Here is a 115,809-nt window from a genome sequence, read left to right as displayed (position 1 = left end):
AAAATTCCGCGATGTTTTGATGACAACACTCAGGATGTAGTAGCAACTGATGGAATGTGTGACAGGTCATGCAATTAAAGCGACAATGCCCTTTCCATATCCAATAGAAATGGATGATAAATATCCTGTATTAGGAATAAACATTGCATTTAGCGAGCCTTGGCAAGCTAAATACGTAGTGCTTGAACAAATATTGTTTTACATTTAGCTTCACCAGTAGGATGAAGATGAAAAACCATTAAAGAAAACAGGTAGTTGATCATTAAATGCCCCTTTCCATATTCACAAGAAATCGATTGTACAATTCCGACTACTTGTATATCATGAACATGTGTTTGTGAATGACTATCAAATAGTAATTATTCCAGGTGTTTTCGTAAAGGTGAGCGTATCCTGCCCCACCTGGGTCACCCGTCACAAAGTCAATTGTCCACCTGAACAAAGACGGGAACATATGGTACAAGTCCAAATAGAAATTGCATCGGACACACTTTTTGTCACTGAGGCGTCAAATTTGAAAATGTCCTCCACATTGAAATCTTGGTAAAAAGAGCACGCTCGATTGTATCTCATAAGTATCACAAATGTAAACACCAAAGGCTGGAGCTGCTGGAATATTGCTCGACATAAAGGGAAAGATGACTATTGGAAAGTTGAAGTCATCCCTCTTGTCATACAAGACTTGTGGAGAGTGTTTTGTCACTCTGAATCTTTATGCACACTTCTAAATATGACAGAGTTGAGGCGGTCTGTGCATGTGATTCACGTGCATGACCGGAAGTCTTTATCGTCTTTAGGGAGCGTCTCAAAAGTAAAGAAACACTTACAACAGAACTTGATTTATTTTTTATATCGAAGCTTGGTGATCAGTTGGTCATGGAGGTATGCTGCTCGTGTCAGTAACTTTGATGTAGAAGTAATATTCTGGCGTGAATGTTTAAAATATGACAGTTACTTTTAATTTTGGATTTAAATTTCTTTTCATAGACATAAATAGCTATCGACTACTGTGACAATTTAGAATATTGGGACGATTAACCTGAATCGGAAACCATGTTGTCTTACCATAAACTGGTACTGGATATCTTGGGCTCTGAAACTAAACTTGGGGCCAGTTAAACTATTACTTCATAGTCTAAAGGAAGGTTTGTTTCGTGTGCAAGACGAAGACCTAATCATTTCACACGTTGTTAAAGCTTCCTGATGTGAGAAAATGACTGACTTTTATATTTCTAAACATTGATGATAATTAATTCTAAAATTGCATATAATTGTTTCACCTGAGAGTTGATTTTAGATAAAAAGTAATTTTTGTGTGTACACTTCCACTCTAAAGTATCATGTCACGTTTATACGATAAATCATGATAATAACTTTTAATTGCTGCACCCCTGGTACCATCGTGATATGCTTGTGTGTAACCCCGGGAAACAGAAGGTCGAAAGTTCGAGCCCCTGGGCTCTTCATACCAATAGCCGTCAAAAGATGGTACTTGCTGTTACCTTGGCTGGCGATCGGCATTAAAGGTTGAAACAAGGACTGAACAGTTTGGAGACAGTATCCTGTGTCTTCATTGGGTATCCGTGTTAAACTTCAGCATGGTATCTCAGGGGGCTAACACTATAAAAATCACACACACACACACACACACACACACACACACACACACACACACACAATCCCATCCCATCCCATCCTATCTCCACCCCATCCCTTCCTCATCCTCATCTCAAAACACGTAATTTCGCTGACCTCCACGGAGGTGCAGTGGATAGTTCGTCTGCCCGAAGCCCTGACCGCGTTGCAAGAGTGTACATGTTAAATAATAATGACCGTTAAACTTTATCCCACCATCATGGAGCTAGCGTGCTGCACAATATACCACTTGCCCCCGTCTATTTCCGTACATGAAAGGTTGACTTATGAAGCGCATGAACTAAATCATTTCATCCTTTCTGTACTTTAAACTTTGACCAGATCAGTATTGCCAGTTAACCTTCTATCTATTAACACGGGAGGAGGAAGGGGGTGTCAGTGGTGTCAGTTCGCTATACATAGTTGCGTCCCTTGGGCACACCAGAAACCTATGATTGTGGGTTCGAATCCCGGTTCATCCCGATTGTGTTTCAAGGTTTGTCTGCACCATACCCGTGCTCGTTGGTTTCACCGAAGTGGTAAACGTCTGAGACCTGCATCACTTCGGGCTTACCTCCCACATTAAGCTGACACGCCTTGATATAACTGGAATACTATTAAAAGTGGCGTTAAACCCAACTCACTCACTCCTTTTAAACACGGCAAACACTGATCCCGGTATAAGTAATTAAGTGATCTGCCTCTGTATTATAGGATTATGATATCGATGTTCAGATGCAACACTTAGGACATGACCGTGTGTGTATATACTGTCGCTCCAGAGATTTGAGTCTGTTTGACGATGAATGAATGTGCCAGAAATTAAAAGTTCACCAGCCTACATTTAGTAAAGATACGAGTCTTAGTCAGCTGACTACAGCAAGACTGAAAGACACCGGACAGTTTCCTTCTATAGCTAAAAACACCAGAGAAACTGTGGATGTTTTATTGTTTGTTTCTTCTTTAACGCCACACTCAATATTCAAGCTATATCACGAGCCTGGACCACACAAGCCGGAGACTGACACCATGAGCCTCGATCCACTCAAAAATCACCAACAAGAAGTCACCAAGCCTGACCACCCATTCGGGCACCTCTTACGACAAGCATTGGTTACATATTTATGGTACCAAATGTAAGCTATATGTACAATAACCTACATATCAAGCATATTATGGCAATGTTAAAATAATAAAATGGAGCATGTAGCTCGTGTGTGGTAGTGACGCTTCGTGATCCGTGACAAGTGACTTTATACTTGACCAGCAGCGATATTTATTGTATGATATCACCACCAGCGAGATTGACCAAAACCCAGTGACTGATAGCAAAAACGGAATAAGATGATGACACTTCAGCCAATCACAGAACCTGAGCCCCCGATCCCCATTTTAGTCGGCCTTTATGGCAAGCATCAGGAACTAATGTCCTATCAAGTTCCGGAATTACCGCCCTCATATTCAAATACATAGAGGTTATCAAGCTTTTGTGTTTGGGGATGGTAAATATCCTGCATTAGGAATAATCATTGCATTTAGTAAGTCTTGGAGAGCTAATTACATAGTGCTTAATTCTAATACAGGATATTTACCATCCTCAAACACAAAAGCGTGATAACCTCTTTATCATATAATGTCATTCTTCAATTCTGTGCTCGAAAATTTCTTCCCGTCTCTCACAAACATTACCTAAACATTGCATGTTTTCCTGGAATGTGCGCATTTATATATATTACGTCACAGGGTAAGTGATGTGTAAGTCGGACAGTGACAGTAGCCAATATAGTTCCAAATATAATATGTTTCTTATACAGTGCCGTAATTACATATATGCAAAACAACAATTGACTACAAAATTGTTTTTACTTCCCTTTCGCGGCTATCTATCGATCTGTCCGACAGAGTAACTGCCCTTTATCAAAGGGAAGCTACTCTTACCCTAGTCTATGAGACGCCACAGTCGGCCTGTCCTGTCAAAACATCACGAAATGCGGTCAGATGTACACACAGCGACAAAACGAAACAAGGTAACAATTCGAACATATATTGGTCAAATCCAACTGTTTTAATTTGTGGAAAAGGTTCCAAGCTGCAGAGGTCAACAAGCACAGCTATGAAAAATGATCCTGCTTGGCTGGTGTTATATTTCCAAACTTGCCAAAACTTGTAAAATGCCTTAGATACGTCACAGTTAGACACTGACTTTCAGTATATTAGACAATAACTTTGATAATGATAGCAAACATCCCAGTAGTTTCTCCGGATTCCCGATAGTTAATTTTCACACGATCGCCGAATGACAAAGGCGACGCCATGTTTGTTTGTAAACACTGAAGGTAGTTCCTATTTGACCTTTGATATTTGCATCTCTATCCGTATATGATCCAAACGGATATCGATCGTTTTTATCCGTTGGCTTTATCGTACCCATACTATGATAAATGTATATACATAGTTCCAACTATATCATGAGCATATGTTCATGTATCACTATCAAACACTGTTAACATCAAACCATTAACACCGACTTAATACAAATCCTACAGTCATTGTGTACCCCACCCTTCACCCAAGCTATGCATTTAGTGACTTAAGTCATTGACAAAGTTCGTCAACCGGCCACCCACGCGATGGAATGAACACGATACACGCAAGTGTTGCATGTTATGCAGTTCATTTACGATACATAAAATCTATGTGGTTGTGGTTAAAGCCTTGTGGTTAAAGCGTTCGCTCGTCACGCCGAAGACCCGGGTTCGATTCCGGACATGAGTACAATGTGTGAAGCCTGATTTTATTGGAACTAAAAATGAAGGTTTTGACTACGAATTACGTCTGCTGAGTACAAGCGCAGAGATTCAGCTGCTTACAAATAAAGATAAACCACCCGTCCAAAACCCTGTTTTGCATAAAAATAAAAATAAATAGGAAAAACATAGTTAAAATGTTGATGTCCACCGTGGATTAGTGCTTATAATGACAGACTTTTACTTTCAGAGCAAAGATGTCATGTAAATTGGCAGCAGTTCGGTTTATGTTAATTATGTAAGCCTAAGGGCTCGTTTAGTCCACTGTCTTTTGATCGAACCTTTTCACTTTGGCTCACGTTTCTTGACGACCTGCTTGCAAAGCGTCCATCGTCGACGGCGTAAACTTTTATTCCTCAGACACCACAGGACTAATGCAGCTGAAACTTCACATGGTTGTTTCCAGCACTGGAATATCTTCATGAGATTTGAATCTGATTTTCAATATTGGCCATACTGGCAGCCATATTGATAAAAATATTTATTTACTCATACTGTTTCAGATACGTTCAGTCGCCTCTTACGACAAGCATAGTCGTCGTTTACGGCAAGCATGGGTTACTGAAGACCTATTCTACCCCGGATCTTCACGGGTTTCTGGTTAAGTTAATATAGGTTCGGTCAACATGATCTCATTAGACCCGTGAAGATCCGGGGTAGAATAGGTCTTCAACAACCCATCATTGCCGTAAAAGGCGACTATGCTTGTCGTAAGAGGCGTGGTCAGGCTCGCTGACTTGGTCAGTGCATGCCATCGTATCCCAATTGGGTGAATCGATGCTCATGATATCAGGGCGGTCGGGTAGCCTAGTGGTTAAAGCGTTCGCTCGTCACGCCGAAGACCCGGGTTCGATTCCCGACATGAGTACAATGTGTGAAGCCCATTTCTGGTATCCCCCGCCGTGATATTGCTGGAATATTGCTAAAAGCGGCGTAAAACCATACTCACTCACTCATGATATCAATCACTTGAATCTCTGGTCCAGACTACATTATTTACAGACCATCGCCATAAAACTTGAGTGCGGCGTTAAACAACAAACAAACCAAAAAATCACATGCCGCAGCAGCCACATCTAAAATCCTATTTATGCCCTTTCCTCGGGCATTTGTTGTTCAAAATGATCTTAGGTACATGCGAACTTAGTACTGGCGTTCAACACATATGTTCCGGGGGGGGGTTTCAATGAAAATTTATAAATGTGTCACAATGGTTGGCATATATCAATGTATGATGACAGATATATCTCTGTTGAATGACAAAATATTTTTTATCGCCATTTAGAAGAAATGACTATGTCTCTGTTGACTGTTGTGCACGGCCGGACATGTCCTCCAAGGCGCCGCAATTCGCTGTGCAGAGTTGTGACCCTTGGACGTTCCAGAAACGTGGATCGTTTGTTCTAAGCCCAGATTTTCTCTGACTGTATGTATAGGTTTAGCAACACCATACTCATTATTGTGGGTTTCACCAAAGTTATTAATCAATGAAGCAAGCAATCAAGCATCGGCTGCTGCGATGTAATTAAAGAATTGATAATGTCATAAAATGAGAGAAACACAAAGTTGTATAAGTCATATCCTTTTAATCAATAAAAGGTGTCATGAATAGAATATTCAAAATTGTTCATAAATACCAACTTTATCTCATTGAGTGAATGAAATGTTTAACCTTTCTCTTTATGTGAGGTGAAACGGGGTTTAACTTCGCGCGTGTTAGAGACAATATAATCAAAGAAATCCTATCTAATGTACTAATTTCATTTCTTGGCTTTGTAGGCAGATGCAATGGTTGACAAGCCGTAGTACAAAATGACCACGAAGGATTGGAATAAGTTAAATACATGTGCATCTAGTTTCTAATTTACACTCTGGTAATGAAAGCAACCTGTATTTTTGGTTAAATCCAACTTGTTACCGTGGAAACATAGGGTATCAGTTCAGCATGTATTTGATACCCATGCAAAGTTTAAAACAAATATTAAACGGTTTCCGAGTTATGCTCCGGAAACGAATGCTACACGTATATGAGTCTAAATCCCGTTTGCTGCCATTGAAACACAAGTTGATTTTTAAAAATACGAAAACAGCAAAAGGCCGTGACGGACGAACGGACATCACCAATACCTATATCCCCCTCGGGATAATTAAACTCCCGAAATCGTTAAAACATGTTCAGTTCCCGTATTCGAACTTATGAGCGCATCAATCAGTGAGTCCAAACTTGATGAACAAGTACAACACTTTGAAGCATGTGTTATCTCCCTTGAGTTTCTCATGTCGAAATGCGGGTATTTCCTAAATAATGATGAAATGTGGGTGGATGTATGTTCAGTGACAAAATGGCTTCGCGTTATGGCATATTGATGATCTGATATCGTTCATTATCACTGATTTACCCACCCGGGCGAGAAATAAAAAAGACATGAGAGACGGCTTCATCTGTTTCATATTTAGATCTATGTATGAAGATCAGGGGTGACAAAAGTCTCTCCACAAGACTGTATGACAAGAGGGATGACTTCAACTTTCCAATAATCAACCGTCCCTTTAAGTCGACCAATATACCTGCAGCTCAACCCCTCGGTGTCAACATTTCACAACTTTTGAGGTACAATCGAGCATGCTCTTTCTACCAATATTTCAAATTGCGTCGTACAATTCTTGTTCGGAAGTTATTTGATCAGGGTTACGACATTCAAGGCCTCAATAAAGCTTTCAAGACGTTTTATAGTAGACATGTTGGCGCCAATTTCAAATTTGACGCATCGCCGCAAACCTTGAAGGCAATCATATAGGAAATGTAATAAATGACGAATTGAAGCAGAGCCTTGTTCAAAGGGATATTAGTGGGTAAACAAAAATATGTCATGACTGAAAACCTCTTCAATATGGCGAATAACAATGACGTGGCCAGCCGAAATGCATTGTTGGTAAATTAGCCAAAGCACTGTGGGTAGGATTGTTTGATCAAATAAATGTGTAATGCAAATTATTTCCTAAGACTTACATATATACTTATGTTATGCAAAAGGAATAACATAATACAAAAGGAACACATGTTAGGAATTACAGAACCGGACACAAAGTAGTTTCTCCGTACCTGTGGACTAGGGTAAGGTAGCATCAAAGAGTAGGTAAATGAAAATATATACAAACGATCGAGACGTGCTTTAACTGATATATAAAAAAGAAGCATAGTACAGACAAGTTATACAAATGTTTAAAGTGGAAATTGCATATTAATTATGGTAGGAATTGTTGTAGTTGCATAACCTGACATACAAACCTATGTATATTGTACCATGTTCCCTTTTTTCAGGTGAACACTTGACTTGCCATCGCATGTGTTTGTGAAGGGTGCCATAGGACACTTTCGCCTTTTAGCGAACACATGGTATCATCACTTTTTGAAATTGATTCATAAACACATGTTCATGATACAGACGGAATCGTACAATCAACTTTGAATATAGCCTTATTTAAGTCAATGGATACAAATCATGGTGTGTTTGTTACACTTGGTCTCCGTTATCAATAAATCTCACCAAGCAGTGACATTGAATTAAATCAATGCTGCGCCAATCTGAATATCTGAAATATGTTTCCCTCATTCGGAAACGACTCGTACCTCTGTGAATAGTTTCCAACTTCTGTCTAATAAAGGGGGCTACTGTCTATCTACTTCCACAACATCACATTGTGCTTGATTCGCTTTCCTTTTTTATTCGTTGAGGCGTATTGGACCTTGCAGGAACACTTCTCCTCTCTGCCGATCGTAGTTTTATCAATGCAGGCTGTTGGTCAGGAGTCTTGCAATATCGGTCCACAAGATATCTTTTTCTTATCTTCGCTAAAATGTCCCCCAAAATGGTTTCTGCAGAATAATAATTAGCACAACAGTTTTTAACCACTTAAGTCTAACTTTCAAACTCCATTTATGAATAAACCGTTTGCATCAAATACGTTTTTAATACATTCTTAAGAATATAATTCAATTCACATTTGACACAGTCAATGTTAGAATTTAACAAGTTATATTTTGTTAAATGCTTGACAACTTTAGTTAAGATGAGGAATGTTACATTCAAAGGTAGCGAATAGAAAGTGAATATATGTCTGATCACTAATTGTAATACTTATATATTTACCCATAGGTTCTCCTAGTCTACCCTTGCGGAGTTCCCTTAGAAATGCCAATTCAAGAAGCTTCTCCGGGTTCTGGGTCAGTTGTTCCTTCTCAGGATCCGAGAAACAGAGGAAGATCTTCAGTCTAGACCTATCCTTGCTTGTCAAATCTTTAGTTGTAATGTTGGCCAGAAATGACTGAAATTCAGGTGGGATGGATATCTGTTGTGGAGCTAGAAAAAGGCAAAGTAATGTTCCGAACATTTAATGAATACTTCGAAATTAAGCAAGTTATCATCAGCCAATCAATAAATACTTCAATCAATACTTCCTTTGATAGGAATTTCTGGGTTTGATCAAAACGCCACAAGTGGCTGTTACGAGTTATGTCCCTTCAATGACAATCAGACTCCACCTCTCATATCACTTTCATTTGCTTTAATTGGAATATACATAGACTCGTTAGTCCAGCCAAACTGTAACTCCATAATTCTGGCCTAGTGCGGAAAGGGTGGGAATGTGCAAAGTAAGGTGTTTACCTGGGTACATTCTATGTGCCACCTGCAGACCTATCATACTACTGATTTCCAACACATGTGTCTCCTCTTGCTGTTGTTTGATGGCGTGGTTCCTTGTTTGTTCCTGAACTGCCAAGATGTCATGCAGGAAAGTTGACGATGCTCCAGCTATGTTAGTGGATGCTCTCAGATTGGCATTAATTTCCGCCTGTTCTTCCACTTGTTCTGACAGTATCACAATAATGTCCTGCATTCTCCGCAATCTCTCCTCGTGTAACGAGTCTTCAATTACAGTCTTTGTATCCAGCAGTTTGTTTAACAAGTCTGTATCACAGCGTTGCTTCGCTTGAGACAATAGATGTCTAAATAGACTGGATGCACTGGATACCTTTAGTGACCCAACTATGCCATTGGCACTAGTCTTGTGGTCCTTTGGCATCATTGTTTTCAGTACATCCATCATTCTATAAAATAGGTTTTTGTACAATTCGTACTTTTGGTGTAATTGATGAGTGTCCATGTCACACTTGTCACCTCGTAGAACCTGCTCTACTGTGTTCTCGCCTTCCTTACTATCCACCTCCTCTTGAAGATCTACCAGTCGCCCATCCCTTTCTTCTAGTTGCCTCTGGAGGCACTGCTCTCGCTCAAGAAGGTGTTTCAATTGGTCGAACATTGGTTTGTGATCCTTTTCCTGAGTTGGGGAAATTTCTGCAAGAGTTGCAGTATAAGGTAGTTGTAATCAATTATAAACATTACATAATATGGTCCAATGACATTTTCTCTTTATATGTGTATTTATCAGAACAAATACACGGAAGGAACACAGATTTACAGATTTAATTACTGTATATTTCACCTTTCTGCCCAGGTCAGACTACAAAATAAATACAATGTAACATTGTGTATCAATGTTAAGATCATTGATATTTCAACAAAAATATGAGTACATAAAAAATAACAATTTACATACCTGACAGGGATAACTCGGCGTCCTGTATTTCTACACGGACAGATAAATGAACCAGTGATATCTCCTGAGAACTGTAGATGGCGATGAAGCTGCTGACATCTGTTTCACGTACCATGAATGTGAACAAGAGACTGTCTGCTGGCTCGATACCCTTGACGAAAACAAACATTGGCGGTATGCACAAAAGGTTTGCAACCTCTGCTCGTAGATGTTCTAGTTGTGAATGTGTTAGCTGATCGATGCCACCTTCAATGTGATGTTTCACATATTTGTATCCATTTTCTGCAATAATATACATGATGACTTAGTTATTGATTACAATGAACATTCAACAAACCAGTACTAATTCCAAATGTTTTCACGGTATATAACATCTTTTTATTAAATAGTTTATGCCGTTGTCTAAATTTAATAAAATCGAAAATATACATATACAAGTATTATATTTATGGACTCGTCTCCATTTCATGTCCGGTAAACGCATGGTAAGGAACGCTTCCTGTTCAATAAGGTAAGGGCAGGCAACTCTATCATTTCACGGTGCTGAGGCCACCAACTGTGACTGTATTCTGACCACCCAAAATGCAAGCTCTAAAAAACTCTAAGCTATAACAATGTAGGTTGAACAGCACCAAATGATTACGATTACATCCAAACTTTATACCACAAACTTAAAATAAACTTTTATAACCACCACAATAGGTGGCCAAGTCATTATGAACATCGACCTTTTTGTAATAGTGATTTAAATTTGGAGGCCTGAGTGACTAATGAAGTTTAGAAAGATAAACTATGCCAAAATTCACGGATTTCAGTTCAAAACACTTAGGTGTTATTCAACACCAAGGGCTCAATTCAAAAAACGAAATCCACGAATGTCTTGCTACAAGAGGGTAAGATTCTGTTAGATAGTACTCAAATTTGATTTTGTTGTTTCAAATTAACAAACGCTCTTTCGACCCACATATAATGTAAGGAGTTTGGAAGACAATTTCGCTTATGTATTGAAATATGAGTGTTTTCAGAACTGTTGCTGAGTGAAAGGGAAAAAGTTTATGATGTTATACATTGTCATAAAATGTGAGACACGGGTGATTTTAATACTTCGGTACTACAACGTCATAGGTAAACTAATAGCTGTCTCGGCGACTGTTAAAAATATACAATACTTTCAACTAAACAAAGTATCCTCTTTGGCAAAAACATAAACTCACCTGGTTGTTCACTTGGTGTGAAGAAATGAATTGGTTGGTGTTGACTTTCCAAACAAAACTGGCGAACTTTGGAATTCAGGTCAAACCTGTCAATCCTCCTCACCAATGCCTGTAGGAAGTTTAGATTATATGCATTGATACAACCTCTGTTCATCAACTGCCTGAATAGTTTCATTGGAGTGTCAATCTTCTCTATCGCAGAATGATGAAAGCCTGGTTCACCTGGTATGGTAATACAGAAAACAAATCAAATATTATTCTGCGCGAGCACGTTTGCACAGTCTTTTATGTTTCGATATACAAACAGCATTACAAGATACCATTTACATATGTACCCATGAATATATCTCGCATACCTATACATTGCCAATTAACGTCTTAGATGTTATACCTAATTTTGGACTAAAACCTGGAAAATAAAAATTGGAAAACGTTCTCTATTATTGCACATCAATTATTATTTTATTTCAGGGTGTTTTAGTCATTCTAATGTGTGCTGAAAGGGTGCTAACATTAATGTCAGATCCATCATCGTCGGGGTTCTAAAGCAAGGGCACTATGAATTAGACATTTCACTTAGATGTCTAAAATCTGTAGTCATTCCTCGATATTATGTTAACATGCAGATCTGAAAGTCGATATCATTTAAAAGTTTAAGGAGACGTATCATTAATATTGTAAGTCCAAAGTCACCAACATACTTCTTCAGTAGCGCAAGGTAGACAACTTCAGTCATACATGTTACCTTGACTTCTTCCGCAGGATAACGGGGACATATTCAGTTATCAATGTTGTATTGAACTCTTCGGCTACACAACGTTGACAAATTCAGTTATCCATGTTACATTAACTTCTTCAGCATCACAAGTGGACAAACTCGGTCAGCCATGTTACTTTGACTTCTTCTGCATCACAAGTGGACAAATTCAGTTATCCATGTTACATTGACTTCTTCAGCATCACAAGTGGACAAACTCGGTCAGCCATGTTACTTTGACTTCTTCTGCATCACAAGTGGACAAATTCAGTTATCCATGTTACATTGACTTCTTCTGCATCACAAGTGGACAAACTTGGTCAGCCATGTTACTTTGACTTCTTCTGCATCACAAGTGGACAAATTCAGTTATCCATGTTACTTTCACTTCTTCAGCATCACAAGTGGACAAACTCGGTCAGCCATGTTACTTTGACTTCTTCTGCATCACAAGTGGACAAATTCAGTCGATATCATTTAAAAGTTTAAGGAGACGTATCATTAATATTGTAAGTCCAAAGTCACCAACATACTTCTTCAGTAGCACAAGGTAGACAACTTCAGTCATACATGTTACCTTGACTTCTTCCGCAGGATAACGGGGACATATTCAGTTATCAATGTTGTATTGAACTCTTCGGCTACACAACGTTGACAAATTCAGTTATCCATGTTACATTAACTTCTTCAGCATCACAAGTGGACAAACTCGGTCAGCCATGTTACTTTGACTTCTTCTGCATCACAAGTGAACAAATTCAGTTATCCATGTTACATTGACTTCTTCTGCATCACAAGTGAACAAACTCGGTCAGCCATGTTACTTTGACTTCTTCTGCATCACAAGTGAACAAATTCAGTTATCCATGTTACATTGACTTCTTCAGCATCACAAGTGGACAAACTCGATCAGCCATGTTACTTTGACTTCTTCTGCATCACAAGTGGACAAATTCAGTTATCAATGTTACATTGACTTCTCCTGCATCACAAGTGGACAAACTTGGTCAGCCATGTTACTTTGACTTCTTCTGCATCACAAGTGGACAAATTCAGTTATCCATGTTACTTTCACTTCTTCAGCATCACAAGTGGACAAACTCGGTCAGCCATGTTACTTTGACTTCTTCTGCATCACAAGTGGACAAACTCGATCAGCCATGTTACTTTGACTTCTTCTGCATCACAAGTGGACAAATTCAGTTATCAATGTTACATTGACTTCTCCTGCATCACAAGTGGACAAACTTGGTCAGCCATGTTACTTTGACTTCTTCTGCATCACAAGTGGACAAATTCAGTTATCCATGTTACTTTCACTTCTTCAGCATCACAAGTGGACAAACTCGGTCAGCCATGTTACTTTGACTTCTTCTGCATCACAAGTGGACAAACTCGGTCAGCCATGTTACTTTGACTTCTTCTGCATCACAAGTGGACAAATTCAGTCAGCCATGTGACATTGACTTCTTCAGTAGGATAATGTAGAAAAGCATGGATTGCAGCATAATATATACAAGCTCAGTCGTGTATCTCATTTGGACAACAAGCGAAATACTATGACAAACTGATGTTCTTCTATCAATTGCCAATAATGAGCATAAATGCATTTCCAAAATATCTTAACACTTTTCACGTTTTCACTTGAAGTGTATGAGAGTAACGAGTATCTTCATGAATTATCTTCAGTATGTTTAGTTGAAAAAAAAGATATTCTTCCTGTGATTCACATTCTCTCTAGTGGAAATTTAGTTTTGGGAAACACTTTTTCTGTTCCCCTTGGAAATGTGTAGCCTTTTATATAACCATCAAAACAAAATAGCAAAACAAATCCAGTTCAAGCTCTGTGATCCTCCAACTGTATCCCTCGAAGACTTTTAAGATGCTCCCTTCCAATCATATTCTCTTGCAATGTTAACAGTTAGATTGTTCATCCATGTTGATAAACTACATCCATTAATACATGTTGTTATCGAAGCGGGTTAGCACTGATGTCAATTTTAGGGGCACTACTTCTGTAAGTTTCTTTTTGTATGATATTCTTATACCAACTTACTATAAGTAATACCAATAGCATGTAGTCATAACAATATATATATATATATATATATATATATATATATATATATATATATATATATATACTATGTAACATGTTGTTTGACTCCATTTAGATTCATGCTGAATTACCCTTAAAAAAAATCAGAGGCTAAAAAGCAGGTCAAGATATTTACAACTATTTAGTTTTTGTTATTATCCGTGTAGGGAGGGAGATGCTCGAACTACACATTTTCAGTGGGTATTACTGTTTTATTTCCTCGGTAGAAATTACTAGTTGTGATTGGTTCAATATGCCGAAATAGAGGTCACGTGGAGCTATTGTCACCACATTCATACTGTTCTCACATTATACCACTATGGCGTCAAAACGTCCAAGTACAAAGGGCGAGTACATTGGTAAGCGTGAACAAAATATACCATCGGTTTAAAATGCAAATTCTTTTGAATTTGTTTTTATGTGTTAACCAGTATCTCATCACCAATACAATTTCCGTCTCATATAAATTTGAACACTAAGTCAAAGTACGTCATTTCGTTGATATATTGCATACAACAAAAGATACGATTCGCCAAAAATGGTAGACTCGAAATTGTTACATACGAAAATGAGTAAACGAAACATTCTCATGGAAACCTCTTTATACTTGTACGTATAAGAGTATAAGAGTATAATAGTATAATTTATATTAGGATGTCACTTTACCGAACATGATATCCTTCATCGACTCCAAATCTTCGTTTCCCATTTGTTTGGAGATGTCAAACAAAAAATTCTTCAGAGCCCAATTATTGGAGACCTCACTGTTCGATAGAATGCGCCTGTCGCTCGACGGTGGTGCAGCAACAGTACCTGATCCTGTAACAAAGTATGTATTTTAGTTGATTTATACATTTGACTTATCTTACACCAACTTCTATTGAGCCAGTTTTGTAATATGTAGATATCATATTTTCAGAAAACCCAAAAATTATTAATATTCTCACTTATAACATTGTTGTACAGTATAAACGTAGATAACAATTACACATAAAATCCGCTAAACAGACACTTTAAATTGTTATGTGAAGTGAAATTGTGTTTAAATGTCACGTTCAAGATTATTACACTCAATAACGACATGCATGCACGTGTGGTATGTATGTGTTTGATTGCGTGGGTCGATGTTCATGATGTCAATCACTGGATTGTCTGGTCCAGACTCGATTATTCACAGACCGCCGTCATATAGTGGAATATCACTGAGTGCGGCGTTAAAAAACAAACCAACAGAACCAAGCCCAACCACCAGATCTTTTAGGTCGCCCATTACGACCAACATATATTGCTATGGACCAATTTTTACCCGGAATCCCCAGGGGATAGAAGGAAATCCAGAATCAACAATCAAAGGATCCTAGCACGCCTAAGGGGTGCAACTCCGCACAACTTTCGCAGCTTTAGGCAACTAAGCAACGTCAAGGGCTTTTAAATATAATCTAGCTTACTGTTAGTAACTGCATCCATGGCTTGATCCGTCCTCCTTGTGGTTTGCTGGTTGGGATGCTTCAGCGCCTCAAGGATTTTAAGGGCTAAAGGGTGGAGTTCATCACCCTTCTCCATGACAACTTGAACAAGTTCTTTCATCTTGTCCTTGTCTTCAGTACCGGTGATTCGCATGACGTCATCTGTCGAGATGATCTGTTTGTCAGCCAGTTTGTTTACCAACTGGTCACATTCGACACTTTCCCCCAAGTTATCCATGATTTCTTGTATGATTTGTTGCCGACTTTCGTGTGTCATGTTTTCAAAGACAAATATAATGACTCACATCAAAGGGAGACGTGAGGACATTAGCGGTTCTGAAAAGATAAAAATATGACATATACATAATATAACATTGATTAGAATTGTTAAATTAGTTAACCCGGAAGGTTAGTGTTGCACATGGTATATGGAGTAGTATACATGTTATATAGTGAAGTAAACATCTTATATAGTTAGTATACATTTTATATACTTTGCTATGCATGTGCTTTGGTGTAGTGTACATATTATATTTTGTAGCATACATGTTGTATGCTGTCGTATATATGTCATATGATATAAAATAACTACTCGCTCACAAAATGATGACGTCATATATTGGACGACGTTATTTTTGAGAGGGGAGTGTCTAGTAAGTTGTTACCTATAGATGTAGCTTGGGTTCGCAGATAAACGCAATGGCCTAACGATCGCATCCAAAATTGGTAGAGATATGACAATCGGTATTAAGAGAAAAGGCACAGATAATCGACGTCAGGAATATGAGAATAAGCAGAAAATACCAAACCTATCCCACCTGTTCATAAAATGGACTTGTCCGACATTTCCGGAGTCGGGTTCTTTTCAGGGAGTCATCATTATTGAAATTAAGGAAACTATTTTTAAAGCTTGCACATTTTATCATCATCCTTAAAGAGGCTGTGCATAATGTTGATATCTCATATAAGAAATAAACGACTCGTGATCGTTGTTTATCGTACAATAAAACACTGCAGGGAAAATAAACCAATAAATCAACATTTCTTAAATATACACGTGTATGCATATGTATGTTATATGGCGTACTTCCACATGTTATTTCGTACAGGTGACATGTTATTTAGTACAGTGTATATATTGTACATATTACTATGCATGTGATAGAGTTATTGTTTGTTGGTTGGTTTGTTTATCGCCGCACTCAGCAATACTCCAGCTATATGACGGCTGTCTGTGAATAATCGAGTCTGGACCAGACAATCCAGTGATTGGTATCATGAGCATAGATCCACGCAGTTGGGATCGATGACATGCATCAACCAAGTCAGCGAGCCTGACCACCCGATCCCGCTAGTCGCTATTACGACAAGCTTGGGTTTCTGAAGACCTATTCTAACCCGGATCTTCGCTGGTCTGTGATATGATGTAGAATACATGCTATACAATGGAGCATGCATGTTATATTGTAACAATGCATGTCATATAATGTAGAATACATGTTATACATTTGAGAATACATGTTATATAGTTACGATGCATGTGATATGATGTTGAATGCATGCTATACAATGGAGCATGCATGTTATATAGTGTAGTATTCATGTTAAATGGTTTACTATACATGTTCTTTACCTTGTATACACTGTAGCATGCTGTATAGTGTAGTATATGTCATATGTATGGTGTGCTATATATGCTACATGGTGGTGTTTATATGCATGCGCTGTCCACTGTATTATACATGTTGTGAAGTGTAGCATGCATGCTATGTGATATGGTGTAGGAAGCATGTTATATAGTGTAGTATGCATGTTATACAGTGTACTATACATGCTATATAGTGTAGTATGCATGTTATATAGTGCACAATACGTGTTATATAGTGTAGTATTCATGCTATTTAGTGTAGTATGCATGTTATACAGTGTACTTTGCGTGTTATATTGTATAGCATTCCTGTTATATATGTGTAGTATGCATGTTATACAAAGTACTATACATGCTATATAGTGTAGTACACATGTCATACAGTGTACCATACGTGTTATACAGTACAGCATTCGTGTTACATATGTGTAGTATGCATGTTAAACAGTGTACTATATGTGTTATATAGTATAGTATTCATGTTATATAGTCTGCTATACGTGTTATATAGTGTATTATTCATGCTGTATATTGTAGTACACATGTTATACAGTGTACCATTCGTGTTTTATAGTAGGATATTCATGTCATATAGTGTAGTATGCTTATTATACAGTGTACTTTGCGTGTTATATAGTGTAGTATACATGTTATATAGTGCACTACACATGTTATATAGTGTTCATGTTATATAGTGTACTATACGTGTGTATAAGGTAGTATTCATGCTGTATATTGTAGTACACGTGTTATAAAGTGTACCATTCGTGTTAGATAGTTTAGTATTCATGTTATATAGTGTAGTATGCATGTTATACAGTGTACTATACGTGCTATATAGTGTAGTATTCATGCTATGTAGTGCAGTATGCGTGTTATACAGTGTACTTTGCGTGTTATATAGTGTAGTATTCATGTTATATAGTGTAGTATTCATGTTATATAGTCTAGTATGCATGTTATACAGTGTACTATACGTGTTTTATAGTGTAGCGTTCGTGACATATAGTGTAGTAATCTTGTTATATACCATTCGTCTTATATAGTGTAGTATGCATGTTATACAGTGTAGTATGCATGCTATATAGTGTAGTATTCATTCTATATAGTGTAGTGTTCATGTTATATAGTGTAGTATGCATGCTATACAGTGTACTTTTCGTGTTATATAGTGTAGTACACATGTTATATCGTGTAGTATATACCGGAGGTGTCAGACAAACAATGTACAAACACTTGTTTATGCAAAAGAATATTCGTAAATTTAAAAAAACGGTTATAATAATTGCAAGGTTTCCTTTTCAATATAGTGTTCCTACACTCTTTAAATTCGGAGTGGGATCGGCCAGATGGACACATGTGTGTATTCTGCTGACGTGTTTAGCGCAACATCGATACCCTTTTAAAATATGTTGTTACTGATACTTGGCTGATGACCTATTTGCGAACATGTCGAAACAACACCTGTGATGATCGATTGTGTCACTATGAGTATCATCAAGAATTTGAAACACAGAAATGGGATCGACAAAAATGAACTTATTTTAACTGGCTGTTGTGCCACGTGTTGTGTAATAAATATGGGGACATTCATATCTGGTTTGTAATAAACAATAAACTACCAAATATAGATTTTCATAAAGAATCAACTTAAAAAGGATATCATCTGAGAGCAAATTTAAAACATACTTCACTGCTACAGCAATGCTTATCTGTTTTGCCTGCTGTGGTTACCTATTTCAGTGTATCGAACAACGCCTGACAATAGGCATGCGCAGACGCAGCATACGTGTTAAGCTACTGTTGTCCCTGTTTCGTCATGTTTTTCAATTTTGTGAACATATTTATTCTAAATACAAATATTTCACAACAGGACATATTTCAAAGACGTTACGAGTTGTTTATTTGTATCATAAATAATGTGGAATTTGAACGGTACACTCCTACCAAGGTCATCGAGATAGGTTTCGGTCATGATGACATGGTGGAACACGAAATCCTTTCGCGCCACGCATAAACAGTTTATGTAGCTGCAACAATTATTCCAAATGAAAACGACATATGTCCGCTTGCTGACATAGTCATATCGAATTTATTGTCGTTAAATCAGGCAAATACCCATACAATGACCTACTTCCTTAATGTCTTCCGAAGTTTAACCCATCTGGTATCATATACTGACTATAATACGTACCTAAATTGGATTTTACATTAATAGTAGAATATAACAACAACTTACCTTACGGAAACAGAATGTAGGTCCATAAAGATTTGCCTAAAGAAAGAAGAAGGAGTGTTGATGGGGGAGAGAGTAGACAAGGCGCAGTCAGCGCGCCAGGATGAGATCACAAGCTGCATGTGACGTCACCGTAGTTCCGAGAACCCGGTTCATTATCGTTATCCGGAATAGTATGTGACGGTCTATAGCCATGCGCATGGGTGTATTTCTTTATCATTAACATAGAAGCTTCTGTTGGTGTGTGGTCACAGTAGCGGAGTGGTGTGTTGTGTTGAGATGTACCTACAGTGGATCGAGAGTATTAGTCACTAAAGAAGTCAATAAGGACTCTATGTATAGTTACACAACAATGTGGCAATCCCACGTAATTGATATTGGGGTTTCCAGCAACTTTTCAATTTCCGACGTAAATCCCTTTATCATAAATAATGAATGACAAAATGCGTATTTTTAAATTTTAAAAGAAATTTTACTTATTGTCATAGTCTTTCGCCCTCCGAATTTGTTCTTATTTGATAACAATAGGATGACATCAGTAAGATATGCTTTTCTCTTTAAACCTCAGGCTGGTCTAAAACATACACTGTAATAAAATTACTGGTATGTGATGTGTCCCTTATTTTTTTTCTGTAAGAGATAATGCGTATTTTCAAATTCAAATTGTTTTAACAATAGGATGACATAAGTCAATACAGAAGATTATCAATAACATATGCTTTTATATTTTCATTTCAGACTGGTATAAATCAGGCCCTATCATTAAAATGTATTGACATGTGTTGTGTACTTACCAACCATCTGTCTGTTTAAAACAAGTTCATCAATATGTAGATGAGCATGACTAATAATAATGATAACAGTAATCATACCATGATTTGTATACGACAATATACTCCTTGAATCGGCCGTCAAACAGGCAAAACAAAATATACCTCTGGAATGTGAAATGCCATAACAACAAGACCGCCTCCGTGGTCTAGTGGTAGAGCGTCCGCCCGGACAGCGGAAGGTCCGGGGTTCGATTCCCGACCGCGTCATACCAAAAGACGTTAAAAGATGGTACTTGTTGTTACCCTGTCTGGCGCTCGGCATTAAGGGGCTAAAACAAGGACTGGTCGGCTCGGAGTCAGTATACTGTGTCTGAGTGGGGTATTCATGTTAAACTGCGGCATGGTATCTCAGTGAGCTAGCACTATAGATCGGCATCAGTCCGGACTAGTACACACACACAATACACGTGCATGCACGTCGCTATATAAGTGCAATAATCTTGGACGCGACGTTAAACCCCATTTTACCTTACCTCACCTCACCTCACCTCACCTCACCTCACATAACAACAACGACAACAACTAATTTTCTGTATACATGAACTGTTTACTAATTTTAGAGAGTTAAAAGATTGAACTTGAGATTGGATTGATCAGCTGATTTGTTTTATCCTGTCTACACTATAATGGTGTCTTGATTTTCCGTCATTCTCTATATTCCTCACAAGACAGTAAATCAGAAATATATATCAAGTGAATACATTTGCTTGTGTTGAGTAAACACATGTACAACAGATGCAGTGAAACGTGTTGACATTTAGTATCCATATGCTGCAGATGTAGTTTCCCAACATGTCCATCATGGTAGTGTGTCCTATGACATTATGTTGTATACTTAATGGCAAACCATGTCAGAATAGCAGGGGCATACGAAAAGCACACAGACACACACTGACTTTGTATTTACTGTCATCTTAATAACAATACTCCTGCCATGCGAGGGTGAAATGTAACAAGACAATGAAGTGATCGGTGGACCAGAAAATCAAGTAGCACAATAGCGTATCAACTAATTATGTTGAAAATAAAAATGATTGTTAATTTGGAATTACGTCTGCTTTGTACAAGTCCAGAGAACACGCTGCTCATAAGTAAAGAAAAAGGTTTCACATATATGTTCATTTTGTAACACTGTTGGGGGCAGTTTTAATGTCTTGTCCCAAACATTTCTTTTGGGGTTGACTCAGCATAATTGACAGAAACTCGGGGATTTCAATGTAAGGATAGTGTGAAGTGTATGTAAGGAAGCGCAACAGCCACATTATATTCAGCATACCTACATGGGAGCCAAACTAAGAAGGATGTACATGTATAGTACACCCCTAACAGTTTGAATGATTGAGAACAATACGTTCCATACATACAGACTCTGTTTGAACTAAAACACATAAAAGCAGCATATTTTTGCATGTATCAAAGTGACTGCGTATTCTCTGTTGATGAAAATGAACAAAAATAACGACCGCGCTTTCATCAAGTATTTCAAATCAAAAGGTCAAACTCCAACAGCCGTCCATGCGTACACAGTGTCAACTTCAATGGATGAGGCTCCTTCCTTTGCCACAAGAGGGGGGCAGCTGAGTTCGAGAGGCGAATAAGGAGTCTCGAAGATGACCCAGGATCAGGAAGACCTTCAACCGCCGCGACTAAGGAAAATGTTGGCGAGATACATGCTATGGTTATGGATAGTTGACGACTCCCCACACGTCACAAAGCCAATACACTAAGCACCTGTCGCGAGAGGGTTGAGAATAGTCTGAGTCTGAATGAAGTGGATATGATAAATGCTTCGACACGCTGGGTTCCAAGGCTTCTGATATAAACAAGAAATCATACTCCTAAATCACAAATGTAGTATTATACAAATGCATGAACCCGACTATATCATAAACATTTGTTTATGAATCACTATAAGAAAAGTGATTGAATGAGGCGTTCTCGAAAAGGTGAGCGTATCCTGTCACAAACTCATGCAAAGGCATGGCAAATGCTCATCTGAAATAAACACGGGAAATAATGAACAAGTCAAAGTAGGAAGTTACATTGAAAAACATTTTTGTCACTGATCCGTCAAATTTCGAAAAAACTTCCACAGGTCTTTGCAGAAATCTTTGCTGAGGCATCTAACAACAATCAAGGTAGTGGACATATCTAACGTCTTCTCCGAAGAAGACGGCAAAGTCGGTTCCATTAGCTGGCAAGGTGATGGCTACGGTTTTCTGGGAATCTAAAGACATCCTACCGGTGGACTACTTTCCGAAGGGTCAGACCATTAATGACCAATATTATGCCTATCTGCTTCAGCAATTGCGTGAGAATATGAAGACTAATCGTCGTGTACAACGGGCTAAAGATGTGTTGTTACACCAGGACAATGCGCCCGTGCACATGACTGCAATGCATGATTGTGACTATGAACTCATTGAACATCCTGTATATGTACCAGATCTGGCATCATCAGATTTCTACATCATCCCAAACTGGAAGAAAGAAGTGCCTGGGAAGCAGTATGCAAATAATGAACTTTCTTTACCAACAAGAGTGAAACCTTCTACACCAATGAGATTCAGGCACTCCAGTATCGTTAGCAGAAGTGCGTGCACCTCAGAAGGGATTATAGTGAAAAATCATCAGCACCCAACTACACCAATACAGTCTATCATAGTTTGGCTCAGAACATTTTTCAGCCATCCCTGGGAAGTTGATACTTTTATGAGGGGTATGTTTTGTGAAGATGGTGTATTATGGTGTATTGTGCAAAACCTCTGTAACATTCTCGTGTTAAGAAATTATCCATTTATGTAAAATGTTATGTATTATTCAATACCATCATAGATATGCAATGTTCCTATAGCTATGAAAACGTACCATCCTGTATATAGATATTCATACCAGTTGCGATAAGACAGGTGTATGGGTCGGGAAACTGAAATAAACTCTGTTCCCTAAGTCTGTCTCTTGTAGTAGATGTTAGGGTCAAAAATGTTGAGTGGAGTTGTCTCCCTTACGTTGGGACTATCCGCTCAGTACAACTCAAATGACATTCGTGACCAACTCGTGTTCTTCTTGCAGGTTACGGAAAGTGGTGACGAATGCTCAAATGATTTACGAGAGAGATAACACAAGCGGTACTCGACTTCAGTTTGGGTCGATGGCACTAGCAAAGTCGAATGTGATCAAAATAACGTGACCAACGGGTTCCGCAGGTGTTTCCACACTTTGTCTTTATACTTTGTCTCCACTCTTTGCATTCACACTTTTTCTTCGTACTTTGTCTTCACACTTTGCACCAATACTTTGTCATAACACTTTGCATCCACACTCTGTCTCCACACTTTGTCTTCACACATTGCATTCACACTTTTTCTCCACATTTTGTCCTCACACTTTGTCTTCACACATTCCACCAACACTTTGTCTGCACACTTTGATCCTCACACTTTGTCAGCACACTTTGTCTTCACACTTTGTCAGCACACTTTGTCTTCACACTTTGTCTTCACACTTTGTCTGCACACTTTGTCTTCACACTGTGTCTGCACTCTTTGCATCCACACTTTGTACACTTTGCATCCACTCTTTGTCTGCACACTTTGTCCTCACGCTTTGTCTGCACACCTTGCACCAACACTTTGCATCCACATTTGATCTTCACACTTTGTCTGCACACTTTGTCTTCACATTTTGTCTGCACACTTTGCATCCACACTTTGTCTTCACACTTTGTCCTCACACTTTGTCTCCACACTTTGTCTGTACACTTTGCATCCACTCTTTGTCTTCATACTTTGTCTTCACACTTTGCACCAACACTTTCTCTGCACACTTTGTCCTCACACTTTGCATCCACACTTTGTCTCCACACTTTGTCTGTACACTTCGCATCCACTCTTTGTCTTCATACTTTGTCTTCACACTTTGCACCAACACTTTGTCTGCACACTTTGATCTTCACACTTTGTCTTCACACTTTGCATCCACACTTTGTCTTTATACTTTGTCTTCACACTTTGCACCAACACTTTGCATCCACACTTTGTCTTAACACTTTGTCGGCACACTTTGCATCCACACTTTGTCTTCATACTTTGTCTGCACACTTTGCATCCACATTTGATCTTCACACTTTGTCTGCACACTTTGCATCCACACTTTGTCTTTATACTTTGTCTTCACACTTTGCACCAACACTTTGCATCCACACTTTGTCTTCACACTTTGTCTTCACACTTTGCATCCACACTTTGTCTTCATACTTTGTCTTCACACTTTGCACCAACACTTTGTCTGCACACTTTGCATCCACACTTTGTCTTCACATTTTGTCTGCACACTTTGCATCCACATTTTATCCTCACACTTTGTTTGCACACTTTGTCTGCACACTTTGTCTTCACGCTTTGTCTGCACACTTTGCACCAACACTTTGCATCCACATTTGATCTTCACACTTTGTCTTCACACTTTGCACCAACACTTTGTCTGCACACTTTGCATCCACACTTTGTCTTTATACTTTGTCTTCACACTTTGCACCAACACTTTGCATCCACACTTTGTCTTCACACTTTATCTTCACATTTTGCATCCACACTTTGTCTTCACATTGTGTCTGCACACTTTGCATCCACACTTTATCCTAACACTTTGTTTGCACACTTTGTCTGCAAACTTTGTCCTCACGCTTTGTCTACACACTTTGCACCAACACTTTGCATCCACATTTGATTTTCACACTTTGTCTTCACACTTTGCACCAACACTTTGTCTGCACACTTTGCATCCACACTTTGTCTTTATACTTTGTCTTTACACTTTGCATCCACACTTTGTCTTCACACTTTGCACCAACACTTTGTCTGCACACTTTGCATCCACACTTTGCACCAACACTTTGCACCAACACTTTGCATCCACACTTTGTCTTCACACTTTGTCTGCACACTTTGCACCAACACTTTGTCTGCACACTTTGCATCCACATTTGATCTTCACACTTTGTCTTCACACTTTGCACCAACACTTTTTCTGCACACTTTGCATCCACACTTTGTCTTTATACTTTGTCTTCACACTTTGCACCAACACTTTGCATCCACATTTGATCTTCACACTTTGTTTTCACACTTTGCACCAACACTTTGTCTGCACACTTTGCATCCACACTTTGTCTTTATACTTTGTCTTCACACTTTGCACCGACACTTTGCATCCACATTTGATCTTCACACTTTGTCTTCACACTTTGCACCAACACTTTTTCTGCACACTTTGCATCCACACTTTGTCTTTATACTTTGTCTTCACACTTTGCACCAACACTTTGCATCCACATTTGATCTTCACACTTTGTTTTCACACTTTGCACCAACACTTTGTCTGCACACTTTGCATCCACACTTTGTCTTTATACTTTGTCTTCACACTTTGCACCAACACTTTGCATCCACACTTTGTCTTCACATTTTGTCTTCACACTTTGCATCCACACTTTGTCTTCATGCTTTGTCTTCACACTTTGCACCAACATTTTGTCTGCACACTTTGCATCCACACTTTGTCTTCTCATTTTGTCTGCACACTTTGCATCAACACTTTGCATCCACACTTTGTCTCCACACTTTGTCCTCACGCTTTGTCTCCACACTTTGTCTTCACATTTTGTCTTCACCCTTTGCATCCACACTTTGATCTCCACACTTGTCTCCACACTTTGTCTCCACATATTGCTAGGTTAGGTCATTGTTGCTATCAGTGTGTGTACATACAAATGACAACATATTCCATTAAATGTGAGCTCATACTTTAATTCTCATAAAAGTGAACAGTTCCTGGATCATATAAGAAAGAAAAAGATGTTCATTAAAGGTTATCACCGCATTGGTAAAATGGGTGTAGAAAGCCCTGTGAAGATAAACATTCATAAACATCAAACCCCAGGATATTGTAACCGGGTCATTTACCTTGAGCTTCAATATATACCAGCGTTTAGTTTTTCCTGTGCACGTTATTCAAATTCAAATTTTAAAATATTTGGTAACATAAATCCGCCACAAAACAAACTCGGGAATCAGTCTGAAGCACGCGATAACCGCGACCCACCTTTCAGTTTACGAGCGCATCCATCAATTTACGTAAATTGACTTAAAATGATAGTTGTTTCCCTTCCATGAATTTCCTCAGTCCATGGTCACCTTGGCTAAATCTGCTGACCCTGTAACACCATTCGGGTGAACTCGGTTTATTCCGTTAACGTTATGCTAATTCGGAAATATATAGTTCGTACAACATGACGAAGTATTTTGAGTAAAGATTTTTGTAAGGGTGAAAGGAATTAAGTGTACAATCAGATATCAAGCAAAGGTCACAACTGCAACCAGTGGAATATGTAATAGGCATTTCTAATAGGGATTTCTTCCCAAACTAGCTGGAATGAGGTGAACCATGTAACAAAAATAGCAAGGTATTAGAGTTGATCATATTGAAAAGATCTGAGCGTTGTTTCCATACTGCATTGCACTCGGGTGCTGCTGTCTCATTCACCTAATATACCGAGATGACCTCTAAGTGATGGTGAGATCCGAGCTTCCATACTGCATTGCACTCGGGTGCTGCTGTCTCATTCACCTAATATACCGAGATGACCTCTAAGTGATGGTGAGATCCGAGCTTCCATACTGCATTGCACTCGGGTGCTGCTGTCTCATTCACCTAATATACCGAGATGACCTCTAAGTGATGGTGAGATCCGAGCTTCCATACTTCACCACACTCGGGTGCTGCTGTCTCATTCACCTAATATACCGAGTCGACCTCTAAGTGATGGTGAGATCCGAGCTTCCATACTTCACCACACTCGGGTCTAAATGGCTTATTCAGCAAGGCACATAACACGAGATGTTAACCTTGAGATATATATATATATATATAACTTATCCATATGTATGTCAGTATCCATTGAAGGAAGCATCTACACCGTATGCATGATATTGAACATTCCTCATTGTAAAATTTGAAACGACAAAAGATAAGAATAAAATGTAATGAAATAAAAAGTTCGGCATTAATGTAATATGATTATTCAAGTCACTTTACTACAGGGGCTAAACTGTAGGCAAAACAAAGTATACACCCGTGTTTGATGGTGGCTAAAATTGAAACAAGCAAAAAATAGTTATCCAATGGTATATTTCATACTGGTATAATAGGGGTTTTGTTGGACACCAGGGTTACAGTGTTTCGGCGACTGTTTTCAGCCTTGTAACATTTGAATAATTTTTTGTAAATGTTGGGTCAAATCCAATTTTCGAGTGTATTTTTTCTTTTGTCCGGCAGTTTTTCTCATACATTATTACATATAGGAAAAATCAAAACCATATGCATAATATTTGAACATATTTCCTTATAAAAATTTAAAATGACACAATATAAGAAAAAAGGTAATGAAATGTAGAGTTTGGCTTCTCTATATACACGTCACTCTGTATTACAGAAGGTGTATCATACTTATTGGACACGTCTAAACCATATGCATAATATTTGAACATATTTCCTAAAAAAATTTAAACGACACAATATAAGAATAAAGGTAATGAAGTACAGTAGAACATGGATATAACGAACTACAAGGGACCAGAGAAATCAGTTCGTTATATACGTTGTTCGTTATGTACGTTTTTGCTCGGAAACGTCCGCCATCTTGGCTAAAGCCAAACACAATACACATACACGTTTATACACGTTTCATCCCGCATCTACCGGTGAATCGGTTACAAAGTACCCAACGATACAACTTCAAAACACTGTATAAAGTTCGGCTTCTCTATATACATGTCACTCTGTTTTACAGAGGGTGTATCATACTTATTGGACACATCAAAACGATAAGTATATATGAACATTTCTGATCATTAAAAACTGAAAACAACAAAACAGAAGAATAAAGGTAATGAAACAAAGAGTTCGGCATTAACGTAAGAGGGCATTAACGTACGATTGTTAAGTTCGATTCTGAGCCTCACAGAGAAGGAATTAAGAAATAGTAAAATCTTTTATCATATCTGCATATCAGAATAAAGAGATCTTGATGGTCCTCGTGATCTTGATAAATTATCCTTTGAGTGGAATAAGTTTCTCAGCGGGGAAATAAATCTCTTATACCCCACCACGAGCAAGTCAGGCAGCACGTGGATTTCTTGGAGACAGAATAAATCCCTTACACCCCGCTTCAAAGAAAAAGCCGCACCCTTTTTCCGAGTCAGTGGAAGTCACATGACATAGTGCAAGCTAACCTCAGCTCAATAGCTGTTTTCTATGAATTTTGAATTTGTTTCAAATATTTTACAATGTCATATCAAAACATGTCGGTAAGATAAATTCGTTGTAGCAGGACAACTCGGGCCCAGGCTCGTGGTATAAGACCTAACGCGGAACGCATAAAACCCCACATACTCCTCGTGATCCTGCTACAACTTATATTGTTGTGGACATCACATGATGTCAAAGAGGTGTAACCCCAAAACAGACTGGTCAGTAAAATATACTGGGGTCTGTAACATTTCGAAATGTGCACATACAGTAAACTACTGTTATAACGAACTCTAAGGAACCACTGATTTAATTCGTTATAACCGTAGTTCGTTATATGCATATAAACAGCAAATGGACAGGACCCCAAAACAGTTCGTGATGTCCGTCAGTTCGTTATAAGCGTGTTCGTTATAAACGTAGTTTTCTGTCCGTGTAAGTGTTTCTCTTTCTCTGTATCATGCTGCATTTGAAAATGTGTTCAAAACAGGGTCTGAAGTTGATACAAAAGTTTCCCATACCAAACTTTCTGCGGAGAGTAACCTTTTACCAAATGATTATCTGGTGACCATACACACAGGCATTGTATTAGTCCCATACATAGTTTGTTACAAACGGAGTATGCATTAACTTGGTATAGCTAAAACCGTTCAGAGATGACCGTAAATGGTAACATCTGTATAAAACTTAAAGGTCTTAATTATAAAAAACAGCTAATAAAATAGATCGCATTTACTCACGCAATCATCATCAGAAATATTTAATGACACACGTTATATTCTAAAGGAGTCCTGTCATTTTGGGGCAACGCTACTATCAGACGCTATTTGGGGATACACGTATTCAGACAATAGTTTAATAACAAATATTATAACACCACAACAACAAACACATATTAATGTCAATATCTAGCAGAATGAACTTTGGACTTAGTTTTGTAAGGAATATCATACTAAGTATTATCATCATCTTCAAGGGGCGGTCGGGTAGCCTAGTGGTTAAAGCGTTCGCTCGTCCAGCCGAAGACCCGGGTTCGATTCCCGACATGGGTACAATGTGTGAAGCCCATTTGTGGTGTCCCCCGCCGTGATATTGCTGGAATATTGCTAAAAGCGGCGTAAAACCATACTCACTCACTCACTCATCATCTTCACGCCATGCATCTGCGCTCTTTCTTATCAGGACTCCTAATAGCGCCGCACACTTACACTTCTAATTAATGTCTGCAACGTAAATGTCTTGCAATTTCAAGGAAAAAAGTGTCATTGTGTTACAATTGCTCGGTGTAATGACTGATGATTGAGGCTGAAGGTAAATTCTACGTGTCAATTATGAGTAGAGCAGAACAAAAGTCCTTTTATGTTTTTGAAAAAAACATCTCATCATCACAACATTCAATTACATAAAAATGTATTAAAAAAACAGTGGACAAAGTAAACACTGCAGTATTGTTCTAAAGGTTTTGGAAGTGAAGCATATGTGGTTAAAATTTAATGAGCGGTGGATAGGATACTAGCATTGCAGCAATAGGTCAGCCCAGTCAAAAGGGGATATAGCGGTTTTAGAAAATGAGGTCATACTTTTGGACCATAAGTTAACATACAAGTGCAACAAGCTTATGAATGAAACTGATTTGCGAATACATTCGCGTTATTTAGACTTGTTATTTGTTTTGAAAACATATGCACAAATGAGTGGGTTACAGTGTTGTAATATTCCTCCTACTCTTTCAACCTGATTAGTTATGAAAGTTACAGAGGTGTGCGTTTACTTACAGGTTGTAAATAATGACACCAATGCAAAAGCATAGGGATCAGACAAAGTAAGCACTGTGGTTCTTTGGTTTAAATATATTCGTCAGTTAAAGGTTGTTCTACCTTTTGAGCTGAAAGTAGCATTAAGTTCAATCCCTGGTTTCAAACAAAAACACAATCACAAAATGTTCTCCATGACAATGTGTGTGGCAGAACAATAACATCGGAGATTATCTTATCAACAGACAAGAAATAACGTACTGACTGAAGATTATTTGGAAACGTTACTCTAACGTGTGTATAAAAGGATAAAAGTAACAACAAATTCCAAATAACTACATTGTAATGTGTCATCGTTAGTTAGCTGATGCGTCTCTGCTTTGTAGTCTTAGAACTGCACACATGAACTGCAAGAATATATTTCTTCTTTTAAAACACTTGCATTGTTAAGGCAGAATATGGAATCATCTTGAGGGCAAGACTTTTGTCCTCACTTCTTTAACAGCGTCCAGACTATGGACATATGTCACCTCCTCTTGATCATGCATTAAATCCTCCACTTTCATTTCGCTTTCTTTGAGGTGTATCTGATCGACTTGATCTTCCTGGCCTACCCCTTTTCTCCGACGATGGCCTCTTAGTCTGTTGGGGTTGCTGTTCAGGGTTACAAGTACTGCTGGACCAAAGTTCTTTTCTTAATCTTCGCCAAAATGTCCCCAACAATCTCTGAAAGACGGTAATCAAGACGGTAATCAAGGAAAGGTTTCCTTTCAATCTGTTGCACTTACATATGTAAATTACATTTTCAAAACGTTCGACCTATTCTATCTTACGAAGCATCACTCATAGTTCAAACAAAGTGACATAATACGCACTTATATGACGTATAAGATTAATCACTAATGACATTACAAAACTATGTAATATTCGCGAGCTGTCCCAATACATTAAAAATCATTGATCTTACCCTTTGGACTTTCTTGTCTTCCCTTGCGAAGTTCCCTCAAAAATGCAAGCTCAAGAAGCATGTCTGGAGACTGTTTCAGCTGTTCCGTTTCAGCTTCAGAAAAACAAAGGAACTTCTTCAGTTTATTTCTTTCCTTGTTTGTGAGTTCTTTGGTCAGTGACGTCAGAATCGATTGCAGTTCAGGATGAATCTCAATCTGATGTGGAGCTACGAGTAAAAAGAAAAAAGTTTTCAAATTAGTTTGTTTTAGATAGTTATTCAAACCGCATCATTCGGTATTAGGTTACAAAATATTTAGATTACACGTTTGTGTTTCATTTTCTGAGAAATTATTAGCTTACCTTGATATATCATTTGGACCACGTGCATTCCTAGTATACCATTGAATTCTAGTTTGGGTGTCTCATCCTGGTGTTGTTTGATGGCTTGGTTTCTTGTTTGTTCCTGAATTGCCAAGATGTCATGCAGGAATGTTGACGATGCTCCGGCTATGTTACTGGATGCCTGCAAATTTGCATTCATTTCTGCCTGTTCTTCCACTTGTTCTAAGAGCATCACAATAACTTCCTGCATTTTCCTTAGTCTCTCCTCGTGTAATGTTGCTTCAAGTGTAGTCTTTGCATCCAACAGTTTGTTTAACAAATCTATATCCAAAGTTTCACAACGTTGCCTGGCTTGCGAGAGAAGTCTTCTATACAGAGCTGATGCACTGGACAGTTTCAACGACCCAATCTTGCCATTGCTGTCAGTCACGTTTTCCCTTGGTCTCATTGTCTTCATCACATCCATTATTCTGTAAAACATGTCCTTGAACAGTTCATACTGTTGATGAAGTTGTTGTGCGTTTAACGCTCCATCATCATGTAGAACCTGGTCGACGGTTGAGTCTCCTTCCCTTCTATCAAGTTCATCCTGAAGGTCCAACAGCTGCTCATCTCTGTCTGCAAGCTGTGTTTTAAGACTCTGGTTTTGCTCCAAGAGATGCTTCAACTGACCATACATGGGTTTCTCTTCCTGTTCCGTTGTTGGTGCAATTTCTGTAAAGAGTACATAAAGACAAGTGACATATTTTATATTCCGTGAGCGACCTGCAATCATAATAACAGTGAAAACAAAAGAATGTTTTTGTTGTTGTTGGTTTGTTGTTAAACGCCGCACTCAGCAATATTCCAGCTATATGACGGCGGTCTGTAAATAATCGAGTCTGGAACAGACAATCCAGTGATTGACATCATGAGCATCGATCAACGCAATTGGGATCGATGACATGCATCAACCAAGTCAGCGAGCCAAACCACCCGATCCCGTTAGTCGCCTTTTACGACAAGCATAGTCACCTTTTCCTGCTAGCATGGGTTGCTGAAGACCTATTCTACCCCGGAATCTTCACGGGTCATAAAAACAAAAGAATCCAACGACACATACAGAACATGTATTTCATTCATATTTTCCGTTTTCCAAGCTCCATGCAAATAAGCATTACATTCTCTAAATCTGTATTTATGGATTAATCATCATACTTTATACAGCTCAACAATCTCAGCTACTTCACCATACCAGATAGGGATAGTTCCGTCTCATTAATCTGTACGTGGATAGATAGGTGGACGAATGAGGCCTCCTGTGAGAGGTAGATGTGAATGAAGCTGCTGACATCTTCCTCGGGGACCATGAACGTAAACAGGAGACTTTTCGCTGGTTCAAGACCCCTGATGAAGACGTAGGTGATTGGTACGCACAGAATTCGTGCTACGTCAGCTCTCAGGTGTTCTTTGTCTGCGTGTGTGAGTTCATCTATGTCGCCCTCTACATGGAACTTGACATACTTGTATCCGTTTTCTAAATTAAAGTGACAGAGGACTGACAGTGCTGTTTATATGAAGTACAATTATCCTACAGCTGTAAAAGGCATTTATCGTTACGTATTGTCTCAATAACTCGTTCTAGGTATTTTCATGGAGATTTTTGTTCATAAAAAGGCAAACATTTGAAGCGAATTTGAAACCTTAATAGATAAACTCTACCAAATAATGGCCATGTTACCTGGGTGCTCGGTTGGGAGAAAAAAACAGATTGGCTTCTTGTCACTCTCCAGACAAAACTGACGAATCTTTTCGATGAGGTCACGTCTTTTGATGCGCCATATCAAGGCTTGCAGGAAATGTAGATTATATGCATCGATTCGTCCAGATTTGGTCATTTTGTCAAAGAACTTCAATGGGGTAGTCAGTTTTTCAAGCACAGCGTCACCAAAGCCATTTTCGCCTGGAATAGTACGAAAGATAATAAATGAAATACAATCATTACCAACAGAGTGCTACCAACAGGGTGTGAAATATCCACTCGTGCGTAGTTGTTTTGTTTTCGTTTTGTTGTTGTTGTTGTTTTCTTTATCTTGTTTGGTCTATTTCTTATCAAGTAAATGAGATGGTAAGCGTATGCCAAAGGCATCAACATTCCTGCTACCTTGGAAGTAGTCATTAAAACCAATGAAGCTGTCTAATGGCACTCTAATCACCAACTTACCACGCATGATGTACTTCATAGCCTCCATTTCGTTCTCACCAATTTCCTCTGAGAGGTCAACCAAAAAGTTCTTCATCTCCCAATCATCGGACAAATCACTGTGCTTGAGTATTCTCCTCCCATTTAAAGACTGTGCAGCTACTGTTGATGTGTCGGTACCTGTATCCAAATTGTATATTTGAAATGTTATTGTGCACTTTGTCGGAGTTTTGAAATATTTGATACCACGGCAAATATGTAAATATATCCATATTAATTATCTTTAGGAATAAATTATCCGAGATGAGCCAAACAATAACGAAATGACATAAATATGAGCGTGCGTGCGTACGTACGTGCGTGCGTGCGTGTGTCGGATGCTGTTTTTAACACAGAGTATAAAATATGCATGATAGTCCTTGGTTCAGCAGTTAAGCATTCACTTGCAGTTCTATTTGATGGTGATTCATAAACACCTCCTTAGTCGTAATCGTACAAGGCAACCATGCTTGTAATAAGAGGCGATTAACGGGATCGGGTGGTCAGGCTCGCTGACTTGGTTGATGCATGTCATCGTATCCCAATTGCAAGGATCGATGCTCATGATGTCAACCACTGGATTGTCTGGTCCAGACTCGATTATTTACAGACCGCCGTCATATAGCTAGAATAATGCTGAATGCGGCGTTAAACAACAAACACACAACCAGAGACGCCACAATTTTTTGCAAATGTATACGATGCTGAAGGATAAATAACAGGAATATCCATTACCTTGTTCCTGCCTAAATACGTTCCTCATCTTCATGCCGTAAATCTTATCTTAATGAAACAAATAAGTTTGAATAAAATTATACTTGACATCATACTTGTGTAACTTACCCTGGATCACTCTCTCTATTTCTTGTTCTGTGTTTCTGGTGCTTTGCTGGCTTGGACTTGTTTGTGATTCCAATATTTTCAGAGCTAGAGGGTGTAGGTCTTCTTTGCCCTTTCCCATTAGAACTTCAAAAATAGTTTTTACCCTGTCTTTTTCCTCTGTGTCAGTGATCCTAGTAACGTCAGAAGTAGATATGATATTGGCGTCAGCAAGTTTGTTGACAAGCTGATCACATTCGACACTTGCATCTAAGGTATCCATGATAAGCTGTATGGTTTGTAGGCGATGCTCCTCGTGGCTCATGTTTCTAACGAAATGAGTTGTTCGCTTCCACAGAGGAAGGGTAGATGTAGTGGAACTGAAATGTTAAAAATATTATAACCATATGCAACAGGACTTTGATGATACAATCAAACATGTTGGCATTAAATAGTGATGAAATTACTAGCTATATGCCGGCTTATGAAGAACCATAATAAGTCAGTGTGTGAGCATCGGTATTGTTTCATCTGTACAGGGGGCAGTCGGGTAGCCTAGTGGTTAAAGCGTTCGCTCGTCACGCCAAAGACCCGGGTTCGATTCCCGACATGGGTACAATGCATAAAGCCAATTTCTGGTGTCCCCCGCCGTGATATTGCGTAAAACCATACTCACTCACTCAGTCATCTGTACAGCAACAAGTATACATTATGGAATTAAAAAGCATGTTATCATTACATCAATATTATTTTCAAAATCAGTCTACCAAACATATTTTAGCACAACTATTTACACAGTCTTTTGAGCTATTCCTCTTGCCCAAACTAGATATGGGTGTTATTTCATAACAGTGACCAAAGAAAAACAATCATTTGTGACTGTTTCAGTTAAATCTATACGATGTGATGCAGAAAATATGTGAATTGTGACTTAACGTCGCTTTCACAATCATTACACGTGTATAGCGACGTGCTTGTACGTGTATGCGAATGATACATTATTCTCCGAGACGACCAGTCCTTGTGTTATCACCTAATGCCGAGCGCAACAAGTACGATCTTTATGTGCATTTAGTACGAAGCTACTATGGTACCGAAACACCCACCTTCCGCTCTCCTGGCAGAGTATATACTCCACGTACTCTTTAACATATGGTGGGATTCTCATTGTTATGTTCTGGCTTACTTCTTCAGTGTTATTTGCAAATTGTTAGATGAATGGAAGCCTGGTAAGTAGTTCCTGATAAAATAATATTTTTTGTATGAAATGCAATATGAAATATGAAATCGTTATACCTTTGAAACGAATATAACACTCCATGTCTCCGGCCAATTTCAATGCTACTATTGTCTTCCAATGCGATGTGCTCATAAAGTTCATCATTTTTGATTAAATGGTTTAACATATTAACCAAGTCCCGGGCATACAATGATCGCAACAGCCTTGAGACATAGTTGTATATACTGCTATAGACTAAACAGATATTAGCTAAAAGTGTTTGATTAACAATTAGAAGTTCGAATAAATGCGACAATACAATTACCATAACCACATGTGCATCTGACATCAGTTTGGACACCGATACATGTACGTCAAATTTCGAAATGTCCTCCAGATTTCTACCATTAAAGGTTTGGAAAACATTTTTATGGATAACAATGTTTCCAGGGGTTTCGTAACGAGTAGTGTTTTATAGGCATTACCTCATAAACTACTGACTCCATCAACGAGGCCATGTTTATCTAGAAGTTAATCCTTCTATCTCCTTTAAAGTTGCCACGGGTCCTTGATTAAAAAAGACTTTTCTCAGTCGACCTGTTTTCTGAATTTTAATTCGTATACACAAATAAAATTAACGATATGTATGTATATATATGTAGTTTCAAAGGCTAGTAATCATATACATATTATGCGTCCATTTGCTGATGAATTGTAACATGTTCAGAATACTAAATGATGGCGTCAAGAACAGTTCATAATTACAAAAAGAAAATGTTATGTAAAATGATTTACCACAAAATATGTATATGGTATCCGTTTAGTAAATATAATGTTTCAAAGAACAGCGAGATAGTAAATAAGTAAAATATAAATGCATTTAGACAACAATATACAGACAGCAAAACAAGTAATTTAAAAGCAGTTATTGTGTAATTAGTATGTTCACATTGTATAATTGTAACACTAAGCTATTAAAAAATGGTTTTAACCTAAAATACCGTATTCGACGTAATAAGCGCCCTGCTCTAATAAGCGCCCGTGGCGATATTTGCTAATATATTGGCTAGTGAACAATCCCAATTAGCACCCCTTCCGATTGATCAATGTACACAACACTTATTTATTCGTGTATAATACGTACCCGTGTGTTATATGCACCCTTATTTGGGGGCATTTAAATTCTGGTAAATCTCTCGTATATAAACATTTCAGACTGTCAGCATAAACCACGAAATTTACCTTTCAACACTGTCTTTTTCACCAAAATGATATTCTAATAAGAGCCCCCTTTTTCTATTTTTGAGAGCGCCCTGGGCGCTTGTTACGTCGAATACTGTAAGTGTATATACAGTAAACTACGTTCATAAAGAACACGTTTATAACGGACTGACTTACTTTTTTGTCCCAAAGATTTGCGGTAGTTATGCTGTATATATGCTTCTAACGAATCACGGTCAGACCGAACTAAAATTAGTGATATGGAAAAACGTGTCTTAGCCATGTGTTCTTTTAAGATATACCAACCACACTATGTGTTTATAGATGATATTTTTGGCGATAAAATGAAAGAACTTACTGAATAAAACATTAAAAACAGATTTGTATAATCAAACAAGACAGCAGTGATAGAGAAAATATAGAAATAATCAAACCATGTTTTCATTCACATGCTTCACCATGCCGCCATGTTTATTGCTCAATGACAATCGTTGTTTCGTGCTCCGTGTATCGAACAACATCCTAAAATAGTCCCTGACGATACACATGCGCATAAGCAACATTCCTATTTTCACATTTATGTATCATTTAGGAATTATACAAATAATATTTTCTTCTTAATCTAAATAATGTATTAGCAGCTATGACTAGAAGGGATAAAATATCCTCCTTGTTGATCTGTTGAGGTTTGAAATATTTCTCCTCACTTCGGTCATGATGACCCTACCCAATCTGTAACCTAAGCATAACCTAGGCACTTGTTACCTGCATTAATTCCCATTTTAACTGCAACAAATATTTCTCCTGGGATTTTTTAGTGTCAATGATTTAATATGTCACATTGTTTACCAGATGTTCCAAGAAAACCCTAAGATAATGGCTGACGTCTTTGAATGCATTCACAGTTACACATATGACAAATGACAAATTGTGACTTAAGTTTGAATAGTATGATTTTGGTTAAGTGTAAAATCAGGAACAAGGTATAAAACCGACGTACCTTACCTGTGAAAGAATTTAAGTCCATATATTTTGCCTAAAGTAAGAAGAAGAGGAAGTTATATAGGAGAAGGGCAAAGGGGCAGCTCAGCGCGCCATGATGAGTGAACAAACTGCAGGTGACAGTGACGTCACATTATTTCCGAGAAGGCCTTTCAATCGTTACCTGGTAAAGGAATGTTAGTGTATAGCTGTGTGTTTGTTGCGTGTGGCTATCGATTTCCCTACCCGTATGAGCTTATTGTTAGTCAGTATCGAGTGACGGTAGCATGAGTAGCACAGGTTATATACTGTGAAGTTGTGTCAGTGTATTCTCGAAACATCCATACACACTGACGTGGCAATGCCGTCCAGTGTAGATCAGTCCCGTTAGTTTGGACCTTATTAATCCGGAAAACTCTGCGATAACTGTTAAGAGGGTATACTTGTATACCAATGGTATGTTACTCTGGAGGATTGTATTGGAATTACGTTTTTATTATACGAATATACATACAAGTCATTATTCCACGGAAATAATCCGCTAATCAGGACAATGGCATTATATCAAAACCTCCATATTAAGCTTGTGTTTCGTGAATAAACACGGATGTGAGGTGAGGTGAGCAGTTTAACATGGATTCCCCCAGTATACTGACTCCGAGCCAGCCAGGCATAGCGGTATCCCCTTTATGACGAATGTCAGGCAGGGTATCAATAAGTTCCATCTTTTAACGTCTATTTGCATGACGAGCCCGGTATCGGACCATCGACTTCCTCTATCCGGGGACCCGTGAAGATTCCGTTGTAGAATAGGTATTCAGCAACAGATGCTTGCCGTAAAAGGTGACTATGCTTGTCGTAAAAGGCGACTAACGCGATCGGGTGGTTAGGATCGCTGACTTGGTTGACGCATGTCATCGATCCCAATTGCGTGGATCGATGCTCATGATATTAATCACTGGATTGTCTGGTTCAGACTCGATTAATTACAGACCGCCGTCATATAGCTGGAATATTGCTGAGTGCGGCGTTAAACAACCAACCAACTCTATCCGGGCAGACGCTCTATCCACTAGACCACGGAGGCGGTACATTGACGGGGTAACCATAGATTCTAAAAGATTTTTTTTCTCCTTCTGACGAAGATCCGGAGTATTGTGTGTGATGTGGAGGTTGTCGTGCGAAAGCTGTCGTGTCCCAACCGTGGGTAGATATGCATCAAATACCTATGTGGGAGCGCCTTTCCTTTTGAGGAGGGTAGATTCCAGTTACACAAAGACCAACGCAGAAAATGGTAACACGAACAGGTATGTGTCTCTGATAAAGGCAATCAGTTACTACACACAGTGGCTATTATCTTAGTGGGAGACATGAATGACTATGAAGGCTAAGGACTATCTTCCTCTATATTTCATAACTTCTTCATGAATTTTATAGTGCAGTGGTGTATGTTTAATTACCGAAACATTACGTCGGACCGAAGTGATACTCTACATGATCGTTAACTAACAATATAAAACGTATAATAAGATAATAACCAAATAGTGTCGATTAGTGAAAGCCGAGATCCATTTAAAACAAGATTATATCGGGGTTTGGGGAGCTCCCCTTCTTTGCATTTCTGATTGTCTTGATCTGATGTTCTCCGCCTGCGAACTATATCGAGTTCAACCTATTCCCTGATGAAATATGTTATTTCTTCACTGTCTAGAATCAGTTTCTTTTCCCAATAGTCGCGATATGGCTGAAATATTGCCGATGTGACTTAAAATGTTAACTCACTCACTCTTTTCCCAAACATCACAGTTATTAAACCCTTTTCTGAAGCTTGCTTGCGCAGGATATAAAATGTTATTTTCATCAACATGTTTAATTAGTCTCTTATTTAGTATTCGGGTGAAAATTTTTCCAAAGCAACTCCATACAGCTATTAGCCTGTATGAATTAGGATCTAGGAGACTGCCCTTGCCTTTGTAGACTGGGTTCACAATCCCCGTTAGCCATGTATCTGGCAACAGCCCTGATGACAATAACATTAAAGAGATTTGTACGAAATTGGACTGGAGTGTCAGTAACATCTATAAAGTAATTATCATCTTTAAATTCCTGCATGTCTACAGAGGGCTTGCGGGATATGAACGGACGTTTTGTGTGGCGACGATGGTCTTGCGTCTCTACGAGATGAACCCGTGAAGATCCGGGGTAGAATAGATCTTCAGCAGCCCATGCTTGCCGTAAATGGCGACTATGCTTGTCGTAAGAGGCAAATAACGGGATCGAGTGGTCAGGCTCGCTGACTTAGTTGATGCATGTCATCATATCCCAATTGCGTGGATCGATGCCCATGATGTCAGTCAGTGGATTGAGAAGTCAATGACATGGAGCTCCGACACTCTAGCCGCAGTTGCCATTTAAGCCAAAAGGCCGTTTCTTAAAGACTCGCAAAAGAGTTGCCGTGTGCATAGGCTCATGTGGTGCTTCTATAAGAGGAGACAGAACGCCAGACAAATTCCACTTGGGTAAAGTGCGGGGTACTTTGACATCTTCCAGTTGAATGACTTCATACGTCGATTTAGAACTGGATGGGTGCCGATGAAAAGCCCATCAAGCTGAAGGACCCATGTTGAGGCTAATTGATTATACAATCAATCGTGCAATCTGAAATATTCTTCTCCTTGCGTAGATGTAGCAGGAAGTATGCAACAATTGGAACAGTTACTTCCCTGAGCTCCAAAAACCCTGAAACTTCGCCAAGGTGTGCCATCGGGTGTCATAGAAGTAGGAAGATGTAGGTCCCCAAAGACCGTGCCACGGAATCGGAGGCAGCCTTGGAGAAACTGAAAGTTTCCAAGCTTGGAGGTGAAGACTTTGGAGACTTTCGTGGGATACGTCCGATCGTGGGTGACGGAGGAGTTCGAGACGTAGTGGGAGCTGGAGTCGTGCTGCTGTAGTGGGAGTCGTGCTGCTGTAGTGGGTGTCGTGCTGCCATGAAGAGGGGAAACAGTCTGGGAAACCATGGCCTGTTTGGCCGGCCCTTAGCTATGAGGGTGACGAGTCTACCCGAATCCTCCAAACTGCAGGAACCGTGTAATAGAGGTAGGGTATTTAAAGGAATTATATTGGTACAAGAACATTCCCAAGCTTGTCGCAAGAACTGAGTCATATCACATGACGCAAAGAAGCAGGGGAGTCTATAAACAGAGTAGAGCAGGGTACACTGATCTTTTCGCGAATACCTGGTATCATTACTATTTGATAGCGATTCAATAACATATGCTCATGGTGTAGTCGGAATCGTACAATCGACTCTGCTTTCTGTTGGATATGGAAAGCTGTATTTATAAGTAAAGTAAAAACGTATGAGAAATATGTCCGATTGGGGTGGGAGCAGTTTTAATGTTTCGGCCCAAACATTTCCTTTGTAGACGTCTCAGCATGACTGATAAATGCTACTGAGCATAAGTTGAAACTGGGGGACCAGAAACATCGACTTGTTTAAGGAAGTACAAATTGTCAATGCCAGAGAAGACCCAGATGAATTATCCGTCTGAATTATCCATTGGGCGTAAAGGGCAAATTGAGGTGAAAGTTATATGATCGTTGAAAATCAATATTGTCACCAGGGCCCACTAGCACAAAGCGATCTTAGCGCTAAGACTATTGTAAGCCTGTGCTAAAGTATGGGAGTTACGATCATCTTAGCGCTAATATCGCTTTGTGCAAGTGGGCCCAGGTGTTCGCCAAAACGGTAAACACGTCTTGTCCCACCAGTAGCATGCGCCGATACAAACCAACAGTCCAGAAAACGGTTTAAAGAAGTGTCTAGTTTTTCATTGGGTTTTCTGAGAAAAGGATTTCTTAGTCTTTTTCAGCTTAAAATCTAGGCTGATTATTCTCTTGCATTGACCATGTATATATAATTAAATAAAAGCGATAAAACCCTTTCCCTAATCACAGGAAAATATTTGCTCATGGGAGAGTCCATTGTGCGAATAAATGAATCAAAACTATTTGGAAAACCACATTGAAACGTGAACTAAGGAAATCCAAATCTGCACTAGATGCGTTATACGAAAGAAATAGTGCGAAATAACGCGAAAGAGCTCGAAATTCCGAGAAAATAATTGAAATAACCATAAAATTCGATTAAAAAAAAATATTGCTACCACAGTGGCACCATTCTGTTTGAATCCTCGCATGGGCAAAATATGTGATAAAGAATGTGTGCATACACTGCATCAGTATAGAATGTATGACCACACAATCAATCACAATGTGTGTTTAGAATTATAAAAACCAGGAGACATTTGTTTGTATCCGAGGCTAGAGTTCTTTCAAAACGTAGCTCTAATATTAGAAACGCCTTTGTGAGTGTAATCCATACTCCGTTATCACGTGACAGTTTCATGAGTGTATACCGTCCATAGTACTGATCAATGTTTTGCTGACGTCAAACTATTCTCAGTACAACAACGCATTTCCCGTGTCATGAAAAAAGGAACATGATCGGAACGAGCTACTGTAGCTCACCTGTATTATAATGGTCATAATAAACGTAACAGTGAGTGAGTTGGGTTTCACGCCGCTTTTAACAGTATTCCAGTTATATCACAGCGTGTTAGCTTAATGTGGGAGGAAAGCCAGAAGTGATGCAGGTCTCGGACGCTTACCACTTCGGTGAAACCCACGAGAACGGGTATGGTGCTGACAAACCTACAAACATAATCGGGGTGAACCGGGACTCGAACCCACAATTATAGGTTTCTGGCGTGTCTAGGGGACGCAACTCTGCACAGCGAATCGCGGCGCCTTAGACGACTGGGCCACCCGTGCCCCAAATAAACGTAACAAAACATGCCGTCAGTGATGTCATCATTTGTTAGAACAAATATTGAAGTTTCAGGTTCAGTGGTCAAGTGGTTTATGAGGAAATGCTTACACTGCTAGGGAATCCATTTTGAAAGACCATGGTCAAATACAGGTCGCAATATATAATATCGCAAATCGTGGAACATGAAGGAGATCTGTAGAAGAAGAAACCCGTTTTAAAACAAAAAGTCTTACAAAGTACATATTTGCGCCAAAATAAAAGTCATATGTGATTTCATTGTCATCTAAGAAGCAACAAACAGCTAGATCTACCCTGGCCCCACAACCAGCGCGTGTGCCGATTAAAATCTCCAGCTGGAGGCCGAGGAGTAGCTGTGACGTCAAAGTGAAGATCTCCGCCATTTTGTTTTGTTCACAGTGCATTAATGACAATGCAGTGACTTTCCGTTATTCCCGGAAAGACGCGAAATGGGGTATTGCGTTGCGTGAGAGGGTATTTGTTATTCAAACAAATGGATCAAGTGTCATTTCTTGACATTTCAAGGCGCAAAAGCAGATTTTGCAAGGAGGAAAGTTTGGATACAGTGATGTCAGCAAGGAGGAAAATGGAAAACCGAGTGGACATGCCGTTTTGTGTTTCTTGCATTTTGAGGCATCTGTCTCTGAGAGAGATCCACACAAACTAAACGAACGATCATGCAAATTGATCAAATTACACGCTAAGGCAATATATATGGCACAATTGTGGAGTACATAAAGTCATATTCCGTTCGTGGTCTTGCGTACTTGAAACCCTTGTCTGATTCTGCAGGAAAGACCTGTCTTATTTTATTCACAAAACATGTTGGATGAACGTTTCTACATTTTCAAGGAGCCAACCCCCTTCCTCCACTGAATCCTGTATACCATCTTCATTTTCACTGTGTAATTTGCTCACCCCTGAAACCCGAATACTACTCAAGACAAGTATCAAAAGCACTGAGAAAAAGGTGCGATTTCAAGTAAAAAGTACCGAAAAATATCGAAAAAAGTAAATATGTAAAGAAAACACTATTAATTATATATAAGTTGTATTTGTGTGTCCGACTGCTGAGTACCGAATACCCTCTATATAGACCCCTGAATCCCGCGAACCAAAAGGGGGTTGGCAGCTTCATTTTGTGAACGTCTTCAGTAACCTTGAGTTGATTCTTCAGTATGCACAATGTCTGTGAGCCATGGAATTAATTGGGTCCCTCATTTTAAAAAAGAAACATAAAACAGGTGAGGTGAAGTGAAATTGGGTTTAACGTCGCGTCCAAGAGTATTGCACTTACATAGTCCGGACTTATGCCGATTTATAGTGCTAGCTCACTGAAATACCATGCCGTAACATGAATACCCCACTCAGACACAGTATACTGACTCCGAGCCGACCAGCCTCTTTATGCCGAGCGCGAGACAGGGTAACAACAAGTACCATCTTTTAACGTCTTTTGGTATGACGCGGCCGGGGATCGAACCCCGGACCTTCCGCTCTCCGGGCGGACGCTCTACCACAAGACCACACTCCGGCGCAGTGGTGACTCAGCATAACACCACTGCCACAGATTAATTTGCATATCACGTGACCGGACTTTTCTCTTGTTTGTAAACAAACGCGCTTTTTCAGAAATCAGTATTGAACAGACTAAAGCAAGTATTTGGGGCGATTTACATGTTGTTTTGCATAATTATATAGATATGCCACTACAACCGCGACAATGAGTTGCATGACAATATATATTTATTCATCAAAGTGACCGTATCGCTAGCTCTCCGTTGGGCTTCGATGACAGCACGTGGAGCCGTACAACCAATGTAAACAAAGGATAACTACGCAAATGCAAGTAGATTTTCACGTTTAGGATACTTTCCAAATGAACCGTAACCATTCTTTGACATTTGTTTATCACAATGTGAAAGCTTGTCAAAAATGAAACGGATGAAAAGCATATGCAATATCTTGAATGGACTGTGAAAGATGTGACGAATCGTCACATGGCGCTGGCCTGTGGCAGAGGTACTAAGCTGGCTGGCTGCCGGCCGCATGGAACTCTGGGTAGGAGAGTGCCACAAGACCACGTGGGCGGTCCAACATAAAACAGGCCAATACTCACCACCACGTACTTTATATATACTCCTTTTTATACGAAAACAGGACAGATCATATAAATGAAGATGACCGAGTCATGAAAAATAAACAAAATACCGCGTACATGTATTTGCCTCGGGATTAACTTTACGGTAAATGTAACCTGAAAAAAGTATTCGTGTGTCTGTTTTAATGCATATTTGTTGTTTTTTTACTGATTATTAATTATCTGAGGTGGATAAAGTCTTTTTTAAACGAACCGTTTTTACCCTCTGTGGGGAGCGAAGTTTTTATGGTTGTAGATTTCAAAAGGATGGGGGTTGAGGGGTTAACCCCATGTAACCCTCTGGATCCCCCACCGACGAATTTTCTTTCTAAATGTAGTATAAGTTATTGCATGACAAAAATGTTTTTGGTTAGATAAGTGAGAATTTTGTGCACATTTAGAGAAAAAATATAGTGTGACGGGTATTTTTAGTGTGATATTGACAAATTTAGTTCATTTATACGATGCTAAATATTTTTATTTCATTCTTCATTTGTCTTTCTAATATATGATTGTAGTCCATGATATACTGATGGATGAGTAGAATCACTTTGCATGTATGTTGTTTGTTTGTTGTTTAGCGCCGCACTCAGCAATATCAGACCTATATGACATTGATCTGTAAATAATCGAGTCTGGGCCAGAGAATTCAGTGATTGACAGGTTTTGTCCATTTGCCCCTTCAAATGCTTAAGAAGAAACAGCATTTGTTCAAGATCTTTTCCCACGAGAGGACCCACCGTCGTGCTGAGAGATGACGTTAGCAAGATTCATAATGGGGAAAGGGTGCAGCTGTGTGGTTTAAACACAATAGCATTTGATCTGCCTTGCTCTTACTTCGACGTGTGTTCTACCAGTGTGGGTGATTTCCGCCCATAGCATTACTCTACCACCACCCTATTCAGTTGGTTGCAAACGTTCGTGGGGACATCAGCACATCTTATCTTTTCCATCAACTCGACGATGCATAAATCTTGACTTGTTTGTCAATTGCTGGTTGTGCTATACACTTTGTGCTTGAGTCAATGACACCACCCTCATCGTAGCTGGTGTTCTTTTGTCAATACACCACATTTGACAGGTCAAGACGAAGACTCCTTCTGGTCTGACGCATCTCGCTATCTTGGAAATTCTGCCGCTATTGACCTTTGCGTAAATGACATAGTCGCATGTGGTAGTCCTGTACAGCTGTTGTAACACGGGGGTGGGGGTCCGCCTGGGTTCGGTCATGTGACGTGCTACACTGTTGGAAATGGTACCCATACCAAAAGCATAGACTGGAGATAGTAGTCTGGGCCACATAAATATCATTTACAGCCCAATGCGAATACCCTGCTTCAGATAGGTCAATATCATTCCGTTTTACAGCGTGGGGTTACTAGTATGTACTGTTACATGGCAGTTTGATGCATGGCGATTTTCTGGCTCGGAAACTTATATTGCTGCCAGACCTGGTCATGCAACCTGACAACTTTCAAACTTCATTTTAAAGAAGTCATCTTTACACCCACCAGTAACAGAAATTACACATTTTGGGAAGACACGAATAATGTAAATGTCATTATGATATCTGTTCTCTAATCTCATATGTACAATGTCTCAGTCTGTCCATGTATTATTCTAACAAATCCAATAATGAACTGTTGGCCCCTTCCCTGAAAGAAATTGAACAGATAGGTGGAACTGGAAGCTTCTCTGATGACAGAACTGATTTTCATCATGCATTATAACAGTTGCTTGTAAATAATCGAATCTAGACAAGACAATTCAGTGATTGATATTAGGACCAATGATCCACATAGTCTGGTACGTGAACACAACTATAATCTGGAATCACCACTGGACATGATAGAATTGAATAGCCATGTTACAAATAAAAAACAAATCACTTTTATTGTCCATTCTGTACAAAACAATATCTTCAGTAGAAACATAAATAAACACATTTACCATTGTAATGAAGTGAAATATTCAAATATGGTTTCCTTCAAAATCAAAAGCTGTACAGTTGGGTTATCATGACACATAACAAACATCTTCATATAGCAGTATTGTGAGTGAACAAGATGCAATAATAACCAATCAAGAAATAAGACCACCTCATAATACATTGACTAGTCAACATGAACATGATGAAACATTTTTCAAAAAGTATGAAATTCAAAAGCTTGTGACAAAAATAGGATAATCTCATTTTCAACTATAGTGAAAATGGTCTTACAGTCATTATAAAAAAATTCTTTTGATGCAAAAAGCTCAAAAACAATTTAAGAAAGAACACCAGGAGCAACACAAATCAAAATAACTGAAACAAAACGAAAAGAATATAATGTCATAGAAATCAAGAAGCAAGAGGCTGGCATTGAATCTAATCTAACAGTAAGTGAGTGAGTATGGTGTTACACAGCTTTTAGCACAATCACGGCAGGGGACACCAGAAATGCTAATCTAACAGGATTAGAATTTCCATTTGACAGTCTTGAACATTTCTTGTTCCTGATTACACGCATCAAATTAACAAAAGTAAGTAAAACATGTCTTGAGTTTGGAATAAGTGAGTGATTTTTATATTATTTATGTTTGCTTCAATCAATGTCAATTACAGGACTGACAGCTTAATCTCGGAGTAAAGCAAATTCAGACATGTGACCCAATAGTTAAAAGCCAAAATTCTACCCACACTCAACATTTGATAGGGATATTTCTATTATTGCATGATAAATCCACAAGTAACAAGTAACATAAACTAATAGTATGAAATATTTTAAGTATCCCTTCCAAAGGTTAAGCAGCACATTAATCATCCAAAATACAGGAGATATCACTTGGGTGAGATCATGCGACAATGAAATTGCATTCCATACCCTCATGCCTATTGATACCAAATATATCAACTCTCCTCAGACTCTGAAACTTTTATCATCTTGTGTTGATGTATTTGACATGAAAAGACTAAAGTGAGAATTTCTTCATTATGACATTAATATCTGTTAAATGTTAAAAAAGCACAGTGAATCCTTGTGTCAAACTTTCTGATTAATAACATTCATTGCCGTCTTGATTGAATCAGTGGACTCTTCTTTATTTGATTTTATTTCCTAATCAAACATATTTTGCTTTGGTCGTCTCAATTTTACTTGTGATTCAAGAAAACAACTTATAACCTCGACAAGTCAACATTGAACATTGTAAAATGTAATCTATACATGCTCGGAGTAAATGTTGACAAAATCATATTTGTTAGAAATGAAAAGGTTGCTCTTTATTCTTGGGATGCTGACAACATTTCCCCTTGTTCATGCAAAGTAGGCCAACTCTACACTCGTCTCAAACATCATAAGTGTCAAACGTTTGTTGGTTCCACTGAGTTCAAAAACATCTGAATGTGTTTTTCCACTTAATAAAACCCAAACCTTTCATTATGGAAAATAAATTAAGAAAATATAGCCTTATATTCTCCTTTTGTAACAATGCATGTGAAGTCAGGCCTTCCTACATCAGTGTTAAATGTGGTTACAAATGTAAACGTTATGGTACTCTTTTACTAACAAAAAAAAACAATTATCACCAACGATGTAGACACTCAGCTGGGTACCAACAGTTATAAAAGATGAAAATGTATTTATGTTGTTTTGAGATTCATGAGTACTGAAGTCGGGCACTTCTCTAAAAGTGATCCACATTCACCCTCTCAGATCAACGCACCACCACTCATTTATCATACACAAAACTGATACATACACTTTTTCTCCTTACATACCAGTTACAATCCAAACTAAATTAAATCATTAATTTGGCCACATCATGAAAAAAGTTTTACTTAACTACACCAACTATAAACATTCAACTCAGTGCAAGGAATGTAACATTACAACTGCAACAATGAGAATAACGTATGAATGAGTTCTACCCTAGTAACTCACAGTATATCAATGTTTCAACAAAATCTGTTGCTTATTCTGCATACTGTGAACCTGGACAGTTTTGCATCATTAATCTATTGAGCGTGGGTAACAATAGTCTTTACTGTGTGTAAAATGTTGCTACACCATGTCGATGAGATTACCAAAGATAAAAGTTGCTTTTGCTCCTGTGTATTTGTTATGAGTAGGAAGCGAGGTGATGAGAAGGTAACTCTGTGTCAGTCAGTGGCATTTTGTTCACTACAGAGGAATGTGTTGTAGTTGACAAGGAAGTAGCGTGTTATCAAACACTACTCTTTATTTCAAAGGCTGGCATGATTGAGGAAATGAATGATTGACTACTCGGTATCATGTAAGGAAATTTACGAGGTGTGGCAGGTTGGTGAACTTTCCTAATTAGACCATTGACTGAGTGACAATGGGTAAATAAGGAAACTGGATGTAAGGGATTATTTGTTGAATCATGTTCTGGCTAGTTTGACAACGTGTGGAAGTGAATAAACGAAATAAGCTTCCTTATCAGTATGTTTTAGCATAATTGTAAATGTGACACTCGCAGTTTTCACAGTACATTTGTGCTCGCAAAACCTTTGAGGTTCACAGAATTTAAACATTTCACATGAAACCACACATTCCTCATACATACTCCAATTAATTTCACATCACTCTCAGATTCAAATGTATCTCAATTCCACGTTTCTCAGTTTCACAAAGTCCTTAATTTGACATGTTTTTCAGTTTCAGAACTACCCAATTTCACATGTATTTCAGTTCAAGTACCTTAATTTTACATGTTCTCAGCTTCACATGTATCTTAATTTCTTGTTTCATATCTTCACCCAATCACTGCCCATGAAATTTCCTCCTTCCCTACGCAGTGCATCTCTTCCCTCCATTTTGTCAGATAGTTGTAAGGATTGGCATTGCACTTCGTACTTCTTGAACTCTGACTGTCAAGAAATCATTATCCTTCACTGCAGGGTAGCTTCCAAAAGCTATTATTAAAACATTGCTTGACAAATTACCATATGTTCATAAATGACATGAATGAATTAATAATAGCCTTGAGAAAACAAATTCCAGAAAGAAGACAATTTAGTTCTGTCAGTTGTCTTGACAACCCATGCCTTGGTCTCTCATCCAGTCAACAGTTGTCAAGATGTGATCATAACCTACCCCGAGACACAATGACTTGTGACCAGGGCAGTTTCCATTCATTAACACTTCTAACACATCCAACCCACACAGATGCTGAACATACAGACACTCCTGGACTCTGTCCCCTCTCTTACTAGTGTAAGCTCCCACGAACATCCACGTTGTACTACTCCGTGACCCGTTCATGCTCCTTCAGCTCTGTGTCTTCCTCTATTATAACATCTGCCTCTATTTCTGCTTCCTTCAAGCTTGCAGTCACAGCCAAGTCAAACCTGCAACAAGTGATCCTGTTCGTGTTAACTAGGGATGTCATGATACAACTATCTCACGATATGATACGTATTGCAATACTCAATTCACAGTGAGAGCGAGAGTATGGTTTTATGCCGTTCTCAGCAATATTCCTGCAATATCAAGGCGGAGTTCACCAGAAATTGTACCCATGTGGGGAATCAAACCCAGTTCTTCGGGGTGATAAGAGAACGCTTTAACCACAAGGCTACCACACACCCCTTGGACAATGTGAAGATGCAGAAAATTGTTTTTCTTATCTTGTTCGGATGTTTCAACACAATCATACAGAAAAATCAACCAATAAATGCTAATCAGTTACAGTTCATAGAAAGCATATCTGTATCAAAATTTATCAAAATATACTGAACAACAAAAGTTTCTGTGACATTGAATAAGATTTAATGTAAAGTTATGTTTTGTACCAAATATGAAACAATTTCGGTTTGCAACATATAAAAGACTCCTGTAAGTGTTCAAATGGTTTAATTTGCCATACTGACTTCAGAAAATGTGTGATTTCATAAAAAAACATGAACATGCCAAAATGTCAATTTACAAATCAATAGCGTGTGTGTCCACCTCTGGTTGCGATGCAAGCAACACATCTTCGTCTCATGGAATGGACCAGGCGTCGCACAAAGTCCTGTGGGATATCTGTCTATATCTGCTGGAGCATGTTTCGAAGTTCCTGGAGTGTCTGTGGAACACGTGGTTGACGTCGAAGGCGCCGATCCATCTCATCCCACATTTGCTCGATTGGTGAGAGATCAGGGGAGCGAGCCGGCCAGGGGATGACATTCACGTTGTTTTGCTGAAGAGAATCCTGAACAAGTCGAGCAATATGAGGCCGGGCGTTGTCATGTTGAAAGGTAATGTCTGGGCCATGACGACACAAAAACGGTAGAACAATAGGGCCGATGATCTCGTCGCGGTAGCGGTGTGCATTGAGATTTTCCTCTACCACTATCAAAGAGGTCCTCTGTCTTGCTGTAATCCCACCCCATACCATAACGCTGCCGCCCCCAAACCAATCTTCTTCCATGACACAAGATTGACGTAACATTCACCTTGACGTCTGTACACTCGAATCCGTCCATCGCTGTGCCTGAGGTGAAAACGAGGCTCGTAAGTGAATAGAACTTGTCCCCACTGCATGGCCTTCCAGCGTAGGCTCTGTCTGCACCACTGTAGACGTGCTTGACAGTGGTTTCCTGTCAAAATGGGACGTCTGGTGGGTCTTCTGGTGACAATCCCTGCACATCTGAGGCGGCAACGTACGGTTTGTGGAGATATTCATCGAAGGCCTGGGATGCTTCTTCCAGTCACTGTTGCTGGCTGGAATCGATTTCGTAGGTGTGTTGTTCGATTCCAGTTGTCTTGTCGATTATTGGTTACACATGGCCTGCCACTCCGAGGATAGTCTCTGACTGCATTCATCTGTTGCCAACGTTGCCATAAACACCAAATGGTGTTTTTGTGGACGTTAAATTGTCTTGCAACATCACATTGACTCGATCCTGCTTCAAGCATACCAATGGCTCGCAGACGCTCATTTTCGGACAGGCGTGGCATTTCGTAATGTTGAATAATTGCATAATTTTGATCTTTTTCTGAGTGGTTGTTGTCTGCACAATGCTAAACAATGCATATGGAATCCTGTTCACGCACATGTTTTTATACCCATTTTGGGGTAGTGAAATGCATGGGGCTTGCATAAAAGTCAACTTTTGCATGGAATGCATGCTTTTCTGTAGCAGTTGCGTTTTTGTGACTTGATTCCATACATGTACTACAATATTGAAAACCAAACTAAACTTCTTTGAAAAATACACTAAAATATTTGTGTCACAGGAACTTTTGTTGTTGAGTATAGTATATAGCATAATGTACATTGTTATGTATTACTATGGTGGTGTATGAGTGAATAGTATCATCCTTTGAGACACTTCTACATCTAATTACAACAGGACAATCACACAGAACTGTACAAAGAGAAGGGACAAGTTTCATATCTCACTGAACATGCTGTACTTGTAAGCTGATGACTTGACTAGTACCTAATACTAGTTGGAATCAAATATGAAAACACCATTATACAATCAACAGATACGAGACATTCTTCTACTTACAGCTCCGATTCCTCAGCAAGACTTGGGTCAATCTGAGCAAGGCCAGAATCTATGAGTTGCTGGTAGGCTAACTCCAGATGTTCTGTATCGAAGTCATCACAGCTTTTCTTGTACAGTTCCACACTTAGTGGCTCCAAGGCCTGGCAGATGAAAACATGTTGGACTATATGTTTGATGAAGTAAAGAACACCCATAGTCAAGGTTGGGGGTTGCCATTGGTTTTCATCACAAACAGTTCTATGTTTGTTGAGGTAAAGAACAAACACAAAGTGACAGAAAACCTGTTTATCTCCCACACAACCACCTTTATAAGGCTACAATCTGTTTATCTGACACACCCACCTTTATAAGGCTACAATCTGTTTATCTGACACACCCACCTTTATAAGGCTACAATCTGTTTATCTGACACAACCACCTTTATAAGGCTACAATCTGTTTATCTGACACACCCACCTTTATAAGGCTACAATCTGTTTATCTGACACACCCACCTTTATAAGGCTACAATCTGTTTATCTGACACACCCACCTTTATAAGGCTACAATCTGTTTATCTGACACACCCACCTTTATAAGGCTACAATCTGTTTATCTGACACAACCACCTTTATAAGGCTACAATCTGTTTATCTGACACACCCACCTTTATACAGACTACGAGCTGTTTATCTGACACACAACCACCTTTATAAGGCTACAATCTGTTTATCTGACACACCCACCTTTATACAGACTACGAGCTGTTTATCTGACACACGCACCTTTATACAGACTACAAGCTGTTCATCTGACACACCCACCTTTATACAGGCAACCAGTTGTTCATCTGACACACCCACCTTTAGACAGGCAACAAGCTGTTCATCTGACACACCCACCTTTATACAGGTGACAAGCTGTTTATATCTGACACACCCACCTTTATACAGGTGACAAGCTGTTTACCTGACACACCCACCTTTATATAGGCGACAAGCTGTTTATCTGACACACCCAGCTTTATACAGGTGACATGCTGTTCATCTGACACACCCACCTTTATATAGGCGACAAGCTGTTTATCTGACACACGCACCTTTATACAGACTACAAGCTGTTCATCTGACACACCCACCTTTATACAGGCAACCAGCTGTTCATCTGACACACCCACCTTTAGACAGGCAACAAGCTGTTCATCTGACACACCCACCTTTATACAGGTGACAAGCTGTTTATCTGACACACCCACCTTTATACAGGTGACAAGCTGTTTATCTGACACACCCACCTTTATATAGGCGACAAGCTGTTTATCTGACACACCCACCTTTATACAGGTGACAAGCTGTTCATCTGACACACCCACCTTTAGACAGGCAACCAGTTGTTCATCTGACACACCCACCTTTAGACAGGCAACAAGCTGTTCATCTGACACACCCACCTTTATACAGGTGACAAGCTGTTTATATCTGACACACCCACCTTTATACAGGTGACAAGCTGTTTACCTGACACACCCACCTTTATATAGGCGACAAGCTGTTTATCTGACACACCCAGCTTTATACAGGTGACATGCTGTTCATCTGACACACCCACCTTTATATAGGCGACAAGCTGTTTATCTGACACACCCACCTTTATACAGACTACGAGCTGTTTATCTGACACACGCACCTTTATACAGACTACAAGCTGTTCATCTGACACACCCACCTTTATACAGGCAACCAGCTGTTCATCTGACACACCCACCTTTAGACAGGCAACAAGCTGTTCATCTGACACACCCACCTTTATACAGGTGACAAGCTGTTTATCTGACACACCCACCTTTATACAGGTGACAAGCTGTTTATCTGACACACCCACCTTTATATAGGCGACAAGCTGTTTATCTGACACACCCACCTTTATACAGGTGACAAGCTGTTCATCTGACACACCCACCTTTAGACAGGCAACAAGCTGTTTATCTGACACACCCACCTTTATACAGGCCACAAGCGGTTGGTTTCCGATCAGCTGCAGGTTTAAAACCATGCTGTTCTTACACCAGATCTGCCTCGGCCCGCCGACAGGTTGCAGCCCGTGGAGATAGCTCCTCACACCCTGCCCTGCCAGACCCCGAGCTGATGCTGTCAGGACCCGCAACCTACAACAGACAACAAGCAACTTCACTCAAACATTTCTTTCCATAAACCAGACACTAGGTGTCTCTAACCTTCCAAGATATTAAATTATTTTTGTGACATCACTCTATTGTTCTAGCTGTGCATTATTGCCCATGAATAATCAGTGTTTGTCTACCGGTCATGTGGGCCGGGTACAAACAAAAATATCGGTCCTGGATAAAGAAGTATTAATTGCAACAAAAATTAGTTTTAGCTTCATCGATTCAGCAGTCTTACTCCAACAAGGTAAGTCATTTGCCCCGATGTTAGCTGTTGCAAATTTAATACAAATACCTGACTATAAGTAGATGAAACAAACTTTACAAATAGAGTGTAATCCTAAGCATAACATTTGTTAGATATAAAATAGTTTCAGATAAATCTTTCATATACACATCCTCGCATCAACATCACTCAAAATAAGTTTAAAAACATATGTTTGTTTGTTTTTTGTTTGTTCAACGCCACACTCAACAATATTCCAGCGATATGACGGTGGTTTATAAATAATCAAGACAATCAAGTGATTGATATCATGAGCAGCTATCCACTTAATTGAGATACGATGACATACATCAACCAAGTCAACAAGAATGACCTCCCAATCCCGTTAGTCTCCTCTTACAAGCACAATCGCCTTTTATGGCAAGCATGGCATGGGTTGCTGAAGACCTATTCTAACCCGGATCTTCACGCATACTTTGTAAAGCACAAGATCCTAATATTTTGTGGGGTTGAGTCCCATCTGGGATTCTAACCCACACACTCAAGAGTGAGGCACCTACTTGCCAGCACACAAAGTCAGTGACCTAACCCAGTAAGCTAACCTAATACCAAGGCTTCTCCAAAAAACGAGTATGACAACTCTCTGACAAGTGTAAACTAGAAAGTGTTTTTACTCGTAAAAACATATGTCTCCCCCCACTCCCCTAACCCCCATTCATTCGTTTACTTCACGTTAAACCCCATCTCTTCATTCCCACCCTCCATTACTAAATAACAGAGACAAAAACAGAACTCCTAGAAATTTCAAACAACTAATGGGCACCACTTCAGTGCTGGGTTAATGTGTATACAAAGTTTCGCGAAAAAATATTAAACGGTTTCTGAGTTATGGTCAGGAAACAAAGCTTACCCCCATTCAGTGCCTATGTTCAACTTATCTCCATGGAAACGAGAAAAAATAAAAATGTCAAAAATCTCTAAATAGCAAAAGGCACCACTTCAGTGCTGGGTTAATGTGTATACAAAGTTTCGCAAAAAAATATTATACAGTTTCCGAGTTATGGTCCGGAAACCAAGCTTACCCCCATTCAGAGTCTATGTTCAACTTATCTCCATGGAAACGAGAAAAAATAAAAATGTCAAAAATCTCTAAATAGCAAAAGGCACCACTTCAGTGCTGGGTTAATGTGTATACAAAGTTTCACGAAAAAATATTAAACGGTTTCTGAGTTATGGTCAGGAAACAAAGCTTACCCCCATTCAGAGCCTATGTTCAACTTATCTCCATGGAAACGAGAAAAAATAAAAATGTCAAAAATCTCTAAATAGCAAAAGGCACCACTTCAGTGCTGGGTTAATGTGTATACAAAGTTTCGCGAAAAAATATTAAACGGTTTCTGAGTTATGGTCCGGAAACGGTGGGAACGCCGACGCCGACGGGAACCGTGCCAAAAACAATATGTCTCCCTCCATTCTGGGGGAGACATAATTTGCACAGCTCCCATAGCTGAAAGCTATGAATACACCTGGCTTTTGAAAGTGGTCAAATGTAACAAATGTTAACTCTCTGAGAGTGGTGGTTCGTGCCATGGATGGGACAACCCAGAACAGTACTAGAATCTATACTTTAGAAAGAGAGTGTAATCCCAAATATAACATTTGTTACATCTGACCAGACACAAGGACTTAATAACTCAAATTTACCAGTCCCAGTCATATTTTACCGGTCAATATCCGGTATAAACCGGAGAACGGACACACTGACAATTTCAGCCCATATTATCAAATATTCTTAGTTATGCTGTTATTTAACGATTGTAAATTCATACAAAAAGTTTTAAGTCAAGTACAAGCCACTCGATGTCCTTTGTGCAAAGTGGGAGTATAAGCTAACTGTGACATCACCTGAAGACTATCTGTCAAACTGCTTTGATATGATTCAGAAAACCACCCTGGATAATAAAAAAAACCACTTTGAACAGGAACTATTCCAGTGTCATCATGCAACGCCTTGAACCTGCATATACATCTGCCTGTTCTGTCATGTAAGACCTCAAAAGTGTGTAGCTGTGAAAATAATACAGTCGGGGGTCCGCACCATCATGTATTATATTTCACGAATACACACATACTTGTTCTTTTTTCACGACTTCGATACCACTCACAAAACCTCACATGAGGCACTGAACAGACACGTAAACAAATACATGAGAACACTACCAAACACTAACCTGTCCAGGTGGACGTACTCCACATTCCCATAATCTACAAACACAACAAGAGCTAGCTGTGTGTCCTCATCCCTGTCGATCACCAGGCCCCGGTACCAGCAGCCATCATAGCTGAACTGGGCGCTGCACATCTGACCTGACGGAATAGAACAAGCATGTACAGACATACAGAGTGTGAGATTCTTTTCTTGCTGTCAGTGTGAATGGAGAACACACAAAACTACAGCTAAAACGGATAGAAGCTAAAACGTTTTGAAAAACAGATGCAGCTCCATCACTACAATTTCTAGAAATATTCCACACCTCTACGTATTTCCAGCATGACACCATGACCTTTGGTTCGGTGAAATACATGCCTACCACGACCTCATACCAGCATCTGGCCTCAAAACACAATGAGGAACCTTAGGCCATATCCACTACAATGATATCACGTCCGGTTCAATGACTTCACTTCCATTTGGGAAAACACATGTCTGACAAATTCCCAGGACTAATCCTTAGATGTCTAAGCACTGCAAGCTCATACTCAACTTACTCAAACAATTATACAGTTGTTTTAATGACTCGCTCACATCTATATGTCAGCAATCATTGATTGGCCGACAACTTACCTGGTGCTGGGACTGGCCAACATACAACATACCTGGTACTGGAACTGTCCAACATTCAACTTACCTGGTGCTGGGACTTTGATGAACGACTTCCCCATGGTTTCTGCTTGTGCCAGCTCGGGGGACATCCTGAGTAGTGCTGCCAGGTCACTGTTCACCTGTTCTACTCGCTTCACCACCTCATCATCTATATCACGGGGTTCCTGGGCAACATGCTGGAACCACACCTGAAGCAGCACCCAGAATCTTCAGTTCTTACCAACTGTGTAAAGCAAACCTAAGCCTTATCCGTAACAAACAAATCCACCTGTCTTAGAGACAATAAGATGTATGTACGACTGCTTATACATTAACATTACCCAGACCAACTCTCAGACAAGCAATATAAACCAAGGCCCCTGTAACTGGCAAGAAACTAGCTTATGCCATGGGACAAGCCAATCAATTCAGACCCTCGGTGAAACAAGAAGACGTAGCCATGTCCCTGCTTTGACATTAACATTATGCAAACCAACTCTCTGACAAGTTATATGAACCGTGCCCTCCATCAGGCAAGAAAACCTATCCAAGCCCCATGTAACTGGCAAGAAAATAGCTCATGCCACGGGACAAGCCAATGTTTCAAAAGACGTACTCATGTCCCTGCTTTGACATAAAATTAATTAAATAAGTTACAAACATAAGTCCAGATATACAATGTACACTTTTTATAACCATACAGCATAATTACATGATTAATTTGCGTACTTCAGTACGGATTTATTGACATGGTATTTCCGGTGTTACGAGCTCACAGTCATGTCTTTACGTAGGGGGGGGGGGGGGGGGGGGGGAGATATCAACAGCTGTGTTTTTTTTTAAAAAAGTGTGCACTATTTCAAGAACATTTACTCAGACCAACTCTCAGACAAAAGCATAAACCATGTACCTTCTCTGACTAACGCAAAAATCTTCCCGAGCAACCTATGCAGGTTGTCAGAGACAAAAAGATGGATGACTTGTCCGGCTTGGTGACTTGGTCAATTGCACATCATCGTACCTCAACAGCATGGGATATTGCACGATATCAATCACCAGTCTGGTGCAGACTTGATAGTTTACAGACAGCGTTCACTTTTCTTAGTATAGCACTGTACAACAACAAACAAACACTGTGACAAGCAATCAACCAAAGACCAAACTGACAAGTTACTCAACCAAGACCACCTCCTGGACAAGTCGTCAATCTTTCTGTGACAAACAAGTGTACCTTAACCATCGCTGACCCAACACTGGAATGTTGTAACTAGGTCACATTGTTTAGAAGCTGTACAATATGAAACAGATGACTACGTAGTGGCAACACAATACAGACAAAATGCTCTACTTACAATATTTGGCAGTTCCATGTGGGTGACAACGACAGGGAAGTATTCTCCAATTGGTGCTAGGCAAGGCTGTTTATATGGGTAGCGCTTCTGTTTTATTGAAAAAAAACAGGGAGTCAATCACAATTTACACAATCATACTTATATCCAGACTAAAGCAAGATGCAAAATTCGACAAGTATTCATATCCATTTTATGAGTGAGTGAGTGAGTGAGTGAGTATGGTTTTACGCCGCTTTTAGCAATATTCCAGAAATGGGCCTCACACATTGTACCCATGTTGGGAATCGAACCCGGGTCTTCTGCGTGATGAGCGAACGCTTTAACCACTAGGCTACCCGACCACCCCTATCCATTTTATGAAATATCCTATTTTCAATTACATGAAATAACAAGAAAACAGCTTTATCACTATCCCCCGCCATGAGGCACATAAGAAGTGTGTTTGTTCATATAGTAGTGAACAAAAACTATAAAAAAGAGCCCCATTAAGACTTAAGAGGAGATAGGCACTTGGGCCACTTTATGTTCGCAGAAAAAAAAAATTAAATGTGAAATAATAAATAAAAACTCAGTCCTGATTAGCATCTCTTAGATACGTATCTCTTAGATAAGCTAACTTCAGTTATTTCTCTGAAAACTTGCCATCATAACATGGATTGAAGGCCGTAACTCAGTAAACAATGAATTGACAGACCAATTTTTAAACTCAGTCTTGACAAGTATCTCTTAAATAAGCATGCAAACTTTCATTCTTGTAGCTTCAGTAGTTGCTGAAAAAACTTGTCCCCATTTCACTCAGTATGCATTAAGTTGAAAAGCATGGGGCAAGGGCCATAAGTCTGTAAAATATGAATGTGCAAAACCAATTTTCGAACTTATTTGAGGTCATGACCAGTAACATCAGTGCGCAAAATTTCATTCCTCTAACTTGAATAGTTTTTGAGAAAATTTGTCCCAACTGAGAAGCGGACAAACGGACGGAAGGATGGAAGGAAGGAAGGAAGGAAGGACAGATGGGAGCAAGGACAGTCGGACAAACTCTGTTCCAATATCCCCTGCCCCACTTCGTTGGGGGGAATATTAAATAATCTGATAATCAATCTCATTCCAATTATCCAAAAGGTTTTTCCACAAACACATACCTCTAAATTTCAACATTGGACCTATTTATCATAACATCTAGAAATAAAAATTATTTTAAATACTTCTACTTAGTATATTTCAAACGTATCATCAGGGTATGAAACTCCCAAAATTTTCAGCCAGACCACAGGACTGGCTAGCTGAAATACTTGCCAGCCCTGACCAAACCTGCATGCCCACTATAATCATATGTTTCTCAGGATAATTTAATTAAAACTTTAAATCGAATTCATTGAACATGAAGTAATGCAAGAGAAGAAATAGCAAACACTTTTTAGGTCAGATTTGTATTTAATATCCTAGAATACATCATGTAAATAATGCTTATCATCGGGAAATATTTAGAATCTTTTTACATATGAAATATAACCCAACCGTCAGGCAGGGGGATTTGAAATTTTGGCAGCCCGAGTTGAAATCAACCCGTCTCGGACAGTCTGGCAGGCAGGTTTTTCGAACACTGGTATCATACATTATGGAAATCGAAGTAAGTTCTGTCTGGGTGATGCAAGTTTCACCGAGACGAACCATTCACAGGCCCTATACATCTTTTCACTGGGCATGACAAGTAGATGTTATAAACACACAGCTCATCAAAGCAAAATAATTCTGATATCTCACCTGAATAACATCGGATATTTTGCGACTTGTTTCATACTCTCGTGCAAGATCATCAGGCGGTGTAGCTGCCCCGATCTGTATGAGTGTCTTGCCGAGGTCTGACCCATCTGGCAACTTGAGTCGTACCTCCACGGAGCTGCCTTCCTCCGCCTTCTGCAACATTACCATGTTTGCCTACTCAGAACACAGCTTTGTTACTGAAGACACATTTCCATCCACACCATACGTTCATTTAGCTATTTCAGCATATATGTACACTGAATAAAATCTATAGACCAGATCAGGATGTAAGGTGTGAATCCTTGATTTGATACCTCTAAACATGGTAACTGCAAGGTTACAAATGTATTTTTACAAACAAATGGAAATAAACCACTGCCAGTCAGTGTTTTCTGAAACTGATGCCCTCCCATTACAAGCTTAGATAAGTGATTACTATTTCTATTTAATTAGTAATTAGTAATGCCTTTAACAAGGTCATTATTTAATGTAAATTGCTGGCAATTTTTTTAACAACATTCTTAAGATATCTTACTTCATATTATTTCGTCAGAACTTGGATCAAAATATTGTACTGATTCCTTCAGAATAATAAAGGTTGGCATCTCTTCATATTGATGAGGGAATTAAAATTGGAAATCCTGCTCTTCATGGTCACAGACATACACTCTGCTAGCCAATCAGCAATCAGCTACCCAATAGTTCAAAGGTCTCCTTCAAAGCTTACCATGATCTCAATCTGGCACTGATGGTTGACAATCATGCTGTGAATGTAGTCCAGCACAGTCATAGGCCACGTTCCATCCTCACTCACCTGGAGCAGACAGGACTCTACAGTTACATGTTCAAATATAGTTAAAGTTTACCCACCAAAGACAGAACACTTTCACAACAATGGAATGTTGGGGTATCTCAATGCAAGTTCTGGGAATTTGCTTGCCGCCATGATTGAAGGTTAGGATTATCGCAGGCTACAATTAATTTACGATATTGATCCAGACCAAGCAGCTAAGATCATTGTCGTCATTTACACTCAAACATTGCTAAACTTTGCCGTTCAATTGATACTTTGAAAACATGACAAAATGCATGAGATTTTACATCAGAAGTGATAATTACTGTGGCTATCCACATATTATTACTATTGAGTTGATAGCCTAAAGTACAAATTCCATCAGAATCATTGCTGAAAGAATTTAGTAACCTCAACACTGATTGGCTGAAAGGTTAATAAGAAAGTTCACCTGACATGACATTGTACAGAAATGTGTGTTCCCATGTATTATTACAACTTTCCAAACAGCAGGAAATATGTGGAATTCATGTGTACACAAAACAAAAATATATTGTGTAAATTTACCTTTTTTTATATAAGATGTTAAGTCAAGAAATGCTGCATAGAAACCATGTATTACTGTGTTTACATGGTGCTCTTTAACATGAAAATGTTGAAATCCACCAAATTGTACTGTGGGCCTCAAGGCCTAAAATATGACATACACCTGTGCTGTCCTGAAACATCTAATATTGATGAGATTGTAGTTTCAGTGTTGGACGACTTACAGGGATGACGCCATGCAGGACACACTCCAGACACAGCTGGGGCTTCTCCACAAACCTCGCCTCAGGAAGGCGGACCAGATCCACAGACTGCAGTTCAGAATTACCATAGTCACAATATTGCACCTGAAACCAAAAAGGGTCTAATTACAGAACTCATGAAGATCAACCATCTCATACAGTGTTGACAGAATACAAATTGTGACTGTTATCAGTATTTAATCATTAAAACCTCCTTTGTCAAGAGACCCCCAAGTAGAATTGTTCAGATACATAATATTTTCAGATGGATGACAAGGCTGAGTTATTTTGGCTTATTGGGCAGGGGAATAAACCAATTCCTTCCAATGATCAAGTTGTCTTTTACACCACTGTTAGCTACACACTGACCATATCACATCAAGGGAACAACAAGAATTTGAATACAGGTAAACCAATCAAAGAGGTTTCAGCAAAAAGGGCAAAAGCTGTAAAATATGGCAACCTCACTATCTCTTCCAATGACATATAAAAGCATACCCTCTCATTTTGTGTTATACTGGATTTCTTGTAAAATGTAAAATGGTAAAAGGACAGATGATCCACATGTACAAAATAAGACTAACTAGTATTTGCCATAACATATCATGCCAGTCTAGACAAAAAATAAATCTGTATCAGTAGTAATATTTTATAAAAGGCACAAATGAAAGTCATATATTTATTCTGAGCTAAAGAGTGCTTGTGTTCTTTGAATTATGCATAAATAGTTGTGACATTTTACTGTAACTCGGGCACTGCAGAATGTAAAAAAGCCTGATGTGATCTGCCTCCACTGAACTGGCAACATATTGATCTGTATCTGATACAACAAACATTCAAGACAGAACATGCTTTTAAGTTACTAAATATTTCCAAAATCAAGCCAACCTACGTTGATTTTATCGTCATTGAGCTCGACAACCCTGGCCCTGAACCAAAGGTCATCTGTCTTGAAGTAGGAAACACAAGCCTGGCCTATCTGCCAGTGCACTCGCTGGGGTCTCGATTCCATGTACATAGTCTGAATGTCATCTGTCATGGTCATCAAATCTGTTTCTGTGGTTGAAAAATACCATAATTTATGATACGGTAAAACATTTGTGAAACAGAAAAAGATTTCAAACATATGAAATTCCCATCTGCAAATTTGTACTGAAAATTGCAACAGACTTGGGGCCAAATACCAGCCTCTGATTAGGTGGAGACAAATCCGCCTAAGACAGGTGATATCACCTCAGGGGACACATGTTTTACATGTGATCCAGATCTAATTTCAACATTTTGTTTGTTTGTTGTTTAACGCAGCACTCAGCAATATTCCAGCTATATGATGGCGGTCTGTAAATAATCGAGTCTGGACCAAACAATCTAGTGATTGACATCATGAAAATCGATTGGGAATACGATGACATGCATCAACCAAGTCAGCGAGCCTGGCAACCCGATCCAGCAAGTTGCCTCTTATGACAAACAGTCACCTTTTACGGCAAGCATGGGTTGATGAAAAACTATTCTACCCCGGATCTTCACGGGGCAATTTCAAGTAGTATACGTTCAAATGAGATAAATTCTAAGTATGATTAGAGTAAAGAGAATCTCCAGAGACTCATCTCAATTCACTCAAGCATGGTACAAAATTGTAACCGTATTACAAAAATGCTCGAGTTGACAGAGATGAAACATCAACAGTTTGATGGGAGGGACAGACAGACAAATGATGACAGGCGACAATATGAATCAAACAGGTCGATAACAGCTCAAAACAAAGTCAAGCATTAAGGAGGACAGGTGATTGTGTAAAGTGTGGTTACCATCATCAAGGCACTGGCAGTACATGATCCCATTAAAGTCCACATAGGTGGGTATCACAGTGAGATGGGACGTCTCTGGGACAGGGTGGCGGGAGTAATGGAGCACCTGGCACTCCACGTAGGGTTCATCAGCCTTCACCTCCGAGGCTTCACTGGAGGTCAAACTATCCCCAGAATCTTGCTTCTTCCTGGAAATTCAGGAGAGTGAAGGGTGTACTATTTTCAGTCACATGGGTAATGGATCTGCCAGCTCAAATTATAACAAAAACAAAAAGGGAATCAAATAACAATGCCTCTTTTTCATTCCTGTCAAAGATTTTAAAGTAGGTAGGGGTGAGAAAGGAGCTAATACTTTTACTTATACCAATACAAACATTGTTCGTTTATTTCAATTATATTCTTTACTTCATCCAAATGACAACTATCCAGAAAACAACACACAAACATGTTTCTTAATGTTTCATTATATTTATTTTTTACCAGAGCCACATTTTATTTGTAATACTAAGTATTAATGAGAAAAAAAACACAAACGTTTTTGTACTGTTATTTTCACAACACTAAGAGCATGAAGAATGAGTGAGTTGGGTTTAACGCCGCTTTTAACAGAATTCCAGTTATATCATGGCGTGTCAGCATAATGAGGGAGGAAAGCCTGAAGTGATGCAGGTGTCAGACTTTTACCACTTCGGTGAAACCCACGAGCACTGGGTGTGGTGCTGACAAACCTAGAAATATATTTGGAGCGAACCGGGATTCGAACAATCATAGGTTTCTGGCATGCCCAAGTGATGCAACTCTGTACAGCAAATCCCAGCGCCTTTGACGACTGGGCCAGCCGTGCCCCCTAAGAGTGAATGAAGGCTGACCTTCTGCATGGGATGGCCAGCCCCTTCTCCTTCATGGACTCGATGAGGCTGTTCACGCTGGTTCTACAAGGCTCCAGGGCTGTCTCCGCCACAATCTCCTCTATCAGCAGGTCGACGGGCAGACTCCGTCTTTCATTCTCCATGTCACCCTGTAATCATATGCATCAAAACTTGGGAGGGAGTTAGTTTGTGATGAGTGATGTACATTGCGTTTAGACCCTGGTCTTCATGTGGCAAGCCAACGCTTTAACCACCAGCTTTCCCCACACCTCCAATATAATGTATAACTACAGTCAATGAACATGCCTAAATAAGCCTGATAACAATCCAATAAAACCCTGACAAAATTCCAATAAAAAAAACTCTTGACAACAGTTGATCACAAGTAGGATAGAAATATGTACTGTCCCCCTGATGTCCCATTGTTTAGTGTTTAAAGAATCCATCAGGGAAAGTAGAAATTCGGGACTTATTATGTATGGTGATACTTTATACATTACACAATCCCATATAACTGCACAGCCTTCCCACAAAACCTGGACAGCATTCCTACATAACCCAGACAGCATTCCTACATAACCCAGACAGAATTCCTACATAACCCAGACAGCATTCCTACATAACCCAGTCAGCATTCCTACATAACCAAGACAGCAGTCCTACAAAACCTGCACAGCATTCCTACATAACCCAGACAGCTTTCCTACATAACCCGCACAGCATTCCTACATAACCCAGACAGCATTCCCACAAAACATGCACAGCATTCCTATGTAACCTGCACAAAATTCCTACATAACCCAGACAGCATTCCTACATAACCCAGACAGCATTCCTACATAACCCAGACAGCATCCTCACATAACCTGCACAGCATTCCTACATAACCTGCACAGCATTCCTACATAACCTGCACAGCATTCCTACAAAACCTGCACAGCATTCCTACATGACCTGCACAGCATTCCCATATAACCTGCACAGCATTCCCACATAACCTGCACAGCATTCCTACATAACCAAGACAGCATTCCTACAAAACCTGCACAGCATTCCTACATAATCCGAACAGTATTCCTACATAACCTGGACAGCATTCATACATAACCTCCACAGCATTCCTACACAACCTGGACAGCATTTCCACATAACATGTACAGCATTCCTACATAACCTGAACAGCATTCCTACATAACCTGCACAGCATTCCTACATAACGTGCACAGCATTCCTACATAACGTGCACAGCATTCCTTCATAACCTGGACAGCATTCCTACATAACCTGGACAGCATTCCTACATAACCTGCACAGCATTCCTTCATAACCTGCACAGCATATTGCAAACATTCCGACAACACTTGAAACATCAATGAGATTCTTGGTCAAAGAGCTACATGTCATGAATGTGCCTTCACACCCACCTCTTTCTTGATATAGAGAGTTTTGTTCTTCACAATCTCGGCCATGAACTCGCAGGCAGTTGCTGACCATTGTAGCGGGTCGGCACACCCGGCAGACACTATGTCCGCCAGGTGGCACTGTATAGCACAACAGTTCTGGGCCCTCATCTTAACGTCCAGCACCCGTAGATCAGCACTGGTCAGCGTATCCACCAACCCAAAGTCCACTAAGTACACCTGAGGAAGCAGAACACGATTTCATAAAATAAACATTGAAATTTCGAGCTTTCAACAATGAACTTGTTAACAACAGCCCTTGTGCTCAACCTTTTCTGATATTTTACCCCTTTCTGATGACTTATTTGAACAAGTTCCCCTCCAAACTGAATGGATTTACAGATGAATTTCAATCATTCCAATGAAAACAGAATATCCAAAATATTAACAACTTCTGTTAATTGGGATGTATTCATACTTATCATGACAACAAATTGTTCTCTATTTTTTCTAAGTTTTATCTTGCACTCAAAATTATTTAATATGTACTTTATCCACTGTCACCAAATCTTCATTAATGGCAATTTCTTATCACTTTCATGATGCCTTACGAGGAGATAAACGAAGGGGGAGATGTTTGTTTTGTTGTTAAATAAAAAAATCAAGACAGCACCATCCACTGATTGATAGATATGCAATTAATCTAGTCACCGAGTCTGACCACCTGATCCATATAGTCGGGGACCACCCTGAATGGGTGAGGTGAAATGAAATGGGTTTTAATGTCGCATCCAAGATTATTGCACTTATACAGCGATGTGCATGCACGTGTTTGTGTGTGTAGCTGCTTGTACTAGTCCAGACTGATGCCTATTTATAGTGCTAGCTCACTGAGATACCATGTCACAGTTCAACATACCCCACTCAGACATAGTATACTGACTCCGAGCCAACCAGTTCTTGTTTAGCCCCTTAATGCCGAGCGCAAGACAGATACCATCTTTTAACATCTTTTGGTATGGCGCAGCCGGGGCTCAAACACTGGACCTTCCGCTCTCCAGGCAGACGCTCTACCACTAGACCATGGAGGCGGTCTCCCAGAATCGTTAGAAACACTGGACCTTCCGCTCTCCAGGCAGACACTCAACCACTAGACCGTGGAGGCGGTCTCCCATAATGGGTAGAAACACTGGACCTTCCGCTCTCCAGGCAGACGCTCTACCACTAGACCATGGAGGCAGTCTCCCAGAATGGGTAGAAGCACTGGACCTTCCGCTCTCCAGGCAGACGCTCTACCACTAGACCATGGAGGCAGTCTCCCAGAATTGGTAGAAACACTGGACCTTCCGCTCTCCAGGCAGACGCTCTACCACCTGACAATGGAGGCGGTCTCCCCGAATGGGTAGAAACAGGAGAGCAAGTACCTTTATCTTGTCCGTGTCCAGCATCTGGCACACCTTGGCCCTGTACCACAGATTGTCCTTGCTGTATCTCGCTGCACAGAAGTCGTCCACCTTCCATATCCTGTGTGACGGCTCTGAAGTCTGAAACTGTCTTTGAAGCAGCCTAGTTATTCTGGAGTGAAACGACAGTGTGGTCAGTTTTATCAGAAACATGTAGAGGCAATGTTGTTTAACACAGAAGCAAGCAAATTTTCACCGCTTTACTGTCTGGGGACTTTCTGAAATTAGTCATAGTATTCAACATTCAGCATAACAGAACAAGGTCAGTTGGAGAGATCCAAGCCTATCTCTGTCTAACTTTCCAGATGACACCTACACCTTTGTCTTGTCGGATCACTGTCAGACTCACCCTTCCCGCTCCCCAGATTCTTCAAGCTGTATGTGGAAGTTAGCTGGAGATTCATAGGCACTGATGTTAACCTTGATATTGACTGCATGAGACTCCGCCTCCCCCTGCTTCTGTGTGGCGGCCACTGCGGTGGCAGCTGCTTGTGCTTGTGCAGCAGCTGCATTGACATTCATGTTGTTCCGATTTGTGTTCTGTGGGGGCGGGGTCTTTGTGGGTGTGATGGCTGGGGTGGTTGGTTTGGATGTAACAGGCGTTGTTGTTCCTGGGGTGTAGGACCTGCTAGGAGGATTGCCCCACTGGAAGTCCCCCTTCACAGGAGAGGTCGTCATGTAGGAGGCAGCGATGTCACTGCTGGCTTGTTGCTTGTCCTGTTACAGAAGGATGAGTAGATGCATTATTACAACTGTATCTTGGTTGCATACAAACTGATATCACTTGTGGTCAATCCCTTAGTTGAATGTGTGAACAATGATCCACACATAAATTTAGCACAAAGTAAATATTTTTTACATTTGTATACTTATCCTGCATTACTCCTTAATGCATTCACTGCTTACCTTGCGACAACAAGAAGACAACGTAACAGCGATGATCTTGGGTGAAGAAATAAAGATGTTGTGGATTCCAAATCCTACTTTTATAAGGACCATCGCCGCTGTTATGTAACCTTGATGACAAGTCACCTTCTCCACATCACTGCCGGCAAGTCACACAATTATAAACCTAGTCGCGCGCCTCTCAAGGAAGGCCAAGACCTGGGCCCACTTGCACAAAGTGATCTTAGCGCTAAGATGATCGTAACTCCCATACTTTAACATGGGCTTACAATAGTCTTAGCGCTAAGATTGCTTTGTGCAAGAGGACCCAGGATTCCTTTTGTGGGAAAGGGCATGGCAGAGCAAAACCTCAAGTTTCTTATCAGTCCTGTCGAGGTGAAAAGAGGGGTAAATACTGAAGTGTTAGACAGTCAGGACTGGGAACTCCTGCCCCCAGTCGTCCCAATTGTCGACACCCCTGTAAGCAGGAGAATGGCAGAACTGAAGCATCCTCAAGGATGATTACGTTCTCAACGTACTATGTCACGGTTATCATCTAGAAGTAGAGGTACTTCAACCGTTGACCACAGCTCCCTTGGTAATATCCAAGGAAGCAGCATCTGCTATTAAAATCCAACAGACACACTGTCGGTAAAGAGGCTTTAGAGATTTATGCACCCCAGCGTTACAATCAGGCTTCTATTCTCACATCTTCCTGGTACCCAAGAAGGACTCAGACAAGATGAGAATGATTCACAATCTCTCTGTGTTCAATGAATGTTACCTGAAGCGTCCACCTTACTTCTCCCTCCCCACATTGAGACTGCTCAGAACCAGCATAAAGGCAATCAATTCCTTGATCAGTCTCGACCTGCAGGATGCCAACCTGCGTATACCTATACTTCCCTCCGACAAGCCAGCAGCCATATTTATATCTTCACCCATCGATGTTGCGCTGTCTTCTTGTCGTAAGGTAAGCAGTGAATGCATTTAGGAGTAATGCAGGATAAGTAAAAATTCGGTCAGTTTACAGCTGAATTTTTATCTTGATCCAGGTGTTATTCTTATCCAGTAGTCACATAGAGTATCTCTGGGATGAGAACCTTCAGGGCTAGTCACCATTGGTCATATCCAACTAGTTCGCAGCTCAATCCGGACAAGTGGTTTATGAGAAATAACTAACATTGAGATAAACAAATTAGTTCCTGTAGATTTTCACTACCTGACTAACAGACTGGTGCCTGCATCTATCTCTGGCCTCACTCCCCTGACTACCCCATGGAGAGGTACTGGGACACCAGGATGCATTAACTCAACGAAGAGTACTCATAGATGGGACTCCATTCAGGACGATCCATACTCTGTGGTCATTGAAATCACAAGGGAAGTCAGGTGGCCTAGTGGTTACAGCGTTCGCTTGTCACACTGAAGACCCGGGTTCGATTCCCGACATGGGTACAATGTGTGAAGCCCATTTCTGGTTTTCCCCGACGGGATATTGCTGGAATAATGCTAAAAGCGGCGTAAAACCAAACTCACTCACTCATTGAAATCACAACATAAGGAACTGAACACCTGTCTTTCCAAAGGTTTTCCATTGGATACAGATTATCAGTACATCTCAATACTTTGGATCAACCTATGCTTTGTTTGTTTTGTTTGTTTGTTGTTTAACGCCACACTCAGCAATATTCCAGCTATATGACGGCGGTCTGTAAATAATCGAGTCTTGACCAGACAATCCAGTGATTAATATCATGAGCATTGATCCACGCAATTGGGATCGATGACATGCATCAACCAAGTCAGCGAGCCCGACAACCCGATCCCGTTAGTCGCCTCTTACGACAAGCATAGTCGCCTTTTAACGGCAAGCATGGGTTGCTGAAGACCTATTCTATCCCGGAATCTTCACAGGTCGTCAATCTATGCAATTGGGATACAATGACATGCATCAACCAAGTGAGAGAACCTGACTCTAAAACTCTAAGCACCATTGTGTCTTGTAGAGATCCAACAGAACCAATACATTCTTTTGGGTGCTGGTCCTTTGGATCTCTGACAAATTTTAGTCCGTGTCAAGCACTGTATCACCTGTCTAGAAGCTCTGTAGGTGAAGACCTTTTTAGGGGCATCTGCAGCAGGGTTCTTTGATGGTCCCAAAACTGTTGATCTGGATATACAGAAAATGGAAGTCAATATTGCTCAAGTGCCACATCAAGTGTCTGTGATTTTTCTAGTTAACTTTAACTTTAAGTGTCTAATGCAGAAATGGTCTCCCTAGACTGAACAACATCAGTAAGCACTGGATGCAACACATACACCCAAACAAAAAACACACTGTTGTCAGTCCATGACATAAAACTGTTTTAACAAACGTGTTAAAACATTTTCTTTAGTCTAAACCTTCTATGAGGGGAAAATGTCATTTCCATTTAAAGTTTATTTTAAATCAAAGCAAAACAGTAACTATGGAGCCTTGGTCTACAGATTGCAAAAGAGTTGTCTGGATAACGAGAGACATTTGGCCTAACGCTTGTTAGCTGACGGGAGATCATTCCTGAAGTTTTGTTTGCTTAAGGCCTCACTCAGAAATAACCAAGCTATTTGACGTCCGTCTGTAAACAATAAAGTCTGGACCAGACAATTCAGTGATTGACACCATAAGCTTCGATCTAATCAATTAGGATACGATGACATTCAACGATCAAGTCAGTGAGTCTGACCATCAAATACTGTTAGTCGCCTCTTAAAGTTTTCACCAAGCAATTTGACCAATTCTAATCCGGATCTTCACAGGGGCATTCCTGATGTGTCCTCCTCGAGCTTATCAATATGGCCTACCCTACTCCAGTGCTCTTGGCATATCCATTAGCAACCAGCTGGTAGTTGACGCTGAGGTTGTCAGGGCTGTCGTCAAGGATACGGTACAGGACCACCTCCACAGCATCCACTTGCACCTCTACAGAACAAATAACAATCAATGATACATCAGCACTCATTGATTCAACAGTGTTCACATACCACACTCACTGATACACCAGTGTTCACATACCACACTCAATGATACACCAGTGTTCACATACCACACTCACTGATACACCAGTGTTCACATACCACACTCAATGATACACCAGTGTTCACATAACACACTCACTGATACACCAGTGTTCACATATCACACTCAATGATACACCAGTGTTCACATATCACACTCAATGATACACCAGTGTTCACATATCACACTCAATGATACACCAGTGTTCACATAACACACTCAATGATACACCAGTGTTCACATACCACACTCACAGATACATCAGTGTTCACATATCACACTAAATGATACACCAGTGTTCATGTGTCACACTCATTGATACATCAGGTTAACTTTATTTGACTAGTACATAAACAGATGCCATGTTAATGTGGGGAATTAGTTTACTTGCCTAAAGACAAGAGACTATATTAGATTTCCACACTTCAGATTTTCACCCAAACAATGTCTATATTCAATTTACAACACTGAAGAAACGTGAACTCCAACGAATAACCTGGACCTCAGGTGTCATGATTAATAGGTCTCAAAGTATCAAGCATTACAGTTAATAAGAAGAATGCATCTTACCCAGTATCTTCACCTGGAAAGACTGGAACGTTGTGAGGTCTGTCCACCACTCCAGGCCCTGAAACAGACACCCCAGAAATACTGGCCTGCTACTTGCTACGAGAAACTACCAAGACTTTCCTTGTATTCATGTCTCCAATCTGTTAGGATAAATAACCTGGACCCTTCACTTTGGGCATCTCAATCTCTCTCAACTTGGTACAGAATGTCTTTCTCATGTATGTAATGGAATTGAACGATTATGATTATATGCACGATGAATGTCATGCAATTATATTCAGGCTTAGAACGAAGCTCTGGTAGTGAATGGGTCTGACGTTCCTACAGTCTGGCCCCCACTGATGAAGGTTCATACTCCGATGAATTCACACAAAATGAAAGTCAATTCTTGAATAAATACATAAAATTTAAAATAAATCGTTTTAAGCCACTATTTGTAGATAAATGATTAACACCTGAGGCGTACAGAGAAACTAATTATCATTATATCAATCAAGGCAGAATCTCTTGATCTACCAACTGCGACACTTGGTGGGATGACAACTTACATCGGCCACCCAGCTGCCATCTGGATCTGCAGGCTCCACATCACTCAGCTCACACTGAACTGCCTGAAACACGGTACATCACTCTTAGTCAGCTACACTCAACAGGCTCCAATAACATGCATCCGCTCAAGCCATCGGTACATCATGCATCCTCTCAAGCCATCAGTATATCTTGCATCCTCTCAAGCTGACGGTACGTTATGCTCTCAAGCCATTGGTACATCATGCATTCTCTCAAGCCATCGGTACATTATGCATCCGCTCAAGCCATCGGTATATCATGCATTCTCTCAAGCCATCGGTATATCATGCATCCTCTCAAGCCATCGGTACATCATGCATTCTCTAAAGCCATCGGTACACCATGCATCCTCTCAAGCCATCGGTACATTATGCATCCTCTCAAGCCATAGGTACATCATGCATCCTCTCAAGCCATCGGTACATCATGCATCCTCTCAAGCCATCGGTACACCATGCATCCTCTCAAGCCATCGGTACATCATGCATTCTCTCAAGCCATCGGTATATCATGCATCCTCTCAAGCCATCGGTACATTATGCATCCGCTCAAGCCATCGGTATATCATGCATTCTCTCAAGCCATCGGTATATCATGCATTCTCTAAAGCCATCGGTACACCATGCATCCTCTCAAGCCATCGGTACACCATGCATCCTCTCAAGCCATCGGTACACCATGCATCCTCTCAAGCCATCGGTACACCATGCATCCTCTCAAGCCATCGGTACACCATGCATCCTCTCAAGCCATCGGTACATCATGCATTCTCTCAAGCCATCGGTATATCATGCATCTTCTCAAGCCATCAGTACATCAAGCATCCTCTCAAGCCATCGGTACATTATGCATCCTCTGAAACTATCAACATCATGCAACATAAGTTTCCACACAAAAACTTAAATCATGTGAGAATGTCACAGAAATGTTTCAAAATCTTATATGATGGAGTACCAACCAAGGGAGGTAACTTCAGGTGTCCATCCAGGATTTTCTTGATTCTCTGATACGGCACACGCTCGATATTGCCAAAATCCACATATTGCACATCCACCTGTTTTCCTCCTGGCAAGTCTATCACACGCGCCCGGTACCACAACTGGTCCGTCATGCTCTGCACCACACAGATCATGTCTGAAAAATAGGCCTTTGTGTAGTTGACTACCCATATACTACATGCACATGACACCAACACAGTAATCTGCATTAACACAAACGCCACACTCAGCAATATTCCAATATGAAAGCAGTCAGGACAATATGAGTCTGGACTAGACAATCTAGTGAATGACATCATGAGCATCAAACTACACAATTGGGATAAGATGACATGCATCAACCAAGTCAGCGATCATGACCTCCCAATCCTGTTAGTCACCTCTTGCTACAAACATGGGTTGTTGAAGACAAGTATCTGACCTTATCAACATAGACAAGAAGCACTAGGTCAGTGATTGGGGTTAACAAGAAATGGATCAGCTTCACACATCATACCCATGTGGGGGAATCAAACTTAGGTCTTCGGCATGACGTTCCAACACTTGAACAAAAGGCTAAAGTACCAGCCCTACAACACTAGGGAATTGTGTGGTCCAGTGTTCAACGACAACAATCATCAACCAAGTAACAACTGCTGCTAACAACATGGAGAGTGAGTGAGTGGGTGAGTATGGTTTTACGCCACTTTTAGCAATATTCCAGCAATATCACGGCGCGGGACACCAGAAATGGGCTTCACACATTGTACCACAACATGGAGAGAACACAGATTAATCACGAACCAACTTGAGGACAAAACACTGTGTAGAGGTCTGTTCCATCCGAATATGTGGTGCTCATCTCACTCATCAAGGCAGACAGGTACTCTGCCTCGTCACCAATCTGCAACACAGGTTCACATTGAATTTCTTTCTAAATCTACAAAAACCATCAATCAAAAAGTTTTATTTACTAAGTCATATGTGTATTATCAGTTTCTGTGTCTATTTGTTGTGAGTGTTATTCATTACATCAGGAACAAATTCTCTTTGTAGGGGCCAATTCATGACCACACAGGTTAACTATAGTAATATGAGAATCAGGCGTTCTTTAACTTTTAAGTGATATACTAGTATGGTTGCTAATAGCTGACAGACTGGGCCAGCCTAGCCAGTGGTGTACAGCTTGAGAAACAATCCACGCCAAGAAGAAACAAGGACACAGCATCAGCCTGGTCACACATCTCAAACACTTACATTCACATTAGTCGGGACATTTATATGAGAATGGGGCATGCTTCCATAAAGAACATATTCCTCGGACATTTGTCACAAGACGTGTCTGTACCAGCTCAAGTGTTAAGGGGACTTACTGGCTGCACACAGAAGCTAGACGGAACCCCCGAGTACGTCACCAGAGCTTCAAATGTTTCCCCTCGTTGTCGAGGTTCAGGCTTCATGAAGTCTCTTCCACGTACAGATGTGGACCCTGTACGAACATTCAAAGTCAGCTGGTTTGAAACAGACACTTTAATGCGAGTTTCTTTTAATGTCTGAGGAAAGCCCAAAGTGATGCATGTCACTTTGACCCACAAGCACATGTATGGGGCTGACAAACCTAGAAACAATCAGTGTGAATCTGGCATTCCAACTCACAATCATAAATTCCTGTCTATGAAACAGCCCAGAAAAGCAGTACCCCAGATGACTGGGACATCCAAACATTGGGATAGGAAGAGGGTATGGTATGTTTTTTTACTACCGAAGGCTGATAAGATTCACCAATGCACAGTGATACTAAAAAGATATTATGATACAATACAAGGTCCAAATACATTACCTTTTACATAAATTCCATTCTCTTCAACCTCGCAGGGCTATACAATTACCAGTGCATTATGCTGATGGTTTCACTTGTAACATATTGTACCTGATTTTGAAATTCTTTCTGATGACGTGACAAATCTGGCCAGTTCGAGAAAGACCAAGCTGTCTCGGAGGGAGATGGGTCTGTCATCTAGGATGTTGTCTATAGACGGTTTGTGGAGGTCTACTTGCAGCACGTTGCCCACCTCACGGATCACCTGACTCACAGATAGAAGGCCAACATCAACAGTCAATAAGCATGTTACCACACCATGCCAACATTAACAGAGACTGCCATATACATGGGAACTACCAAAGGTGATCAACACAGAGCTTCAGGTTTACATACTTATCGGTTTGCCTAATACCTTGAAAAAAAAGAGGCCTCCCTTACTTTAAGCAAAGGTCAATGGTCTCATGGCAATATAAGGCACTGACATTACAATGCGATACTTCTATGTTATCAAAATTGTAACACTTTAAATATGTTTGTAATGGCAACTATAACTGATCAAGAAAGAACCGAATGAGTGTTAGTTTGTTGTTTTAGGCCGCAATATTCCAGCTATATGACAGCGGTCTGTAAACAATTGAGTCTGGACCAGACAATTCAGTGATTGACATCATGAGCATGAATCCACGGAGCCTGACCGCCCGAACCTGTTAGTCGCCTCTTCCGACAAGCACAGTCGCCTGGTACGGCAAGCACGGTTTGCTGAAGGCCTATTCTACCCCAGCTCTTCACAGGTCCTGAATGAGTGACTCTTGAGTACTATTGGTTATGATAGCATGCTCGACTCACGCGTCAGGCAAGGGTAATTTTCAACCACTGACAAGGACAGTGCACATAATGAGCTACTCACATTCATCAACATAGGCTTATTGGCGATCATCGTCTGCATTGTACTGGCTGATTCCAGGCTCCATACACCATCCTGGCAAAACAGGAAAATGTTATCTCCCTTTCCTCATATCTGATCACACCACAACTTCAAGACACAATAAATTGATGATTAACACGGAACCCAGCAAATTTCCAGCTATGTGACACCATCTGTATATAATAGTCTGGACAATACAATACAGTGATTGACATCATGAGCATTAACCTACACAACTAGGATACAATGACAAGTTTGTTTGTTTGTTTGTTTGTTGTTTAACGCCGCACTCAGCAATATTCCATCTATTTGACGGCATTCTGTAAAATAATCAAGTCTGGACCAGACAATCCACTGATTGACATCATGAGCATCAATCCATGCAATTGGGATCTATGACATGCAATAACCAAGTCAGCGAGCCTGACCACCCGATCCCGTTAGTCGCCTTATACGACAAGCATTGTCGCCTTTTATGGCAAGAATGGGTTGCTGAAGACCTATTCTACCCCAGATCTTCACGGGTCAACAATGACATGCATCATCCTAGTAAATAAGACTGACCAACCGGCTTTAGTCCCTTCTTACAACAAGGATGGGTTCCTGAAAACCCAGATCTTCATGGTCACAATAAATTGAAAACAGTAATGGTCAGATAATCCGATTCCATATGACAGGACAAGGCTATTTTTTCAATTATTTTGGTCAATGAACTATCTTGTAATAGTTGTAGACTAGGACGAGATCTTGTACTGGTATTATTGATGCTCATTACAATCATGAAAGAACATCGTGGAATGGAATGGAGGAATGATACACAGGATAACAAAAAATGGTATCCTAACATGCCACTATGTAAAAATATCAATGAACTTGACGGGACTTTAAATGGTGACAACTTCTATTATTAGATTATTTATTTATGTACAAGACAAACATGTAATGTGATTATTAACCAGACACAAGTACAGTATAGGGAAGCATATACCCTTCCCAAATGGCAGAAGGGTATCGCATTAACTGCAATCTCAGCCAGCACGGTTTATTCTTCACATAACACCAGCTAAACAAGTGTGCACACAACAGACAAGTTAACAGAACAGAGATGCACAGTACCTTTTCTGCAGGTTCAATATCATGCAGAGCACATTCCATGAGGAATTCAGGGTGCTTCATAAACCTAGCTTCCATATTCTTTAATCTGAAAGTAAAGAGATTCCCCATGTTGGTGATTGTCTTCTTTCACTTCAATGAAAACATCAGTTTGACACAATGTGCCACCTTACAACCTGCTTGACAGCACTTTTAGGTTATTTGGTGAGAGATATCACAGAGACCAACACAGAACCTTGAATTTCATCATACAAGAGGGGGTGTGAAATGGGGTTTAACATTGTGTTCATGATTATTATCATATAGAGAACTGTACATGTGTGAGTGGATGTCGATACTAGTCCGGACTAAGGTCAGTTTCATAGTGCTGAGATACTATGCCCTAGTTGAACTGCTTGAGAAATTTACAACGATTAAAGCCACAGTGGAATACCCAAAGCCTATTGATATACAGGTAATAGCATATGCATATTTTTGTATATGTTATTAAAACAAACCAAAGTTATATTTTTAAAAGAGTAACAGCAAATTTACACACATTAAACTGGAAGTTTGAGAAATAGCTTCAAAATCCATTCCAACGAAGGTAGCAAGGTAAAATCTTCACCATAAGTATATCTACATACTTATCCATGGTGACCACTTCATGGTTGCCGAAGTCAAAGTACAGGACCTCCACATGTTTCTTGGTGACGACCTTCTTTTGATTGGTCTCGGTGGTTGTCATGACTGACAGGACACGGGCACGGTACCACTGCTTGTCCCCGGAGTACTGACACAGTACAAAGTCACCTACAAAACAACACTGAAGTCTTGTTTGTTTGTTGTTAAAGCCACACTCCAGTATATGACTGCGACCAAAAAACAATCTCGTCTAGTCCAGATAGTCCAGTGATCAGTATTTTGAACAACGATCCATGCTGTCAGGGTACGATGAGAACAAAGTCAACCAAGTCACTGAGTCTGACCACTCAATCCACTAAGCAGCTCATACTACCAGCATAGGATGCTGGCATGCAATTCTAACCCAACAGGGGCAGTCGGTTAGCCTAGAGGTTAAAGCGTTCGCTGGTTGTTGTTGTTTGTTCTTTTGTTGTTTAACACCTCACTCGGCAATATTCAAGCTATATGACGGCGGTCTGTAAATAATCGAGTCTGGACCAGACAATCCAGTGATTGTTATCATGAACATCAATCCACGCAATTGGAATCGATGACATGCATCAACGAAGTCAGCGAGCTTGACCACCCGATCCCGTTAGTCGCCTTTTACGAAAAGCATAGTCACCTTTTACGGCAAGCATGGGTTGCTGAAGACCTATTCTACCCCGGAATCTTCACGGGTCCGTTCGCTGGTCACAGTGAAAACCCAGGTTACGATTCCCAACATGGGTACAATGTGTGAAGCCCATTTCTGGTGTCACCTGCCGTGATAGTGCTGGAATATTGCTAGAAGCGGCGTAAAACCATACTCATTCACTCACTAACCCAACGGGGTACAACAATGATGTCTTCAAACTGACACAAACACCAACAGTTGAATAAACAGTCAGCAATATTTTCAATATTCCGGGAATATCACTAAGAATGAGTGTAAGCCGTCTTATACCACAGTCCACAATAATTCAGTGGTCTATCAATAATCAAGTCTGGACTAGACCACCCAGTGGTTGAGAGCATGAGCAACGATCTACACCATAGGGGCATAGTGACTCACTTTCCTCCAGGCCACACAGTGTAACCACACAATCCTCATCAGGTGTGAGTAAGGGATCGAGCTAAATTGGCTTGAAGAATACATGGACCCAATCAATACCAAACTAGTCAATCCTACAAATATCTAACTACCCGCTTTGGCAACCATACTGTCCAAACCAACCTTTCTTGACATCAGTTGGAATGTCCTTCTCTGTGGCCAGGCCTTTACACCAAGTCTTAAGGGCTTTGGACATCTTCACCAGTTTGGCATTGAGAGCACAACGTTGAACATAAAACTGACATGGGCTTCGGATATGAGTTACCAGCACATTCTCACAGTGACCTGACAATAGAAAGTGGGAAATATGGAACTGTTAAAATGTTTGTGTTTTTGTATGTCATTCAACACACACTCTGTAAGTAATCGCATCTGGACCGGAAATCCTATTATTGACATCATGAGCTTCGATCTATGCAATAGGGACGAGATGGCATGCATCAATCAAGATAGTGAGGCTGACCACCCAATCTCGATAGTAGACTCTTACGACAAGAATGGGTTGATGAAGACAAATTAACCCTGGATCTTCACAGGTCGTTAAAACGCATGGAAAAATAAGGGAAAAGTGTGATTACTCTGTGAGGTGAGGTGAGGTGAGGTGAAATGGTGTTTAACGTCACGTCCAAGATTATTGCACTTATATAGCGACGTGCATGTACGTGTGTGTGTGTTTGTGTGCCTGCTTGTACTAGTCCGGACTGATGCCGATTTATAGTGCTAGCTCAATGAGATACCATGCCGCAGTTTACCATGAATACCCCACTCAGACACAGTATACTGACTCCGAGCTGACCAGTCCTTGTTTTAGCCCCTTAATGCCGAGCGCCAGACAGGGTAACAACAAGTACCATCTTTTAACGTCTCTTGGTATGACGTGGCCGAGGATCGAACCCAGGACCTTCCACTCTCCGGGCAGACGCTCTACCACTAGACCATGGAGGCGGTCCGTGATTACTCTGTATAAAAGTGCAAGCATTCTAACAGTTTTGACAACATCAGATATTTGAAATATCTATCCAATACAAATATCTGAGACCTGATAGTAGGGAAGAAATGGGTCTTGTTACTACAAGTATGCCACAGGCCACTCACAAATATACTGACGCACCTTGTGAACACATATTCCAATTTTTCAAAAGCATGTGGCAAAAACGGCCACAAATATCAAATTAAGTTCTTCTTGGTATCTAGGCATGAGATTATCAAACATACAATGTCGTCATATGGGTTTGAATCTATCTATGTGTTTGGAGATGCACAAGAACATATCTATTCAATTTCAAGTTCAAGTTGAATATGTGTTTTCATTGTGCCCTTTGGAATTAAAGTGTGCCAAACAGAAGAAGAATAATGATCCATAAATGTTGTTCACCAAGGCTAGACAATAAGCAGTTGTAATTTTGAAACGTTTCACCCTTCTTTTTCATTGAGATTGATCACATCCTTTTTTCATTTCTGAAACCAACATCTATTTTGTTAATCATACTCTGCATTACATGTGTACACATGATCATTTCCAATTTGTTTGTCATGTTTATTTGTGGCCTAATTTATTAAACATTGTCACTGGATTTTACTGTTATCAAAATGAAAGTGCTAAGTGTGCCCTTCAGGGGACAAGGAACTTATTTTAACGATGGCATGACAATTATTACCATGCTACAGCCCTTAAAATACAAGGAAATTCAAATCCCAGTTAGCCATACATCCCTACCAGTCATTTTCTCACGACCTGGCACAGGTTTAAGGACGTATGTTGATTTCTTATTCCCATCTTCATCTTCTACAAGGATGTCTTGCTCATCTGAAATATGAACAAGTAAAAATTACTGTAAATTTCAAATAATGCATAAAAACAGACAGGCAGCTCCACAGCCACACTGACACCTTTGCATGTCTTACTTGTGTCCGAAATTAAGAGTAAAAGTCAAGGGGTCCTTGTCATCAACCTAATGCTGAATATTTAAGATTGATGAAATCCCTAGATTCAAATACCATAGTATTAAACCTCAAGGACCCCTCTTATGTCCGAACACAGTTTACCATGATGGCAAAGGGTATTCTCTTGCTTAACATTAGTTTTTTGTTTGTTTTTGTTGTTTAACACCGCAATCAGCATCAATTGGGATACAATGACATGCATCAACCAAGTCAGCGAGCCTGACCACCCGACCCCGTTGGTCGCATCTTACGACAAGCACAGTCGCCTTTTATGGCAAGCATTGGTTGTTGAAGACGTATTCTATCTTGGATCTTCTCGGGTATAGCAGTATAGCCTTTGGGAAGCAGCTCTGCATTGTAAATCTTTCATTAGGGACTGGTAGACTTTTAATAAGATGGTAACATTTTTGAGTTGCCAAAATCTTCCAGCCAGTTCATGACATCTACTTCCCATTTCTTGTATGATGAACTGGTGTAATGAACATAACATTTGAGTTTTGATATAACATCCTCCATATACTACCAAAAGACAAATGAATGTGACAAGCTTGAGGTCTACCTTCAATAATGACATCCTCGCCTGTATCAGTTACTGAAGTGACATCGGTGCCGGATGTCAGAGAGCTGCAGGAGACGACACTTGCCGTGTCGGTGTCATCATTCAGCACCTCCTCAGGGGCATCATTCAAAGTATGGAACATCACTCTAAAAAAGGTACAATACATCTATGTTATGTTGCTGAAGACCTATTGTACCCCGGATCTTCATAGGTCCAACTATTGGTAAGGGACAAACTGCACAGTGAATATCTGACCTTTAGATCCTAATAAGGTAACATTTTAAGCTACCGAATTGCACAGCGAATTGAGGCACAATAGAGAACTGTCAGGGCCACCAGCATCCTCAATGTTTGCTTGTTTGTTTATTGTTTAACCCTGCACTCCGCAATATTCCAGCTATATGACGACGGGCTGTAATTAATCGCATCTGGACCAGACAATACAGTGATTGACATTATGAGCATCGATCCACACAATTGGGATACGATGACATCCATCAACCAAGTTGGCGAGCCTGACCATCCCATCCCATTAGTCGCCTCTTACGACAAGCATAAGCGCCTTTTACAGCAAGGATAGGCTGCTGAAGACCTATTCTAACCCGAATCTTCACAGGTAACATCCTCAATGATTCTCAACAGTATAACAAGGAATATCAAAGTGACATCAACACTGAAACTGGCCTGAGCCGAATCATTTAATCAACCATTTAAGCAAAACGATAAAATGATGCAGTGGGAGTATGATCTCATAATTCGAGGCAACTATCGGGGCATTTTCACAATAGCATTAGAACTGTGACAATTACTAAGCTGTGCTCAATCACAATACTAAAAGAATTGCCCACTATACACAAGAAATCATGGTATATATACATTCAACACATGGTGACCTTTTAGGCACTTCTCCTTGCACAGAACCATAGTTCTTGAAGGATTTAAACAGCGAGTCTCCTCCTTCAAACCTGGAACAGAACATACAGAAAACAATAACCATTAAACTATGTCCATACTACCATTAAACTATGTCCATACTACCATTAAACTATGTCCATACTACCATTAAACTACGTCCATACTACCATCATCTACCATCAAACAAAAGAACAGGCCATACACACATAGGTTCATTTTGTTTATTTATTTTCATTGTTTGTTGTCTATCACCACAGTCAGACATATCCCAGCTATATCATGGTATTCTGTGTATAAACAAGGCTGGGCCAGACAAACCAGTGATTGACATTATGAACGACAACCCATGCCATCTCAAGATGAAGACACAATTAACCAAGTCATCTAGTCTGACAAATTAGTCACCGCTTACAACAACTAGAGTGTTGGGGACGCCAGTGACTGAGTGTCGTATACATAGTATGACATGAACACGAATATAATGTTACATTTATTACCGAAGATGTCTACATACAGAGATGAATTTTAGGGTTTACCTATATGGACAGCAAGTTGCTAACAGCAGAGGAACCACAATTTGTCAAATTAAGTCAACAATCGTCATTTCTAGTGTGACGTCATTCCAACCTCACGTCACAGTAAGATTCGATGACATCAATAATACAGCTCGGATGATGGAAACAATACACTGTTGTCTCGTGACATGATATGACCCCAGGGTACATATGATTTTTATGAACACGAATATGTTTGCCCTCATAGGTAATAAATATAATTATCACACCACCATGTCAGAATGATGAGATCTGATTGGTCTACGTGATCTTGATGAAACACTGTGTAACCCGCGTTGGAGGGTAATAAATTTCTCAGAGGGGGAATAAATCTTTTCTACACTGCCACAAGCACTACAGGTTGCATGTGTATATATTCAGAATATATACTTTATACCCCGCTTTTTCCCGAGCCAATAGATGTCACGTGACATAGCGAAAGCAAACCTCAGCTCAATCAAACAGCTGTTTTCTATCAACTTGGAATTTATTTGAATTATTTCACATCATATTAAAACATGTCGGTAAGATAAATTTGTTGTAGCAGGATCACTCAGGGTACATGGGGTTTTATGCGTCCCTTGTTAGGGTTTATACCACTCGCCTCCCATGTTCCCCTCATGATCCTGCTTCAACTAATAATATGCCTGTCATAACTACCTGTTTGTAAGCTAGCTTAATGTTTGCAAAAGGCACAATATGCTTGCACTCACCGTATCCCTGATTCCGACCCTGGATCAGAGCTGGACAAAACACACATCAAATCTTTGGCACGATTCAAACTGTCTAAAATGTCTTTGGCATTCAGGATCATTTCATTGTTATTGTTCATAATACGTTGGGCAGCTGCAACAAATGAACTGGAGACATTATCCCAACATGAACATAACACGTATACATCAAAAAGCTCGAAAGTGCTAATAATTCATAAATATCTTCACATTTGTCAATGTCATAAGAATATTTTTGACAAGCAGGATTATTTGTGTGGCCAGGGTGAACAATTTTGCCAGTTTCCAACAGTATTTAATTGTCAAACAAATTTAAGAGGACTCTTTTTGCGAATGGTGAATCATCTTGGTCAGTTTATACACAAAATACATGATATATGGTATTTCATGGGAACCTTTTTCATCATGTAGTGAGTGAGTATGGTTTTACGCCGCTTTTCGCAATATTCCAGCAACATCACGGCGGGGGGACACCAGAAATGGGCTTCACACATTATACCCATGTCGGGAATCGAACCCGGGTCTTCAGCGTGACGAGCAAACGCTTTAACCACTAGGCTACCCGACCGCCCTTTTCATCATGTAAGAATCTTTAGTTCACTATGAAGAAAAGTATTTGCATACATGTACTTATTCAAGGAAAGAAGCATTTCTCAGTCACATCAGTTTTGAATGAAAAATAAGTGTACCTTTTATAGATAAATCAAGCTTTCTCTTTTCATTCAGCATCTCTGCTTTCTGGAAAATGAACACTACGTTAAGCATTATGAAAGTACTGCAAATTTAAGCCCTGGGCTTAAGTATAGCTTTGCCAAGTTTAATTGAGTAATATTTTATCCAAACTTAAGCCCAGGGATTAAAAATGAAAAAGAACAAAAACATGATAGAAAGAAGGAATAATCCGAATATCCCAAGTTTAATGAGCGAGTGAGTTAAAATTTAACGTCATATTGGCAATATTTCAGTCATATCATGACAAACAACTTTAATGAAACAATACTCACAAATGGAATGAAATAGCACTACCTTAACATAAGACATGATTTTCTTTTTTAACTTGAAAAAAGAGCATGAGCAAGAAACATTTTCAAACATTAATTGACAGCTGTCAAACAATATCGTAGTTATCCGGGTCTGTCACATGCGTTTAAAATGTATCCGGAATATAACCAGTGTTACGTAACGGGTCTAAATTGCCTTGTAAATGTGGACCCCTAACAGCCCTTAACGTACAATGTTGGTGCTAATTGGCTATAAAGAAGCATGGTACAACACCTGTTGAACTTCCCGCAAAGGAAATTAATCACTTTTTCAATTTACCCTGGTAACTTAAGCCTATGGGCCTAAAAGCGTTTTATTTTTCTGTTTTAAGCCTATGAGCAAAATAACAAGGGACTTAAAAACATGCTGTCCCCGTACACATAAATATATATTTCAACTTGAAAAGTAACAAATAATTCTTAGCAGGGCTCGACTTAAGGAATTGGATTTAACTTGTACCAGGTGCATGTTGACTTGAAAAACTAGTTGCACCAGACAAACCAGGTTGCACCCTGTACCCATAAATGTATCAAAATTAGTAAGTAATTTGAAACATGCGCACATAATCTTGAAATTGCCACATGTTGATGATGTCTTGATCCAAAAAGCAAGATAAATTACACATAAAAATGGGGTTATTGATATGGTATGGTTACCAAGCCTAGAGGCATTGAATGTGTTCAATGTTGTGTGGACATGTAGGGATTAAATATAAATTTGAAAGATTGACATGCACTTGGTGCATGTAGGTGACAATATCAGGTTGCATTTTTTAATAAAGGGTTGCACTGGTACTGCGAGGTTTTGTCTTTGAGGAGAGGCTTGGATACCCCCACCATTTTGCATGCATGTGCAAAATACTCACACCAGGCTCTTGTAAGGATAAGACAACAAATACTCAGCTATTTTGTAATCTGATTTATCTTAGCAGAAATTATGCAGGTCCAAGGAATTCACAGTATCTGAAATTGTCTAAGGTTTACTAAATCGGTAAAAAAAACTGGTAACTTGAAGTATAAGGAAACACTGAAAATACTGTTACACATCCTGTAATATATAGATAATACCTCTGTACATTACTTTGCAACAAAATCTTTACACAATAGTGAATGGGTACGGTTAAAAACCACTTTGGACATTATGGCAGTTAAATCACGGCATGTCAGCTAAACCTGAGAGCAAAGCCTGAAGTGATGCAGGTCTCAGACATTTAGCACTTCGGTGAAACCAAAGAGTATGGGTACGGTGCTGACAAACCTAGAAACATAAATCTATACAATACCACATTATCAGAAAGGTGAAAGTTCAGCAGTGCTGAAAATTCCAATTCAGAGGTGACAGTAACTCACCATTTGTACAAGAGGAGCTACCCCATTCTGGTACACCGTGAACACCTCCTCCATCAGCTCAGCCTCCCTGTAACACACCAGAAACTGGGGAATACTGCCTATGAGCAACACACATAAACCTTAAATATTTGGCAGTTTGGCTAGGTCTGTAAGAATAGTGCCAATTTCTATTGCTGGATATACTCAGTAACTAAAGGTATATTCATCATATTTATTCTCTGTAACTGAAATCACTTCTCTGTAACTGAAATATGTTCTCTGCAACTAAAATGTTTTCTGTTACTGTAATCTATTCTCTGTAACATATCTATTTTCTGTAGCAGAAAAAGGTTCTCTAGATGTTCTCTAACTGATTTATTTGTTGTTTAACACCCCACGCAGCAATATTCCAGCTGGATGACGATGGTCTATAAATAATCGAGTCTGGACCAGACAATCCAGTAATTGATATCATGAGCATTGATCCACGCAGTTGGGAGAAGATGACATGCATCAACCAAGTCAGCGAGCCTGACCATCCAATCCCGTTAGATGCCTCTTACGACAAGCATAGGCACCTTTTATGGCAAGCATGGGTTGCTGAAGACCTATTCTAATCCGGACCTTCACTGGGTCATTTTCTCTAACTGAAATCTATTCTGTAACTAATCTACTCTTTCACTGAAATATGTTCTCTGAAACTGAAAATGTTCTCTGAAACTGAAATATGTTCTCTATAACTGAAACAACTTCTATACTGCTACTCAAAGAAGTCAGTTTTCTACAGTTGACCATAAATGTCTAAGCCCTGGTAATGAAACAATCATATGAATATGTCACAGCTGTAAGTTCTATGTCCTGAATGTCCAAGGCCACTTATGTGTCAACAGGACTTAGCCATTAATGGGCATCCTAGGACATAGACATGGTATTTCCAGTGTTCTGTGTTCCTGGTAATGTCTTCAGTTTGTGTTACTGTTAGGACAAAAATATCAAAACTCATTGTGGTTTGTCTAATGGAAGAAAGTGTGCACTATCCCCACCCAAGAACATGCAGTATATGTTATGAAAATGAGCCTTGATTTCATTTTATTATTATTTATTTATTTATTCATACATGAACGTCCAACATCTGTCATATACGAGGTGGGCGTGACCAAAATACAAATGGAAGATTGGCCAAAACATTATTCCAGATTTATCTAAATTTTAGATGTCCTGGGCCAACTTGCACAACACAATCTTAGTGCGAAAATTATCATAAGTCTCATACTTTAAAATAGGCTTACAATAACTTCTTTGATAGGCACCAACCTCAAAGACTTCAAGATCAGGAAACTACAAGAAGCCATCAACATCAAAAGACTCCAGCCGTCAATCAACCGTGACCAAGGCTATTACATACCCCTGGCGTACCATCAACTCATCAAAGACCCCAATCAGCCATAATCCCGTTGTTTATATTACTGGCTTCATCCTTTGATTATGTCACTGACTTCACCGATGATTGTCATTACTGCCCTTGTGTGTACATAACACGTTTCTCTACTCCAGTATAACAATATCTACTCAACTGTATAAACATTGCCTCCTACTTGTATATATACTTGCCAACCACACTCTTTATATCACTTGCTTGATAACGGTGTTCGAACCTACACCAAAACGTCGCTCATAATTGTAACAAAGAAGTTGTTCATCCATAAATTCTTATCTTTACTTAAGATAGCTTTGTGCAAATGGGCCCAGGAAGTCTTTTTATCTTTGTTATAGGTGACAGTCATCTGGGTAAAACAATGCCTGAATGCAATGTTGTTAGCAGATCCAGATTTGTGTCGCTTGCCATGCAGTCATTGGGACCTGTCCTGCATAAGACATCCATAACAATACAGGGGTGCAAGGCACACAGAAAGATACAAAGGCAACAGATTGCTCACAACATACCTGACTTGTAATGCTGCATGTAAAGTCTGAAAATGTGCTCTGATGGAATCAATGACTGTGGACGTTTCACTCTTCACCGACGGTACAGACTGTGACAATATCTGCAAAACAGATTGACACATGCAGTGAAACCTGGACAACCGGGGGAACAATTAAACATATAGTAACTTCTCTGAAGATGAAGTCAGTGAAATATCCATGTATTATAAATAGAAAAGAGATAAAAAGCATAACATCACTACAAAGACAGTTGATGAATTAACTGCTCTAATTCTGTCTCAAGTAAAATTACATCAGTATTACTACTTTTCATGGGCTTCTATTCCATCTGTTCAGTAAACTTTTTCAAACTGATTTCAAAATATTTATCACAAGACAATTGTGATGTTTATTCTACAATCCCTATGAAGCATTTAAATTACATTTAACATTGGCATACACCCTAAAGACGCCCACCCTGAAGATGCCAAATCTTCAGCTAGAACTTGGAACACACCCTGAAGTTACACACCCTGAAGACATCCACCCTGAAGATAGAACTTAGCATACACCCTGAATACACCCTCCATGAGGACACCCACCCAGAAGACATCCACCCTGAAGATAGAACTTAGCATACACCCGGAAGTTACACACCCTGAAGATAGAACTTAGAAATACACCCGGAAGACACCCTCCATGAGGACACCCACCCAGAAGACACCCACCCTGAAGACGGAATGTAACTGAGACCAACTACTTCCAGTCTACCTTATCTGCCTTGACCAGCTTCTTCACAACCTGTGATGCAAATTGTAAGGCAGGCTCCATGTCTCCTAGCAACACCTTATTCTGCAACATACAGCAAGGTATTAAACAGTACAATGAGAATGTGGTGGGCATGGAGAAAATGTTGCTAGTCCTTTCTGAATACTAGTCTAGGAATTGTGGGCTTACAATAATTTCGTTCACTGATACACTAACAACTGAAGCATTTCACTGCAATTCTTTGTCAGGTCAACCATATTCCAGCCATATCAAGAGGGTCTGCAAATAACCAAGTCTGGGCCAGCCAAACTAGCGATTGATACTGTGAACGATGTCCCACGTTGTCAGGGTACAAAGAAACACAAAGCCACCGTGTCTGACCACCTGATCCACAGGAGTCACCTAATATGACACACAGCTATGTACTGGCTGCCCACTATAAGCCAGGTCCCCAGAAGGCTCCACTCCATTATCAGGTACATATTTACATTTGTCTAGCCGTAAACCCCTGTCAGGATCTTAGACATTGTCACAGTGTGATTGGGGGATTCATGAACAAAGTTTCTTTGATTGTTTGTTTGCTTGTTTGTTGTTTAATGCCGCACTCAGCAATATTCCAGCTATGTGACAGCGGTCTGTAAATAATCGAGTCTGGATCAGACAATCCAGTGATTGATATCATGAGTATTGATCAACAAAATTGTAAGATGACATGCATCAACCATGTCAGTAAGCCTTACCACCCGATCCCGGTAGTCGCCTTTTACAACAAGCATAGTCGCCTTTTACAACAAGCATAGTTGCCTTTTAGGGCAAGAATGGGTTGCTGACCCAGATCTTCATGGGTCTGATGAACAAAGCGTTGAGGGGACTTGGATCAAACTTGCTGTGACTGACAGCTGACACAGGCATAGTAACCCCTTAAGCTTCCAGTTTTGTGATACGTACATATATGCAATGTATTTCTGTCCCATTAACCAAGTCATGTGAAACATAAGCACTCACCTTCTCTTCCATAGAGGTGATGGAGTGTTCCTTATGGTCGCCCATGATCACACACCGGGAACATATGGCTGTATCATCGTCATCACAGAAGTACTCTATAGGCTTGCCATGTAGCTTACATAGAGGGGACATGTCCTCGAAGGGGCTGGCAACACAGGGAATAAACTACACTCTATAGGCCTGCCATGTAGCTTACATAGAGGGGACATGTCCTCGAAGGGGCTGGCAACATAGGGAATATATTCCACTCTATAGGCTTGCCATGTGCTTACACAGAGGGGACATGTCCTCGAAAGGGCTGGCAACATAGGGAATATATTCCACTCTATAGCCATAGTATAGGCTTGCCATGTGCTTACACAGAGGGGACATGTCCTCGTATGGGCTGGCAACATAGGGAATATATTCCAGTCTATAGGCTTGCCATGTAGCTTACACAGAAGGGACATGTCCTCGAAGGGGCTGGCAACATAGGGAATATATTCCACTCTATAGGCTTGCCATGTGCTTACACAGAGAGGACATGTCCTCGGAGGGGCTGATAATGTAGGGAATATATTCCACTCTATAGGCTTGCCATGTGCTTACACAGAGGGGACATGTTCTCGAAGGGCCTGGCAACACAGGGAATATATTCCACTCCACAGGCTTTTCAAGTAGACAGTACACAGAAAAGAAAATGTTCTTAAACAACATACAAGGGTAGCACAACATTCTTGAAAATATTATCATAATCTTGGCATTTCCATTGTTACCTACACCTGTGTTTCTTACTTAGCTTTATGTTCTGTCCAAGAATACCAAATTAATATCATACCAATCATCTTCATCAGTGATTTGTGCTGCCTGGTGCTGTTTCAGAGTATTGGATAAGGAGTGTACCTACAAGACAAACGTGAATCTTTACACTGATTACATCAAAATATTGCGTATACATCTCAACACTTTTCATCATAAAACATCAGATGTTTCATAGACTTAAACAGTGTTCATTCTACAAATATGACAGGAGACCCGAGAAGATCCGGGGTAGAATAGGTCTTCAGCAACCCATGCTTGCCGTAAAAGGCGACTACGCTTGTCGTAGTAGGCGACTAACTGGATCGGGTGGTCAGGCTAGCTGACTTGGTTGATGCATGTCATTGTATCCAATTGCTCATGATGTCAATCAGTGGATTGTCTCGTCCAGACTCGATTATTTACAGACTGCCGTCATATAGCTGGAATATTGCTGAATGCGACGTTAAACAACAAACAAACAAATATGACAAGAATTGTTAATGACATGAAGCAGTTGGATACATGGTTTCAAACACAAACTTATCTCATATTGTAACTAAACACACACTTGTAACATTACATAAAGATGGTCTACATGGCAGTGTGTCCATGTCGGAAATGCGAAGTGTGGCCATCATGTTAAGATGCAAGATTCATCACATTGTGCCGACACCTTCAAGCAGTTTGTTTTGTTCTTGAAGCAACATAGGTGAATCTCCCACCATCACGACAAGTCAACAACAAATTATCAGTGGTGTCAAGAGATTTACAGCACTTTTTCAGTACAATCGAACTAGAGAAATTGACAACTTGTGGGACAATTCGATGAAGCATAAACTTTATCACAAACTTCCATTCATGATTCTGAAGATCCGAGATTTGAACAAGAGCAGCCGATGACAGCTCTGCTGTTACTATGGGCCTAGCATCATCTCTGATAGTTGGTTTAAAAAAAAGAAGATTTCTTGGTATTGCTATCTTCCTTTTGAAAATAAGCCTAATTTTTTTAAGGTAACGTCACGTTTTGGCTGCTCATGTGTCCAAATGGCCCTACCTTTTTAGGCAACTAAAATGAGCACAGCATTATCATGTCACAGCACCACCCGAAACCAAAATATCAGTTGTTTTGTTTGTTGCTCCACACCGCACTCAGCAATATTCCAGTTATATGATGCAGTCTGTAAATAATCGAGTCTGGACCAGAAAATCCAGTGATTGACATCATGAGCATTGATCCATGCTATTGGGTTTGATGACATGCATCAACCTAGTCAGCGAGCCCGACCACCCGATCCCCTTAGTCGCCTCTTACGACAAGCATAATCACCTTTTACGGCAAGCACGGGTTGCTGAAGACCTATTCTTTCCCGGATTTTCACAGGCCTGACATTAAACGAAACTTCTGAAATATTAGTTCTCAACAATTAGCAAAACAGCAAAACAATTCCATGGCAGTCTTCCTGAACTGTCCATAAAACTAATCTGTGCAAACACCCTTCTGCACATGAAGCTTATCACAAGAGATAACATAACACTCTGAACATAATACTGTAACCTATGACTCACAGCAGCCTACGTCTCACTGAGAAAGGGTCTGAAAGTTCAGTTCCGGTAAACCAATAGTAGATATGTTATATGTTGATCTGTACTAAAACACATACAATGTGAGCAATTCAATAAAACCAACAAATATGCCATGCACACGAACAGAGTACTTGGCCCGATAAGAGAATGGCAGAGTTTGTGATGCATTATTGGACTGAATGATGTCACAGGTTTGTATTGTCTACAGTTTTGTGCGTGAAGGTGGTTTGGTTGGTTGGGTATTGTTTTACGCCGCACTCAGCAATATTCCAGCCATATGACGACGGTCTGTAAATAATCAAGTCTGGACCATACAGTCCAGTGATTGATATCATGAGCATCGATCCATGCAATTGGGATCGATGACATGCTTCAACCAAGTCAGCGAGTGTGTGTGAAGGATTAAATAAGCAGTCTGTGAAGCTGTTATTGTTGATTTATTTATTTGACTTATTTAATTGACTTCAATATCTTTTTGCGGATGCACACTGGTTTTTACATTCATACCTCCATAAACGCAAACATTATTGAAGTCAGTTGTTAAGTAAATCAACAGTAGTGAAAGGTGTTGTTCTACACTATGTCAGAAATATCAATCATGTCTTAGATTGGAAATATTTGAGTCTGAGTCAGACAAACCAGTGGGTGTGTCAGCTTGAGCAATAATTAACAGTCACCTAGCATGATGCCCAATTAACCAACTGCCACACTAAAATCACCCAATCCTCATCAGTTGGTGTTCACAACAAACCATTGGTTTGTTTTTGTTGTTTGTTGTTTAACGCTGCACTTAGCAATATTCCAGCTGTATGATGGCTGTATGTCAATAATCTAGTCTGGAGCAGACAAACCTGTGATTGATATCATGAGCATCTATCCACACAATAGGGATTCAATGACATGCATCAACCAAGTCAGCGAGCCTGACGACTGGGGCACACAGAGAATACATTCACATGGTAAGGGCACACTCAACAATAACAGTCCTTTATGATAATGGACTATTATTGTTGAGTGTATCTATGACAGTGTGCTCGAGAGTGGGGCACGACCGAAGCCCCAGAAACTCTCAGGAGACAAGCTACCGAACATGGTCACCTGTATTATTAGTAGCAGGGGGCGGTCAGGTAGCCGAGTGGTTAAAGCTTTTGCTCGTCACGCTTAAGACCCGGGTTTGATTCCCGACATGTGTACAACCTGTGAAGCCCATTTCTGGTGTCCCCCGCCATGATATTGCTGGAATATTGCTAAAAGCGGCGTAAAACCATACTCACTCACTCACTCTTAGTAGCAGACTAACATATAGTCAAACAGCTTATTTTTATCTTCCAAACATTGTCTGCATTGCTTTCAATGATGATTTCATGACTGGACTAGATACTTAATAATCTATGTTGTTTTAATCAAACAAAATGCAGATATTCCACAGTCATGGTGCAGGACTATCTTAGAAGCCACCAAACTGACAGTGAGACAGTGCTGAATGAATCATAGTTACACACAAAGGTAACACAGAGTTTCAATGGAGTATGAGTAACCTTACCAGTGAGTCAACACGACAACTGGGGCTGTATGTCAGCCTTCACTACGCTATACCTGTCTACACTGGGAGCCACATCCCCGTACCTTGTCAAAGCAGAGGCCACACATCACACAGTCACATTTCACACATTTACAGGTGGCCCTGTTGAGCCTGCACTCGCTGCAAACACGGCCTGCAAGAGACAGATCAGGAGCACATTCATGAGCCCTGGGCCACATTCCACAAAGCAATCTTAGTGCTATGGTAATCATTAACTCCCACACTGTAACATAGGTTTACTATAATCAGCGCTTAGATCACTTTCTGCAATGGACCCTGGGCCACATTCCACAAAGCAATCTTAGTGCTATGATAATCATTAACTCCCATACTGTAACATAGGTTTACTATAATCAGCGCTAAGATCACTCTCTGCAATGGACCCTGGGCCTTGTTCCACAGAGCTATCTTAGTGCTATGATAATCATTAACTCCCATACTATTACATAGGTTTACTATAATCAGCGCTAAGATCACATTGTGGAATGGGACCCTGTCTAATAAAACTGTGGAACATCTTTGTTTAACAAACATAAATGCTCCATTAGTTCACATTATGCAATACTTGGTATTACCATTTCTTTAAAAAATAAAAATGTGGCTATTTTATCAATTAATAGCCAACTGTTTGTAACCAGGGCAACTATATGACAGAAAATAGTGGTCAAAATTGAAGCATGTTATCAACAACAAAGTAACAGCCTAATGTACCTGTCGCCTCTGCCACAGCGGTCTTTTTGTTGACAGATGCCATGCCAGCAGGAGCCATCCTGCTCAGCTCACTGTTCAAAGAGGAATGACAAGTTACCAGCTTAAGGAGGGATACACAGAATACAGACTGCCTTAACCATGTACACAATGACTGAGTGAAAAGGACAGCATATCCCTGTTATTAAATTTTGTAATTGAAATAAGCGCCTGTCCATGGGCCTAGGGTTGGCAGATCTTGTGTTTGGCCTGCAGTTTCAAATTTGTATGCAGAGAAATGGGCATAGAGTATGCTCTCGCATTCTGGGGCGAGGGGTAGGGAAGTAAGAATATGGTGTAATTCCAGAGGGTACGTGTTCATTTATCACAATTAGCAGCAGTCTTTTAAATGAGGGCCAGAAGAGTCATTTCCTTTCTATGCCTCTCCTACTGACCAATCAGATTCAACCTCTCGTATCACATGCATTTGCTTCAAACAAAACGGTGGCGCCCAGTCAAGACGATCTGATCGATAATCAAGATCTATATTGTGATAAAACGAGTCTTACATCGCAAAGTGCATCAAATCACGTGAGCACCTTGATTAAAAACATGAAAAGATTTAGAAAATATCTGTTGACAACGAGTTAGCTGTGCACATGCTTTGCAATCCTGCAGTCGACCGAAATCTGCATGACACTTTACGAACCGGATTTCGATTTCGGTGCGCGATTTGGATTGGACTATACATAAACTTGTTAGTCCAGCCAAAATGTAACTCCATAATACAAGCCTAGTTTGGCAAGGGTGGAAACTGGACTTTTATAGTCCAGTTAACTCTCTTGCCTCGAGAAGATGGGTCCTGATGATGGGTTCTAAACGTAAAACCATTATCTGGATGTTACAAGAAACAATTATTCAATGAAGTGTGAAGCCAAAGATCCCATACATGACATAACTGTCCAAATTCATTTTCGAGGCTGGTTTTCGAACACAATCAACATCCAAATATCCTAATTTCAACCAGTTTCATGAGTGACTTGTACTGAAGTCAGGTGCACCAGCAGTGGTAAATTTTGTAAAGTCCCATACTGTATTAGCAACTGCCAGATTTATAGCCTCAAAGATGCCCATTGTTTGAAACATGGTAAATGAGTTATTGATAGTTTGAGACATCTGTAATAGCACAGGGTAATTGATCTGTTGATTTACAGTGGACATGATTGCCAGTACTGATTGTTAAGGAACATTTGACTATTATTAATCATTTTCATTATTCACGGAATTAGAGACAGAATAATTCATGAGGTGTGCGGTACTCACTGTTCCAGCAGAGCCTTCTGGCTGCAGATGAGGTACCCGGACAGGAAGTAATGGCTGGGGAGGCGTCGCACACCTGTCTCCCCCTGGGGTAGGTTGGTAACATCCTACAGCAACAAATACAGGTAAATGGCAGCAACACCTCAAATATGATGCCTAAAACTGCAGAATATAAGCCATGGTATTAGTCTACAAACCCAGTGCTTTATCTGCCACTGAATACAAACACTGAGTTTATATAGCTGTCCACAGTGGTCAAGAACCATTGATAAAGGATACTGTATTTTAAAATACAAATACTGATTTACAGGGGGTTATGTATTTGGAGGGTCCAAGCGGAATCTAACCCCATATTCTGCGCAACGCCTCCTCCGTTCAAATGTTTATCCCACGGAAGTGAGAGATAGACGTTAATTTTGACGGAATCAGTCATACAGGCCGTAACTGTCGTTCGGAATACCCCATGTTAACGTTTTCGAGGTTGCATGATTAGAAAACACATTCTCTTTCATGATCTGCTAAGCGACGCTTTGATTGGTCAGATGAAAGGTAGTTCTGACACGACCTGTAATGTTTAGCAATAGCGAGAGCAAGAACTAAGATCTGATTTTAATGAGATTGAAGTTTGACATAGTTAAGAAAAAAACAAAATATTTGCATTTCAGGTAACCCAACGACCCATTGGTTCATTTGTGAACCAATAGTTTTTAATCACAGCTGGAAACAGCTGTCAAGAAACTTGTATTTAACATATTATAAGTTAACCCACCTTGCATGTTGGACATGTGATGCCCTTCTTGCCTTCACGGGCCAACTTCAAGAGGCAAGACTCACAAAAGGTATGGGAACACTTCAGCAGTAATGGCTGACGTGAAATACCTCGATGATCTGAAAATATCAGAGAAATAGTCCAAAATTAACTTAACTGAAAACAAGCATCTGACTGCGTTCCTTGCGAGTTGGATTAACACCACTTTAATATTCAGTGAAATCTAAGCATTTGCTTCCTGAGACATGCTGTGTAGTAATGATGATCCTGCCAAATTCAAAACATCAATGCCCAAGATTCACAGAATATTCAGGTTTCATTATCGGGCGAAACAGATTGATTATCTGGCGAAACAGATTCCATGGGAGGGGCGGTCGGGTAGCCTAGTGGTTAAAGCGTTCGCTCATCTCGCCGAAGACCCGGGTTCAATTCCCGAGATGGGAACAATGTGTGAAGCCCATATCTGGTGTCCCGGTCCAAGATATTGCTGGAATATTGCTTAAAGTGGCGTAAAACCATACTCACTCACTCCCAGATTCCATGGGAAATAAAATGCAAAATAGTGGTGACAATTATACTAATGGATCACTGAAAATAAGTGATGACACCAGGTGTTCGCGAAAAGCCATTATCTTGTCAAAAATTGGAAGATTATTAAATGATTATGAATATCTACTCTATCATAAATTTCATCTGGGTGTTCCTTGAGCTTTTCAACAATCTTTTGAATATATTATGTCAATAATGATTGAGTCAAAAAGTAACTGTATATTTGGAAACTGATGCAAAAATTGAGGAAAAATTTGATGTGTAAAAAATCACTACATCCCCAGGAGAGAATCTACTTATTATATGAATAGGTTGAATGTAGACATCTTAAACAGAATTGTTTGTTATGATATAAACTGAAAGGCAAAAGAAACGTTACTTCTGAAAATACTGATAAAACTTAATAGACACTGGCAGTTTCATGTTCTGTGGTCAATAAAATCATTTAACGTTCTACTGCTTCTTTTTGTTGCCTTAAAGTCCATTTAACAATTGAGTTTAAAATGGAGTGCTTTGCCCCAAAGTAGCCTACAAAAGAGCAATGGGACTCAGTTGCCGAAAAGTCTTGTCAAAAACACAATGCACGTGCATATCGTGGATGGTATGGGTATAAAAGACACCCAAAACTGTTAACATGGTTAAGCTGGTTTTCGTTATTTCGATTCATCAGCCATGCCAAGATTATCAGGAAATGAGAGACAACAAGTGATCGGAAGACTGCAAGCAGGCAAAAGTGCACAAGTCGTATCAAATTCACTCAATGTCAACATCAGAACGATATATCGTTTGCAACATCGCGACAACATCACCAACACCGACGACCAACCGCGTATTGGTTGTCCGAGATTCACTACTCCCAGACAAGATCGGTTCATGATACGCCAACATCTGCAGAACCGATTCCGAATGGCCACTGAAACAGCTCGGCAAACCATTGGCAACCACCAGCGTGCCATCAGTGATCGTACGGTCCGACGTCGCCTAACTGCCAACAACATCTTGTGCCACCGTCCTGCTCACGTACCCATCCTGAGAGATCGTCACCGACAGACCCGACTGCAATGGGCCAGGCAGCATCAAAATTGGCGTCAACAGCAATGGAGAAGAATCATCTTCACTGATGAAAGTCGCTACTGTGTTTCAACGGTGGATGGCAGAGTCAGGGTCTGGCGAAGGAGGGGCAAACGTAATGCTGATGCTTGTGTTATGGAACGAGGCCCGTGGGGCGGCCCAAGCATCATGGTTTGGGGTGGAATCGGACTGAACCAGAGAGTGGGACCTGAGGTCTTTCAGAATATTGGTCCAGGCAGGGATAATGGCATCACAGCTCTCCGCTACATTGACCAAGTCCTCAGACCACATATCGTGCCTTTTTTTGCCCGTCATCAAAACCACACCTTTCAGGAAGACAACACCCGTCTCCACACTGCCAGAGTCACCAGGGACTTCCTCCAGCAGCACAACATCCAAATCATGCCTTGGCCTGCCCTCAGTCCGGATTTGAATCCCATTGAACACTTGTAGGATGAGATCCAACGCCGACTCAATGACGTACGCCCAAGGCCGACAACTGCAGCAGAACTGTGTGTAGCGTTCCTGAGGATATGGGCCCATATCCCAATGGCCTTCATCAAAAGTCTAGTCCACTCCATGTACAGATGTGTGGCTGTAGTTAACGCCCGTGGTGGCCACACCAGGTACTGATTTTGAACCCCCCAGCTGTGATGTCTTCTGGTGCCTCCCCAAATTCAAGATTCGCAAAAACATTCCCCAGACTTAATTTCATGTGGGTCAAACATCCGATGTCTTTACTTACATATATAAGCATTTGAAAATAAAGATATTTATATGATACATCCACATGACGTTTCTTTTGCCTTTCAGTGTATATGGAAATAAAGATTTCATTACCATCTTATTTTATCAATCATGCTTTAAGTTATATTAATATTAATATTGCTAAGTACAATAAAAAATCTTATATGATGAAATGTAGAGATGATAAAATAATGCCCAAGTACTCCCTTACCACTTTTTGTCATCATGGTATCATAGATTGATTTTCGAGTCATTGTCTTTTGTGGAATGCTGTTACACCAAAGTTTGTTTAAAGCAAGTCGTGTGGAATACAGTAGCTTAAAACGAGACACAACATTGCTTAGCGATAATGTAAGACGACATAAGGCGTGGCCATCATGTTGGAAAGATGATTCATGATGTTTTGTTTAGACAGTTACCTCTAGCAGATGAATCTTAAAATAACCTATGCGGAACGAGTATTATCCTTGCCTGTTTTTTCTGTGGTATCAGCAGTTTACCAAATGAGCTATAAATAAATGTTTGGTGGGTGTCCGGGTACTGCACTCACTGCTATGAGTATCGAAAAATACTCAAGTATTGATGGATCATTTGTTTTCGGATATTATACATTTTCGGACAGCCATGGTCATTGCGATCACTGGCGCTATAACAAGGGGTGTGGCGTCACACAGACATTGTAAATACTCAGATGATGACCTGTTTTTAAGATAAAGTTGTCTTTGATGTGAGAGAGATGTTTTACAGTTGTTTGTGTGATTAATGAGAGAATTACAAATGTTTCTTAAGCGTCTGAAAACCCATACCGTGGGGATAATCACATGGGTTTAGGCCAACATACGTCAAACACCTATAGATCTCTATATAGAAATGTATAAATTTATTAACCATGATTGTTCAAGTGTTAAATACATTTAAGAGTATAATTCACAAACCAATTAAACCATCATTCAAAAATAATAATAATCAGAAAATATTCATCTATTCTAAATGTTTGTGACAACTCCGACAAAATGGAAATGATTGCACGAAAACAGGAGACACCTGCCTGAGAATCGAAAATCATTAGCTGTGCACCAACTTTTAGTCCATAACATACCTCATTTATTGCCAAAACATTGTATAGTTTGTGCTAAAGTAACCCGGACATTCATATTTTCCAATTGACACTGCTTGATTTGCTTCCAAAATGTGTGTCAAAGTGTTTGTTTATTATCAAGAGACGAGCGTCATCGTTTGCAAATGGCTGGCACGGCAGCCGACAGCACAGAACTGAATTTGTGAATGCACACCTCGAAATTTAACTGCAAACGTGTGTTGGCACCTCGGACAAGATGCTCCCTTCTGCATTTTTTCTCAATACGTCAACCAACTAATGAAAAGATTCACGTATTCTGGATAACTGTTTCCGCATTTTCTCCAACCACTGCAGCTTTCGTTCACATGTGGGTGAATGGTGTAAGTCACCTGATGTCAACTTGACCGCTCATTGGTTAAAAAGGAATCAGCGCCAATCACAAATATTCTTCAGTTCTTCGTTGGCTTAGAGACGGTTACAATCTAATTCATTGTAAACTGTAATTAATGAATTGTTCTTTCTGGGAAAAACCTATCGCTTTCTGGGTAAAAAAAACAAAAACATTGGGGAACCATTGCTTTGATGCATGATATGGGCATGTACCCACACCATCCTTTTTTAGTTATTGTATTTATGTTATTGTTTTGCGGGTGGGGAGTAAATAAAACAAAATATATTCCTCCCTCATCCCTTTTTGTTTTCAACGGAAATAATGAAAGAATTGTATCTCCCTCCTCACCTTTGGGATAAATGTACCTGAGAAACTTGTATTTTGCTTTATGCAACACACCCACCTCACCGTTTTAGGTTATGCGGTAATCTGTTTGAGTAAGGTATCCATGGGCGGATGGGGTGGGGTGGGGGGTGGGGTGGCACCCACCCCCACCCCCCTCTCTTTTCATTTCGAAAAACATCTTTATTTCTGTATAAATTACCACCAAAGACAATAAATAGATCTTAATTGTGTGCACACACACACACACACACACACACACACACACCTTTTAAAAAAAGCTGTATCCGCCCATGGTATCCATGTTCAACTGGAATGGGCTAGCGGTATAAAACAAGCATAAGTCCTGATGAGAAAACTCTTTTCATCCCTCCTCACACAAGAACAAGAAAACATGGGATCGGGTGTCAATGAATGGAAGCACATGCAAGAAATGAATGCGGCAAATAATTGTGACGTCATAACATGATGACGTAACACGATACACGATTACGTCATTGGGCATACTCCATGACAACGCGCCACACACGGTTGTTAGTTCACAACATGGATGAAATTCAACATAAATATTGTTGGGATCTCGGCAAAGCATTTATTTAGCCAGTAGGCCAGAAGCCCAAAGGATGGCTGAACGAGCTTTGATACCAAATCCAGAAGATAAAGTACTGTTTTCAAATGCAACAAGTGATCTGCGGTTTCCTAAAGACAGTAAATGGGCATGGATTGTCTGCGTGTGTTCTTGGATCACTCAAGTTCTCATTTTGGGTATACTGCACGCATTTGGAGTTTTCTTTGTGGAGTTTATTGAAGATTTCAAGACATCAAAGGCAACTGCAGGTTTGCATTAGCGTGAGCTAGTTTATACAAATCTTCTTGTCAAATGACAGGTGTAGTTGATGTGGTTGTTGCAGACTATTATGGAGTCTTTGAATATGTGTTCATGATGCCTCGTACCCGTGTGGTACATGTAGGAGTACACGGCACTTTATATAATGAAATCTATTTAATCCATGAAGATCCGGGTTAGAAGAGATGTTCGGGGTCTTCAGCATCCCTTGCTCATGATGTCAATCACTGGGTTGTCTGGTCCAGACCACTATTTATAGACTCCTTGAATATAGCTGGAATACTGCTGATTGCGGTGGTAAATTATTATATTTGCATTATGACAGGGCTGTTACAGCTGCGTAGGGGCTTACCATTCTTATATTGATACCAAAAGTAGTTTTCAAAGGGAAGGACCGATAACAGACATGAATGTCTCTGAATTTAATTTCTAATTCTCTGCAGCATGGGTAGGATCTGTGGCCTATGGACTGTCCATGGCGGTGGGGCCTTTCGTCAGCATGATGGTCGAGAAATTCGGCCGAAGACTAGTTATGATGGCCGGGGGAACGCTATGCGCCATCGCTGTCCTCTCTTCCTCCTTCGTCACCTCCTTCTCCGTCCTCTTCATCTCTTTCTCCGCCCTCTTCGGCGTCGGCGCCGGGATGTCAATCACCCCTACCATGACGATCGGACAAGAATACTTTGACAAATATGCCAGTATCTCTGTCGGCATCATGACAGCCGGGAGCTCGATAGGAACACTTGTCACAGCTCCTCTTGCCCAGGCACTGATCAGGTCGATCGGATGGAGGAACACCTTTAGGTTCTTCGCGGGAACGTGTACCTTGACAGTTCTCTGCAACACCCTCATCCGGCCGATTAATGAGACAAAGAAGACGCCGATCCAGAAGATCCGGGGGTCCCCTTTGAGGAGGCTGATGGAGGAACTGAAACTGTGGAAGAACAGAGTGTTCATTGTGTGGACGGCTGCTGTCACCTGTGTCATGTTCGGGTACTACATACCTTACGTCCATCTTGTGAGTATTTGTGGGACAGGCTTAGGTGATCCACGGTTGATAATCATCACTTAATAATATAACCTATTTTATTTCAATTGTGGTTGTCGTAAGAGGCGACTAACGGGATCGGGTGGTCAGGCTTGCTGACTTGGTTGATGCATGACATCGATACCAATGTGCGTGGATCGATGCTCATGATGTCAATCACTGGACTGTCTGGTCCAGACTCGATTATTTACAGACCGCCTTCATATGGCTGGAATATTGCTAAGTGTGGCGTTAAACAAACACACAATTGTGGTTAGTGAGACAAGTTTTCAGACTTAATTATATAGGACGTAAAGCATATTGTATGGTTCTTCGATATGTCTCTACAAATAGCTGCACACTATGCTCAATGGTCTTGTGCCCATGGTCTGCCGAGGTCTGCCTAGGTCTAGACATTGTGATTGATATCATAATGCATCACTTAGACGTTCTCGGACACGGATGGTCCTTAGACACCGCAATTAGTCCTAGGACTATGATTAGTCCAATTAAACCTATGATATGGGTTCGAAACCCGGTTCGCCCCGATTAAGTTGCTATGGTTGTCAATAGCTTACCCGTGCTCGTACGTTTCACCAAAGTGGTAAACGTCAGTGACTTGTATTACTTCGGGCTTTCCTCCCACGGTAAGTTGACGCCGTGATATAACATGAATGTGTTTCAAAACATTGTCTGTGTTGTAAGGGTTATCATTTACTGCTCAATTGGTATACATTATAGAATTTGAACTAACAGACACAGTGATGTTATTTGGGGGACATGTATCAAATTTGCTTTTGGGATGTTTAGTATCCGACTAGTCCCCATTCAACTATATTAGAACACAATATTACACCCCGATCAGGTTTTGATTTGACGCCCTTGTCATAGATCCGCTAATATCAATGCCAATTTAGTCACACTAGACTGCCTCCTCTAGTGGATGGAGAGTCTGCGCGGAGAAACATCCCCGGCCGCGTCATACCAAAAGACGTTTAAAAATGGTACTTGTTGTTACCATACCTGACGTTTGGCATTGAGGGTTTAACACAAGAGCTGATCTGTTGGAAGTCAGTATACTGTGCCTGCGTGCGGGGTAATGGTTTCTCAATGGGCTAGCACTATCTGGGTTTTTTTACCATTACAAACCGCCTCCGTGGTCTAGTGGTAGAGAGTCCGCCCGAAAGTTCCTGGGATCGATCCCCGGCCGCGTCATATAAAAAGACGCTAATATATGGGTATTAATGGGCTAAAACAAGGACTCGTCGGCTCGGAGTCGGTGTACTGTGTCCGAGCGGGGTAGTCACGTGAAACTGCGGCGTGGTATTTTAATGGGCTAGCACTATAATTCAGCAGGGGTCCGTGCTAGTACAAGCAGCTGCACACATAAATGCATGCATGCTCTATATATATATATGTGCAATAATCTTGAAAGAGACGTTAATGCCCATTTCCCCTTACCCAGTAACACCAGTGTATACGCAGCGTTAGAAATTGTAATATAGTCCTTGCCAAACTGCCCAATAGTTAACAGAGCTCCTGATAAACTGTTTGTTTTGTGGGTATTTTACCCATGCGTTTTAAAATCATTGGGTATCAGTAATTCTATTTGGGTATTCAAATTTCTGTTACCCACTAGTTTTTACACATGTGGGTATTTAAGTTAAAAAAACACTATTCATCTAGTCCCTGCAAACTGGTGTTGTGTGGGTTCGAGAGCTTTATAGGACGATACCACGATACTTTCACAAGAAAGTGTGATGGCAAATGATCATGATGTAACTGTCATCGTGGAGTTGGGCAAGGTTGACGGAATGCCCGTTTATAATTTCAAAATAAGTTGCTGATTTGCTAATTGAATACGCAATGTTACTTCACAATATTTTGATGATACGTACAAGTTTTATTTTTGTAGCGTATCTGTAATGTTCGTTGCGTATTTGATACGCTTGGATTTTATTTTACTGCGTATTTCTGCATTCCTGATGCGTATTTTACGCAGATCTTTTATCTGGAGTTCTGCAGTTATGGTATCATAAGGACGAGGAAGAAATTTGCCCTTTTTATGGTTTTTGCTATATGCTATCAATATAAGGACGAGTGGACTAAAACTGTTAGTTTCTAGCACTGTATACGTCTTTCAAGCTATAACAAGAAACGGTGTGACAACACTAATCTTTGCAGGTAGCTTACGCAGCAGACAACGGTATCTCACAGGAACAGGGTTCTATGTTGGTCATGATCTTGGGAGCAGTCACGGCGACCGGCAGGATTCTATTCGGCAAGATCGTCCAGTATGGCTTCCTTGACCGCGTGCACATGCATCAGCTTTCTATGGTGATCACTGGAGCCGGGACGATGTTGCTACCGATGATCACGTCGTTTGGAGGCCTTGCAGCTTACGTGATCGTTATTGGCCTCGTGGACGGCTGCTACGTCGTTCTTCTGCCGCTGTTGACGTGTTCACTGGTGGGCTCTGACAAAGCAGTTTTAGCGTGGGGCTTTCTTGTTGGGGCGTCTTCCATCACATTCACACTGGGACCACCAGTTGCAGGTAGCGTGTTTTTCTTGCGATTATTACATATCTCCCAATGTCCTTTCTCTTCTCTCATTATCAAAAACGTTCAGGGACACGAGTGGCCCATTGGCCTAAGGCGTTACAATTCGCTGTGCAGAGTTGCATCCCTTGGGCACGCCAAGCAACCTATGTTTGTTGGTTCGGCCCAATTATGTTCCTAGGTTTGTCAGCACCACTGCCGTGCTCGTGTGTTTCAACGAACTGGTAAACGGACCTGCACTTCGGGCTTTCCTCCCACTTTAAGCTGACACGCCATGATATAACTGAAATACTGTTCTAAGCGACGTTAAACCCAGCTTACTCACTCGAAGGTATGAACCTTATCGGTGACTCACTCAAAATCATTCAACCATGCACTTTTACACGCCTGCAGCAAGGTGAGGTTCGACCTATACCAGTTAAACTCAATGGTATTTGTGGACGTTTAGAAAATAGTAGTTGTGATTACATCTATGTGAAAATTGATCCGATGATCGTGAGTTCGAATCCAAGTTTCGCCCAGATGATGACCCTTGGTTTGTCACCACCATGCCCATGCTCTTTGGGTTCACCAAAGCGGTTATCGTCCAAAACATTTATCATTTGGGGATTCCTCCGACATCAAGCTTCCACGCCATACACTGTTAAAGTGGCGTTATTCCCCACTTCATACTGCGTATGACCTGAGAGAGTACTATTTCCATGACCATGAAGTAGTGTGACGTCATATCGTGTCATCTGACCATTCAGTCGTGAAAATAGTCAAAATACACATACGCAAATGTCGGAAAATGGGTAATATTAAACAATCATTCATAACTAAACAGTTCTATGTTGCACTGCAATACATATCCACACCACTGATTACATTTGCTTCTCTCCATCATATGTTCATCCTAACAGGAGTCTCAGAAATATACCCTCACCATAGGTAGTCTTTACTACTCCCCATCACATTTTCATCCTGACAGGATTCACAGCAATATATCCTCACCACTGGTTGTCTTTTATACTCTCCATCACATGTTCATCTTGACAGGATTCAAGGCAAAATATTCTCACCATTGATTACCTTTATTAATATCCATAACATGTTCATCCTGACAGGATTCACAGCAATATATTCTCACCACTGGAGGTCTTAAATACTCTCCATCATATATTCATCCTGACAGGATTCACAGCAATATATTCTCACCATCGATTACCTTTAATACTATCTATCATATGTTCATCCTGACAGGATTCATGTACGATGCGCTCGGCAGCTACAACGTTGCATTCCACGTTGCTGGCATCCCAGTTCTGGCGGGAGCCCTGATCCTGTTCCTCATCCCCTGGGCACAGCGAACATCCCAGTCATCCAACATCATCAAGGTGATCAGCATGGCTCAAGTTCAAGATCAAGACGAGGAATCCATAGTAGACTTCATCACCCTGTCCAAGGATGGCTCGGTATTTGACCTTGAAGACAGTACTCCTGCTCTAGGGAACGCCGTGTCCCTTACCGACATTGATGCTTTGTCCTTCAGTGACATCAACCAGGTGACAGTGGTGCCTAAATCAACAGGAGGTAGGCGGGCTCTGAGGGAGGTGGACTTTGCCCTTTCGGCTCTTCAGAAGAGTGACCAGGTGTTGTCCAAGATGCTTGGAGGTGGACGTAAAGGTCATGTTCAATGTCGAGAAATTCCTTCGCAATCAACCATCAGGCGCTCTCCCAGTAACTCAGCAGCAAAGGTAGGTTTCATCTCATAATGACAATAACGTAAAGAATGGCACTTAAATGTCACCATTATATCAAATTCGTGTTGTTGTTCCTATGTAATTTGCATACCTGTACAAGACTTTTGTCGTAAAATATGAGTGAATGTTGATTAAATATATTTTACCACATTTTCACGTTCCTGTTGACATAAAATATCATTTGTTTTAGAATTGTGACATTGATCTGACAAGATCGTTTCAAATGCGGCAGTTTTAAAGATCGGAGATTATTTCATTCTTGAGCAGGGAAGCTTCCGAAAGAGCGATGTCATCAACATATCGTCAAGCTCTCCATCCACCAGAAGGACGAAGGACAAGTCTAAGGGCAGCTGTGACAAAGGAGGGAAGCGTTATGGTGAAATTGGAGTTCAAGCCGATCTCATCTCAATGGACAGTCAAAGGCCATCACCTGCTTACTCGAGAAGATCTGGAGCCGATTCTGGCGCATCCATTAATCCATTTAATCCAACTGCAAGTGTTCTCTACCAAGCTATTGTAGCTTTGGAGAACCTGCAACAACTTCAAAATGCCACTATGTCTGAAAGCAGTAGGGCTTCCATGACGAGTGGAAATCTACCCACAACACCGCTTTTGGAAGAGTTTGTGGTGGAACAGCTTGAAAGATTGAGGGATACGTTGAGAAGTCCCTCTAGACCAAGTGAGGAGGGAGGCCCGCCATCAACAAGAAGCTTGATGCAGAGTATTTCGGGGGAACATCAGGATCAAGGTGGAAGATCGTCAGCTGCATCGTCCTCTAAAGGGAGCAATCAGTATGCAGGTAGTAACAAAGGGGCGCACTCCATTCGATCAGAAGGGACACAGACGTGTGAGACGGACGTCGAGGAGAGAAGTCCATCATGCGTTGTCTCCCCTCACCAGCAACGATCCACAACATCGGCCCAGGGATCCTCAACCAACACCACAAATCATTATGAAGGCTTACGACAAGGAACAAGTCCTGTGGATATCCCCAGTACATCTGCTGTTCCGAACGAGGATCTGGAGGTGTTTTCCATGGATCCTCTGAGCCCGTATGGAACCCCGCCCAAAGAAATACCCCGGATTCCACCGCCGCCGCCATCACAATCACAAGTACTTGAATCGAGGGGTGTATTGGCCTGTCCCGCCATACCAGAACACAGCCCGAACAAGATAGTCAACACTGAAGGTGGGTGTATATTCGCAATGGACCCCTTTGTTCCAGCAGGTGGGCCTATGGCTACATCGCAACTCTCCCAAAGGGACAACGCTATCCCTTCGTCTGTTGGCAAACAAAAGGTTGTTGACGGTATTTTCGAAATGGACGAGTATCATAGATCCTCACCCTGTGCATCAAGATTGGAGGAATTCCATACGTCACAGTCAGATGACACGCTGGATGCAGCGTCAGCCAGGCCTGGGACTATTCAAAGTGGACGCTTCACCATTGACGCTGTCACACTGTCAAATACTGATAAAAGAGAGGTCATCCCTTCTCTGCCGCCACCACCTTCTATCAGCAGATCATCTTGCGGGTCAGCAAAGAAAGGTGACTTACAAGTGTACAGTTCCCAGTCTAACGGGTTGGGTCAGCCAGGCAGTCTACATAACACGGACCTTGACCTGAACATCCAGTCGTTCGACCAGCAGGTGGCAAAAGCAATCGTTCAAGAGCCTTCAAACACTGACGATATCATGTTTGACCTTGACCTTTTAACTTCCCCTGGTGAGACGCCAGCAATTGATGGCGGTGTTGTAAGTATCTCCCCTGATGACGTCATATTTGATATTGATGTATCACCACGTGATGGAATTGATCCAATGACATAAGTGACAAGGAAAGTGGTCCGACAGTAGATGTATCCCTTCAAGGGAGGCGATCTAGGGTATTCAACATACAAAACTGACCAACATTATGGCAATGGTGAAACTCAATGTCTGCCTGTCTAACTACACCATATAAATATAGATGCATAGGAATCTGTACCTGCATAATAAGCACAATGTCAGCTTAAGGCGGATTTCCAAATCACTATTGTGTGGAAAAAGACAAAGCCTGATAATTGGAGGGCTTAATTACAGTGTCTAATGCGGCGCGATGCAGTGTGCAGAGTTGCGTCCCTTTGGCGTGCAAGAAACCTATGATCCTGGGTTCGTATCCCACATACGCTCTGATAATGTTTCAGAATAATGTTGATAATGTTTCGGTGTTTCAGCACCATATCCCTTCTCGTGGGTTTCACCTCACATCATGCTGAAACGTTATAAAATAACTTAAATATTGATCAAAATGGGTTTATCCCAAACTCACACATTTACAGTTATACAATTATGAATATCATATATCCCCATCAGTAAGTGTGGCACTGTTGTTTTAATGACAAAGTCCTGTATAAGCTGTCATATCAGTATTGGTTAAGATTTGTTATTGAAATGAATGAGGTCTGTTTCATTGTTCCTTTTCTTATAAACGTTTTTGTATGAATACTAGTGTTGTTTTCATTTCAACTCTGAAAAAAGCTGTATGAGCCACACAGAGACTTGTAGCAGCTATAACATAAGCAGGCTACTTCGCGTGTACACCATCTTCCCGAGGCAAGAGAGTTAACTGACTATAAAGTCCAGTTTCCATCCTTGCCGAACTGGGCTGGAATTACTTGGCTCGATCGTAGCAGCAATCCAAACTATGATGGAATTCTTGGGCTCGATCGTAGAGTCACGAGTGGCTATTACCAGTTATGTCCCGTCTAAGCCTCGCCTATGGACCAATGGGATTCCACCTCTCGTATCACTTGCGTTTGCTTCACACAAAATCGTGGCGCCCGGTCAGGACGATCTGATCGATAATCAAGATATATATTGTGATAAAACGTGTCTTACATCGCGAAATGCATTAAATCACGTGAGCACCTTGATTAAAAACATGAAAAGATTTGGAAAATATCTGCTGACAACGAGTTGGCGGTGCACATGCTTTGCAAATCCTGCAGTCGACCGAAATCTGCATGACAGTTTACGAACCGGATTTCGATTTCGGTGCGCGATTTTGATTGGACTATGCATAGACTCGTTATTCCAGCCAAAATGTAACTCAATAATACCAGCCTAGTTCGGCAAGGGTGGAAACTGGACTTTTAAAGTCAGTTAACTCCCTTGCCTCGGGAAGATGCGTGTACACAATCAAACGCAAAAGTGACTGTGATCATATCATTTCATTGATTACTTAAATAGAGGGTATTATATGAGCATTCATGTCATACTATGTTAACGACACGAGTGTCTAAATTCCGGTATTTCTCGAGCGAGAGCAAGGAAAACATCGGAATTTAGGCACGAGTGCCGTAAATATAAAGGAACATGAACACGAATATAATGTTTTATCATATAATGTGTGGGTTTCTCGGCAGGATAAAGCTAACGGATAAATACGATATCTGTTGCGGTTATATGCGGATAGATATGCAAATATCAAAGGTCAAGTAGGGACTTCTTTCACTGTTTAGAAACAAACATGGCGTAGGGCTTGTCATTCGGCAATCGAGTCAAAATTAACCATCGTGTATGTGGAGAAACTACAGGGATAATTGCTATTACTATGAAAATAATAGTCTAATATACTGAAAATCGGTGTCTTACTGCGACGTAGCTAAGGCATTTTACAAGTTTGGGCAACTTTGGAGATAGAATTTGCGAAACAATTTAGCGAGGGCACTAGCCAAGCGGGATCACTTTACATATCTGTTCTTGTAGACCTCTGCGGCTTGGAAAGTTTTCCACAAATTAAAAACAGTTGGATTTGGCCGAAATATGATCGGATTGTTAAATTGTTTCGTTTTGTCGCTGTTTGTACATCTGAGTGACTTTCGTAAAGTTATGACAAGACAGGCCGACTGTCAACAACGTCTGACCCTGTGGCCGTGACGTTTCATAGACTAGGGTTAGATCGCGAGTAGCTTCCCTTTGATGAAGGGCAGTTACTGTATCGAACAGACCGACGGATGGCCTAGAAAGGCAAGTAAAAGCAGTTTGTGTAGGCAATTGTTTTGCATATATGTTGTTACGCCACATTATAAGAAACAGGTTTCTGTTGGAACTATATTGGCTACTGTCACTGTCCAATTGACACATCACTTACCTTCTGACGTAATATATATTAATGCGCAACATTCCATGGAAATTGCAATGTTTAGGGTAATGTTTGTGAGAGATGGAAAGAGATTTTCGAGCACATAATTGAAGAATGATATTTAAGAATTGACCTTCACTTTGTGTGAGTTCATTGGAGTATGAACCTTCATAGAGTGAGGGCCAAACTGTATGAGCTTGCGACGACGTTCATACAATGTATGGCCCTCACTCTATGAAGGTTCATACTCCAATGAACTCACACAAAGTGAAGGTCAATTCTTATAATTTTTTATCACAATTTCTTACCTCAAAGGATGTAGGCCAAGATCTAAACACAATTTTATTTAGTACGTGTGACTTCATGTTTACACTGACAGCCAAACAACAACCATCTATATCGCGGAATAAAATAGTTCCCCAAAAAGAGAGGTGACATGAGCGTATGGATGCAGAACTTGCTCTTCAGAAACATCTTACGCAACACATGTGTTCATATAAAATCCCCATTAGATGAGAAAGGTCTGTAATGAACTACCTCAGTAAATCAGTCACAATGACAGCGCGTCGTAATAAATTTACATCAAGTTCACGACGTCAAAATGGCCGACACGATAAACGTGACGGGAGGATTTCCGAAGTTGTTAATGAACCTGAGGCGGTTACATGTGTTAGTCATCATTGATCAACTGACTAATTATTGAAAGGTGATTAAAGATGCGTCAAACAGACACCAAGGTAAATTCGTAGATTGCTGGAGACGGTCACTGTCAGCCTAGACACAGATCGAGTCGATACTGACGATAGTTTGGATGTGCATTTTTTCGTTTGTTCATAAGGATGGGCCGTAGCGAGGAAATTCGTGAACAATCATTCAGTCAAGCTCTCTTACGTTTCTCAATGTATACTGAAATGCTGAGACCAAGATTAAAGGTTCTAAATGATCAGAAATAATGCTTATGTATGTTTTCGTGCTGGGGAATTCCCAGGGGATTCCCCAGGAATGTGGAAATAGTCCGTCAGTGTTTACGTCATTTCAAGAACACGGTCTCGTGAAAAACGTATGAACGTCAAATTGTGTTGTTCATACACTTATGAACGTCAATTTCGCGGTCATGTGACCGACCTCTCGTCCAGTGGAAAAGTCGCATATCGTGTAAACGTCAAATTAAAAAATTATTATATGTTAAAGAGGTTAGCACTCTTTTGTGTCTGTGGATGGTAAATATCGCCAAGGCTCGCTAAATACAATGTTTATTCCTAAAACAGGATATTTACCATCCCCAAACACACTCGCGTGATAAGCACTATCTATTTATTTCCGAAGAAGATGTCTACATATAGAAACGAATTTAGTGTTTAACTGTAGGGATAGCAGGTCGCAACAGCAGCGGAAGTACGATTTGTTGAATGACGTCAACAATCTTCAGCTATCTAGTCGTTTCTAGTGTGACGTCATTCCGACCTCACCAGCACAATAAGATTCGAATGACGTCAACAATGCCGTCCGGATGATGGGAGCAATACGCTGTTGACCCGAGGGCACATATGATTTTTATGAACCCCAATATGTTTGCCCTGGTAGGTAATAAATATAGAATACCAAACGAGCTCCCGTGGAATACCAATTTTATGAAACGTGTGAATAGTTCTGGTATTTAACGAGCGAAAGCGAGTCAGATACCAGAACTATTCACGAGTTTCATAAAATTGGTACTACACTGGAGTTTGTTTAGTATTTTATTTATTACTTGCCATTTCTGACTTTTTTTAGAATTCCACTATCGTGTATGAATAGGCAGACACCTACACGATTCACAACGAAGTCCAATTGAGTTTAACGTAACGTAAAACGTTGATACATATGACTTTAATACCTTACAACCGCCCACCTTCAGAATTCAGGCGTCCGTTCAATCTATCGTAGCGCTATAAGGTTATCGTAACTCACATACTTTAACATAGACTTACGGCTGTCCTTGTGCTACAGTGCGATCGCCTTGTGGAACGGGGCCCTGCACCACAAAGTTTACAATCACGTCACAATACCTGATGACGTAATTTGTGGAATTTTATTGCAAGATCCATCGGCGAAACGATGCCATGTGACGTCAGCCTAGCAACAAGGTTGCTGGGGTCATTGAGTGTGCATAAGCTCCTCTCTGTGATCTATCATCTCCAAACGCAATGTCGTTGAATAAACCAAGCGATGCTGAGAGTTTTCAATGGTCGTTAGTGGAACTCGTTCCCGCTGTACATAAGCACGTGCCTTGGTATGATTGACACAATGTGTAATACAGCTGTATGTTTATTAAACAGGTGATCTCTTCACGGGAAAGTAATAATAATGAATATCACATATCCCACTCAGTTAGTGTTTCTCTGTTGTTTTAATGACAAACACCTGAATAAGTTGTCATATAAGTATTGATCGAGATTTGTTATTGAAATGAATGAGGTCTATTTCATTGTTCCTTTTCTTATACACGTATTTATATACTAGTGTTGTTTTCCTTTTAACTCTGAAAAACGCTTAATCATCCAAAACTGGCTCCCACAGGAGATATCGCTTGGATTAGATCAAGCGATTTCTACACTGTAGATATCGCTGCAATGAAATTACATCACAATGCCTGGCAGACCATTGTGACGTCACCGGTTACATGACGTCACAATCAAATGACATCACTAATGGCTCTGCTACTGAAGCTGTTAGCAGTACTTTTTACACTGGAAACACTGCTAATTACTATCTACAAATTGAAAAAGTTGGAAGAATGACGTTGGATGATAAATAAAATCTCACCCGAGTGTCTTTTGACATCAAATATATCAACACTCGTTGATAAAAGTGGCAAAAATCCCCGGCAAGCCTCGGATTTTTTCCACTTTTATCAACTCGTGTTGATATATTGGATATCAAAAGACACTCGGGTGAGATTCTCTATGTATCAGCCACACAGAGACTTACAGCGGCTGTAACATAAGCTGGCTACTTCGCGTTTACACAATGAAACGCAAACTCAAAGGTTCGATTGATAATTGAAAATTATTTTTATGATATATAAGATAGCTACGCGATAAATCGCAAAGAGCAATGGAGAACATAGTGTTGTTTATTTCACGATAAAACATTGTTCTATCATGACGTCATTTCTGGATATTCGAACATGCACTCGCAACTTGATGACGTCGTATATTGGACGTCGTTATTTTTTAGAGGGGAGTGCATGTATATTGTGTTGTTCCCCGTAGATGTAGCTGGGCAACGCAGATAACGCGATGGCCGAACGATCGCATTCAAAAGCGTGAGAGATATGACACTTGTCATTGAGAGAAAAGGTACAGGTAATAGACGTGAGGATTGTGAGAATATGCGGGTAATACCCACCTGTGCATAAAATGGACTTGTCCGACATTGCCGAGGTCGGATTCTATTGAGGGAGTCATCATTATTAAAATACGGGTGAATATTTTTTTTTTTATAAAGCATGAACATTTCATCATAAACCTCAAAGAGACTGTACACTATGTTGATATCTCATATGCGAAATATACGACTCGTTGTTTGTCGTAGAATAAAACACAACAGGGAGAATAAACCACTCTCGGCAGCGCCCCTCATGGTTTATTCTCCCTGCCGTGTTTTATTGTTCAATAAACAACTCCCACTCGCCGTCTATTTCTTGAATAATGAATACGACTTTGTTCGTTTTTTTCTACAAACTGTACCCAACGAACCATTTATCCAAGCAGAACAGGATAGTTTGGTACCGTTTTAATACGAATTTCGGTCACAAGAAAGTCACACCTGATTTTTTTGTCTCTCCCTTTTCAAACTGGTTTACACCTGTAGTCTGCTACTTGGGTAATGAACACATTTTCCCAGTATGTGTGTTAAGGACACACAACATGGTGTGGAAAAATTTGAATTTTAATGTGTTTAAAACAATCCTGGAAGAATGTAGGTTTCACCGGTAGACTGAGTGGGTGAGTTTAACGCCGATTTTAACAGTATTCCAGTTATATCACGGCATGTCGGTTTAATGTGGGGAGGA

General features: G+C 40.3%; 3 protein-coding genes and 1 pseudogene across 3 annotated transcripts; 1 reads left to right on the top strand and 3 right to left on the bottom strand.

Moving 5' to 3' along the window:
- Positions 1–6,019: 6,019 nt before the first annotated feature.
- On the bottom strand, positions 6,020–19,620 carry LOC139473731 (uncharacterized). The gene is made up of 8 exons (XM_071256452.1): positions 19,484–19,620; positions 15,579–15,932; positions 14,797–14,949; positions 11,276–11,497; positions 10,062–10,343; positions 9,110–9,799; positions 8,594–8,803; positions 6,020–8,319 (listed from the first exon to the last, which is right to left on the bottom strand). The coding sequence occupies exons 2-8, from the start codon at positions 15,871–15,873 to the stop codon at positions 8,138–8,140; spliced, it is 2,034 nt and encodes a 677-aa protein (XP_071112553.1). The 5' UTR covers positions 15,874–15,932; positions 19,484–19,620; the 3' UTR covers positions 6,020–8,137.
- A 6,490-nt stretch (positions 19,621–26,110) lies between these two features.
- On the bottom strand, positions 26,111–38,252 carry LOC139473736 (uncharacterized; annotated as a pseudogene).
- Positions 38,253–47,016: 8,764 nt separating this feature from the next.
- Positions 47,017–101,079, bottom strand: LOC139474804 (RING finger protein 17-like). Its single transcript, XM_071257929.1, has 42 exons — positions 100,934–101,079; positions 97,275–97,393; positions 96,509–96,612; positions 95,210–95,280; positions 94,543–94,631; positions 91,370–91,434; positions 90,553–90,697; positions 89,551–89,631; positions 88,801–88,901; positions 86,878–86,944; positions 85,177–85,225; positions 84,470–84,602; positions 83,181–83,252; positions 82,288–82,433; positions 81,502–81,591; positions 79,908–80,069; positions 78,655–78,820; positions 78,032–78,116; positions 76,898–76,969; positions 76,099–76,252; positions 75,542–75,657; positions 74,973–75,072; positions 74,150–74,325; positions 73,170–73,232; positions 72,622–72,679; positions 71,838–71,955; positions 71,088–71,166; positions 68,458–68,825; positions 68,070–68,220; positions 66,670–66,885; positions 65,246–65,394; positions 64,377–64,564; positions 63,458–63,621; positions 62,548–62,670; positions 61,712–61,798; positions 60,985–61,137; positions 59,221–59,307; positions 57,915–58,077; positions 57,237–57,372; positions 54,596–54,761; positions 52,619–52,758; positions 47,017–50,467 (listed from the first exon to the last, which is right to left on the bottom strand). Exons 1-42 carry the CDS (start codon positions 100,989–100,991, stop codon positions 50,362–50,364), a joined length of 5,136 nt encoding a protein of 1,711 aa, XP_071114030.1. The 5' UTR covers positions 100,992–101,079; the 3' UTR covers positions 47,017–50,361.
- A 996-nt stretch (positions 101,080–102,075) lies between these two features.
- On the top strand, positions 102,076–109,456 carry LOC139475999 (uncharacterized). Its single transcript, XM_071259221.1, has 5 exons — positions 102,076–102,289; positions 102,743–103,317; positions 105,511–105,880; positions 107,127–107,620; positions 107,894–109,456. Exons 1-5 carry the CDS (start codon positions 102,076–102,078, stop codon positions 109,454–109,456), a joined length of 3,216 nt encoding a protein of 1,071 aa, XP_071115322.1.
- The last annotated feature ends 6,353 nt before the right edge of the window (positions 109,457–115,809 follow it).

The sequence above is a fragment of the Haliotis cracherodii genome, unplaced genomic scaffold (genome assembly GCF_022045235.1).
Source record: "Haliotis cracherodii isolate W230 unplaced genomic scaffold, xgHalCrac1.p SCAF_3, whole genome shotgun sequence".
Lineage (NCBI taxonomy): Eukaryota > Metazoa > Mollusca > Gastropoda > Lepetellida > Haliotidae > Haliotis > Haliotis cracherodii.
This window is presented reverse-complemented; position numbering and strand designations above follow the sequence as displayed.

Bases quoted from the DNA above. Each gene is read 5' to 3' on its own strand.
- LOC139473731 (XM_071256452.1), bottom strand. From the start codon at position 15,873: ATGACACACGAAAGTCGGCAACAAATCATACAAGAAATCATGGATAAC. The intron at 9,800-10,061 runs GTATGTAAATTG...CAACTCTTGCAG, and splicing joins CGCCGAGTTATCCCTGTCAG to AAATTTCCCCAACTCAGGAA. The intron at 8,320-8,593 runs GTAAATATATAA...ATTATTCTGCAG, and splicing joins TAGACTAGGAGAACCTATGG to AAACCATTTTGGGGGACATT.
- LOC139474804 (XM_071257929.1), bottom strand. From the start codon at position 100,991: ATGCAGAAGGGAGCATCTTGTCCGAGGTGCCAACACACGTTTGCAGTT. The intron at 91,435-94,542 runs GTACGGGGATGT...TTTGTCTTGTAG, and splicing joins GTGGCCTCTGCTTTGACAAG to GTACACTCCTTATCCAATAC. The intron at 75,658-76,098 runs GTACAATATGTT...ATGTTCGTACAG, and splicing joins AGAAAGAATTTCAAAATCAG to GGTCCACATCTGTACGTGGA.
- LOC139475999 (XM_071259221.1), top strand. From the start codon at position 102,076: ATGGCTGAACGAGCTTTGATACCAAATCCAGAAGATAAAGTACTGTTT. The intron at 105,881-107,126 runs GTAGCGTGTTTT...TCATCCTGACAG, and splicing joins ACTGGGACCACCAGTTGCAG to GATTCATGTACGATGCGCTC. The intron at 107,621-107,893 runs GTAGGTTTCATC...ATTCTTGAGCAG, and splicing joins CCAGTAACTCAGCAGCAAAG to GGAAGCTTCCGAAAGAGCGA.